Below are 144179 nucleotides of genomic sequence, written 5' to 3' on the forward strand. Positions count from 1 at the left end.
TCTTTAGGGCATCAAACCTGTAAAAAGGGCAGATTCTTTTATATATGCAAACTCCTCTACCTGTTACATCAGTTTATTTCACATTCCACCAGTGTTCTTTTGGATACAGGTTATTGATTGCTCTCTAGTGAATAACTTTTTAGTCATTCTTTGGCCTCAGAAAATTACCTTTGAATGTTTTATGCAAGAGTATTCATTATGAACAATTAATGTACTGAAAATGTCAGCACCTCAAGAAGGCATTTTGTAAAAGATGAGTAAATTTATGGTAATGCATCATTCAAACTTCCTGCACTTTTCATTCTTTTAAAATTTATGTCTTACATTGTAGTTCAATAGCTTGTAACAATTTGATGACCTGAACGGAATAATGTCAAAAATGTCTGTGTATTTTAGAAAAAATTTAGAAATTAAGATTTTTCTTTTTGCTACCACTATTTTTATGTATGTCACAGCTTTATAGTAACTCAAAGTATTGACTTTGCAACAGCTCTTCACATGAAGTCTTTTGTATCAGCTGGAGGGTGGAAGGACTACTTGTACCCATTTATATTGATATTTGTTAAATTTTACCATGTAGAACACCCTGAATTTAAACCTCTTAAACTTTTCCCTTTGACATGTGGAAGGATCTCAGATTGTTCCACTTAATTTAGTAAGCTTTAAGCCTTGAAAATGATGCATGTTTCACACCACTGTCCAAATGCTCTAAAAAAGTATTTTAAAGGTACTGCCAGCTAATTACCCAAATCCAGGAGCAGCAGATTTTAATCTAATTTCCAGTACCACTGGAGTAACAGTCTCAGTGCAGCTGGTTTGCAGTGCTGGGAGGGAGAGGTCACTCCAAGTGATGAGCTGCAGTCACGGGCAGCACATACCCCTCTCTTGAGTCACAGCACCACGCCTAGGAGAGCGTGAGCAGAGCAGCTCAGGGGTTGGTTCCTCCTCGGCAAGAACAAAGCTCCCCCCAAAACCAAAAGAACCTTCAGCTCTAAGCTTTGCAAGTATCAGCTTCCTGCTCTGATTTACACAGTCGCTCTTCTAGGTCACGGTGCCAGTGCCATCTTTGTACCTTTGTGAGGGGACAGGTACAAGAAGCCTTGGGTTTATGAAAGAAAGTTTTGGTTTTTGAGCTTTATTCATCTTTTAGCTGACAGAGGTAATTGCTAAGTTTAATACTGAGCCAGTACTGAAGTACCTTGGATTTTAGACAAAAGTAATCAGTTGCAGAAAGATTAGGAATAAATACAATGCCAGTTGACTCTCACTCATAAACTACAGTAAGAGAAATACTGTTGGAATAGGGTCTGTATTTCAATTCAATTATACTTGGCAGCTCAATTAGAATTGCTCACTATAATACAGATATTTCCTCTGTCAGGGTACTGTAGTAATGGATATTCTTCCCTTTTTATCTCACATATGAGTGATGAACAGGATGTTTCTAATTAAAACCAACGCCAAACATTCCATTCCCCAATCTTCACCTTTTTATGTTCCTTCACTGACTGCTCTTCCACACCTCCAAAAATTGACTCATAGATTGGACTGCCACCTCCTTTTTCCACGCCTCACAGGCTGAGTACGGAAACCCTGCACACACACGGCCCAACAGAGTGTGGTGCAACAGAATCAGTCACCTCTCAAGATCCTCACGCAGGCTGTGGAAATTCTGGGATTGTGAGAGCTGGACCTCCCCTTTCCACCCAAATGTGTTTAGAGCTACTCAAAATTCCAGAATTCCAGCACTGAGCAGCCACAGCCCAGTACTGCCCAACACTGACTACTACACCCAATGTCATGTTGGAACAAAGCATAGAGAGAAAATTAGATTTGATGGTTTTCCTTATTCTCAGTTGGTTTCTGCCTCACTAAAAAAAAAAAAAAAAAAAAAATGCCTGACTGCATTTTTTTTGTTGTGAACAACTATTAATTACTCTATACCCAAAGTGGTTCACAGAAAAAATGCCATCTACACAGATGTAAATCCAAAAAAACCCAACTTGCATCAAAATATGCCTGGTTTTGCCAAGCAGCTTACAAGACAAAATCATCCATTTAATCACACACAGTAATAAGACTACCAGTTTGATAAAAAACAAAGATAAGGATCAGCTATTAAGAAATGAAGATTACAAAACAAACAATAAAGGTTAAACATTTATAAACTTCTAGAGTTACAGCTTCTCTACTGATGTTGAACATGAACTTAGAATGACAGCCAATAATCTGTTTCCATAAAACAGCATAGAGATATCACTTCCCTTTATCCAATTTCTAAGAGGAAAATTCTCTAGAATATTACACTAGCCTTACTCAAGTTTTCTTTCTCATCTTAGCTGAAGATATATGATAATCTTGATTTCTCATTTTTCTTTTCTGATTTGCTGTGTAAAAACCATAAAAAACTTAAGCAACAAGATTTAAGACGCAGGAACTCAGTGACTCAGTAAATCTGAGTTTGTATTACTGGACACGGCCAAGTGGAGGAAAACCAGATTTTATTTAACATATTTAAATCAGTTGTCCTGTAAGCTGCCCTTACAGTGAATGTGCATTTACATATACTATATAAATTTTGTTAAGGCCTACATCACACTCAAGCTCATCACCAAGAGTTGGTGGAGAGGATTTTACAGTGCCATTGATCTAATTTATAAACACATTCTTCTGAATGGATGATCTATCCTCTGCGTCTGCTTATCAGCGTAAAATAAGATAATGGTAAGAACTTGACACATTAGGGATTCACCACATAAACAGAGTCATTGGGGAATCAAAATAATCACAACCAAGCCTTTGGTGAGATATCGATGGGATAGGAAAACCTTCTAGATCTGGAAAACCTAAGATGACAACTGACTAGACTCAAAAGGGGATACCTGCAGCATGCTACCCTTGAAATCTATTATATTTTGTCAGTTATTCCTAGGAAAACACCTCCTGCTGTTGATTAGCTGACCCTGCTGAGGTGTAGGAACGTGTACATTGAAAATGGAGGATAAACAGAAGCAAACATATCATCACCATGTGGAAAACTGCACAAATCATGCAGCACTGGAGAAAATCACCTATAGGTACTGGCCTGTAAGACATTTCTCGCCAATTTATCTGTCATGTGCCCTCAGCAGCAGAAGTCCAAAGCTCCTTGAAGGCAACAACAAACATCACCACCGCGTGGCAACAGAGAGGAATTAACTGCTTAAAGTCATTACACAGGTTAGAGTCTCTATTCTCTGTGTGCTCCCGAGTTGGTGATCCCTGGAGTACGTGCTGCCACCTGCCTGGATGCACTGCTCAACCACAGAGCAGAACGTGGGGCTCCAGCAGCCCAGACAGCTCCTACAGCAGCACAGCCACGGCTGAGAGCATTCCAATAAAACAGATCCAATGAGGAATGACTTTCCCAGGCCCAGGGAAATACTGAAGGCATGCTTCCAATCTGTCTGCAAGCTTCCTTCATGGAAGGGCCATCCTTTCCCACCACTTTTCTGCACTACCATTGCACATGTCTGTAAAACAGCTGTGCCTTAGCTGGATTAGTTTGCAGTCATGGTACCTCCTTGACCTGCCTAACTGTGCCGCCGCAGAAATGCTGGTTGACAGAACAGGGTAGGGGCAGCAAAAATGTGACTGTGAAAAGCAGGACTGCTTCTGCAGGGCAACAGCAATTTGGACTCCAACTGCAAAACACTCTTCAGGAGTGTTTTGCATTTTCATCAGCAAAAATCCATTCTGATGAAATATCTCTTGGTCATAAGAATAATTAGACCTTACCCCCACTTGTCAGACAGGGCACAAGCAAGAGGTCCACCTGAGGCAGCAAGATGGAGAAAAAGGACCTAATTTCTTCTCTTCTACCTGCTCCAACTAGAGGAGCAAGCTGGCAAGACATATGTACACAATATGCTACACTTTTTTTTTTTCCTGGCCAGGTCCAATCTTTCTATACTGAGAGAACTCTTATGGTAGAAAAGGATACAGCTTTGGAGCAGGACATTTAAAAGGGCATCTGTCTACCAGGCAGCATAGTGAAAAACTGTAATCTCTCTCTTTTTACCATGAAGAACTTGTTCCCACCAGTTAACAACAACAGTTGCTGTTGGGGTTAAAACTGTCAGTACCAATAAAACCCACACCCAGCTGCTCTCCAGATTTGAAGTGAAGGCAGCTGTATTCACGTGCTGATGGTGAGACCACTTTTGTCTTCCTGCCTTCAGGACTGAAAGCAGCATCCATTCCCACTGCTGACCCCTTTCTGCATGGAGATACCAAATCCCATTTAAGCACCCCACCTCTGGATGCTCTACAATGCTGCCAACTGGTTGACACATTGAAAATGAAGACTGGGATTCCTCATACTCATTTTGCATTTAGTTGTTCCTAACAAAGGTGAAATAAAGTGTCGCCAACTGCTCCTGCCCCTCTAGGCCAGTGATAGACCAGCTTCAGGGAACTTAAGGACTTTGTAAAAATGAGGAGCTCAGAATCCCACTGAGATATTTCTAGGGAAGAACCACCCCCTAAACCAGCAAAAAATTTCATAAAGAAGCCATTATTTGCCTTTCCTATGTCTAAATCTGGAGCCAGGTCCTCATATTACTCCAGCCTCCTGGTATTAAATGATTGATTTTTCCAGTTGGGAGTATTGGATGTACTTCTTGTAAACATTTCTCATTTGGGACCTGACTCAATTCATTATGTTGAAAGATCTCTTCAGGCTGCATCCTCTCCAAGGCAATATAAACACCCACACCAGCCTTATTTGGGGGGTAGAAAACCCCAGCTCTAAAGACAGAACTCATCATATGGACACACTGCTGATGCAATGTGCAAAACAAAAGTAGGCTCCAAGGAATAAAAACTGAGTGAAGCCCATACTTGATCTCTGCACATGCATGTCTGAAAATGAACAGTGAGAAGCAAACCTTGAGTGAATGAGACCCACCAAGTCAAAATAATACTCATCACCCATAAAATTATGTGATTTATCCCCAATCTATTTTAATTAATTTTAAAAATCAAGCCTTGTAACAGGCTTGCCTTGTATTCAGACTATCTGAAGCACCTAAACTCAGTACAATCCAGAGGACCAAGTTTGGGGGTTTCATTGGGTACTGTCAGGAAAAATGGGCTGAAAATATAGCATGGATACTTGAAACAGCTCCATACTCCCACTCCCTCTCCCTCCCTGAACATACAAAAATCCAGAAGGCAGCTGTGTAGATATTTATCTAGCTATGAAATTTCTACCAAGATAGCTAATAATGCTTTAAAACTCAGACACAATCCCTCCAGGACTTTTTTTAGAAGTTACTTTTATTAAAAAAAAAATGAGAACTGAAGTACCACTCATGTTTCCAAAGAGCTTTTGTTAGGGCAGAATTAGAATTAACATTAGATAAACATGTTGCAACAGTCATGTGAGCTTATAGGAAACAACACACATTCCCCACCCTGAGGTCTTTATTTTTAGTGCAGAAACCAGGTTGATATAGCAACAGAAAACATCCCAGCCACAGACATTCACCCAGAAGGCACCCCAGGAAGGTCAGCTAACATCAAGCTGGATTTCAGGAGACATGGATTCCAGGTAAAAGGAGGAGAGATTTAAGAATCTTTTTCTGCAAGAGTGGGAAGATTCTAGATGCAAGAGATGGGTTGTAAAACACAATTAAGGGGAACTGAGGGTCAGAGACATTGCAACAAAATGACATTGGAACTTCGGAGCTGCACGGCAAGCACGTTCAACCAGTTCTAGGTATCATTAGCTATTTCTGAAAGGCCCACATCTCCCCATCTCAGCAGAAACATCCCTCTAAGTTTAAAGAGCTACAAGTCAGAAATTCACACTGGGACAGTCCCAAATCTTCAATGCAGTATTTTTAGTCTGGGGACATATTAGCACCATATAAGATAGTTCAAAATAATACACAAAATTCTTATCCTTCTGAAAGCAGTAACATGACACCATGGAGAAAGCCTTAGGTAAGGACTCCTGTACCCTGGGCTCTGTTCATAGCCCTCTTAATGCTCTTGGACAAGTCATTTCAGCCCTTTCTGCTTCACTTTCATCCATACAGAGAGAGGGAGAGACAAGCGGCTCCTTTGCAAAACCACTCGAATCGATTAAAAAGTACAATTAAAAAAAAAAAGACTCCTTGTATTTCTTGTTCAAATCCACAAGCTGTAGGTAAAGGCTCTGTGGTGGGATTTGTATAATTAACTATAACCATCTTCTCAAAATATTTGTTCTCTCACATATATTAGGAAACAAAAGCTAAGGAGAATACTGTCCATTTGTACTTAATTAAAAGTCACCAATTAAGTTGAGGGGGGTTGTTTTTTGGCTTTTTTTCCATTTTCAAAATTTTGTTTCTGAATAATTTTGAAGTAGAGCTTTAGGCCATCATACACAAGTTGAAGGCTGTCCTTACCTACATTCTGTGAACCCCTTAGAAGTAATTCACAGATCACAGATTCATTGACATCTGTTATCCTAGATTTGTTTTGATCGACTGTTAAAGCAATACCCACATCTTCAGGGTAAGGATGGGTCACGACAACTTAAATGAATCTGTCCCATAAAAAGCATTTCTAATAAGATCTGAAGCAAGGCTTTTCAGGTTACTAGTAGACACATACACTAAATAGAATAAAATAGTGGTGATTCCTGCAGCTCACCCTGGCCTCAATCAGCCTTGTTGACTTACCACTTTGCACTGTCCCATAGTAATTTCCCAATCCTATTTATTCTGTGACCCCACCAGCTCTAATCTCACAGCAATACTCTGAGATTATAGAAAAGAAACACTGATTCACTACCTTGATATTAAAGTTGTTTTAATTTTCTTCACTTTAGAGAAAGTCAGCCGACTCAAAGTGGCTATTCTGTCTCTGCACATCACCCTCACAAATGGGAATCCCCTTCATGACAACTTGCACTAGATCCCTCTGAAGCTGCCTCATCTCTAACTATTCTATGCTAACACATAATTAACAAGTTACTGTTATCACTAAGCACTCTGTGGCATCTCTTCCTTCATGAAGGAAGGAAGGTGATCTCTTCAAAGCAGCAGCCAACTCTTCAAGAAACAGAGAACCAGTTATCATTAACATTTAAATACACACTCATTTGAAGTTCAGTGCAGCTCAGAAGATGGTCTGAATATGATGAGCTAGCACTTGACAACTCTGTCCAAACTGCTTATGCTATAAATGCTCCAAGCAAGCTCCTCACCCAGGTCTTACACCTTTCTGTTCATAATGTGAGGCTGTTCAAGGGTCACCAAAAGGTGATTTGTGGCCAACATAACCAGCCCAGCAAGCATTTCTATTGTTGACAATTATGCAAAAAGATCACTGTACAGTTTAGCTCCACTTCCCATTCCCTCTCTTCCCAATTTAAATAAAGAAAAAGCTGTCTTGACAAAGGCAAAATTATCTTGCCAGAATAAATCACACCCACATTCAGGAATGGCTTATTAGCACATCATACAGGATGGCTTCAAGCACCTCCACAGTGGTCAACACAATGAAGCCCAAATTATTAATTTGGGCTTTCAGTACCATTTCCATCACAGAATGGTGTTTTCCTTCTCAGAGGCTTTACAGCAGCAAGGGAGACACAGGATGGCTAAGCAGAGCATTTTAAAGACAGACAAACAAACCTGAAGTTATGGCCAAGTCCCAGACAGGATACATTTAACAGCTATGAGAAGAGATACAGAGATTTAGTCAATAATGTTTTGATGAGTTTTCAGGCTCTCTACTGTTTGGCCTTCTAAAGTACAGCCAAGAATGTCAGACAAGAGCACTGCAAGTATTTCTTTACTCCATGCCTTGTAAGCAAACACTGAATACTTACAGGAATCACTTTTTCTGCACCAGTAATTTATTGAGTCACTGAATCAAGTCTGTATAATTCAGCATGAGGTTTTTATTGCATCAACTCAGAGCATTTATCCCAAACTTCTGCATAACTTCCATAGATTGCCCTCGATGTATTCTGGTCGTCACTGAGAGTACACCTTGGACCTTAAGGAGCTAATTACAGAAAATGTTTTTGTAGGCCAAGAGACCATTGAGTTTCAAACTAGTGCAAGACTTCTTAAGGAATTTTAGAGTTTGCTTCAATTAAATAAAGTTTTATTCTAGTATCAGAACCTTTAGATTCTTGAAGGCTCTCTGTGAAAATCAGCTTGTCATCCATCCTTGAACAAGCTTCAAAGATTCAGAGAACTAAAAAATTGGAGTATACCTACATTGAGCAATTTCAGGTAATCTTGTGACACCAAGAATTCATTTGCTTGGTGAAGAGACCACAACCAGAACAGCTGAACAGAAATGGATTCAATCATTGAAACACTCCAGTTTAAAGATTAGAAGTTTCCAGTGAGGAGAAAAAACCCTTAACCATGACATAGTAAGTTCAGCACAATACCTGGGTATGATTGTTCTTCCCGTTCAAGAGTTAAAGCAGAGTTTCACAACGCTACTACCAAAAATAAAAATACTTTAATGATATTTACATGTAATTATGTAGCTCTACAGAATGTTCAGTACAGTAGCCTAGGAATCACTATGACAGAAACTGGCCCCAAACAGACTGATGTTTATATTCTTTTCCCCTACAAAGTTCTTCTCACAGGAGCTTAACTTCATTATCTCTTCCCCTAGTATCAGGGAAGTTGGCAAGAATTATTTCTCTTGGACATGGAAAAACATTCTCTACTGTTTCTCCAGTCATTCTTCAGGGCAACAAAAAGTTAAGTCTAAAAAGTGCTCCTTAACAACTACTGAGATTTCTCACACATTTATATTTGGTCTAATGTGAACTGAGAATTAGAATTTCACTGTCATTTCCTTTGGAATCACAAGTGTAAGTGTTTTTAAAGCTTTTTTCTTTTTAAAAGCTGTCATTTCCATTAGCTATATTATACCTTCATTTGTCAGCTTGAAACAAGCTCCTACCTAATGTGTTTTTAATTACCATCATTTATTTACATTTTATACCAGATAACACTCTCTTGCTTTTCAGGCATAGACAAGGGCCCTGGTTCCAGAAGCTCCCAGAGCTCAGTTCAAGTAGGACTCCACACAAACCCACCTTCACAATATCAGAAGCAGATTCCTGAGCAACCCCACAAAGAGATGATCTCTTCCTTACTGCCTGGGTTATGCCATCCATTTTATTAAGTGACTCCTGAAAAGGAAAAAGACCACAGCTAGCTTCGTTTTTTTCCCTGCTCTGAGGCCATCAGCTGAGCACCAACACAACAAATATAATAAAGGAGGAAAAGCCTCATACACTTGTCTGAAGCCCAAACTAAAGAGCGTTATCGGTGTATTAGCAAAAGGCAGCACAAACAAGAGTGGCCACGCCGGCCAAGAAATATACACAAATCCAGAGGGGAAAAAATGGTTAACAAGCAGCCAGGAAGCCGAGACGAGCCGGCACCCACAGCACGGCTAATCCCAGCCCAGGCAGGGTTACCAAGGCGCACGGCACCACAACAAGGCACCGTTGCCAGACGCCCGCCCTCTCTCCTTCATCACACACGGCCTGAGCGGAGCCTGCCGGACCCCTCCGCTGCCCGTGTTCTGCCGGCGGCTTCCGGGCTGCCCCGGGCCCGGCTTCCGCGCCGGCTCCTCACGGGCGCTGCCGCCACCACAGCCCGGCCCGAGCGCCGCCATTGCCGCCCCACACGCGCGGCCCCGGCCTTTTATAGGCACCGCGCCGCCCCACCCCGCGCCGAGCCGCCCGCCCGCCCCTCCCCAACCCGCGCACCGATAGTACGGCAGCGCCCATTGGCCGCGCCGGCGCCGGCCGTTTGTGTGGGGCGCGCCGATTGGCGGAACACGGCCGCCCAACGGCCGCCCGCTCGCGAGCGCGTCCCTGGTGGTGTCAATGGCTCCTCCTGCCACGGAGCAGCGACGGGCCTGAGCCGGGCAGGACCGCGGGATCGCCGGGGGCCGGGACGGGGGGGGCGCGGCGCCATCGTCCCCCACAGCAGCGCTGAGAGAGCCGGCGGCTCCTTTGCCTTCGAGCGAGCCGGCAGCGGCGGCGGGACCAGCGCCCGGAGATTTCCCCCCCGCCCTTCCCTGCTGCCCGCGCCTGCGAGGCGGCCGCCCCGGGGCTCCCTCCGAGCGCCCCCGTCCCCGCCGAGGCACCGGTTGCCGGAGGATTCTCCCCCCTCCCCTCCCGCCGCCCACACGAGCCGGCAAATGAACTCGGTCCGAGCCGCCAACAGGAGACCCAGGCGAGTGTCCAGGCCGCGCCCGGTGCAGCAGCAGCAGCAGGAGAGGAACAACGCCGCCGCCGCCGCCGGGGATCGGGGTAAGCCGGGCTCGGGGCCCGCCCTGCGCGGGGACCGGCAGGAAAAGCCCAGGCTGCTTCACCCTTGGCTCCCGCTCAGGCCGCGCTTTGTTTGGCTCGGGCTCTGCCCCGGCTCGGGGGGAGGCGGGGGCTCTGCCCCTTCCCGGGCCGGGGAGGGGGGAGCGGATCGCCCGCGGCCCCTCGGGACAGGACACCCCCCCGAGCCCCCGCCCCGTCCCCGGGGACCGCGAGCGGGCGAGCCGCCCTCTCCCCGCGGGAACACCGGAGCCTCCCCGCGGGGGGCGGCGGGCCTGGCCCCGAGGGCCGCGGGGGGAGAGCGCCCGGGGGGCTGCGGGGCGGGGGGAGGCAATGGTGTCGGGCCGCTCTCGGCGGCACCTTCCCCGAAATGGTGTCCGGGGGCGGCGGCCCTGGGTCTGGCCGAGGCTCCGCGGGGCCGGGCCCGCTGCGCCGCGCCTGCTGCGCAGTTCGGGCTTCGGCTCCAGCGCTGGCGGGGGGGCCGCGGCCCATCGGCCATTGATCCCCCCCGGCCACGCCGCCCCCGAGCGGAGCGGGGGCTCGGGCCGCCCGCAGCCTGGCCCTGCCCGGCCGGGGCCTAGCGAGAAAATGTTGACAATTGGGAGGTAGTGGGGGAAAGCACCATTGTGTGAGGGCATGAGGAAGCGGCGAGGTGGGATTCGCCCCTCATGGAGCCCGGAGCGGGGTGCGGGGGGGCTCGGGGATGGCGGCCCCTCGGGCCTGGCGCTGCTGTCGCCCCAGTGGTGGCTCTGGGGGTGCCGCTGTGCCTGTGCTCCGAATGTGCAGGGCTGCTGGTGGCTGGGCTTGTTTTTTTTTTTTTTTTTTTTTGAAGGCGAGATGGGGGTGGGATTGGAGGAGACATTTTGCATGTCTTATCTGGTGGATTGGATTTTAATTTTTTATGCTTTACCTGTCACAACTCCGGCATGATAAAGAAGACTGATCCGTGGTGCGGTCTTAGGTGTACAAATGCCTTTTTAAAATTAAAAAAAAAAAAAAAGCTTCATTGTCAGCTGAATGTCTTTTGTTTGAATATCTAGGATATCGCATTGAGAACAAGGTGTTTTAACTACGGAGATGCGTCGCGATAAATATTTTAGTGCATTTTATGCAATCAGAACATTTTAAGTAAATGAAGTAAAGAAAATTTAATCTGAGGAAGTATTTTTAATTCTTCATTCCTCTCCCTCCCCTCCCTCCCCTTCCTTCCCCCGCCCCCCCTCGCACACATTGGTCAGAGCAAAGAATGTTACCCAGACCAGATTGCTGTGTATATAACCAGAGGATGTGATGTCTTATGCCCAATTATGGGTCTTGTGTAAACCTTCCAAAATCTTAAGTAATTATATGATTAAAATGACTTCTCTGGTATACTGACATTTAAAAGAAAAACAACAACACAGAAAATAAAGCAAAACAACAACAAAAAAAAGAACTTCCTCTCAAAGACATGCACTGAAGGTTTTCATCATCGATGTTCCATATGCAGAATATAGGCATTTTTTCAACTCCATGGCTTACTTTGCCTTTTAAACAGATGAAAATACAACTTATAAAAGGCATCCAGAATGATGTGCTTATGGATTAAATGCAGTGATTATTCAGTTTTACGTTGGACTGCCACTGTTCATATGTTAGTAATTTGCTAAAGATACAGGCAGAAACTTTCTCTATTAAAATGTGAGGCTGCAGTGTGTTTGTATTTCTCTGACATTTCTGGAACTCCGGACTCACCTAATTTTTTTTTTCTTTCACATTGTTCTTCTGATTCACATGGTTGACCACTCAGTGGTGATGAAATTATAACAAAATCAAATTCCATGGTTTGTGGAAATTAGCGTTCCATGTGGATCACTGCTAGCTTTTTCCTTGCATTTTTGAAGGTCAGTTCTGCTAGGTCTCACTTGGCTAAAAATGTATCAACAGCATTAAGGTTTTTTTGTCATTAGTGTTCCGTCTGCATTTGGGGGTGTCTCTAGTGCAGTTTCTGTTCTGTCTCAGGATTTGCAAGGTCTGATCCACTGTATCTGGAAGGTAATTTCAGTTTTTCCTGTGACTTTGATGGCTTTGTGCAGGGCTATTGCAGTAAAGGCTGATGAATAATGCTACTAAATTAAAAGCCAATATGCTGGGGTTAGACTATACCATGCAAATCAGTGTTGACTTTTTTCACCTTTATTCCCAAGCAATGTAGGTCATCCTAAAAAAGGCTGTACAAAAGAATCAGTATAAATTATTAGGAAAGGGTTTCTATTGAACTCAGATTTAAATTTGTTAAAAAAAACTCTTACTGGATACTGTGAGTGCAGCTGTGACTGAACAAAAATTATTTTTTGTTACTGTTAATTTCTTTCCTCCTTCGTATTACAGCTCCGTGCTTATAGGCACAGATATCATGGGACAGAGTTGATAATACAGCTCACAGTTAATCTTTGGAACTTCTTGTTTCATATCATTAAATTGCTTAGTAAAACATGTACTAGGTCTTGAGCTTTATTTATTATTTAATGCTGCGTAAGTAGACAGTGTTTTACAGCTCAGTAACAGCTGTTACATGCTCACTGCTGGGTAAAAATCAAGTTATGATGCTTATTGTTAATAAATAGACCACTGAGAAAAAATACTTTTCTAAAAATCCTTCCTCAAAGGCTCCTTATAAGAATTTAAAAATCATACAAAGCTGTTCTTTATACTGAAGTGATTTTCATTTTATGTTGTAGTAGGAACAAATCTAATGAATATATAACCATGCTGTCTATAATATGCATTGGTGAACAATACCTGTATTCTGATTAGTGGGAAAGGGAGATCATAAATGATTGCAGATAAAAATGTTTTCTTCCCCAGACTCACTGTGTTATTCAGCCAAGATAAGATGTCATCAGGATACACTTCCCAAGATGTTTTGCCTTATGCTCTGCTGTTCACACCTCCCTCCATCTAAGTTAGCCACTCTGGCTACACCATGCCACTTCTGTTCTGCCTTCTCCCGCCTGATCTCTCCCCAGTCACCAGTGGGGTTACCAGTGGTTTATTCAGTGGTTTTGCAATTCTGCATGAATGATATAAAATAGATGTGTCCTTTTATTTTCGTTAGGACAAAGGTCTACTCAAAAGGAAATCTGGACTCGGTAATGTTTATGATTAAATATTCCCATGTTTGCTTATAGTGCTGTTTTTTTCTTCCTTGACTGTGTAGGTTTGGCTAGTTTTGCTAGGAAGAAGACAAGGTTATACACTTATTTTAAAAGACCAAAAGATCTTGTCCAGAATGCAGCTGAAATTGTCAACCTCAGTGCTATCATATGAATATTTTTTTTCTTGTTTCTGTTCTTCTCAAAATAATAACTCCATTAGTGCATATGTGCCTGTGTAAAACCAGCACATCATTGGCTGTAGTACTAATGAGGTTCTGAGCTGCATGTCCAGATTTAAGTGCTCTTAGGCTCGGCTCCTGTGTGCTGATAAGTCCCCAGCTGCATCTGCCACGGTGCTGCTGTTCCCTGCTGCCGGTGTCCATGTGACAAGGCAGGAGCTGGCTCTGAGCTGCCTGCACCAAATGCTAACTGCCTTTTTTTTTTTCCCAGGTTGATTTTTGGCACGAGTGCTGCTACAAGGGAAGGGATAACACTGAACGCCTGTGGGTGTGGTGGGGCTGTGGCAGCTCCATTTTAGATTGGGTTAAGCTGGGTCAATACTTTTGGAGCTGAGGCAAATTTAATACGTGTGTGCTGTAAACCTACCTTGCAAGTTTGCTTCCCCTCCTAGCCCCAATCTATTTTCCAGTGAAAACAAGATAGATACACCCATATAGTCTGTGTGTCACTCTGCAACTTCTGAACTTGTTAGCTTGTTTAAACCAAAGTTGACAAAGGAGTGTGAAGTTAAGTTTTGTGGCTGGGCAGAGGACGAAGACAATGAGAGAAAGACATTTATAACTCACTCTCTTCTACCCATGCCAAGAAGCAGCAACCAGCTGGCCTGTCAGCACACAAGGTAATTGAATTAGTCATTTGTCTGTATAGGGGACATGAGGGCTTGACGGACTGGGAAAAAGAGTGGGTCAGACTGTGTAAAACATGTAGAAACTAAACTCCAATAGAGTTCTTGCTCACAACGTTTGAATTTTGTAATGTTGAGATAAATATCTTAGGAAAGGTAAGGAATCTTTATTTGGCTCTATTTCAAGTGTGTGTGTGAAAGCACGTGCATTATGATATATGATTTTTTTTATTTTAGTATGTGCTAAAGGCTTATTTGGTGAGTGCAGGGCAGTAACAGTAACTGAATTAAATTATTCTTATTTTGAAGCAAGCGCACAGACTTGCATCAAAGCACCTAAATGGGTTTCAGTTTTTGTAGGGTCATCCCTTAAGGCAAGAAGTCAAGTCAGGCATCAGTTGCTCCACATGGAAAGAAATCTAGTTAAGGCTTTTCTCTTATTTCTTGAAAGTGAGTCATGGGCTGGGAAAAGATATGGAAATAAAGATCTTGTTTTTGCAATGAAAAGTTTCCAAAGTCTACCTTACAGATAAAAGTTTGGAGTCTATAAATTGGTTCTTCAAGTACGATTTGTGTTTCCCAAAGCCTCATTCTGCATTAGAAGTACAAAGGAGTATCCATGTACCTTTGTTGTCCTTCATATAGGACAAGTGCCTAAACCTATGCTAAAGCTTTCTATTTCAATTGGAGAGATCAAAATCAAGTATATTTGTTCTTGGCATACACAGTAGTGTTCATTGTCTATCGTCTTGGTATATTTTAGTCAATCATAAGACTATTAACATCAGTTATAGTTTCCCAGAAATACCAAATCTCTTTTTACTTTCTGTGTGACAAAAACTTGGAGCCCAATGGTTTAAGAGATAATGAAGCTTCCTCCATGGGTCTGTTTTATATCTTGGTGCTTTGGGAGAAGGTTATGCTCTGTGCCCCCCTCCTTGCTGTGGTGCTTCCTGGGAGAATCACAGCTACAGAGTAGACCAAAGCTGTGCAGTGTATGTCAGGCTTTTACTGCAGGTGTGCAGACATGAAGCATCTCATTTGTTGAGCATAAATAAACATTCAGTGCACTGGATGTGAGGCTTTGATGTATATGCATGGAAGTGGAGCCCTAGGAAGGCTCTGTCACGCCAGCAGCTGCCTGGGAAGGTCAGGCTGGCAGCCTGCTTTCATGGCAGCTCCCTCAGCAGCGTGGTGAGCCCAGTGTGCCTCACCAGTGCTGAATGTGCAGAGCCACCGCTGGGCCGGGTGTTTGCTCAGCACACCGAGTGCACACACACACAGAGGCAGCATCCCAGGGGCTGCCACTGCAGCCAGGGCAGCTCTTTGGCCCACACTCTCCTCTGGGTCCCTGGGTAATTGGAAGGAGGATGCACCAGGTGTGTTGTTAACGTGCATCACCTGTAGCAACACTTAAACTTCCTCTTGCAGGCCTTGCCTGTAAACTTTTTCGTCTGCTAGGAAGAGGAGGTAGTGTGCTTCTGTAAGGTTTCTAAGTTGCATTGATTAGTGATTAAAGGTATTTAGTTTTATATACTACAACAGATACGATAGGAAAATTAACCCAGAGCTGCACAACATATGCATAAAAAAAAAAGCAGAGGTGAAGTGGCTGAACTAACAGGAATTGAGAAAATGGAAGGTTTGTCAGTTGAATTTGTCATTGCTTAATCTTTTCACAGTTTCAGATTATTAGGTATTTCTTTCTGTTTCTTACTTGTGTGATGTTTCTGCATTCAGCACTTGGATTGGAAGGGGAGTAAAACTTGGTGATTCTTGCTCATGATACTAAGCTGTAGTATCTGAATATAATCTAGGCTTTTAGTCTGAGTCCTTCAGTTCTTGTGAAATGGGGGCCAAGGAGGTGGGAGGGAAAGAAAGCAAATTAAAGCATACAGTGAAAATACAGAGTATCAAAATTCTGCTTTTGTAGTATATTATTGCTTTTAAATTTTTGTAGAAGAAAAGAGTGAGTTCTACATGTGGGTTCCTAAGTAAAGAAGATGCTCTAGAGGCATCTTCTATAATGTGCCTTGTACTTCCTGTTAGAAAGTTTAATTAACTTTCCTTGAGGTGATTAAAATCTATGAAGCTGGAATCCTTCATAAACGATAGCTTGAATAGTAGTTATTGTGGTTCCTGTCAATAACAGTTTTCCTGATTATAAAAATCAGGAAATTCCCTGTTCTTAAAATTATTATTCATTTGTGGGTAGAAGCTAGGCTAAACAGGCAATGAACACTTATAAAGCCTGGAGTTCTTTCAGTAGGCTTTTGGGGACTATTTTTTGTTCTCTCCTCTGAGAGACTTCCTTTTCTTGCATTTTTCCAAGAGAGCTAAGTAATTGTGGAGCCTGTTTGTTAGAGAAGGAGGTTGTCCTGGTTCTCCTGCTTCTAACTTCATGCTCAGCCTTTGCCTTGCTTTGACACCCTTAGCTCCCTGAACCATATCACCACAGAAACCAAGCCTCCAAAACACTGTGAGTAGTTCCCTGCTGCTTTAGCTGTTGGAGCTCTCTAACTGCAGGGTTGGGTGAGTAAGAGAATTGGCCATTGGTGGGACTGGCCCTTGCCCTCACAGGTGACCCCTAGATCAGCTTGGCTGTGGTGTGGGGTTGGAGCCTGCCCCAGTGGCTGGTGCCAGTGCTGTGTGTTTGAGAGGAGCTGTTGCAATGCTGCTGGGGCTCTGTGCTGTGGCACATACAATGAAACCTTCTGTTCGTTGTAACAGAAACCTGCAGTTTCCATTCCGTTGCCAGGTTTGTCAGGTCCCTCTGATGTCTTATTATGTGAGAGTTCAGGCACTGCTTTGTTCTGGGAGCTCAAACTGCTGCATAGTTGAACTCTGCCTGGAAACCTTGTCACTCAGGCTCCTAGGTTTGTTTCTGTTGAGTGCTGTACCTTGACTCTACGTAGGTTGTCCCACAGAAGCCTGTGTAGATATGCTTCCCATACATACCGGATATCTCTGGTATTCCACAGTATCAAAATAATAGTAGTGTTTATCTTCTTGCACAACCAGTTCTGTGTTCCAAAAAACTGATTCAGCTGTACCATGTGAGTGCCAGTCTAGTGCTGGTAGAGCCTATAGAGCTTTTCCTCACTTTTTCTGTGCTGACTGACTGCATTGAGCTTGGTAGGTACACACAGCAGAGAAAGATGAGCACTCCTGAGAATGAGATTGGCTTGGGTTTTGTCCTCCTTTGAATTGCCACTACATGGCAACAAGGCCAAATCAACAACTGTACTTGTAATTCCTATACTTATTTTAAATAACCACTGTCCACACCAGCAGAAAAGCTGAATTTGCAGTCTCATGGTCATCATACTGTGTATATGGTTTTATACTGAAGGGCTGGTTAGCATTAATAGGTTATGTTACAGTAACTATTTCCTTTTGGTGATCCCAGTTTGTAGTGTTTGGAAACAGCCTGTTTACCTTAAGAGCTCTCATCTGTGGGTTCTCTTCTGTTGCTTGTTTTCAGTTTATGCATCCAGAAGCAAAGGTTCCAGGGTTTAGTGTTTTGCTTTCTGAATAGGGGTGAGTTGTAGCTCTACAGCAGGTCTACATTTCAAGCTATCTTTGTATTTGGACAGGTTATTGTAGGATGACAGGTTACCATATGTCAGCTGATCTGGGGTGTCTGATTCACAGTAATTGTTCATGTGTATGCTCTTAGCCTGTGGCAAATGGAAGGTAATTTGAGTTAGCTTGACCCTCTTTCATTATGCTCTTGCAAGGCACTCCCTTCTCCATGTGGATTGTTAGACCTGCTGAAGAGCCTTGGCTAAAACAATAATGCAGTTTCTGTCTCTCAGCTAGTTTGGCTGTAGAACAGCAGGATGAGGACTTCACCATTTTCCTGTATTGTTGTGGTTTTGAGACCATACCTTGCTGAAGAAATAAATCCTACAAAGATGCTATCCTGAAAACCAGTCCGATGTTACAATTGCCAGGTGTGTTTTTCTTTAGCAGAACATGCAAAGCTTTATTAGTGCATGTATAAACATATAAAACAAGTTGTTTATTTCACAATATCTTGGTATACTTCTTTCTTGTTTTTGAAGAAGTACATTTTACCTTGATTTCTCTCAGATGATGCGTGGTAATTGAAGTAATTCTAACACTGCAGTAACAATTTTCGATGTTCTCATTCAAAGGCTGTTGAAATCCTGGCTAACTGAAAAATTCCCATTTGCTTCAAATGGCACTTAAATTTGATCTGAAATGACATGAAAGGTAAAACAATTGATTTTCTTTTTAGTGCCTACTTCTTATTTGAAATTTGATTTTGCAACAGCAAATCCAGTCCAGTCTGGTTCATCAATAATTGTTAAAAATCTAAAATACTACTTAAATGCTTATGGGAAAATATTTTTCAGTAGAGTGATACTGCCATCCTCTCTTGCTGCCTTAGTGAATTCTTAAGGCTCCCAGAGAAACTCAGAACTGTCTCTTCAATCTTTTCCATTTCCTCTTCTTATACAGATTAATCTCTTTACTTAATTACTGCATTAGTGATCCTGTGTGTATATAAAGTATCCTCCTATTTTTTTGTTCTTATTTGGTCAATAAATGTTTTTTCTAGGAGATAATTGGGTAAAATTTACAGTTCCCAAGCTTCTTGTACTTGGAATAATCAGAGGAAATGTGTAAATTTCTTCTTTAATTGGAATTTGAGACGTAAGCCTTGGTGCAGACTTGTTGTAGTCCTGTGAGAAATAAATAGTTGGAAAGTTTATCAACATACCTTTAAAAAATTAGGTTTGTCTATATGCCTTTAGAAAGAACATTATGCTGCAGAAGTATGGGAAAACTTCAGATTTTAGTCATTGTTTCTAAGAGCTGAGGACAAAATTAAATGCTTTGTCTAAATAAGCCTTTCATGACAATTGGTAATGCAGGAGGCCAGAAAGGTGACCCAAATGCTGTTGGGTCATCAATGTAAATTGTGTGTAGTGGCTGCTCAAATTAATGTTTACCATTTCCTTCAGTTGTTGCTGTTTTGACAAAGGACTACAGCTCTTGGATGGTTGTTACATTAATGCTTGTCAAGATGTGATGCCTCACATTTCTCTGAAGGTGGTAGGATCTGTGACCATGTCCTTGGACATTCATCCACAGTCTTTGAAGAGCAGTTATTCAAAATAAACCAGTTTACTCTGAAGTTTTGTTTGCTCTGTTTGGACCTGCAGCTGTCCAAGATGAGACCATGGGTAGGGACAAGAGGTAGCTGAGCTCCATCTGTTAAGACCTTGGAAGAGCAAAAGTCTGGGGCAATTGCCGTGTATGACATTGTGTAGTGGTTTTTCCATCACAGAAGAAGCGCTTTTCATGGAACCACATGCTGGTTTGGGTTGGAAGAGACCTTAAAAAGCACCTAATTTCAATTTCTAATTTCCCTCTTGTATTAAGATCCATTTGGAGCTTCCTCTGGTTCCATTTTTAAGTCTCCACAAAGCTCTACAATAATTGAACCTCTAAGGTATGTGCCTTGGATTGCTGTTGAGAGAACCTCCTTCAACACAAGAGGAGTTTGGCCAGCTAGGCATCAGTGGGAGGAGAGAGGATTAGTGCTTTGGGCTACTGTTGCTGTCAGTTTGACTAGGAGAAGAATGGGTGTGATTGTGATACTGGGTGATACCTGAGCAACTTCAAGTGGCCTTTGATAACAAGTTTAGAACCTTTCATATCTTGCCAAATACCTTCTCATTCATCAGCAGCTTGTGATCAATAATCTGCTGATACACTTGACAGTATCAGCATGGTTGCTAGTCATTGTCAAATTTTACCTTAGTTTGAAAGGTTTAAGTAACTGAAAAAGGCGTATCCCAGTAGGTTCAGTGGGTGTCTGTCTAACGAAGCTCAGTTCTGAAGATCAGTTCATCACAGTACTTGTCAGTGTGATGTTGGATCTCCCATTTTGTCTAAATAACGCTTGAACATCTGGGCTTGTTAACTTTAAACAGGAAATAATGTTTACTAACAGCCCCATCCCCTCTGAAACTGTTTTTTAAATGTCAGAAGAGGAGATGAAATTATTTTGATTTTTCGGTTACAGACAGCCTAACTTGTAATATGTAAGTTTAACGGAAAATGTACTGATCATACTAACGTTGAAATCTGTAAATTTGTAAAAATGTGGGGAAAAGAGAGACAACAGAAAATTAGTTTCAAACAAATTTGTACTTTAAAATTTCAGTCTCAGTAGTATGAGGTGTTCCAGTTCAAGATCAGTTTTCATTAATTCATTTCAAAAATTCATTAATTTTTCAGCCTGTATTTTTCTGGATAACTTTTTTTAGAAACCGAAGCTTTGAGTTTTCTCTCTGCTGTGGGTTGCTCGTATGCTGATTAATACAGTGGAAGTTAAAAGTAGGTAGTGTGTGGAAAAAGCATGATTTTTAACTCTTCTTTTTCAAAGGCCTGCCAAACAATACCTGTTATCCACTGGTGCTGAGAGTGGATTCATTGCCATGTTCTTGGGTAAATCCCAGCAGATTGAGTGCATAGTTTTTCATTAATTTCAGTTGAAACAATGACCAATATCACAAAGAATGCAAAAAGCTGCCAGTATATTTTTGTGTGTATGTGTAAGATCTAGAAATAGTGCACAGTTGTGTGGCATCAAGAACGTTACCTGAATCATAGTGAGCTGTGCACAGTGATTTTTCAGACTAAATACGCTTCAGTTGTTATCCCAATGTTTCTTCCCTATCCACAGCATTGGCCCTGAGCATTCCTCTGGCCTACTGCTATTAGCAAACAAGTAGTCTGGTGAAGTGGTGCTGTAATGGCTGTGAAAGGCAGAAATTTTCAGCTCTTTATGTCACTTGCATGGTAGAAATAATTACCATTTTCATAACGAGCAAATTTTAAATAGTAAAACAGACAATTTCTTTTTCTTATTAACATTATGATGCTTTCCTGCAGATGTAGTCAGTAAAATTATGTATATATACTGAGTATTAAACATTAACTAAGATTTATTTCTTGTAACATGTGTAGGGTCCTGTTGGCAGAAAGATTATGTTTTGCAGTAATATAAATGCTGTGCACATTTTGGTGGCTGGGGTAACTGCTTGAGCCTAGTTAAGATTTCCTTATGATTTCTGGGACATATTTTGTCTTTTCCTCAAATTTAAAAGTACTACAGAAATGGCCAAATACATTACAGAAAATGAATTTTAATTCGTCTTGCTTTTGAAATCTGTGTATGGTTTGAGAAAAGGCAAAGGCATCAGAAGAGCAGGGTTTAAGAATGTGGTATCCTGCTTGTGTTGAGTTTTTTTTCCTCAATTAAAAACAAAAATCAACCTGCTCTTTTTTTACTAAAACAGATAAGTGATATATTTCCTCCCAAGCCTTGCCTCTTCCTCCTCCGTCAGGTATTTTTCACTATATATATGGAGACAATTAAATATCCCATTCTGTAAACCCAACTGCCGAAATCTCCCCAACTAGATAAAGTTTCTTGGAGACAATCACTGTAGTAGACTTAATGACCTTAAGAGTTTAAGTGAAATAAGGATTTCTGTTAAGAGTGGATTTTTATGCATGTGTACATATTTAATTTTTAAAGTGAGAGGACCAATTCAGTGGTTCTTTGTTTCCTCTTTTAGTATTTCTAGTAACAGCCCTGCAGTGGGTGGAGTAAGACTAATGAGCAGTTTCTAGTCCAGCAGGTTCCTGACTTACTGATCTTTTCACAGAAATCCTTACTCTTGTATATGCTCAGAGTTTACTTGGGAAAGAGCTGTTCAAGCATTCAGTGATGTAAAAAGAATACTAATCAGTGCACTCAACTTTAATTCTTCCCTTCTGCCTGAAGGTCTTGTGTTGTAGTTGCAATAAACATGGGGAAATATCTGTTATTCTGCCACTAGTGATTGCCTAGAGTAATTTCAGCTACTGGTAAAGGATCCCCTTTGTTTTACTAATTTGGATATTTGTGTTGCAGAGCTCGTGTGTCTTGCAGGCCTTCAGTGGTGTCTGTGGCTGTCATTGCACACCTGGGATGTTCTGATGTGCCATTGTTCTGACATCAGCAATGGGAAACGAAAGCATGGGGAAATGGCATAGCTTGCCCAAAGTCACCAGGGAAGTCTGTAGGCACAGTTTCACTGATATTTTAAGCAGTGTGATTGCAAATGGCTACCAGAAGGGATTTTCGCAGTGATTTGCTTCTTCCTTCCTTCGTTTTAATGACTGTACCTGTACAATCACTCCCACTGTCTGTGGGAGCTGGTGGGAAAAGGTCTGCACCCTCCTTTCTGGCAGTATTATACACTTGAATTGTTTTATCTTTATCGTGGAACCGCATCTGTGGCAAAGCACACAACTGAACCTGATGTCCTTGGGTTCCTGTGGTTGGTACTCCAGTTGTGAACTACATGGTGTGTCTTAGTACAGTACCTGTTTTCTTTCTGGACTTAAGTTAGTGCTCATCTTGTCCCAGGCTAAAATCTGGATGGGTGTACTGGGAGTTGTTGCTCTCAGTTGCCCTTTGTTCTGTGCTGCCAGCTGATCCTTGTTCAAGACAGGGATCACTGAATGGCTCAGGATATGGCTGTGGTGGTGCTTTAATCTTTCAGGACACCATATGAAGGTAAAGGAGAGTTGGAGTTGGTTGGCTTAATTATGCTGGGCTGAGAACTGGAGCTGCTCTTGCAGTGCCATGTGAGCTGCATGGCCATCTGTCATTGGGGCACCAACTTACATTCTAAGGGGCAGCTGGCAGGGTTGAGGCTTGCTTTGCCTGGCAGACTTTTTTTTTTTCTTTATTTGCCAGTGTGTGTCAGTCAAAGCCCTTATTTGTGGGTAAGGCAGAGAGTAAGGCTTTTGTTTTTACTGTTTGTGCAATTAACTTTAAAAAAATCCCAAGAGGAACAGTGGGCATTTCTGTGAGAATAAATAATGTTCTTATAACTTGCATTCTGTGTCCTTATAGACTCTTTTTTGTGCTTTTGAGATACAGCATTGTGACAGTTGTGAAGCCATAGGTGTGCCTCTGGGTGCACTGAACCATACGTAAGGCACAAGAAAATGACACATTTGTACTAAAATGCAGTGTGACATTGTGAAAGCACAAATACCAAAGGAAGTGCATTGAGGGATGGCCTACAGCTCATGTGGAAGATTTAAACTCTTGAGATTTTGCTTTGGTTCTTCAGGAACTTCAGCATAGGCTTCTGAGTAGGGATGCGGGAACTCCTAATGTTATTGATCATATTGGTGCATTGTTGTGACAGAAAGAGAAGAAAACACTGGTAACATTTTATCTGAGGAAGACTATGTGAGTTTATAAAAGGTAATGGTTGGGAAAGTAAGTAGTTGGAGAAAACACTGCAGTTGGCAGTCAAACTGGTATATGGCTTTTAATTTGAAAAGCTTTGAATATTTTTATCAGAAAGGGAAGTACTGCTCCCTCTCTTTGTTTGGTGGTTGGTTCTTTTGTTTTTTCGAGACTAGGCATGAGTTAATAGTTTAGTGGTTCTGGAAACTCTTAGCAAGTCCAGCATTTACATTGGCTTTACCTGCTGTAACTTGGTCATGCCTACAGCCCTCTGATATGCTGGGGGAAGAGGCTAGGAAGCAACATAATTTAAGTAATGGATTCCTAGTACTCAGAGGTAATCTGGACTGCTACAGATGATGTTCTGCTCCAACTTGAACCTGCTGCTGGCCGCCCTGAAAGGACCTTTGTAAAGATGGTACCTGGCATATTGGTGCTTTATCCACTTCTGTCCACTTCTCCATCCATTGGACCAGAGATTTTTAAAGGGAATATATGCAACATGCATTGCTCTGGTATGAATCCATAATTTGGTCTCAGAATCTGTCACAGTGTTGATTGTGCCTTTCACAATCGTGTCTAGGAGTAAATGGTAGGGCTTCCAGGCTGTTAAGGTTGAGGTCTTATCAATGTGCAATAGAACGTGTCTGAGACATCCCCTCATTGCTACATGTAGCTCAGAGAACAGTCTGGAATTTAAATTTTCCTTATATCTGTCCTAGTAAATTATGTTGTTTGCTAGAGGAAAGCAATTTTTTTTCTTGTACATGTGGTGGAAACATTTGACTTTAATAATTGCTTCAGATTTGCAGGAAATTATATTTAGTTCTCTGTACTTTTCAAAGTTGATTTAAAAAATAAAGCTGTAATGACTTGGAATAAAATGTTACAACTGTCCAGAAAGGGCACTGACAAAGTATTGTACTCATTTGTACTGGCAAAATGAAGTTCAGTGGCACTTTCACAATTACTTCCAGTGTAATTATTTCTGATAAGGAATTTGACTGATACTGTCTGTATTTTGAGATGTTCAAGTCCGTGACTTAGTTGCCTTGCTTTTGATATTTACTTGGGCACCATGCTCCCGAGTAGGAACACATCAGAGACAAATTTATGTAGGGACCTCCTGTCTGAGCCTGTCCCATTATTTCAGGGGAAAGTCCTGCTATTAGTAGTTTTTTAGTGTTTTTAACTTCTGTTCTAATACATATATGCCTCCAGTGTCATTTGTGAGCAAGTGGGGAGGAATGTGGTGATGGGACTTTGTCCCACCTTTATATGTCAAGTCTGTTCTATGCTGGGAGCCCAGAAGTCTTCTGTGTTTACAGTGAGCCAGTTGACAGTAAGGTTTGGCTTTGTAAAAAATGAAAATTAATTTTGAACTGCTCTGTAGTGAAGATGATTGCACCTCTGTATTTGTCCACTAAGGGCACAAAACAGATCTTTTTGCCACTTGTGTCATTGACAGTTTTATTCCTGTGTTTGTTCTGTAAGTTTTCACTTTGTAAGATTTTCTTCCCAACACTGTCTTAGCTGAAGGTTTTCTGGACTTCAGCCACAATTGATTACTTTTCATTAAGGAAAAACTTGTCTTTTCCATTTGTTTCCTAAACAACATAAGATATTTTAATAAGGGTCTTAAAATCTAAGCTTAAATAGCCAAACTGGATTTTGATTTTGAGATGCACATGACTTCTTTTCTTTTTCTTCTTAGGTTTGAAGGCTCTGGTTCTCAAGTGTGAAATGTTATTAACAAATTTTTCAGAACCTGTTATTTCATAGCCCTTCGCTTTGTTCCCAGGAACATTTTCTGACTAATAGATGGCACTATGTATAGCAGAGATGGTTCTTCCCCTTGGAATGCAGAAGACTCAGCTGCTGTGAAAGATGGTTTTAGTCTTTGCACCTAAGTGCTGCTCTTAAAGTCTTGTTAGCATAATACTGATTTTGTGTACTTAATTACATGCATGCAGCAGTTTACTGCCTGGTAACAAATCTAGCCTGAGCTCTAAATATGACTTTTACTCTCTCAGTCTAGGTTGTTATAAATGTTTAATATTTTTTCATTCTGATAACTGCATTTGACTAGTGCACTTGATCAGAAAGTATCTAATTTGTTATTTTTGTACACTGTATTTCTACCAGGGCTCAATCTGGTCCTGCACGACTTACTCCTCTGTATGTTTAATGAAAAGGAGCAGGTGTATGTTGCTTATAGGAGCCACCAGCCTCTTGCCTGGAGGCATTGCCTGGAGTTGCTTGTAGACTGTTCTTCTGGAGAGTGCCTGTGTTTTTTGAGGAGTATGGATTGCTAGATTGCCCATGTCAGTTAAGGTAAAAGTTCTCAGAAGCAGCATTTGTTCCTACCAAAATACTGGTTTGTGAAGTTGTGAACAAAACCTCAGTAATCAACTAAACCTCAGAAAGTGAACCCAACCCACCATATTTACAGCATCTGGATGTAGGATGGATGTTGGTATATGTGGAGGAAAATAAGTAAAGGTTGCTGTAGGTTACTTCTTGATTAAATTCAGAATGGTGAGACACAATGCAGTATTTTAAAGAATTATTCTTAAAATATGTACTTTGTGTAAAACAATCATAAAAGTACACGTGAACAAATTATTTAAATAAATGCAGTACCAGTTTTTGTATGTTTATTCATTCAACCTATAGAATATGACCAGTTTGTTTTTTAAATTAGCCATAGTTTGAGAATTAACATGTCAAAAATTCAATCTGACAGTTGCTTAGAATACATCTTAAGACAATTTTTTTAGCTATGTTGAGCATGAATATAACAAAGATGACTAATGCTCCTTGGGCTCAACCAAAATACAAGGGGAACATGGCAAAGCTCAATGCACTTATAAACTGTCTTTGATATGTATTAGAACGTGGAGAATATGCCAGTTTTGCCTCTAGAACAGAGATGTAAGAATGCTGTACTTGATGCAGTATAATTAATATTTCACAAGTATTGTATGTTTTAGTTCAGTGAGGGAAAATACCCATTTATTTACTAGGCTGGATTTAACTGTGTTCATGACCCTTGTGGCATACTTGAAGTTGAGTGCACAAAATATATTTCACTTGCTAGAAATGTTTTGAATGCTTGTGATTTAAGAACAACTCACAAAGGATTCTTTTCTGTTGAGTCTCTACTGATGCTGAATCTGCTTGTGTCTGTGCTGGCACTTCAAATCTGACAGACTACAAAAATGTAGTTGTGTAGTGGGGGGCTTTTTGTGCTTGCAAATGGACAGGGTCTTGCACGTTCTACATGTGTAGGATTTGAAACTGATTTGTTGTTCTGAGTTTGCATCTATGGTCTTGCTGTCCCATGGTAGGCATTGGTCTGTGGAGAAGGTGGATGTGAAGTGGCTGTAGAGACAGGATCATCAGTCTGTAGATGCTTTGCATGCAAGGTTTTCCTCTAGGAACACTTAGACACTTCAGAGGCTCCCTTCAAGGTAAAGATGCTAGGTAGTCAATAAAAAACCTCTTGTGTTTAGAAGTGATGTTTAGTACTAGATTGGTGCTGAATTGTTGGCATTGACCTGTGTTCCCTGAAGCACTGCAGTTCTCCAGGATTAAATTATAAAGGAAATATGAAAAGACAGGAGCAGAATGAGGTGGTTCTGACTCTTATTCTTCTAAGTATTTAAGGTTGGTTCTTATTTTGTTTTTACTTAGCTAGTATATGTATGCACACATGTGTAGCTCTTGCTATGTGACAAGAGTCTTGAACTTTCCTGCACCAAAGACAGGACCTCCTGAGGGTCCTTTGAGGGTCTGAGATACAAAGTTGAATATGTTTTTCTGGAAATATTTTCCTACATGTGGCAAATGAGAGGCATCTGTTAAGGGAAGTTAATCTCTACACTGATGCCTCAGCTTTGTTGATTTGTTGGTTTCTGGTTATAACTGGACATTCCAACTGCTGTAATATTTTCTCAGAATATCACTGTAGATAATGTGGTGCATCCATCTGCTATGAGTGTGTATTGTCTATCATATGGAGGTAAAAATTCATTCCATCAGTCACTGGCCTGTCACTGGCCTGTTTCTCATCTTGTGCCAGTATCAGAAATGCACACAGCACTGGCATGAAATAATTCACTGACTGTTAAGTACTACACTTCAAAGATAGCAGCGTGATTTGATGTCAGGCCTCATAGTTTTTCAACCATGGTTTGACTGATGCACCAAAATTTTTTTGTGTTCCTTACTTGTTAGTCATCAGTGGTGGCATATGCTCTGACATCTAAAGAAAAAAAAATTGTCAAGCAGCTCCTGTACATTGACAGGGTTCTTCAAGGTGTATCTCTCTGTTACCTGCCTTCTAGCTGTGCTGGCTGCAAGCTTTTGGATTCACAGGGTTTGGATAATGCCCACTCTCCAGCCCTTACCTGGGAGTATAGAATCCATGGGCTGTGTGCTTTCTTCCCCTGTTTAACTGCTGCCCAAAGCCCTTTTGGGAGTGGTGTTTCAGAAGCACAGGAGTGGCATTGAGATGGTTTTGATAGCTTTGGGTTGGAGGGAGGAGGTGGCTGCTCTATGAAAATTTCAGTTGCACAGTAATGAGTGGGATAAGTGTAGTTAATGAAATTAAGGACTTTTGGTACTGAATTGATCTCCTCCTAAGTGTTAACACAAGGTAAAGTAATTCAGATCAAACATTGGAAACTGGTTCACTAGATTCTCCTTTATTTTCACCAGTAATTTTCAGTAGTATTTAAATTCAAATGAGTTCATGGAAAATACTTTTTCTACCCTTGCTTTACAGCAGTGATGTCTGAAAGAAGCACAGGTGAAAGAATATAAGCAGCAATGTCTTTTAAATCCTCCCCACCTACTTTTAAAGATGTTAATCCTTTAACTCATGAATCAGGTGGAGCGTGCCAAGATGGCAGCAGCCAGTTCTGGTTTGGCTCCAGCAGTTTCAAGCAAGTTTGTGAGTGTAGAGTTCTTAAACAATGTGCCTCATCTCATCCCAGATTATCAATTAGGAGAAGGAATGGCTGCAAGCAAACCAGCAGGGAAAGAGATGTGAGTGTAGTTCACGTAACCCCAAAGCACTGCACAGTCAACACACCATTCTAAGCCTGTGTGAAAAACTCACTGTGCCTCTGTGCTGTCTTACTCTCTCCTGTTCTAGCCTTGCTTGCAGCTGTGTCCATGAGCTCTTCAGGGTAAGTTTGGATTTTTTCCCTTCTGCTCTAAGTGTTTGAAGTGATTGACTTGGCTGAGTCTCCAGGTGCTCCTGTGCATTAATAACAGTGGAACAATTGAGTAGTTTGCAGGTGTGTCAGATTGGTAAATTCAGAACAGGTGAAACTGTGACAGGATGATTTGATGAAGGAAGCTGAAACTGAGGTGATGATTACAAAGACTGACAGAAAATAGGGCCTGGAAAATAAATTCAATTTGCTGATGTTATATAACCATCTTAGTGCAGCCTGTAGATTCATTAGTTTGGGAACATACTTTGTAAGGGAGAGTGATTGTGTGTGGCTTTGCTTTTAGCAAATTGACAGTAATTTAGAGTGAAGGTGTAGGAGGTAGAATATATTAATACTCTGACTTTCTAGCTGGTGTGATCTTGTCTAGCAGGTGAGTTTTACAGCGTGTTCAGCCAGCATGTGTTCCAGCATACTTCAATTTACAGCTGCAAAGGTCCTTGAAACCTTGAATTGGCACAGTAGCACTTCTTGATTTTTCTTTTAAATTTTATTTTTGTAACTGCTGAGAGCTTAATAATATGGAGAAAGAAGGGCTGATCTCTTTCTGTACCAGTGACATTCACAGGATTGTCAAAGATGGTGTACAGTAATAGAGTAAGTATTGCTTCATTCCAGGTGAAAGACCTGGGGGTGGGGGGTAGACACTATTTTGAAGATCACCCTTAAGTGGGTGGTACTTGTATGTCATTCCTCCTGATGTGAGCAGAAATGACTGGAAGAGCCTGAGATGGGGAGAGGAGGAGCAGAAAGGGAGCACTGCTTGCTGCAGATACTCCAGAGTCCTTTCTGAGCCTCGGGAGAGCCCAGCAGGCACAGCCCAGGGGTTCCTGCCCGGCAGGACCATGGCTTCTGCTCAGCTCACTGTGCCTGGGAGGCTTCACTTCTGAGCAGAGCTGGGGGTTACCCCTGCTCTGCTACCGCCCTAGCAGTGCCGATTTTGAAATCTTCATTCTCTTATAGGTCTGGTGGATGTCTTGGAGTTTGTCTTCCCTTCTTTCTCAGCTCTAGCAGTAAGGGATTAATCTTCTCCTGTGGTTCTGTAATCAAAGCTTTTATTTTGGTTATAGCCACGTTTGAGCAGTGTAAACAAGATCACACAGTCAGGCAGGGGTTTATTTACTTCATGCTGGTCTTCCAGGTAAACACTAATACCTCATTACCTTTTGGTCTTTAATGTGGAAAGGTGAGGAGAGAAGCAGCTTGAGTCCTCATCTTTAAAATTTCTGCACATTGGCTTTGAGACTGACCTCTTAGAATTTTTTTCTGTACGTATAATTAAAGAAATTGAAAAGGAAGGATGTTTCTATCAGTTAATCATCATCATTCAACTTCATAGAAACGTTGCTCCTTCTCTAAAATAGCTTCTTGTTACTAATACCTTATCAGTTGCTGTCCCTTTCCAAAAACACTGTTTATTTAAAAACAGATGGATGAAGACTTGGTGATGTTCCACTTGCCTGGTCAAGTGTATAGAAGGGCCCTGGGATGTTTTACAGCCTAACTCTGGGTCAAAATACGCAGCACTGGTGTTTTTCTGCTCTCAAATCTTTGGACCAGGATGATGATGAAATGAAACTGTGTCTGACAGTTGGGAAGGAATGATGTAATGTATGTATTATGGAAATCTAAGAGAAGGACACAGTTTCTATTACTTTAACAAGTTATATTTTAGCAGTTCTGATCAAATCTTTAAATTGCTGTGCTGGAGATGCTTTGATTTAACTTGAAATAGTATTTCTTCATAATAGATTTTTGCTGACAAAATACATTCTGATACAGATTATTTGACAAATAACAAAGTAACACTGGTGTGGAAAATATCCACATTCATGTAGCAGTGTAGTTCTACATGTGTATGGTTGAAAATACTAAGGTCTGTCTTCCTATCCTAATGTCACCATGTCTGGGATTTTTAGAAGTGTGGAGTACTCAGCAGAATTAAAATGGGCTGAAGTTTTTGAGATGCTGAAATACTACAAACATATGTTTTACAGCAAAACAGTTGGATTGGAGCTTCAGTGAAGGCCAGTGGTAGGGCCTTGTAATAGACATCTGGAGGGTAAATACTTCAGGTGTTGGTATACTAAGTAGGAATGGGGAGAGCATTTACCATGAGAATGCTGGAGTCAAGCAGTGATTGAATTGTTCTCCTGTGGTGCCTTCTGCCTTTGCCACATTAGCAAAGCCATGGCCATCTTAGAAAGGGCTCACATAGTTTGGAGACTCCACAAACTCCAGGCAACCTGTGCTGTTGCTTAGTCACCCTCACAGTCAAAAAAAAACCAATGTCTCCTTATGGAAATCTTTTTCTGATGTACTTCCAGTGCTTTAATGCTTTTTCACCTTATTTGTGTACAGCTGTAAACTCTGTGAACTTCTTCAGTGCTTTGGGCAAAGCAAGTCTTTTCGTTTTAATATTTGAGCAGTTTGTCCTGCAGAAGAGATAATTATCTATAAGATTATTTGTCATACAGAACTTATCTGAAGGTTTGTTGGCCATCTGTCTGGTTTGTAATACGATGTTCCTTCTTAATGTTAATACTCTTTATACCTGCAGCTTTTTAAGGATATAGTCAGATGACCTAAAAACCACAATAAATTAGTACTGTGAAATGGCAACCCTCTTCAACCAAGGTATTGTGACTCATGTAGTCTGTTGATGCACTCAGTAAAATTAGTTTGGCTAAACAAAGGGTGTTTTCTGTTCTGGTGGATCAGTGTGTTCAGAACTATATCAGTGTGTTTGGAACTGCACACCTATGACTCTTCTCTCACAGTGCGTTTTTGTGTATATATCAAATTTGTCTCCAGAAGAATGCTTTGACAGCTCTGTGTACACACGAAGCTAAATTTTTTGTTCATGTTTAACTTCTCATCAACACTAAAAATTATTGGAAGGGACAAGATCAAACTGTGTAGGCTCATTGGGGATGTGGGGGTGACGGGACTGTCAGCACTAGTCAAGGCATGAAGGGGAACCTCACCATGGGGTAGCTGTCATGCCACATCTTGACATCTTTGAATACTTTCTAATCAGTCTTTCAATTTTTAAAAATCTTTCTTTGGATAAAGAATAATTGGGAAATGTAGGTAAAATAACCAGAAAAGAAGTTTATTGATGCAGTTTTTTTCTGCCTGTGTTTTGTCCACTGACTCTCTAGAGTGCTCTGGTCTGTAAATACACTGCTTGGTGTAGATATCTGAGAGGAAACGTTTGAGGTCATTGGGTAATGACAGAAGTGTGCAGATGTGAAAAATTGACCATCTTAATGTGCAGCTTCTAGATTATCTTTGATTTTTTGGCATAGTGAGAAAGAACATTCCTCTTAAAACCTCTTTAGGTCCTTGCGGCCTTTTAGTGTAGGGTTTATTTTTTGGTGGCTGTTTCAGTGTCTTTCAATGGCTCACAACACAGGATTACTGTGTGTAGTGAAGGGCTGTGAGTGTCTGGATGTTACTGGGCTCTTCTTCAACCATAATGTTTCCCTATTGCTTTTTGCTGCACGTGTTCAAACACATTTTACAGTTAATGGACATGATTTAAAGACACTTTTTTGGATAGAAATTTACCATACTGAGGCATAACAAATTTGTAGGAAGTGTGGTGGCTCAGACCTTCAAAATGGAGACAGAATAAATGGCAAAACCCCTCTTCTGTCTGGTCTTAAAATGACTGAAAATCCAGAATTTGGGAAACTAAAAATGGGAGTTCGGGTGTGTGAGAAGGAGGACCTGTTTAAGAAATTAAAAGTTCAGGATTCCCCTGTAGGTATACAAAAAGACCAGACATAAAAAGACTCCGGAAGAAGAAAAACACCCCTATTGAGAACTGTCAGTATTTCTGGACAATTTTGACAAAACCAAAAAAATTAGTAGTTTCTTTCCATTTTGTGACCTATGCTTGCTCTCAGGTGACCAAACTTACTCTGCCTGCTTGAACTTTATTTCCTCTTAATGTTGTTAAGAATAAATTCGAATTGGAAATAATAAGCATCTACTTTTGGCAAGGAGGAATCTATAAGGCCTTTTTTTTTAGATGGGCATTTCCATATTGTTTAATGTAACAGATCATTAGTCAAATTGGGACCATAAGAAAAACAGTTGAGAGATACTAAGAAAAGAAGCTAGATTTATTTTTAGATGAAATTGTCAGTAATTGAAAATAGTTCATCACTTACAGGGCATCATCTGTGGTTTTAAACTTGAGAGTGTTCACTGCAAAAAGTCTCATTCTGGAAACTCTTAAATTCTGCAGCCATTACATTTAACTTCAGAATTTACCAGGAAAAATGTATCTGCAAATACTGTAATTAATTACCAAAAGATATAATTAACAGCCAAATACAGATTTTTGCCCTCCACCACCACCCACACACCTTGACAGTTGTGGGTGTTTTAGTCACTGAAATTTTACCAAAAGCAGAAATCAAAATCAGTATCAGAATCAGTTGTTATTCATTAAATACATGTTTCTGAAGTTTGAATGTATATATATATATACAGCTGTTAAAGATATATGTCTATATATATATCTAACAGCTCCTCATGATGTGAAATGACAGTGTTAATAGAAAATACTAATGGAAATTTAATAGCTACTTAAAAAAAGCTTTGAGAAGTTCACTGATGCAGCATTTCATGCATGATACTGCTTTTAATGGCAAAGATACATCTTTAGTCAGCCTGTGACAGCCTGTTTTTCCTTGCAGTTGAAAACAGGAAAGTTAAAACCAGCTGAGTGTCGAGGGGTGGTTGCTTATGCAGTGTTGTGGAATAACTGGGCTGGATAACTTAATGTGTGCAGAATTCACACAGTGAAAAAAGAAGTGTATGTCTGTAAAAATAAACCTGGTTTTTAAAAAGTTCTATTTAAAGGTAGAGAAAACAAAAAAAAAAAGGTAAAAACTTCATTAATGTATCAAAATGATGCCATTTGGTTTTCTAATAAAATCAGGATGTAATTTTATTATTTATTCCTCTCCAGATATCCAAGAGCAGTAACTTCTGGATTGGGGTGTTTAAGACATCCTTAGTCTACAGTGCAAGGAAGAACAGAGTGTTCTCCCTGTGCTGCAATTTCCTTGAACGTATAATACAAAACCTTCTTTCCAGCTTTCCTAATGTTTGTTTTGCAACACATGTTGGCAGTGGAAAACAGATGATCCTGTTCTCCCAACTTGTATTTAAATCGTGTATTAATACAGTAAAACTTGGTAGAAAAGCTATTTAGTGTTTATCTCCCAGAATAGGTTTGAAAAATTATACTTGTTCTCTGTGTAGTATTTACTTTTTCTCAAAGCAGCTTGGGTTTAGGTAGGCCCTTAGTCCTACAGTCTTTGGTGTTGTCAGCAGCTTCTTATTTTTACTGTAGCTCTTAACAAATTTAGTTTTGAATCAGATGTTGACTACTGCAGCGGTGTTTTATAGTTTGATGACAGATTTCTTCACCCATCTTAATAACATATATGCTGGCAAATGAGTATTTCCCTCCTGCACCCCGATGATACTTGGCACTTGCTGTGGTTCCACACTTTTTTCTCAGTTATTTCCCTGAAGCTAAACAGAACCATGTCTTCCTGCTCTTGACAGGCACCTCAGAGTTGGTAATTGAAGGAACAGAATAATAGGAGCAGTCATGGAGAAGTTTTCAGAGTAAGCATCAGATGAGTGACTGCATGTAAAACCTTGCCACAGTTAGGCTTGTAAAATTCAGCATTACTATGACATATGTTAGACTAATTCATAAACATATTTTTGACTAATTCAAGGATAAGAAATGCTTGCTTTCTTTTTTTATCTGTGCCAGTTTTTGGCATAATACACACATATATATATATGTATATATCATTTTCATTAAATAAGTCTTTCTTGAAAGGTCAAAAATAACTGTGTCTTATGACAAGGGGTCTGTTTGGTGAATTAAAGAGCAATAATTTGGCAGGAACTAATGATTTTTTCGATTTTTTTTCCTCTCCAGTGTAATGTTTTTATGTTTTCAGGATACTGTTGTTAGTTATGGTGTTCTTATAGTGCTATTTCACAGTTTCTTTGGGGGGTGTATGTGCTGGAGTTTCTTTTGGGTTTTGTTTGTTTTTTTCATTTCAGCTGTAGCATTTGAAATTCTATGTGTTGATTGTAGTACTAGGGCAGCAGGAGAATGCAGTGTGCTTGTTGAATATCAGTGTATTAGTAAGGGGAAATAGCCAAAAAAGATAGCAGATTTAATTTTAGTTTTTTCCTTTTGCAGTTTGCACAGTTGTCTTTTTCTGGGGACATGCTCTTGAAGATGCAGAATTGTGAGGAGTGTTAGCACAAGGTGTGTTTTCCTCCCAGCTATCTGTCAAGGTTACAGGGTCCATATTTTTTCCTCTGGACTGTTTGCTGTTTCACTGCTTCTTCACAGACTAGTGGTCAGCTTGGAAACTTTGCTTGGTACAGAAGGGAAGAAAGACAGCCAAACCCAGTAAGCTGTGAAGTATTATTAATACAGTTTTCCTCCTTTTGTTTCTTTCTTAGAGGAAATGATACTGACTATACCCCTTGGAACCCAGCACACAAAAAGGGCTCTCTGGCCTTTCATCTTGGTTGGTTTTTTCCTTAGGCTTTTTGCCACTGCAAGACAGATCCATAACTGCCTTTCCTTGTCATGCTAGGCGTTTCAGAATCTCTTTTAATTCTGAAGCCCTAAACCAGGAATTTCCTATGGTTCATCAAAACTGCTCTTTGACGTAGTGAGGTTTCAGCTGGGCCAATGTATTGATAGATGTCAGTTACTTCTCATGGAGAGTCCACAGGAGGCAGATGGCTCTGCATGGCAAGTATCTCCAAATCTGCTACTACACTTAGTAGCAGGAGATACATATTTTTTTTCTGCCTGTGTTACAACAGTGTTCTGCAGATGTGGCTCATGACAGCGAAATCTGTGGGAGGCTTTCAGTTCCTGAAAATTGGGTGAAATGATTGTGCCCTGAGATGGTGTTTTACAGGGGTTATGCTTGCATAGCTGCAATAGTGTTAATTCATAATGACACTTGTGAATTGTTTTATTGCTCTTTCAAGAGGAGCCATGTTTCTCTTGGTTTCCCATGGATCACAGAAAATTCCTGTAAATGGATCAATTATGGAGTGTAGAAAACTTGAAGTGTAAATTGAGGATGCTTTAAGTGAAATCTCTGCATTCTCATTGAATCTACTCATTCCTAGACTGTGGGTTTGCCCCAAATTTTTTCAAAGTTATCAGAAACTCAGCTAGAGAAAAAATGAATACTGTCCTGCTCCTTCTTTAGTTCAGCAGTGTTAAAGGAGGTGAGGCTGAAAATAATTGCTGCCAGAAGTTAATACAAAGAGGAAATCACAAACTTCTAATTATTTTTCTGTAGTTATTGGTATCAAGAATATCCAGACTTAGTCTAATTAAAGAAGGTAAGGCTTTTACTTCATAGTTAGGTTCTCTGCTTATTAGAAATAATCTGTCCTCACAAATAACTATCTCTTATTAATTTTACATGTGCTTATTAGAACATTTTCCTCCTGAGTTTGGGAGGCTGGTTTTCATCCTGTTAATGTCCAGTGATTTGCCTGACATCATTGTTCATGGAAGTGAGTTCTCTGGGTTTGGTAATTTTTTTTTTTTTTTTTGATGGTTTGTTCATTTGGTTTGTGTGATTTGGTGGGGGTTATTTGGCTTTTTTTTTTTTTTCTTTAAGTACCAATGACTGATTCCACAATTCCTCTGTTTACACGTTCTGGTGACTGGTTTTGCTGTTGGAGAATCTGTAATTTCTTCCTGTCTGAGAGACACTTTACTTCCTGGTAAAATGGGAATTTGGAATTTTTTCTAGGCCCCAAGGGTGTGGTCACAGGGTTCCATTCTCACTTCTTTGTTCAGGCACCTTGAAGTACTGCCTGAAGTTGAAGCCTGAGGATTGATCAGAAACATCTTTTTGGTCAGAATAAAGTGGCAATACTTGAACCTATTTCAGTGTTTTTTATTGTTCTCACTAGCTGTGCTTTTCTAATGAGATGAAAGTTGCTGTATTTCAGCCAGAGAGGGAGATGATGATTGAGACTGGTAATCTGACTGCCCTAACAAATGAAGTGATATGGCCAGGTAGAAATTTTAATTTGTCCTACTTGGAATCTTGAGTATAATTGTTACAATAGACAAAAAAAATCTGCTTGTAGTAATAGTCTATTTTATTTAGTGTAATTCAAAAATGTAACAGTGAAAGGCTCTTAGCACTGTATTTCTGAACCTTAAAATCTCCTTGGTCAGCTTTTTCACTGCAGCACCAAGGAACCATGCAGCAAGGCCACAGTGTTGAAAGTGTTGCTTTCTTAATGAGCAATGCACCCAAAAAGGGTTCCTTGTCCCTTCTCAATGAAAGCTTGTCAGAGCAGAAGTCAAGCTGCCTATTAAGCAGGGAGGGAAGTTCCCTTAATACTTGCACAGCAGCCACCTGGAGAGTTGTTTATTACTTTGCTAAATGTTATAGATGATGCTGTAATACAGTTATCATCAGTCTGGGAAAATAATGTAATTTAAAAAAAATACCAGAAAATAAAATCTGTCTTCTAATTCTAGTTTATCAGTTCTGCATTCTAGTGCTCGTCATTAGAGCTGCTTGTTTGAAGAAAAAGGTCTTTTTCTTCCTTCTCTAAAATGAGTTAATTAACAAGTAGCTCAAGTATGCAGGTACTTGCACAATTATTCTGTGTGTCTTAATAAAAATGTGCATATTAGTGATTTGGGTTTTTTTTTTGTTGTTTGTTTTAGAAAGTCAGTCTTTAACTTGATGTTAAATATCTCTTTTGGGGGCATGGTTGTGGAAAGAAACCAGAATTTTTCATGAAATCCTCGTTATCACTTTTTGATTCTGGCTTTTGAAAAGGAATATATTCTTCATAGTAGCTGGAGGGTCTTTTAACTGGTGTTAACACATGTTTTTTGTGCTAGGTGGTTTTGGACTGTGAGCTCCCTAGGGAATGAAGTGTAAAGATGTGACTAGCTATTTGTGACTGTTGATAATTTTTAAGAAATATAGATGAGGACAAGTTTTGGGCTTGCAGCCAGTGTATCTTTCCCATTTGTCTCCTTTTCTATTAGTCTGTTTTGTGTCAGCTCTAAGAACTTAAGTTTTTGCCTTGCTGTGTAAACCATGCTTTCTTACACAACATTTTGGGGGTGCCAGCTGCACTAGCAGACCTTTGAGGGGGTGGTGTCTCTGTCTGGTTTGAGTGACCTGTGTGAGGATTCTTGCAGTGGGCTTCACAATGTGATGAGGAAGAGATCAGATTATTGAGAATTTCTCATGGAAATTAACTTTTATCTAAGAATAACGCTGAGAAATAATGTCAGCTCTAAGAAACTCTATGTAGCTAGAAGTAGTTGCTTTTTTTCTTTTAGAAAATACTTCTAAATATGCTGTAAAATTAACATGAGCTTCTGGATAAATACAGATAGAGTTTGAGTGTCTGATCTATTCTTACTCTTTTTAGGCCATCATGACTGTGCGACCTATTTCCAGAGAGAGCAATAAGATGTCTTATTTAGGTATTGATGTTTAAAAGCTTAAAATGTAATTGCAAAAAAAGTACTGTTTAATTCTTTGGGTAGAAGGTGGTGTTTCTTAAATTTTGCTCTGTACAAGTACTGTGACTTATGGTTTAAGCATAATTTCTTCCCCCTCTTTAAATTTAAGAAATAAATCTCATACAGGAAAATTTCAAAGTATTCCACACAATTTTTGTTTATTTGAGAAACTGTTAAAAGCTACAGTGTGCTTTGCATATTGTTGTATATCTTTGGTTTATTGCCAGTAAGAAATTGTATGTATATTTAAAATATTCTAGTAGTCAGTAATGGTTATTGTGTCTGGTTGTTGCTTCCCAGAAGGCAGAATCTCTTTATTCCATATGGCGTTCAGGAAGTCTGATCTTTCTGTAGTCTTTAAGAAAGCATACATTTTTAATGTTAGGTCTGTCCCCTTTCCAATCTGAGAGCCTGCTACTCTGAGTAGCAGTTCTGACTCAGAATCTTTTTCTTGCATGGTCTCTTCAGTTCCAAACAGCTTTGTCTGCAGTCAGAGGTTAATCCTTCTCCTTGAGCAGTGCCATCAGAACCTGACACAAAATACTACCTTTTACATTTTACCTTTCTGTGAGCTGAGCTGCTCTAGATAATGCTTGAAAAATGCTGCAGGGTTTCTTTCTATAATAATTAAAAATATATCACAGTATTTATTAAAGTCTCTGATAATAATAGCAAATGAGTTTGCAGCTTTTTTAATACCATGTTTTTGACATTCAGCATAAAATGGAGTAGCTGTATACATGCCTCCTGTTATGCCTTCTGTTCCTTATGGACCTTTTTATTCCAAGTCCACTGTGAAATTTGACTGTAAAGGACTACCACAATGCTGCTGCCTTTTAGGATTTGTTGGATCTGAGCTCTGTGAACTTTGCATGTCATCTTTCTCAGTTTTGCAGGATTTTTGTTAGCTTTGGGCAGGGGTTTCTGGGAGTGCACTTGCTTTTTTGGTTGTGGTACTCCTAGCTAGTATTTTTTTTTCTCTTCAGAGAGGTCCTCAGATAGCTCTAAAAGAAAACAGTCTCCATTTCAAAAGCAACCTTAAGCCATCCATAATTTAAACTAATCCTTAAATGCTGCCTGGAATCAACGTGTAAGCTTCCATTGGTGTGAGAAACCTTTGCTCTGAGATACAGACTAGTATGTGCAAATTCTATATTCAGTATCTTTCATGTTTTGGTGCTGTATCTGCTTTCAGGTGTCAGCCACTTGTTAGGAATGTTTTCAAGGACACAGGATGAGTGTCAGTCACACTACTGATACATGCATTTATTTAACAGCGCACTCCCAGAGACTTGCTGCTTAAAAGAAAATGGTGAGTGGGTGTGCTTGCTTGGTTTTTTTGGGCAGCAGTTTGTTGCGGAGATGTTGCTGTAAGTGCAAATACAGAACTGCCTTGAATCTCTGCTCTGTAAGTTATTTGCCTTCATTGTTAGCTCTGTTGGGGGTTCCTTCCTCTCTACACCTTTAAATTTGTGTCATCCTCTCTTCTCTGTTGGAATTTTGAGCTAATCTAGAAGTGGATCAAATCGAGTAGTTGGGCTGTCATCTCACAGGCTGGCAGGATGCTTGATATGGGTTTTGCCAGATTTATGGCAAGATGAGCTCAATCCAGAGCAAATGAGTTGTATCAGTTAACATTTTAGTTGCTTAGTTTGTGTTTTCTTCTAGTTATGAAGATGGACAGTTTTGGAATTTTTTTGTTTTAATAATTTATTATTTCGTTCTTAAGTTGTACTGGTTCTGCTTAAAACACTGTTTAATGAGCTCTTCCTGTTAAAATTTGTTTGATAGGCAAGATGAATCATGTCTTCATTTAAATAGGTTGAGTATGGATTAACTTCATTTTTCGGAGCTGCTCTTTTAGATCTACTCTCAGTTTGATACGGATTTTCCTGTCGAAAACGGGTTGGTTAGATTTCTCACCAGGATTTCCCCCAGCCTGCAGGAGTAATTTCAGTGCTGTGTCTGTTTGAAAATACCTGCCAGCCCCAGGACTCTCCTTCTCTTGACTACAAATCTTTTTGGTTGGTTGGTTTTGCTCCTCCTGCCCCATTTGGGGAAGGTAGAGAAAACCAGCACAAAAATGTGATGTTGAAGAGTAAAAATGGAGGTGATCAAAACCCTACAGATTAGTGTATGAGCTGCCTTTTTTGGGATCCTCTCCTCACTTTTTATTCTTTTTTATTATGAGTCTGTTGGGGGAATTTAAAGCTTTTTTCTTTATATTTTAAAGAATGTATCATTCTTACAGTTGTCAATTGTATTAACAATGTTTTTTGGAAATATTATCTGAATGCATATAAAGTAGAAATGAAACCACGTGTGTGTGGTTTGGAACATGATTAATTTTTTCTAGAAGTGACCTAGGTATGTATATTTTTTAATAAATAGTTCTTGACAACACTTTGTTACTTCTCTGTAACAGTCTTCATGAAACAAGAGAAATCAGTTGTATAATTTTATTTTTCTCTATTTTAATGTACTCACTTCCACAGCATCTGTGGAAATACAAAGCACTCTTCACAGTAGTTGCTAGAATGGCAGATTTTTCTTCTTTGCCTCCTGGAAGTATTTGTTCTTTTTGGTCTTTTGTGGGTCTTAAAGCTTATAGTGTTACAGTTCAGGTTCATGAGTCATTTTGAACTATCAGATGAGGTAATTCTTAATTTAAATTTAGGTTTTGATGTGTCAGAGTCACGAAGTTCAGTAAACATGATTTTATTTGAAATTATTTTATCTTACTATACAATATAATTGGTGTAAAATATTCGGGTAAATATTTTTATTTGAGAGCAGACTCAGCTTAATTTAATCTCTGAAAAACTGCAAACATAGTGACTTGGTTGAAACTGTGACAGCATCTGGCAGTCATTTGAGCAGGTGTTTGCATGATGATATTAATATTACACACACACTCTTCCAAATTTGTTTATTGACTTTTATAATTCTATCATCAACAAATGTGATTATAATGCTTTTTATGTGTGTTACTGCCTGATACTGTTACATTTTAAAATAGGGTTTTTCAAAATATTTTGGAGGCACTGTATTTTAAAACAGATATTTCTGCTCTAAAGCAGATGTATGTTGAAGTGTGTTTTAGGGAAGGATTTTCAAAATAGAGTTCTGGCAGTCTGGTTTAAGAGTTTTTTGCTCAGGGAAGGGCAGTGTGCAGTGTTGAAGAAGTATTACTTTGTGAGCAGCATCTCTCTGAAGGCTCCCAGTGTAGCTGCTTTAGTCTGCTCAGGGCTTTCAGGGAGCATCTGGACAGCTAAAACCAAGGCTACTGCTCAAAGAGGTCGCTCAAGTCCTTCAGGTTCCCTGGTACTGTTTCACTTGGCAGTAACTGCACAGGCTGCATCTGGAAAACTAGGATCAGTTGTTATTCCTGAAGTGTCAGAAATCCATGCAGAAGGCCCTCAGAAGTGTGGCAAAAACTGCTGGTGAGAGATATCACTGTACCCTTTCCTCATCTTCCTTGGTGTCCAGATGGGAAAAGGAGGATTTAAATTCTTCTGGTGCTGCTGTGAGTGTGTGCATTATTCCTTATTGTCATCTGTGCTGGAAGAGCAATCTTTTAGTAGGACCCCTGCCATTTTCCTCAACACAGTGCAAGAAAATGAATATATTTCTGTTCTGCTTAGCCAGTCCTTCAGTGTTTCAGCCAAACTGACCTTTCCTTCCGTTTTACCCCACAGGCTTCTGCTGTCTCTTTCCAGCAGTAATATGTTCTGTCCTTTGTGACCTCCATGGGTGGTGTTCTGAAGACCTGATTGGATTTTATCTGTGCCCTTTCCATCACCTACTGGGACATCAAAATTCTCTGCCTTGCTTTCTATTTTTTTTCCCCTGTTATTTTTGCTTATTATGCTGTTGCTGTGTTTTCTGTGGCAATTTTGAACCATTGTACAGACCATCCAGAGCTGGGGGAAAATCCCAGCTGTTCTGACAGTCATCTTGTGTCTTCAATGCAAAATAGGGGAGCAGGGGGGGCTTGAGACACCATGCTCGAAGTCCTCAGGTAGTTTCTGGGGGATATTAGTGGCAGTAATCATACTTACTGTATCAAATCTAAAATAGAAACAAGGGCTGCAGAATCGATCCCTGCTGCAGTGTCTGAGTACATTTGGGTGTTTTGCTGTGGGGCTGGTGGTGGTGCCTGAATTCCTGCTGGCAGGGCCTGCTTCACACCCACGGCTGCTTTTCTGCTCTGGTGTGCCAGGGAAGGCTGGGAGCTCTCCTGTAGCAGCTTCTGTCTTCTGCCTGCCTTGTTAAATTGAGAGGGTGTTTTCCATCAGAGATGCAAAGAAATGGGTAAAACCATTTGTGACTGAGCCCTGAGTGTGCCTTGAGTCTGCTCTGAGGTCACTGCCCTCCCACAGGCAGTGATCCCCACGCTGGGCCAGACACGCCTTCACAGGAAAATTCAGTTCATCTATCAATGTCCTTTAGGCTTTTTGCATAATTCATAAATACTTATCCTTCCTAGGTAGTGAAGTGGTCCGATATGAGGTGTGCCTGGGAAGCAGCAGACAGGGAGTGTGAGCCAGCTTCCAGCTGAAGTTTTGGAGGTGCCTCTCTTTTAAAAAGTGATGGGTCTTGATAGAAATTTCACAGTTCAATTCTGTCCTTAAAGACCCGTGCTGTTGGTGGTTCTTCCCAAATATGTGGTCTTGTAGCTGTGCTGAGCTGGACCAGCTGCTGGGCTGGCTGAAAGCTGATTGTGGAGGTGCTTGCAGGTTAATTTTCAGGTGGATTAATGAGCTGATGGAGCTCTTCTCTATTGCTCTGAGAGCCTGTGTGGAGGTGTACACATCACCAGTGAACTTTATCTTTGCACAGCTTCTGTCCTCTATTTGGATGTTGTGACAGTGTTGTGATCTCTACTGGTTCATGGCAAGGTTGCCATTTATAAATACCTGCTAAGGAAGGGGAAAAATAGTTTGGGGTTTTGGTGGCTTTTTTTCACTGATGTAGCAGCTCAGGCTGCATGGTATGTATAATCCAATATAAGCACAATGTTTTGTAATTTATGATCAAAAACCCCAAACCAGAAACCCTTGGGAAAATCATGAGATTAAGATTTTAAAATGCGAATGAGTCACTTCAGAATTGCATTGCTTTATTTTTTAAACAGACTGCTGTAGTATTGGGAGTTTTATTGGTGGCATATTGGGTTCTTTTTTTGTGTTGTGTTGTTTTGTTTTTTTTTTTTCTACATTAGTCTCTTCAACCTAATGTATTCAGGAAAACTGCTGGCTCTATGGCATTGCTTTTATGGCTATTATTTTCACATCTCATTTTGCCCAGTTTAAGAAGAAAAAGGCAATTAAAATGGAAAGGAAATGAAGAATTGTTTTCTCACAGTTAAGCATCTGCAGAAAGTATATATTTTTCTTAACTGGAGTTAGTTTAATTTATTTTCTAGATGCTTTTTGTTCTGGCCTTTTTAAAATTCTTGCAGCTTTATAATGTAATGTTAGTTATAGGGCATGCAGTGATGAGTAATTATTTCTTGCTTGTTTCAAGTATGTTCCATAAATATATGAACAGGGAAAGTTGAAACTAATGAATCAAAGCCTTTAGAATTACACTCATGACACTTTCTTCACTTCTTTTTTAAAGGACAGGAAGAAAATATGCTCTTACATTTTCAAGTGTAATTTAGGTAAAGAGAATGTATGTGTTTAAAGCTAACTCCATTTTACGGAAGGTTTTGTGTGCTGGCCTAAGCTATTCCCAAAATGTTTGAGGAAAACTCAGTCTTGAGTTTTGTACTAAGTGCTATGTTTACTAAAGGATTTCTTGATAACATTTAGTTAATAATTGACACTTCAGTGTTCCTCATTCTGCTGATTGTGTTAGGTAAAAAATTTGAAGTAATGAGGTGATTGAGTTAGCATAGTGAATTAAATTCTTGCAGGGAAACCAAAAGCCTCAGTTTTTGCTTTTTCTTAAGCTGCTTTTGGTGTAGCTGTTGTGTGTATATGGAGAAAGTACACATGAAGGAACTTAGATTTGTATGCTGTGATATTCTGACCTTTTTTTTTTTTACTAGAAGTACTCTGCTCTCTAGCACTTCCTCCCCACCCTTCTGATTATGTACTTACCTGAAAATTTCTGTAGCACTTTCCTGGTATAAAGCAAAACTACAATTCCAGTTATCAAATTTCTTTTTTCGTTTGCAGATGATGATGTACCTGCAGATATGGTTGCAGAAGAATCAGGTCCTGGTGCACAAAACAGCCCGTACCAACTTCGCAGAAAAACTCTTCTACCTAAAAGAACAGCTTGTCCTACAAAGAGCAGTATGGAGGTAACTTCTTTGGGTTTAATTGTAAAGGAAATGTTACTGTTTCAAGAATATGAAACTAGCTAGTATTTTTCTTAAGTTATCTTAATGACTGAACTAATTCTTAATTATTTTATTAAAGGGTGCCTCTACTTCAGCTACTGAAAACTTTGGTCACCGAGCAAAACGTGCTAGAGTATCTGGGAAATCCCAGGATTTATCAGGTAATAACATTTGTGCAAAAAAAGGGCAAGGGAGAAGGAGTTAGAGATATTTTAATGTCACACAATCTCCCGCACAGGTTGTCCCTAAACTATCTTTCTGTGTGTTCTCCAACTAAGAAACAGTAGTGGGGAAAAAATACCAAAACAAAATTGCAGGCTTGTTCTGATCTTCAAATTTGGTAGCATGATTTTAATCAGAATTTTTTGAATCTGATCTTTTGTTCCTGTCTGCTTCACTGCAGGCATGTTTTGGTTTGGTTTTTTATTCTCATAGTGCTGTGTAGTTGTATCTAAGCTGCTGTTAGGAGCAATAATACTGCAGTGTTTAATTACCATTTCTCATATTGATGGCATTGTTCCATTGCATTTTTGGGGATAGTTTGGGTATGTCACCATAGCACTTCATTGTGGAGAGAGGGAGAGACTTGGTGTATTTGTAAATAAAAACCAGATATATCTGCATACATAATGTATGTAGATTTTTGCACACATCTACAGTAAATGCACGTTGTATAATAAACACACATCCTGTACATGTGTATGTAACTGTACTGTGTGTATTTTATTTGTGTGCACACACTTTGTAGGTGTACACAGGCACACACCCCCTGCTTGTTCTGTTTTCTGTGTAGTTTTTCAATCTCTCTGCTTCTATTATTTTTTGTCTCCTGACACACTCTTCAGTTCCAGGAGACCTGCTGTCACTTTTGCCTGGAAAATCAACACCAGCGCCTGCCAACTCCCATCGATGTGGTTTCTCCTGCTTTTCTTGCTTCTATTTTTTTTAGTCCATGTCTCCCTTAATATTGTGAATTAAAGCTGAGCAGCTGGCACAAGACTTTGGGTCTGTTTTCATGTCTTGTGTTGAGGTCTGCTCTTTCTGGCTTCTCATTTTCTCCATAGCATAGTTTGTTGTCTTTTTTTGTCCCTTTCCCCCTTCGTTTTATTCTCCCTCTCTTTGATCAACTCTCTAATTTCAGCAGCTGTTTAAGAACCATTTAACTTCAGATTTATATTTTTGAAATAGCCAGAACCAATTGGACATAATCCTGTGTCATTTTTCATTGATTCTTTTCCTGATTTGCTCTCTGGAGCCTTGTGCAGAATTGTCTTGTCACAGACTCTGTTTCTCTTGACAATTCTTAGTTTTTCTTCCATTTCTTTCACTCTTTGCTGTGCTAGTCATTGTGCTTTTACTCTCCTCCTTTCTTTAGTGAAAGTGTGTAACTTTCTAGCATGAGTGACACTGATTTCCTGAGGAATTCTCCATGTTTTCACTGCACATTTGATTTGTTAGATTCTTGAGCTCATGTGGGGGGGATTGTGGAGGCTTCTCCAGCATGAAATTGACAGAGGGATCGCTGTAAACAGTGATTTTTCAATTTTACTTTTAAGACTGTGTTCAGACCAGTTGCAATGTAAGAAAGGAGTGTCCTCCTCAAACCATTTTCTGTTAATCTCTTTCCTAGTATGGGTGACAGTTATTTTTTACTCTCCCTGTTGAGTTTCCAGGAGATTCCTCTAAATTTGTACAAGTGTTGATTCTGGTGAGATTTATTTTAATACACAGTCCCCTTCACCTCATGTTTTTTGTTGGCATAGGTAATGATAGCTGTTGTAACTGAGTTGTAGGTGTGAGGCTTCTTGGATTGTCATGAGTGGTGACTGTGTATTGTCATCTGGGCTGTACAGGTGTTTATTTTAGAACTGTGGATGAAATGATGGCAAAGGACTAGAAATACAGGAAAATTTCTTGGTGGAAAACCATTCCTTGTTGTGCAGACTCTGAGTGGAGGAAAATTCAGTGAAATTGAAAGGAGAAATGCCAGTCAACTAGAGTTTCCAACTGGTGTGGAGCCAGGAGTCGGAAAAACATCTATTTTAATACAGATTTCAGAGTTAGTTCTGCTGGGAGTGCTGCTATTTTAAATTTCTCTTTTCACTGAACTATGGATTTGCAGTACATTCTGAGACTTGAGGTTACTGGCTCACTCACTGATTGTTCTGTACACTAGGAACATGCATAAGTTTACAGAACTTACTGACTTTTTAAATTGATTTTTTTCTTTTCCTATTGATTTCCTTTCCCAAGAACAATACATGCTATGTTTCTGACATATTTCTGCTTCTTAACAAGAAAAGATTTTTACTAAATACATCCCTGTGGAGCAAAAGCTATTTGTCTCCATCTTCTCTACTAAAATGGACAAAAAAGGCAACCATATAAGACATAATTGACAATTTTGGATTCTTGGGATGGCATTCTTTGTCTTTGTACAAAGAAGGAAATTCACTTTCAGGCAGCTTCCCCTGCTCTTTGTCTTGGTATTACTTTGCTAGTCCCTATCAGCTAAATGATCAAAACTGAAACTGAATTAGCTTTGTGAATATCCTGTGGAAAGTGAATGACATAACTAGCTGTGTTTCTAACTTTCAGGTGTGCAGTATAGTAATACTACTAAATTATAAATAGTTCAACTGTCAACTTACAGTAGGGCAAAGATAAAGATTGGTGATGACCTCTCACACTTCATTTTAATTTTTATTCTTGCCTGGTTTTGACACTTATTTGGAAAACTGGTTGGGGTTCTTTTAATATGAGTATGCATTTTGTCCATTACCTTGACTTCTTCAATAGGCATGAAACTGTCAGGAGTAGGAACATATAAATGCTTCTGATCTGGTGGCCAGACAAGCCTTTTAAAACTGTTTTGGCTCATTTTTGTAAACTGAGAGGAAACATTGATTACATCCTTTCTTTGACACATTACTAAAAGATATCCAAGATGTGAAGTGTGGATTTATAGAACAAAAGCATGTTGGTCTCTTGGATACAAAGTCTTCACATTAAGAAGCAAATTAGCTTTTTCAAATTATACTGGAGAATTTCACCTCGTAATCACTGTATCAGTGATTTGAGTGGAGAAATCTTAAATCAACCCCTCCTTAATTGAGCAGAAGGGCAATTTAAATTAAATTGCTCACTTCTACAGGATTTTGAATAAAGCTGAGTGAGGATAGCGAACACCTGTAAAATTATCATCTTCATTTTGAAAGCAGTGCCTAGGTTTCCAAGTAAATGCAACTTGAAAAAATTGCAGGGGCAAGAAGGTTAATTGAGGCTTTAAAACTTTTATTATTATTTTTATTTCAAGTGTTTTGACACTTTCTCAAAGTTGCTTCTTGTCCCTTGCAATAAGGAAACACGTCTGGATTTCAATTTTGATTTTGAAATTGAGCATAGGAGGGAAAACAGGACTATGAAGTTTGGAGCAGTGGGAATGCACTGTGTTAATGAGCTTCTCCATTCAATAAAAAATTATTCAAGGTCCTAACATAAAGGAAGAAAAAAACCTGCAGTTTGTTTATGGAAGTAACTGTATGCCTCAGGGATTTGTGTTAAAAGGAGAAGACAGGTTGTGGAAAACTTGGGAAGATTTACTGTTTTGCATCTGCAGTATAAGATTTCAGCTTTCAGTAAGGCAGTAGAAGACTACATCTAACTGGAAAGCTACCAGAAAAATATTAATTCAGAAGCAATGTCCAATTATCCTGTGATGCATTTCAAGAGTAATTAGGACTCTAGAACAAACTGCTCCTGCCTGTTTGACCCTTTATACTTCCAGTGGAAAAAAACCTTTTTAAAAACCATTGATAATTTTTTTTTTTAACCAGCATTGATAATGCATGTAATATTTTTTGGTGATGTACAACCATGTTCCCTTACTGGCTGCTGTAAAGCTCTTCAGGCTTCAGGCCTCCCCAAGTGTCTCTTGAGCAGAAGGCCTTTCCAGACTACTTGCATTTCATGAGTTTTACCAACTTAGTGGATTCAGCCTGGCTCATAAGGCTTTGTTTTATTTTGTTTTTTTCTTGAATAAAAATAATTTTGTAGTCTGCCATTAATACTGTTCCAGAGAACTGTCTTTGCCAACTTCTGGGCATTCATTCCTGTTTCTTTCCTTGTGTCCCATGCTAGCAATTCTGTAGCTTGCAATGGACTACAGCAAGGAGCTGATCATAAAAAAACTGGAGGAGGAATAGGATACTGTGGGAGCAAATAACTGGGCATGTGGAGTGGTGGCACTTACCACTTTGGCACAGCATAGGTTTTTGTTGGGTTGAAGTGGCATGTACCTATAGTTCATGGCTGTAAACTGTGATACTGCTGTGAGCAGCTGTCAGTTGCATAAATACATCAATGCATAAAGTGCATCTCTGGCATCTGAGATGAAATTGGTGCTCTGGAATCACTAAGGGGACACTGGGTACGATGGCACAATAAGGAATACTTTCAGGGAAGGTGCTGCAGTCTCAGGAATATTTCAGAATTTCTTCTACCTGGTCTGATCAGAGGTGTAAGCATGACACCCTGGAAATATCACTTCTGTCACAGTACACAGGTTCTGGTGATATGGTCTGCAGACCCCAGTTTAAGGTGGGGTAAAAAAGTCACAGTTTGGTGCCTGCAGTTTTTGTCTTCTCCATCTTAGAGCTGAAAATAACACATTTCTTTGTGCTGTCTTGCCCAGGGGAATCCTGGGGCAGTTTGTTTTGTTTATATGTGAAATCTCACATGGATACTATTTTTCAGAATGTTATTCCCTCATATTTAGTAGGTCATCTTCCTTAAGGTCACTTCAGTAGGCTTCTTGTAGTAGCCAGAATGACAGTCCTGTTGCTCCTTAGGCTCAGGTGTGCTAAAAAAATCTGATGGGGGGGGCATTACATGGATGTAATTGTGCTGTGAATTTAGCAGGCACAAACTTTGAGTGCCTTGCATACAAATGCTCTAAACTTTAGAAGCTGCTCTGTGTGGTTGTGCCTTTGGGATCACAGAGAGGGTCCTGAAGGATTAGCCAAAGAAGTGACCTTTGCAAGTAGAACTCACCTGCTCTGAGGGTTCCTGCCCCAGGAGGGTCTGGTGAGAACACAAACTGCAGGCAGGGCTTTCCCAAAGGAGTGTCCATAGCAGGGTTTAACAAAGTGCACACAATGGCACGGGAATACAGCTTTCTCCAGCCTCTCTGAAGAAATGCATCTGGCAACACTAATACTTCTGCTTTAGATTTTTCATTTTAAAAGGAAGAGCATAAATGGGAGTAAGTTGAAGGAGGAGACTTGGGAGTTATTGATGGCTGTTGATTTCCTACATCCCAGATGTCCTCTTTCCCTAATGTGTTCATTGTGGGAGAACAAGGAAGTCTCCCTAGTAATTTTTCCAGAGAGTGACTATTTCTGATTAAATTATTTTGTGTTTGAAAACATTTGCAGACATTTTGGGTTTGGGGTTGCATTATTATTATTGTATAGATAATGTGGGTTAATTGAACCACAATGAAGCTAATAGCAGTGAGAAACCAGAATTTCTGGAACATGCACAGTAGCCTGCTTAACATCTGCACTTCTTTGCAGAATGATTCCTCCAATAGAGAAGGCGAAATCAGAGTTTGGAAAGAGGACTTGAAGTCTGACTTCAAGTTACAGATCTTTTGCCTTTGGTTTTAGAAGAAACAAGCTTTAAAAAAAGGCTGCCTTGAGATAATTGACATTTTAAGTGGGAACCTTTCAAGTGACAAGTTGGTAATCTTTTACAGTCAGAATTTGAACTCACTAGATATGTCAGTAACCTTGTATTGATTACTGTTTAATAGCAGCACCTGCAGAGCAGTATCTTCAGGAGAAGTTGCCAGATGAAGTGGTTCTAAAGATCTTCTCCTACCTGCTGGAGCAGGATCTCTGTAGAGCAGCTTGTGTGTGTAAACGCTTCAGTGAGCTGGCTAATGATCCAATTTTGTGGTAAGTGAAAAGCTATTCCTCATTATCTTGAGAAATACTAGATGTGCTGCTCAAGATGCCAGTACAATAGAAAAATTGAAATGCTGGTTACAATTAGTTGAAGGAAAACCAGTTGTATTTTATTATGTCTGATTTAGTTAAGCATTATTTTTGTATTATATATATTAAACAGTAAAACTTGATTTTCTAGTAGTGTAGATACTAGTTAAACAATGCCTGTTTTAAAAAAATCAGTTCCTTCAGTTGCCATTCCTTCTTCCCCCTTTAAACTTTTTTAGGCTACTGTGGGGATTGTGTTACTTCACACAGAAGGAACAAAACATTTCTTCAACTTAGATGCGAGCTTTGTCTAGTATTACTTAAATGGGGTTTTTGTTTGGTTTGAGTTTTGTTTGTTTTGTTTAATGGTTGGATACTTGGGTTGTTTTCTCACATGAGTCTGGTCTACTCCTCAGTTATTGAGAGTTTTAATAAATGGGAACTAAATTTATAGTTTTTATAAGGAAAAAAAAACAACTTATTTCTTGAGCTGCTTTGTTTTAAATGTAAAGATTAAGACTAAAAGAATAATAATAAAATAACATCACAGAACTACCCTGTTTTCCTGTCCTAAAGACAGCTTTGGGGATGCCTTGTCAGATGAATTACAACTTCTGTGATTCAGTGTCATCCTGTAAGTCTGGGCTTAATATCAGCAGGCTCAGACACTGCAATTATTTGCATTCTGGCACTAATGAAAAGAATCCAACTGCTGTGTGCCGTTTTCTTCTTTTTAAACCACTGTAATTTGTTCACTGATGAACTCTTTTTGGAATACAGTGCATCACTTGTTCTCACTGAATGCATTTCTCAGTCTTTTTTTGGCAAGGTGAAGAAGAGGTGGTGGCATGCTTGGTCTTAAGTTTTGTTATACTTGTGCTACTAGCTTTTGTAAGTGTTAATGCTGCAGTTAATGTACGGTTTGATTCACAAATAGTGTACATAGCTGCTCAAGTTTCTTCCTGAAAATTGCATGTTGAGAACTTTTTCTCTTGACTTATGAAACACATACAAATTTTAGTCAGAAAAACACAAAAGTCAGTACAGCAAAAAAATTGGTTTTAAGTGGTAGGTGCTGATCTTGGTCGTATTCACAGTCACTGGCAAATTCTTCTCAGAAAAACCCCAGGTTTGAGCCTTTAGTTTTATATTAAAATGGAAGGTTAAAATGGAAAATTAAAATTAATTTTCTCTTCTGCTCAGGAAAAGATTGTATATGGAAGTATTTGAGTACACTCGTCCAATGATGCATCCTGAACCTGGTAAATTTTATCAGATTAATCCAGAAGAATATGAACATCCAAATCCCTGGAAAGAAAGCTTCCAGCAGCTGGTAACAGTTTTATTCATTTATATTCAAATTCATGGGTATTTATAAAAGTAAAAACACACACTTCTGAAATGTGGCTGACAAACAGTAATTATCTTGGGTTTAGACTTTAAAATCCTTGTGGTGTTGTGCACTTGGGGGAATTCAGAAGTTATTTCCTGTTTTGAGGCACACTTTAGGGAGACACCACATGGTAAAGTGCAGTCCTTGAGTATCCAGCTCTGGTGTGTTGGGTTTTGCATCACTGAAATTTTGTGTACAAGATTGTCATGGTCTGAGACTCACAGTGTGAAAGATGCTGTTGTATATCTTACTAAACCAATGTGTGTGCTGGTTATCAGATTTGTGTGCATCTTCCTCTGGTGAACCAAACATATTGGTAATGCCACTTGGGCTAAATAGTGATTTACAGCTGGCCTGACTAGAGGTAAACAAATCTCCTTTAAGGAATGTGATTGTATACCTCTAATCCAAAATGTCAAAGGTATTGAACAAATGGCTGGGCATGATAGTAGGAAAACATAAGTGAGGGAAATAAACATCAATGTGAGTGTACTACACAATGCCATGTGTTGTTGGTTAATGAATTTCTGAAGTGCATTGAGGACAAATGCTTGACTTGGCTTCTTTGATTAGTGTTCAGTCACTAGTGAAGGTATGGGATTCTCTTTTCCTCACCATATAAATGCAGGTTTTTTGGCAAGCTGCTAGAGAATCAAGAGATGGAAGTAAGGACAGCTCTTGTGGAATGCTTCAGGTGTATGAGCCTTTTCAGTTTTGAGGCTTATGGCTGTGTAAGTAGTTGGACTTTTGGCTTAGTTGATCATTCCCTTAGGCTCAGACATTTTTTGGTGTTGCCATTTCAAATTGTGTGCCTAGAGTGGGAGGTCAGTATATGATCCTTACTTCCTGGGACAAACTGATATCAGCAAATGGCTTGTTAATTAGGGAATTAGTAGGTCTCCTGTCAGTGCATTCGGGCCCATCTGTCTGCAAGCTTCTCACAAACTCTCTTCCTTCTTTTAGTACAAAGGAGCACATGTAAAGCCAGGTTTTGCTGAACACTTCTACAGTAATCCTGCAAGATACAAAGGAAGAGAAAATATGCTGGTATGTTCATAAAGTCATTCTTAAAACTATTTATATATCTGTATAAATGGAAATGGACATTACTCTAAATCTGTTCCTTTTCTTCTAGTATTATGACACCATTGAGGATGCTCTTGGTGGAGTTCAAGAAGCTCATTTTGATGGACTTATCTTTGTTCACTCTGGTATATATACTGATGAATGGATATATATAGAATCTCCAATCACCATGATTGGTGCAGGTATGTAAACTGGGAGCATCACTGTCTCAAACCTGTATTAATTACCACGTTAATTAACATGATACTCAGGTATATTAAATATCCAGTATAAATGCCCATCTTCCTTCATCTGCCTAGAAAATAAGTAGTTTTTGTACAAGCATCACTAACTCAAAAGTAGCTGAGGCTTCAGGCTGAAGTGCTGTTGTCTGCTTGCTAGTTCTCAGAATAACTTATCTTTTTATTTCATGAGAAAAAAATGGAATTTGTCAGAAAGCTTATTCAGTAATGGGACTGCAGTTGAAACATTTACATTCATACATACACACACATATATATAAAACCCAGCTCCAGAGTAGAAACCAGCAGTGACAACAAGCCCAAATTAGTATCTGTCCCATTTTCTTCAGTATCATAATTCCATCTTGAGGAAGGAAATGAGAGCATCCAGCAGAAAGATTCTGAGACTGGAGGTTCTTCCTCTGTTCTCTGCCAACTGTTCCTCTGAACAGGAACCTTTATGGAGAAGGAAGTAAGACTTGGAGAATAGGAAGGGTTTAGGAAGTTAATATAATATACCAGGCTGCAAATTGTGATGCTTGTGGAGCTGCTTGCTTTTCATGTCACTACTAGGAGCATGCTAATTCCCAGTAGCATGTCACTGGTAGGAATTCAGGCTGTGTTACTGTCTGGTAGAGATTTTGGTTAAGGGGTCTCAGACCTCTTGCTCCTGTGGTGATCTCGAAGGGAATTACCGGCTGTTTTGTGTTTTTGAGAAACCATCTCTCTGGTTAGTTTGGTTTAATGGGTTGTGGGTTTTATTAAGGGTGGTGGGTTTGGGGTTTTTGTTTGTTTGTGAGGGTGGGGGTTTTTGTTTGCTTTGGTGGGTGTATTTCCTACGGATGTGTTCTTTGTTTTGCAAAGTCTCTCTTTTTGGGTATTTAACTGTTCTCCATACCAACTGTTTTGTTCTTGAGTGAGACTGTTCTGGCACTTCTTGCCTGGGTTTTGCAGCCTTGGCAAAGGGAACGGTTTTGAGCAATGCAGGCAGATTGTTCCAGTGTTATTCTGAAAAATTGTCCCCACAGATCTGCAAGATGTGGCTGTGTTAGTATGTGAGTTTGTCAGTTTGTGACTGCATTTCTGGAGCTAACATTCTGAACATGCCCACTTAGAGTGCTTTGGTCTGTGTTGTGGAGAGCTTTTGGAGGACAAACTGGATTCCTTTTGGATGAGACTAATTTACAAGACATGTTGCTGGAATACTCCTACTGCCCTTCTGTAGCCAGTGTGTGTTCAGTCAGAGGGACCTGGGGAGGACTAGTGCAGAGTCAGTCCCTTCTCCCCTCCCTGTCCTGCAGCATGTGCTGGGGATGCCTGATCCTCAGCTCTGGTTCCCTCTGTGGTACCACTCCTATGTTAGGCTGCAGTGCTTCCTCATGGAGATGTGGCCACAGACAAATAACCCCTGGCTTCTGTTTCACAGAAGAGAGGATTACAGTAAAAATAGGGCAGGTCATATTCATGAAGTGTTTAAAATCCAGAGAAATTGGATCAGGACTATCCTAAGATATAAAATTTCCCAGTCACTTCATGACGCTTGAAATGATATCTTGAATATCTGGGTAAATTTCTGCATGTTCTCTGTCTCCTTTTAAGTTTTGAAAAGCCATCTGCTTTCCCTTCCTCTGGAATTAACCTAAGTTATACAGAAAAACTGTTATCTTAAGTACAGTCCTTTAAAAGCCAGGGATCTTTATTGTGTATTTTTGTAACAGAATAGCTGTCTTGGGGAACAAAACCTCCAAGAGGAATCCAGCAATGCTAGATGTATTTATATTTCAGTTTTTGGCATTGCTGACTTCACTTCCTCAGACTTTCTCTTCTGAATGGTGAGTGACATTGTAGAGAGAGTCAATTTTCATTTGACTGGAAAAGAAAACAAATTAAAGTGAACCACTAAGCCTTGGAGAACTACCTCTTCTCTGTTCAGTCTGGCATGCTTTTCAGAATGGTGGGATTAAGGCAGCACCAAATCTCTCTGCATTTCTACTCAAATTTCTTTAATAGTTTATTCTTCTGGCTTCAGAAGAAGCACAACATTATTGGAAAGGCAGCTTAACATACCTTGAGCTTGGAAGAAGCTTCTGCTTGGTCACATAAGCAAAATGTGCTTACAGAATAATGCCCGTTGTTTTTTGGTGGGTGGGTTTTTTTTGGGTGTTTTTTGTTTGTTTTGTTTAATTTTGGGGTTATTTCTTCCCCTAAATCTGAGGGAAGGAATTGGTTGAAAAGGAAGACTTTGGAAATATTACTAGTACTCTGGCACATCTGAATTGCCAAGAAAGAACCAAGAGGAGAGGTTCTGTAAGAAAATTGTTGCGTCTGGTTCAGCAGACAGAAATACCTTTGGATTTTTAAAAAGGATTCTGTTTTTCAGGGTTGGAGAGGGGGGTGTTTGCTGCAGAAATAGAAGCCTTCCATGGAGTCCATGGAGCGTTCAGCAATTTCAGCAGTTGTACAGACGTGTCCTGATCTGAGAATCTTCACTTAATGTGTATTTTCAGCTTTCAGCTTTCATTTTTCCCTTCATTTTCCATGTGACTTACTTTATGCAAGTAAATGAAAATGGATTATCAAAAGATCCTTCAGTCAAGAAAAAAAAAATTACTAAAACCAATAGGAATGGTTATTGTCATTTTAAGGGTGGAAAAATCTAAAATTGTAAGACAATTATTATAATTGGATATTGTTTTATTTTAGAGTGCAAGAATACTTTCACATGCCTGAGTTCTTCTTCAAATACCCATTCTGCATTTTGAATTGGAAGCTTTCTTTTGAACTGGTTTAGACATTTGTGGTTTACATTTTGTAGACTGTAAGATTTAAAAGTGTATCTGGTTTTTGCTTGGTACAGTTGGACAGGGTCACAGTTAGTTCCTGTAGAAGGTAGTGATTTTTTTTGTCTTCTAATGCAAGGAAAAGGGAAATTGTTTTATTCCTTATGAGGAATTAAGTAATTCTGAGGCAATATCCAGTTAATGTATATTTCTTTAGACAGTCCCTTACTGTAGGCTTTCCGTTCCATTATTTCTAAGTGGTCTATCCATGGTCCTTAAGCTGAGCATGAATTCTGATCCTGGGGAACATGACTCCCTTAGGTTCCAGCAAACTGAATTCTTGGGAGCTGTGTTTTGCTTGATTACAAAATTAATGGTCCTTTTCTTCCGTTTCCAATTCTAACACTGGTTTCTTTATTCTAAAGTGGTCTAAGCCAAAAGCTGAAATGGAGATATTTCTCTGAATGATGATTTCACAAAGATTAAGCAGAATGTTGCAGAGAATTTCATTGGTGCATTTGGAATGAAAATAATGCTCAAGGAGGTCTTCACTATTTTCCTAGGGAGACCCGAGTGCAGTGATCTTACTAACTGGCCTGTTCCGTGATGGGCATTCTGGGACCTTCCCAACTCAGAAGTTACTGCTTGTGTAGGAACTCATGAGATGAGAGGAAGGTGTCTGTAGAGAACATGATCCAAGTGCTTTGCAAACAATTCCACAAATCTGTTTGATAGTGTTTCAGAGCATCCAATGTGAAGTGCAATTGTGCAGTTTTTCTGTGCCACTCTGAAAGTTCTGATACTGATTTATGGCTCTCATATCCTCCTTGCGACTCTGTTTATTTCCTGGGTTGGTTCAGCTGCAGTACTGTGGTGCTGTTCCTTTCCATGTGCTGAAACACACAGATTTGTTTATGCCATTGCATTTGCACCATGGTGAATATATAGAAATGTCACCAAACCACAGAAATATGTTTTGTATGATGACACAACTCCTCATCAAAGCCTCTTTTAGTTGTTATCTGATACTAAGTGAATAGTGGTGTAGAGGAGAGCCAGACTACCTTAAAATATGTGCAGCTCTGCAGTAATGAAAGCGGAGATTGAGCTTTCAGATAGTGAGAACAAGCTGGATAATAATGTAAATGTTGCCTCATTCTGACTGACATCTTTCTGCCAGAGTGATAAAGAACAGGACATACTGCTTGTCTGTACTAATGTCAACAAACAGAAAAGGATCTGCTCATGAGGAATCCTGTGCGTAGGCTTTTCAATAAAATACAGAATTTAGGATAAATACCTGATCACATTTGTGTTGTGTTGGGAATGGTTTAAAATGCTATCAGATAAGTTATCTGCTATAGTATGTGAATCTTCCACCTTTATATTTGGTGTGTTGAGGGAGGGCTGCTTCTGGCTTGCATGTTTAATGGGCAGGTTTGAATCAGACAAACGATCTTGCTTGTGAATGAGCGTCATTGAATTTATTCCACTGAGTGGCTGAGGTTAACTGGTGCTCCCTCTGCTGGCTTGTGCCATCCCCACGTAAACATCACCTGCCTGTGGATTAAGAGTAAAGAATTGAGCAGAGCCTCACTGGTAACACAGGAAACCAAATGACACATTATAGCATTTTGCAAGTGAACCACTTCATAACCTTTTGTACATGCTGCCAGTAGTACAGTTCAATCTAATTCAATAAGTTGGTTTTTCTTTTTCATAAAGAATAATGAGGATGTCAATTCAAAACTGCATCCTACATTTGAGAAGTGTGGGGAGGTCACTTGTAGGTCATGAGTAGATTAGTAAATGGTGCTTCATGTCAGTGATGGAATGTATGTTTTTAGCATTAATAAAAGGATTTGGAATACCAGAAGAAATCATACTTGGAACAGAGTTAAACTGTCTCTAGCCTGGTACCCGTGTCTAAGCTGTTCATTGTAAGTAGTAGTCAAAAACTAACTCTGTAACAGAGGAGGTTTTTCTCACAGTACTAGATATTACTAAATTGGTGCCTCATTGTCTTAGTTAAAGACTAGTTTCTTCATTGTCTTTGAAACTTCCTTTTTCAAGATCCTTTTGGCAGGAGGACTATTTATGTGCCAACAATAGTGTTAATTTTCCTTTGTTGCTTCAAACAGAGTTCTGTATGTATTTTGAGGAATTTTTTTCAGCAGCATGAACTAAGACTTTTTAATTGTTCTCTTTGCAGCACCTGGAAAAGTAGCAGATAAAGTTATAATAGAAAACACTAGAGATTCCACCTTCGTTTTTATGGAGGGTTCTGAAGATGCCTATGTTGGATATATGACAATCAGGGTAAGAATCTCACCTGAAAGCAGATCTTTCAAAAAAATTATTTTAATGTCTGAGCAGGTAAATACAACATTTCTGTTTTCTTCCTTTTCAGTTCAACCCTGATGACAAATCTGCTCAGCACCACAATGCACACCACTGCTTAGAGATTACCGTGAACTGCAGTCCAATTATAGATCACTGTATTATCCGAAGTACTTGTACAGGTTAGTGGGCTTTTTATTGTTTGAAGAAACACAACAAATTGAGTATGATTACAATTGGCATATCTTTATTTTTTGATGCAGGTATTCAATACAGGTCTGCAAGCCTTAATTGCCTTGGAGCATCACTGTTAGAGTGACTTCTTTGTGTCCAAAACCTCTGTGATAATGTGTACTTGGTTTTCTGTTTGAATCTGTTTGGACTCGTTGGACAGTTGGTTTGAAATTGAGAAGTGACAGTTAAATAAACATACCTGGGTTTGGTGTATAGTTGTAGCTGGCAGGATGGGGCATTTGAAAGGGTTACACATGGGAGTTGTTCATGGGTTTGTTCTGATGTTCAGTATTGGGATCAATGGCATTAAACAGTCACAAGATGTAACTGCTGAGCTCAGCTCACTCTCAGTGGAATGATTTGACATGTTCAGAGGATGAGTAGTAGCTCTACAGGCAGAAGTGTTGGAAGACTCATTTTACCATCAGAGTGAGGAACTTATACCACCTGATTTGGGAAAAATCAGTAGTCTAGGTTGAGGAAAGGAGGAGTCAGTGTCTGGAAGTGAGGAGCTGGATGGCAGCTTAGTCACCGGCAGGAAGACATGGCAGTTTGTAATCACTGGACACAAGATGTGGCAAGCTGAACATCTTTGAACACAGCCAGATGGAGTGGAGTTGGAGTGTCAGAAAGAAGAGGTTCAGGAGAATTAAGCTATTGAGTCTTCGTGTGGAAATGGCCATGTGAACTTCCCCAAGGTCAGCTAGGGAGAGGGAATGGATCTGTGCAGCAGGCTGTGCGTGGAGGTTGCTCAGCTCAACATAAAGGCAAGGAAAAAAAGAAGAGTTCTTCCAACTAGATATAAAAACTACATTTTTCTGGTACTGCCTGTGAAGAATACTGCAGGGAACCATGTTGAGAACAGTGGAAGGATTCCTGGTGTGTGCCTTGTAGAGGAAGATGAGCTTTCTTGAAGGTTTTGGGCTATAAACCACTGCACTTGGTCAAGGCAGTTCTCTGCTTTGCATCACCATCTCTTTTATTGGAGACACATCAGTGAATACTTGGAGGTGTTAAAATGACAGAAGAGGAGCAAAGGACAGTGAGCTGCTCCCAGTATCCCAGTTATCCCAGTGTTAATGTTAGCACTAGGAAATTGAAATATACAGAGAAAAGGTGTTCTGGAGCTTACCATATACAAATACTGGGAACCCTGACAACCAGTGAGTGGAATTTGATAAGACCACATTCAGCCTGAATATTTAAGTAGTTTGAAGAGCTGCATGATTTCAGATGGAAACATGCTTATAGATAAGCTACTAGATCCTGATATTTTTGTGAAAGTTGTTTATGGAAATTAAGTTTAGATTATTTTTTCACACCACTTTCCATTTCTGAGAATTTTGAAGTTTTTCTCCCTCCAAAACTGTATTTCTGAATGTTTACTGTATTGAGTTGTTGATTTTCTTCTCCAAAATTAAATTCTTCTCTCTGAAATTCTGTTCAGTTTTGGAGGCAGTGTGTAGGCTGTATTGTCACTTATCAATTATCAAGTTTTACTGGCTTTTTAATCCTACCAAGCCTTGCTGTTACCTACTCAGGAAGTACTGAGTTTGTGTAAAAAGGGAGGAGGAATGGCAGTCTGCCAGAAAAGGCATTTACTGTTTCCAGGTAATTGACATCTCTGAAGTATTGATCCATAGGCATTCAAAACCTCTTTCCTAGCACATGCTTGATATCCTTTCTGTAGATCTCCAAGTTGCATTAAAGCATATTTCCACATTATGTCATATGTAATGTTCTTAATGTATGTCATATGTAAAGATGGGAGCTGTGTAAGTGCAAATGCATTAAGCTGAAGGTTCCTGCTGCCAGTCCCAAGCATCTTTTGAAATATTTTTAAATAAAGTTCAAATGGCAAGATCCTGAGTCTAGAGGTTCTGTTGCATCCATTATGGAAGAAATCTGTGTTAGCCCTCACCTCGATGGATAAAAGTAGTAGTGGATGGCAATGTTCCTTTTTTCAAAAATTTTAGTATTACTGAAGTGTGTGCAATCATTTAGTCTGAGTAAACAAAATAAAACTTAAACCAGTACTACATGTGCTTTGTATTTCAAAAGGACCCATTTCACATAATCAGTACTCAAGTCCAGTGAAGAGAGTCAGAATAAAGATTGCTTTCATTTAAATAAGCAAAATGTGATAGAGGTATGCTTTTAGAACATCACACCAGATTCCAAAAATCCATAGCTCCTCAGTCTCAGAAAGAGATAGAGGAAGGGGAGTGAAAACAGTTATGAAATGCAAGAAAGAATAAATTATTACCAGTTAATACAAATAGAAAATTAGCAATTGAGGGAAACTGTGGGGACCTCCCTCTAAAAGAAAAACACACCACTTTACTGCCGCAAAGAACTTGATAAACACCACAAGATGCATCATCTGTCTAGAAGAGACAGTGCTTGTGTCTTAATTTGGGGAACAAAGAGAGTTTTAGCAGTGATGCTGATCCATCATAGAATGGAAAAATTTGAATGGCAAAGTGTTGTGTAATTTTTGTTCCATATTTAATGAGAATAGGCAGGAATGATAAATGCCCTCATCCCCTAGAGGGATAATGAAACATGTTCCACTCTTGATAGTAACTGTGGATGAGGTTAAACAGCTGAGAAAATAGACATTCTAAAATCATGCTGGAGTTTAGAAAGAACTGGCCAAGAAATTCTCTGGCTTCCTATTGTGTATCAATGGTAACTTGAAACCTCGATGAGATGGTCTTTGTCCCTGGGGGAGGTGGGAGGGGAGAGACTACCCAGGGTGAAGTATGGCAGGAGTACTGCCTGTTGATCCTGGGTAAAATGATGAGGTATAAATGCAGGAGTTTGGTCAATCAAGAATACAAAATTTCTGATGAATCAATTTAGTGTATATACAGAAAGTTATAATGGTTGCATTACACTGTTGGAATTTTTGATTACTTTCTTTGACGAAAAGAAGGCAGCAGTCCCAGTATAATTACACAAATCCTTGAAAGATGTTTGACATCAACACATAGTGCCTGAAAATATTAAGAGTTCTACAGAATGCCCAGAGTCTACACCAAATAGATGAAAAATAACCTTCAGGGTAACTGTAATGGCTTTTTTTGGTGGTTATTTCAAAGATGACTTCTCGACTTGAAGAGAATAAATAAGACCCATATTAATGAGACCTGTAGACTTTACTATAGAGTATTATAGATACAATATGAATGTAATATAACTACAGTCTTAAAAATAACCAGGAATATGGGTTGCTATGACATTCCTGGTAGGTGGACTGTCAAACACCACTCACATTAGTCTGACAAAGTGCAGAGTTACACACACACAACTTGATTTTGTTCTGTTTCTAAGTGCTCAGCCCCTCTCCTGGGAAGGTGGGGAAAGCTTAAAGAGTCACTGTGGATAAACTGCTGAATGTGAGCCCTCATGTAGTCAAGTGGGCAAAAGAACTGATGTGATCCTTAGTTACACCTGTGGGAACACCAAGTAGAAGTGGAGAGACTCTGTTAATGCCTCTACTTAGTCGTGCTTCAGAATAAAGTGCTCTTTTCTGGTGTCCATAGCAACATGTTGGAAAATTTAGAAACTGTTCAATGAAAGGTCATGTAAGGTAAAGCAGAAAACTTTGGTTGTAGTGACTGTAATTTGTTACTTTATCAAGGAGAAGGCTGAAGGAGCAAATTGCTTGCACTGAATGTGTGTGTGTGCATTGGATACAGCATACACTGGTATAAAGAGAACTGGATGCCAAAGCTGGAGCAATTCAGATGAGCAATTAAAGTGTAAATTAAAAGGACAACAGCCCTCTAGCCAGCTAACAAGCTTTATGCTAGTTTCTCAGTTGCTGGAAGTCAAAGTTATCAAAATTTAAATATGTTTCTACAAGATATGTGCTGAAGTTCCTGCTACTAGAATTGAAACAGGACTTAATTCAGGGAATTAGTATAGCCTGTATTATTCATAAGGTCAGACTAGACAATCAAAATAATTTCTTTAGGAATTAAAAAAGAATAAGCTCTCTGTAAATGAGTCTGTGAATTATTTAAGCATAGTCTTTGTGGTGCTTTGCTAGAAGGATATATGAAAACTGACTAATAGAGCAGGTACTGGCTTGCTTATGTAGTGGTGTTTAATTATGGGGAACTTGTGTTACATAGGCTAGGTTCCCTGAGATGAGCTCTTACCTTTCAGAAATCACTGTTGATTTTAGTGCCTGCAGAATTTTATGTTGTCACACTTCATGGAGTTCAGGGAATTCAGCTGGTATGCTGAAGTCTTGAGCAGTTGGACTCCTAGTTTCCTGGAAAATATATATTTTCTGGGTTATGGTATGGTAGCTGAAATCATTCAAGGAGTTTTGTAATTCAGCTGGGGGGAGACCTGTTGGTTTCTGATGTTTGTTCTGTACTCGAGATTGTGTGTCTGTGTCCTGCTGAGTATTGGGTAGACAGTGTGTCTTTGTATGCTACAAAATTATTGTTTGGCCTCTTTGAAGTACTGAGTTGTGAAAATTTCAAGGGAAGCACAACAAGGCAGTAATTAGCAGAGAATTTTGGTAGATTTCTGTTGTGCTCTGCTCTGAACAGTCAGTATACAGTGGGCCTAACACAGGCAAATAAATGAGTGAGGACTTTCATAAGCATGAATTATTATATAAACCATTGTCCTGGCAGCTGTTTAACCTTGGCAGGATGATTTTAAAGTGACTCCTACCGTGGTTTTTGCATCTGCAAAATGATGACATTGGTGTTTTTTCTGCCAGTGGCTTGTAACGCTTTGGCTCTGTGAACACCAAATCTTTTTTTAAAATATCAGTTCACACTAACTTTTCTTGCTTTGCCAGACTATTTATAAATACACTATGCTTTGAAGCTATGGTAACTGTACTGTTTTCTTCCAGTTGGCTCTGCAGTATGTGTTAGTGGCCAGGGAGCTTGTCCTACTATTAAACACTGTAACATCAGCGACTGTGAAAATGTTGGACTTTATATTACAGACCACGCACAGGTAATTTTCCACATTCATTTCTTTACTTTGATAAAGTTATTCACTGTTCTGGATTCCTTTCTTAATTTACATTTTCCTTTCCCAGGGAATATATGAGGACAATGAGATCTCCAATAATGCATTAGCAGGCATTTGGGTTAAAAACCACGGAAATCCCATTATCAGACGGAATCACATTCACCACGGACGCGACGTTGGCGTTTTCACTTTTGACCATGGAATGGTAACCTATATGTTTTCTTTTGGAGGAAAAAATACACATGTTGTAGAACTGAAATCTTCCAATTTTGCCTGTTATTGGAGAAAAGTTTTTTTTTTAAATCTGTCATGAACAGATAGTTTAAAATATGCCTGCTGTTGTTCTCTTGCCCTTAAGTGGGAGACTTCACGTTAAAGACAATTTTAGCTGAAAGAGGTTTAAGCAAGCTTTTGCAGTTGATTGGCAGCCTGTTACATTGTATTATGTTGCAGTGACAAAATACCTCTTGAAACAGGATGTAAACTGTAGGCTTACATTTATACTTCATTCTTTTCCCTTTGAAAAGAACAAAAATAAGGTGCTGGATGATTTCGAAATGAAAAAAAAAATGCTTCGTGAAGACTTAGCCTTATTTTTATGTTAAAACTCTGGCATAGAGTATGTACACCTTCTCTGGGAAGAGGGCTTTTGTAGCAGGGAACTAGTTGTGGAATTTTAGCACAGAATTTCATATCAGGGTTCAGGCCTTCTTTCATAAATGTTTATTTGTGTGGGGTGAAGCTCATCACTTCCAAGTACATGCACAGTAGTGAGAAACAGCATTCGTAGCCCTTGAAATAGAAGAGATTTTTGTCTCTGAAATAAAAGATGATTGCTGACTTGTTTTAGGAAAATATTCTGCATGTCTTCCAAAGAGTGCCAAATCATTGTTTTTCCTGCTTGAATGACAAAATCCCAATTCCCCATGCCCAGCTGGCAAAACAAGCAGTTTTCTTTTAGTCACTCTTAAAATGGCAGATGTCTAAGGGTGCTTTCCATAGAGTGCAAAAGCTCTTGATCCCCAGGTGTAAGGAATCGGGAAAGGAAGGAAAGAGACCTGCTGGGTTGGGACTAAAGGGCAGGATGGAAATGCACAGGCAGTGGAAGCAGGGCCAGGTGACCTGGGAAGGGTCCTGAGACACTGTCCAGTTGTGTAGGGATGGGGTCAGGAAGGCCAGGGCATGGATGGAGCTGGACTTGGCAAGGCACGCAAGGAATGACAGGGAAGGTTTCCACAGGTATCTTTCAGAAAAGGAATGGCAGGAAAAAAGCACATCACCCCCCCCATGAGTAACAGCAGTGACAAGAGATGAGGAGAAGGCTGAGGTACTCAACATTTTGCCTCAGTTTTTACTGGCAGTTTTCCCACACCTCTTTATTGGATGGACCTCAAGGCAGGGACAGTGGGAGCAAAGTCACTCCCACTGTAAGAGAAGATCACATTTGTGACTGCCTGAGGAACCTGAATGTACAGAAGTCTATGGAACCCAGTGAGATGCATCCCAGAGTTCTGAGGGAATTGGCTGATGTAGGGTCCAAGCCACTCTCCATGACACTGGAAAAGTCATGGCAGTCAGGTGAAGTCCCTGGTGACTGGGAAAAGGGAAACATTGCACCCATTTTCAATAAAGGGCAGAAAGGAGGACCCAGGCAGGAACTGACCTGTCAGCCTCACCTCTGTGCCTGGGAAGATCATGGAACAGCTCCTCCTGGAAGCTGTGCTAAGGATCACAGAGGACAGGGAGGTGACTGGGGACAGCCAGGACAGCTTCACCAAGGACAAGTTCTGCCTGACCAGCCTCAGTGGGGAAAGGAAGGGCTATGGATGTCATTTATGTGGACTCCTGTAAGGCCTTGACACATTCACAGAATTCACAGAATGACCAGGTTGGAAGATCATCGAGTCCAGCCCATGCCCTAACATCTCAACTAAACCCTGGCACCCAGTTCCACATCCAGTCTTTCTTTAATCACATCCAGGGATGGTGACTCCACCACCTCCCCAGGCATTCCCTTACAACATCCTTCTCCCTAAGTGGCAAAGATGTGGATTTGATGGATAGACTGTTTAGTGGATGAGGAATTGTTTGGATAGTTGCATCCAGAGGGTAGATGCCAGTGGCTAAATCATGTCCCTCAGTGGTCTGTACTGGGACCAGTACCAGTCATCAGTGATACAGACAATGGGATCAAGTGCAAGTTCTAATCCAGACCTACTGAGGTTTTTGATGGGAGTTGGCAGACTGTAAATAGCATGAACAGGAAATGCACTGTGGGTACAGTCCAGTGAGGCCTGTCTCCTCTTTGCCCAGGTTGCTGAGGGGCAGAGATAAAGGATTGAGGCAGTGCTAGTTGTAGCTGTTGGATTTGTGGTTTTCTGGTTTCAGTAGAAGGCAAACAGGTCACAGGGCTGCTGCTTTTATTGCCAGCATAAAATCTTGCCAGTGGAGGTGGAACACCCCACATGGTGGGATTCTGCTGGTAGGTGCCTCTTCTCCACTCTGATGGTTACATCCTAAGGACTGTACTTGTTCTGTTTTGGGCAAGATTGCAGCAGCTGAGAATACCCTGCTGGCAGCCCTCTTCTGATGGATGGCTTTACATCATTTTCTGTCCTCTAGAGATGATGTTGCTTGGCTGGTTTGCAAAGAGTGGTGGCAGATGTCTTTAGTTTATATTATCTCATTGTTTGGACTGCTTTAAGCTGTGTTTAACATACTGTACAAGCACTTCTGATCCACTTCAGTGGGTACATCCATCCCTTCAAGACTTAAACAGGCTTGGAAACATTGAATGAAGTGATTTCAGCTATGGGAAAATTGGTAAAGTGCTTCAGCAACTCCTGCAGGGGAGGTGTCTGTGTGTTGGCTTGAGAGTTAATTGGAAAGTCTGGGTAGGAGCTGCTTCTTATTTAAGTTCTGAAGTATAAATATTAAATATATGAGTACTGAAATGTTAAAAAAATTAAAAGCCAGGCTGAATGCACTTGATTTAGATAAAAGTACATTTGATCTTTATTCTTACCAATGAAATGTCTGTTTCAGAGCTGTGATCAGTGTGGTATCACAAGCAAAATGGAATAGAAATAAATGTTTCCCTTTTGTTTAAGGGAAACAGTAGCACATTAAAGAGAATGTGTGAATAGTATTTATCTCAACTGCAAATATTATTGAAATATTTCATAGTCATAAACTCCTTTGAAAGATTCAGTCCCCCCCCCGTCTCAATGTCTGCTTTGGCAGCATCTTCTGCTTTTGCATCACGTCTAGTGATAGTCCGTGAAATTACATCATTGGCAATGTTTATATGCTCCTTAAGTGACAAAGTGACATGGAATCCTTCAGATACAAATCCTGTATTCCTAAACAAATTAATGGATTTTGTATTTTTTCTTCTCCCACTTCGGTTACTTTCTGTAAGTTTTGTTTTTTGCTTGTGCCTGTGAAGTGGGATAAGTGCATTCCAATGCTGAATTCCTACCCTACACACTCTTTTCCTGTGGGTTTCTGTGCTGGAGTGCTCTCTCCAAAAGGTTCAAGAATGCTTTGTTTTTCAGTTTCATGTTTTCAAACTGTTCTTTGTGTTTTGATACTTGTAGAAACTTAACCTCTTATTTCTAAACTGGCAGTATCCTGATGTTTGCCTTAGTGCTGTGACAAATATGTAACAAGCTGGCATTAAAAATGCAGCGTGGCATTGACAGCCCTGGGTGCCTTACCCTGGCCTCTCAGGTGCCTGAGATGAGTTACCAGGCATCTGTCATAAATTGTATTTTGTAGTTGTATGCACACAATGGAGAAGTTCCAAGTTAATGTAAGAATAAGCCTAATTTTACAGTTTAAAGCTGAGCTCTAGGCAAAACAGTTTTCATTTTCATTGTTCCTAAATGAGAAGCTTGGGGTTTTGTTTTTTTTTTTTCTGATGAAATAAAAGTGTAGCAGCATGTGTCTAAGTTGGGTGATCATGCCTAGTTTACTTCTCTGTCTTCTAAATACTACAAATCAGATCACTTTAAAGAAATGTGTATATAAAGTCAAAAAAAAAAAAATTAGGCATATGCCAGATTCTATACAGACTACATTAAAAACTTAACTGCCTTTGCTGTGCATAAAAATCAACGGTTTGTTTTGCATCTTGGATGTGATTTTCTTTATGTTGCATTTGAATTTTCATAAAATGCACTAACTCTCAGATAAGGACCCTTCCAGGGTTTGGAAGGCAAATTTTATAAGCGCAGGCAGTTGCTCTTTTTCATTATTGGTTTCCTGTTGTCTTTTTTTTTTTTTTCTTCTTTTCCCCACACTATTGGGAATACTTGAGTCAATAAATATTTAGGAAACGTTAAATCTTACACAATTATATCTCTTTTCTTGGAATACATGTGTTGTTCAAACAGTAATACTAAATGCCTCTGTGTTTCTGTATTGTAATCTTCAAGTCAGAGAAAGAAAAAAAGTCCTTTTAGAAATAAAGGAGGGAGAAATCCCCTGAGAAGAAAAGCAGCAACAAAATCTCATCAGTTAAAAGTTTTAATTCTAAAGCATTTCAGAGCCATGTTTGTTAGACTGGACAACATGCAGAAAGAAAAAAAACATCCTAGTGCAATCACTGAGTTAGTCTTGATGTAAAAAGTCTTCTGAGTTTTTCCAGCTGTGCAGGATCCCATCTTTGTGATCACATCTTTTCTGTGCAGTGTGTGCCAGGTGGGAATATCAGCATTATCACTGCTGTGGTGTTTGTTTCTGATTTCTTCACCTGCTCAGAGCTTACCAGGCTGCAGCAGTGTTCTTGCCCACACTTGCTATCAGTGTAGCTGTCATTTTGTGTCCACAGCTAATGCTCTGCTGGGATTGTAAATAAATTTGATGTACAGAGATGCTTTTTAATATTTAGGATTTTCAAGCAGAAAGCTACTTGGTAGTTTTTTGTTAAGATTGTAATACTTTTTCCACATGCATCCTCTGTTCCTTCTTATTAATCACTGGGAGCTCTTTTCCTTAGCAATCCTGGTGCTGTCCCCTCCAGGTTCTTCTTCCATTAGCTGTTGAATTATTACCAGAAACCCCCACAAAGCCCAAGTCAAACACCCAGCACACTTGAAAACCATTCTTTGAAGGAGGTGGAGGCAATATAAGGCTTGTAGTCCCTCTGTGCAGACTTCCTGACCTCAGTAGCTGCCTGGCAGAATCTCCCAAAGGATCTGGGCTTGAGCTGCCCAACAGCTGGACAGAGCATAAGGGTTGTTCAGCTGGAGTGTGCTGAGAGGAGCAGCTGTGTCTGATGGTGGTACCTGGTTGTAGCTGGAGCTGGCAATAAGCTTTGTGTTACAAGTGTTGCTGGACCCTGTGGATAATAGATCATGGAACTCCATAGTTAGAAACACAATTTCTGTTTTGAAAAAATCCTCCCTAATGTTCCAGAGAAAAACTGTTGCCTGAAGCCATATGTGATTTTTTGGGATCCACAAGTTCATCACCAGACCTCTTTGACAGGCTGGAATTCGAAGGCACAGTAATGCCTTTTGAATGGGTGTGGCTGAAAAAGTACCAGGGATTGCTGGGGGCATCTTAAAGACTAAAGTCAGTATTAGCCCTTTCTAGGAAGTGAATTTGGGCCATAAAATTTGTTGATATCAACAGAGATTGTCCTAGGAAATGGAGGCATAAGAAATAGGAAGTCTGGGATGAGGTGGTTGCTCAGAAGGTGTTTCTGACAAACAGCAGCTCTGTTGGTCTAGCTGACTGGAGTTTAACAGTGATGCACACAGGTGATGGTCAGACTTGGTCTCAACAGATGCAGAAACCCACTGGGTTTAACTGCATCAGCTCAAAGCCAGCCCTTCAGCTTAAGCTGACTCACATTAAGGTGGGCTGGGCACTAAAAAGTGCAGTTTCTCTTCATGGACATTGAATGTTACAGGATCTTGCTCAGCAGAAAGCCTTGACTTTCCAACCCACTAGTCAGGCTTATAGAGGAATCTGAGATACAGATTTATTTTGTTTTATTCCCCCCCTTTAAAGAAGCATTTCCTTCACAGAGTCTTACAGCAAATTCCCACTTTCTTCTGAATCAGAAGTCAAGTTTTCCGAGTTAAATACTGGTGCTTGCTGAAGCTTGTGAAGATCTTGCAGGCCACATGAGAAAGGCTCTGTTTTTTTGCAGCTTCTACCTGGAATCCAAAATGACTGTGATGAAGCACACCTGAAATACACCTCTTCTTTCATCATGGTGCTGTAGTCAAAAACATTTAGCATTCAGAGGGAGAATAATGTGTGAAGTAATTAAAAATATGTCAGACCATGTTTAGTAATATTTAATTGAAATTGTGTATTCCATCAGGAGAATCAGCCTTGCCTTTATATATCAAATTGTCATTTTAGATAAGTTTCTCTGAGAGAAACTTAATTTTAAGTGAAAATTAGGAGGGGAAAGAATTCCTTTCAGGATAAGAAGTCAAAAGTCTGCCTTGTTGGCATGAAGACATATTTCTGAGGAGATCTTTGGATTCCCCGTCTGTTAGTGTGTCGTTTCCTTGAGAACTGTGAAATCATCTTGACTCACTTAGCATTGGATTTCTTCAAAGTTCTTGAAAAAAACATAACTCTGCTCTGAATACGCACAGAATGTGTAAGCATCTTCCATTTGACTTCGTTACCCAGACGAGTCTTAGGACCCAGGCTGTACACATGCCTAGCACTTTTTTAGAGAATCTTTAATCCATGCACTGCCTTTCCTGACTGCAATCCTCAGAGCAGGGAGAAGAGCATGCTGCCTTGACTTCCTTGTTAAGCTGGATGTATTTCTGATTTTTTTGTAGTCAGTGTTTGGTGGAGTCCCACAGTAATTCACAGCACAGTGAAACAGCATGCTGACTGCCTAGGCTGGCAGTAGATGGAGTAATTTCCACGTGATAGGTAGTAGCAACTCCAGACCTGAGGCATTCCTGGTAGTAGATCATGTGAGCATGGAATCCAGTTACTCTGAGCAGTAGCAGGAATTTGGGGGGGGTGTTGTTTGTTTTGGTTTGGGGGTTTTTTTTATTGGTTTGGTTTTGGGGTGTGTTTGTTGTTTGGGGTTTTTTTTTTAGTGCACAAGTATAACAAGTCTCATGCTGAGCAGGTCTAAATAACTAACTTAGGTGGCTACAGGAAAAATGGTGCTGCTGGAGACAGGCTTGGGTTAGTGCTTTCAGGAACTTGCATCTAAGCCATCCACAAGTTACAGCACATCACTTGGTGGTTGTCTACCCTCTCCAATAAGAAATGCTTCCTGTCTTTCAGTTTAGTTTCTATTCTTCTGCTTGGGCAAAATGGGCATGAAATACCATTGAAGTTCACCTTAAGAATAGGTTGAATTGGAATATTAAAATGTTCTAGGACCATGTCAGGAAAATGCTGTGAAAGGGCTGCCACAGTTACTTAGCAAGGCCTTGGAATTAGAATTGGAGAAATCATCAGGCAGGAAACAATGATTTTGCCAGATGAATTCTCAGGTGGGCCAGTTCATGGTGCTGCTCTGTGGTTGGCATGGAAGGAGCGTGCCTGGCATGGCTTTGTGCAATGACCTTTTTTATCCCTGCCCACAGCAGTACTGTTTATAATGCTCTTGTTTAAATACAGTTATGTTGTAGGTCTGCTGCTACTGTCAGTGTCTCAGTGTACACCATTTTAAAAAAGGGAAAAAGGAAAAAATTGTACCACTTGGCCACTCAGAGCAGTCCAACCCTGGAAAAATTACTGAATTCCCACATTCTTATTATTTATTTTGATCAGTTGTTTCAAAGAAATTTAGCACATTTCTTCCTAAAGGAACCATATTTTTGTCAAATGTCTATAGTTCCTGGCCTGAAAACAAGCAGGTAGTTTTCTCCATAGCACTGTCCTTTCTGGGCCTCTGGGCTTTATGGCCTTTGAAAGGAGTCTGATCCTTGTAGCTGCTGAGGAAACCTGATACTGAGTCCTGTTCAATGTGCTATATCTAGAGTTGCCATTTTTTCTTGGTATTCCATGAGTAGTCATAAATAGCAGTGCAAACACAGTGTCTTTGAAACAGTATTTTATTTTTGGAAAAATGAAATTATATAGTGTCAGTAGTTGTTTTAATTAGCTATATAAGTACTAACATGTTGTCAATTTTGGTACTGTTTCCTTTTAAAGGAGGATTGAATTTAAAGGGGAGGGAGTAACCTTCATTGAAAAAAGGACTTTTACAGGAAACTGCATGTTTTGTGTCTTAAGGGTTATTTTGAAAGCTGCAACATCCATAGAAACAGGATAGCAGGCTTTGAAGTGAAAGCATATGCCAACCCAACAGTGGTGCGGTGTGAAATCCATCACGGCCAGACTGGAGGAATCTATGTGCATGAAAAAGGAAGAGGACAATTCATAGAGAACAAAATCTATGCAAACAATTTTGCAGGTGTTTGGATTACCTCAAACAGTGACCCAACAATAAGGTATTGTTTTCCTCATTATTATTTCACTACGTAGAAGAAGAAGAGATTTGATGGGGATGGGATAATGCACTTTAATTTATTTAATTATGGTGAGCTTTAAATATTCCTGTATCTGTAGAAATGAAATTTCTGTCTGTGTTCAGTTGAACTGCATTTTTAATTTGTGTGTGCATGTAGAGGTAGGTCTTTCTAAAAGCAACAGAACATAAGTTCTTTATTTTAAATCTGAATGGGGTACAGTCCTGGCCACTCCATACAGGTGTAGTATTCCACAATGTATAAAAATAACTTCATAATGTTGATTTTTTTCTTAGGGGGAATGCAATTTTTAATGGGAATCAAGGTGGTGTTTATATCTTTGGTGATGGAAGAGGCCTTATTGAAGGAAATGACATTTATGGTAAGCTGATTTGCTTGCTACATATTGATTTCTGAGAAAAATGAATGTGTAAGTTGTATTAAATACCACTTTTGTTGGCAGGTAATGCATTAGCAGGAATACAGATTCGAACAAACAGCTGTCCCATCGTTCGACACAACAAGATTCATGATGGTCAACATGGAGGAATTTATGTAGTAAGTGCAGCCTAGGACAGGCACAGACTTGTGTTCTGTTTTAGAAATGTAAAGGGGAAAATTACCCTGTGTGAATGTTTGTGCTTACAATGCTTGAGCTTCTTATGTTAAAAACCAGTTTCATGGTAAGTGACTGAAGCTGGTGCTGCTATTTAAAAGACTGAGGTTTTTATAAAAGCCACTAAATTTTTCTTATTACAGAGTAAAATAATTAAAATGGGATAGATTACAGAATTTTATTGTTGCATGGTTGAAAGCTTTTTGAAAAGATTTAATTTTTATAGTAGTATGTCATAATTTAAAAAAAAAAAGTCTGTTCAGCTCTTTTGGAGTTTACCACTAACATCAGAGAAGATTTTTTTTTCTTACTGCCTTCAGGATGATAGAAATTGGAATTGTTGTATTGAAAAAGTGGGAAATAAAGCCCAATTCCCAATGTGTGCAAGGGCTCTGCTAACTGAACTGAAAGAGCTGTCAGGTTCCCTTAAGCAATACCAGATTTTCAGAAATATGTGTCTGTCTTTCTGCCAAAGGTCCAGCTAACGCTGCAAGTGTGCAGCTTCATCTCTTCATTGAGTAAATTTAAGCAGAACAACTTCTTGCCCTGACTGAGAAAACTGTTGTTTGACCTCTGAGCCCAGACATGTGGTGACCTTGAGAGCTATGCCAGCTTGTTGTCCATCTTGGGGACAGAGCTGGGTGTAGGTTTCAGAACCTCATGTGAGTGCACAGCACTGGGGAGGCACCTCTCCTATCAACAGCCAGCAGACATTTGCAAATACCACTGCAGAGCCTTGAACCAGAATGATTTACATGCAGGGTGTTCTTTGTTTCATGGCAAATATTCAAAATCATATTATGCTGTTATTTTTTTTTTAATGCTGAAAAAGCTTACTCAAATGGAAAGGAATTGTTTTGCTGCGGTAAAGAAGCCAGGGGGTGGGAGGGATGGGTAGAGCAGGAAAAAGAGTATTGGTGTTTAGCAGGTTTTCTTAACTCTTAAACCATCTTGTATTTAGCATGAAAAAGGACAAGGTGTGATTGAGGAAAATGAAGTTTACAGCAATACATTGGCTGGAGTCTGGGTGACAACAGGGAGCACTCCAGTCTTGAGGAGAAACAGAATACACAGTGGGAAACAAGTGAGTTTTGCTCTGTGGTTACAAGGGGGCCACAGAAAAGGAAGTCCTGTGGTTTTATGCCTCATTAATTTGGAACTAATAATGTAATTCTTGATGTGTTAGGTTGGAGTTTATTTTTATGACAATGGACATGGCGTGTTAGAAGACAATGACATCTATAATCACATGTACTCAGGGGTTCAGATAAGGTAACATTTATTCTGATTTTCTGCCAAAACAGACATAGCTTGTTATGTGCTCTATTGTGTCTTTTTAGCTGTTCTTGTCATTTTGTTTATAAAAATAACTTTTTTGAAATCCAGTATGTCTGAATACCCTCTGCTTTAACCTAAAAGAAAGTTACCAAAAATACAGCCTGAGTATTGACTGGAATGTGTGGCCCTTGAAGTCTGTAAAGATAAATGATGTTTGGAAAGAACTATATTTTACTAAGATTGTTAAGCAGTGAGATCCATGGGGCACTTCTTTAGAAGTATTTCAGATGTTTGGCCTTGGGATATAGTAAATGACTATAAATGACTTATTTTTAATGACTTTTAAATTACTTCTTTGCTTACATTTCACTCTAGAACTGGAAGCAACCCCAAAATCAGACGCAACAAGATCTGGGGTGGTCAGAATGGTGGTATTCTTGTCTATAATTCTGGTAGGTTTGTTTTCCATGTTTATCCAGAACTATGTTCTGTGGTGTTATATTATCTTCCCATTTTTTAGATGTTTTATTTTTTTTTCTATCCTTCCTTCAATTTTAGGGCTTGGATTTATAGAAGACAATGAAATTTTTGATAATGCAATGGCTGGTGTATGGATTAAAACCGACAGTAATCCTACACTAAGGAGAAATAAAATCCATGATGGAAGAGATGGAGGCATCTGTATATTTAATGGGGGAAGAGGTAACTTTTTCCCTTACTGTTTTTCACTGAATGTTCTGGATAAGAGTTAAATTTCAGTTTAAGCAGTATTCTTTTTAAAGTGCTCTTTAGAAACACAGCTCTTGTCTTCTGGAGTGATAAAATAGTTATAGCGAACATACCCTAATGCTTTTTAGCCTTAATTACATTAGTAATACTGAAATCTGTGGGAGGCAGAGAGGTAATTAATCTCATCCAAGATAACTGTTAGATTGCTGCTTAAGGACAGTCCTTTTATCCCAATTGCTTTTCTAAGCTTTGCCATTTGACTGAAACACAGTGTTGGATTCAAGTCACGTAGTCAAAATCATGCACCTGAGCAGTTTAGGTTCTGCCTGTGTCCAAGATTCAGGGGAAAAAACCCACAGATCTTTAAGGAATCTTTTGTACACTTGTAAATTCAGAAGTGGTCCCTGTCTGAAATCCACTGAGTGCTGTGTGTCCTGATACCAGCTTCTGATATTCTGTAGATAATCACTTGCTCTAAGTGAGTTTTAATTTTAACTCAGTGTTTTAAAGTAATCCTGTCCTATAACAAAAATATGCTTGGCTTTTGGCAGCCTGTTCATTTTAAAAGACAAGAAGAGAGAGGTGTTAGAAAAATTAAAGAAAAATTTGGAAAGTAGAAAGACTTAGTTTTCTGCAGTGGTGCCTGTGATCGCAAATTCCATGCTGTGTACTGAAAAAATACACTTCCAAAATTATACACTGAGAACTGTTTTAAACGGGTATCACTGATGTCAGTGCTACTGGTGCATATTCTCCAAATGAAAGGGGTTATTAAGAGGATTGTGACACATAAGATCCTTTAAAGATATTTCACAGAAAGGTTACAGGTCAGGAAATGCTCCCAAGCTCAAATGTAACATCTGTTGGTCTGTCATAGGTCTTCTGGAAGAGAATGATATCTTCAGGAATGCTCAAGCTGGTGTTCTTATCAGCACCAATAGCCACCCTGTGCTAAGGAAAAACCGAATATTCGATGGTTTTGCTGCAGGTTTGTGCTGTTTAAATCAAATTTGGAAGCTTGGAATGAGCTCTTCACAAAGCTTACACAGAGTTTCTTTATCCCATGGTATTTAGATGTTTTGAAAGAGACTGGGATGTCCTTCAGTGTATTCTAAAAGTCATTTGAAAATTCATTTGAGAATTGTAGTCAAGGTATATTTACAGCATGTTGGGAAATGGCACATATTCTCTCTTGTAATTTTTTGTGAAATACTTTTCATTATTTTATTTTAGAAGCAATTGGTAAAGTTGTCTAGGATGTATTTATAGTTGATGTGCTGGATGCCGGTATGAATATCTTATCACTGCTTTAAAACCTAGGAAACTGTGCAAATACACATTTTAAAGAGATTTGATTTGCATCTCAAGTTCAACTTTCTCACTCCTCAAAGTAGAAAAATTGTAAAAATGAGCATTTCTTTCTCCAAAAGAGATGAAGAATGTTTAACAGTGATTTTTTGCAATTTTACTGTTTAATCATCACAGTTTCATCCGTCTTGCATTCCATTCCATTTCAACTAAAATTGCATTCTTGAGTTTTCTCCCATCTTTCTTTCAGAAGAAGCAAGTTTTCTGAGAAGAGCCTCTAAAGGTGTTGTTTCAGTGTGGTGGGGGGGAAGGATAGGTTGCTGTCAAGAGCAGTCCTGGACAAATGACTTGGAAGACACGGGTTACTGATAAAAGAATTAAAGAAATGAATTTTAGGTGCCCATCTTGAGAACTTTTTTAAAAACATATTTTAAAAAGGGTAAGGTATGTGCACAAGAACTTTCAAATGTACATGAAGATGACAGCTCTAAGCGCCCAAAAATCACATCCCCTTTGGAAATAAACATGATCATAGTACCATTTTATTGTCAGATAAACTAGTAGTGTGTTGTTCCTCCCAGAGACCATGCATGCCAGCTATAGCTTTTGAAAGGATTCAACAACAGCATTTGAACAGTTTTATAACAAGTTACAGTGCAGTTTTGTAGCTATATCATTTTCCTTTCTTCCCCTTGAGTTTATGATGGCTTAAAAAAAAAACAACCAACCAAGCTGTAGATGACGAGAGAAGTACAAATGCACAACCACCAGGGATTTAACTTTGCCACTCTCTTTTCTCTCCTTTGTTCCCCTGACCTACTCAAGGTATTGAAATAACAAATCATGCGACTGCAACATTAGAAGGCAATCAGATTTTCAACAACCGCTTTGGAGGTTTATTTCTAGCATCTGGTGTCAATGTCACGATGAAAGGTGAGCCCGAGTCCTCCTGGCTTGTGTTTGGTCACTTGTTTGGTGCTGCTGGCTCTTGGGTTTATGGTACCCTTTGTGGCTCACAGGAGTTGTGACTAAGTTTCAGCTGAAGGTTATGAGCCACATTAAGCTGTGTTAAGATTTTTAGACAAACAGATGGATTCAAAGGTAACTGAAAGTTTTGCTGTTATATTAAAACTGTCATCAGCTCTTCTATCTCAAAGTCACTTCTTGAACCAGTTCCTGATCTTTGGCCCATCTCAGACTCCAGTTCTGATTTAGTACAATGGAAGGTCTTTCTCACATATCCAAAAACAAGTGTTCAGTAAAGAAACACGCCTCCTTGCCTTTTAGGATCTAAAAGCATGAACATTCCCAATCCCAAACATGTTTTTTCAGGAAATATGAACAGTTCACATACATAACATTCCCTTGTATGATGGGGAAGTCCTGTGCATGAGACAGGATCCTCTTGGACGAGATGGGAATGATGGTTTTAATGCCAGACAGCTTGAGGAGGTTATTCAAGAAGAAAAAGGTTTATTTTGCAGGAGTTTTATGTACTTGCTATACATAAAGCTGTTAAACCCTTTCCTGTGGAAGATTTGTGCCTCTTAAAACACAGGCTCTAGCTCCCTGCTTCCCAATGATATCACTCAGTGCTCTTGATGCTGCTGGGAGTGGGCAAAACTTTTTGAGGTGCACTTTGGGAGTAGACAGAAGATTAGGTAGTTCAGTAACAGAGGGGATTATCAAATTTGCTGTGCCTTGGACACATCTTTGAAGTACTGGAGCTGGTCAGACCTGATTTCCACTTCCATTTTGTTGGAAAGTACTTTATTCCTAAACTTTCCTGGGGAAAGAGCCATCCTTTTCCTCTTTCTAAGTGATTTATAAAAGGCCTTATGGTAAAGGAGAGGCTTTCAAACACTGGGTTTCAGTCTCCTCAGCAGCAAACTCACATGCTAGGAAGGCTTGTGTGTCTCTAAGCATTTATTAACAGCCAAGTTCAAAAGGAGTATTTAAATGGAGGCTATCAGATATTTCATGCCACGTGTGCAAAGAGGAACAGTGTTCTTTGCTTCAGGAGTGCATGGCACTCTGTGCATGTGGGCATTGAGGATTTTATATTCTTAAATGCCAGAGCTGAAATGCAGGTATAGAACTAATTGTTCCTAATGGGCCCTTGGCTTCAGTGCATCAAGGAGAAAAAAAAAAAGTCATTGATCCAGATGTGATTAGTCCTGGTTTTTCCCCCCAACAGATAACAAAATAATGAACAATCAAGATGCCATAGAGAAAGCTGTCAGTAGAGGCCAGTGTTTATATAAGATCTCAAGCTACACCAGCTACCCGATGCATGACTTCTACAGGTAACAGGTTCCTTCCCCTCACCTACAGAAAGGCTTTCCAGTGAACCCCCTTTCTCTTCCTGCAAGGCCCCCAGAACAGTTGCTGGGTGTGGGTGAACACACAAATGTGTGTTCTTTTCCTCAGCTGCAACAGAAGAGGATTTAACAAGTTCCCATTTTCTGGAATTGACTTTGGGCTTGAGGAAAACAGATTATTTCTGTGAACCTGAGCCCAGGGTGTTGCACAGCATGACTCTAGTTTGTGAACCAAGTAACAAAAAGTGTGCTGTGAAATCCAAGTTTGTGTAAAATTCTCAAACTTCACAGTCCTGTGCACCCTCTTTCCTTCAGTGCATTTCTGGCCCTCCAGCCTCCTGGAGCCCTTCCCTTGAGAGCTGGTCAGGTTTTGGTTCCTGCTTAACGTGCTGCTTTTCCCTCCAGATGTCACACCTGCAACACCACAGACCGTAACGCCATCTGTGTGAACTGCATCAAGAAGTGCCATCAAGGACACGACGTAGAATTCATTAGACATGATAGGTACGTTCCCAGGCAGGGTGTGGGGCTGCTCCCAGGGCAGGAGGGCATGGCCACTAAGAGCTGTCTCTCTGTGTTGTAGGTTTTTCTGTGACTGTGGTGCTGGAACACTGTCCAATCCCTGTACGCTCGCCGGAGAGCCTACACACGATACAGATACACTATATGACTCTGCTCCACCTATAGAATCTAATACATTGCAGCACAACTGAATTCCTTTTCAGAAAGAAAGTCCTGCCATTCTAATATCATAACTATTAAAACTTTTTTTTGGAGGAAGTTACACTTGCCCATTTCTGCAGAAAGAGACTGTATTAAAGCGGATGTGTGAGGTGTTGACACTATGGAGCTCAACCTACCAAAAAAGAAAGTGGCAATATGTTGACTCAGGATAACAGAACTGGGCGTTTTAGCATTACTGTGTAAACAAAGACTTTGAAGGGACAGAAGTGAAGAAAAATAAGCTGCAATTTTGTACAGATACCAACTTCTGAGAGCTGGTGTTTTTACAAGTAGCATTGAAACGCAGTCCAATTTGCAGTAGTACTATTCTGTAGACAAGCAGCATTCTTTGTTGCTGCCTTTATGGACATGGGTACCAATCGCTTTTGTAACATGGTAAAAATGTGAGCTAGCACTTCTGCATTTCTTTTGATTTTTTAACATTTATTCAGATTGAGAAATATGATTTTAATGCTTTAATCTCATGTAGTTTGTTTCTAATTTCAAGCAAAAAATCTTATTGTACTTGAATGTGTCCTGTTTTGTTAGCACACCTAGACTTGCTGTAACTGTACTCATGTCCCAGTATGTACGTTCTTTCTATGAAAGAGAAAACACTAATCTTAAATTATATCCAGCAATTTTTCTGGTGTCCTCTGAAGTTAGAATAATCTCCTCCCCTGCCCCAGCAATAGTCTGTACTCAAACCACCCTAACAAAAGAAAGAAAAGCGAGTGTTTTAATGAGACTTCCTAGACTATAATGCACTATAAAACAAAGTACCCATGTAACTAAGTTTTGTGAAAGAAATTTTACTATGTTTTAAAGTACACAGTAGAAAGTCTCCTCAAAACAGTCTTGTACTTTTACTCTGTTCATAGTTTTTTTTGAACAGTCTGGACATTACTTACATAACCTGCTGGAAATCACAGCAATTTCCTGCTCTAATGAAGCTGAGACAAGTATATATACAGCCCTATACAGTTTCATAGCTTTTTTCCATTTATGTGTATTGGTGACAGTGGGTAATCAACAGCCTGAAAGTGTATGCATGTACCATAACATCTAGACTTAATATATTGTGGAGTACTCAATAACCATTATGTAGAGGGTAGGTATGAATTAAAGGGTTTAATTTCCTAGGAAAGACAATGGAAAAATGGTCATTTTTAAAAAATAAAGTTTATTAGATCATAATGTTGTCTGCTCCCACCTTCTTGAGAAAGCCGTGCGAGTTCCTAAAGCCGGTCAATCATTGCCGTGAGTTTCCGAACCGCGTTTGCCTCACAGGTTGCTCCATCCACCACCTGGCACAGGTACCTGGGAGAAACAACCACCTTTACTGACAGGAACACTGAGGGGCAGAGCTTGAGATTGCCACTCCTGCAACAGCTTTAGGAGACATGGATGCTGGGCCTGGTGTAAAGACTGCCAGCACACCCCCCACTCCGTCTGTGTGCAAATTCAGACTGGCATAGTGACCCAAGGCTTAAAATACTGCTCATCATCTCTGCCCTCCCATAGTACCTTCCCCCCTCCCTCCCTGTGAACATCTGATGTTCACAAAAGTAGTTGTAACTGCCCCTCGTGCTGTGACTGAGCAAAAGCGACTGCCCACATATTAGAATGGGTTCCTATAAGCCATTTGCAACTTCAATACAGAAACCCAGGGCCTTACCTAAATATTCTCAGTGAGATGGTTGTTTTTTCAAACTCTTTGGCTTTTCTGTGCCCCTTCTGAATGACTTCCTCTGGAATATCTGCAAGTCTTGCTGCATTGAATCCGTAGCTCTTTGGGCAGGCTCCTTCAATGAACTTGTACAGGAATGTAATTGTTTCCTGGCTTGGATCCTCACTCTCATTTTCAACCATGCATGCCTGGGAAGAGCAAGTCACAAGTTAGAGTTTGCAATATTGACCTACAGCCTAACAAACACATGGGACATCATGTCCTGTTCCCAAACCAGCCATTTCTCAGGGCAGAAGAGCACAGAAAAGCAGGAGAAGTCCCAGCAGGGAGAAGCCCATCCTCCCAGCCATACCATGTGTCCCAGGCGCACGGCCTGGCTGTGGGAATGGTCCTCCACCAGGGAGTGGTAGTGAGTGGAGAACAGCGTCCGGCACCGGATCCTCTGCGCCAGCTCCTCCACCACCGCGCTCGCTATGGCTGTGCCGTCAAACGTGGCCGTGCCTCTGCCTGGGGACACAACGGGACACCTGTGGCACACTCGGCAGCACGAGGGGCACAGAAAAGTCAATCCACAGCTCACGTGCTGCTGGACAGACAGACAACCCACAGACAAATGCAGCAAGGCATTTGTAGTGTTTGTCTGTTCCCCTCCCCGCTGGGTGCAAGGCCAACAAAGAGCATTGAGGGGTGAGAGCCACCGGCACCAGGGGAAGGGGACCTGGGTGTTGGCCCCATAACAATCACCCTCTTCTGCACTGCAGAAAAAAGATGTTTCTGCTCTCCTGAGGTTTGCTACAAGTAATTATGCAAAGCAAAAGCAGGAAACCACAGCTGGAAATAGGGTAATAATGACTGGGGGTGGGAAGTGGTGAAGAGTTCCCAGAGCACCCAAGATGTGTTCATGTTAGAGAGGCTGACACACCAGTTAAACACCAACATCATTATGGTGAAACTGGCCCTGTGTATTTGGCTGCCATTCAGACAGCCCAAAAACCTTGCAGCCAGTCTTTCATCCCACAGATTTAGCTTCCATCTATTACAAAATGGTCTAATTACCCAGTTCATCCACGAGAACAAGGGAGTGCTCTGTTGCATGCTGGAGAATGCTGGAAGTCTCACTCAATTCGACAAAGAAGGTACTTTCACCTTTAAAGGAAATGACAAAAAAAAAAGCCACAAAGTAAGTCAAAGATCTGAGAACCACAACTAAAACTTCATTTAATCTGCACTAGAATCTTGGTTAAGCTAAAGTGAAACTCAGTAGCTAACTGAAGATGAACAAAAACATGACACTTTTTTTCCAGTGAGAAAACAGCAGGTTCCCATTTGCCAGAAAAAACAAGTTTTGATTCCTTTAGAGTACAGGAATAAGCACAAGCACAATTAATTAAGTTTTCAGGCCAACACACCTGCTTATTTTTAATAGCACCAGTCAAAAGTAACAGCTGGACAAAAAGAGGGGCACAAAAGCTACAATGGGGAGAATTTTTGTCCCTTTTTTGGCCTGAATGCACAGGACAGGCGGAAGGTGTGTGTGGCTTTCCAGCAAAAAAAAAACAAGCAGAAAATCAAAGACTGAGAGACTGGAATAACTGGTTTGGTTGTGATGTCAGGAGGGAACTATTTGGATAATAAAGGCTTTATTTGTATATTCTCTCCTCGAATGAAGTATGACAAAAGCAATATTCTGCTGCTAAGGCTCAAGCATCTCATGGGAGTTTCAGCAACCCAGATAATACAAAGCCTGAAATTTACACCAGAAATTGGTTTTAGCAGATTATGAGCAGAAGTACACACCCTTCCACGTGATAAACCCACACTTACAAAGTCGGGATTTACTTGTTCTTTGTGGAGATCATTACAAATAATCACAAGTAGCAGCAATTAATGCAGTTTATTCCATTAAAGGCAAGCATTTATTTCCTGTACTCATGCTGCATGAGCACTGCTTTGCTCTAACATAAGTTTTCTAACATGAATTACTAAGCAGCGTCCACCAATCCTGATTTTCTGCATTTATTTAAAGAAATAGCCAGGATTTAATTGTTTCAACAATATTTAAGAATAACCATTTATTCTCTTCAAAAAATAAAGTCCTAAAATTTTATTACTGAAAAATTAACTTAATAAAAGTCCTGCTGACATCCATTACAAAGTGACTGCTGTGGAACAACTTTTTCTGTGCTTTTCTGTCTACAGAGTGTGCAAACAAATGTATCAAGAACAGATTTCAGAGCTCGTTCTTAGCAGTGCTTACCCTCACAACTGAAATGTCAAATCAGAAGTATAGTCCTCAGTTAACTGAAAAAAAATTGAAAATGCTACATTTTGCTAGACCATCTCTCATGAAGGAAGGGCCCTTCTCATCTCTACCATAAGCATTTAAGTATTTTTCACACTTTTGATTCCTTCTTGTACTGAAATTAAACAAAATGGAGATGAGCTGGGCAAAGAAAGCCTTAATAACATTCTCTAGCTGAGAAAAAAAGCCTTGATTTGGGGAAGTGTCAATATTTTTTTTAATTAAGAACTTGGAATGATTCATTTCCAAATTCCTTCTGTGCAATAAGTTCAGTGGGCTTAACTCCTTTCATATTCACTGACCCACATTTTTCAGCAGAGAGATCACAGAAAACCTGTGCACTCCTTAGTGAGCAATGATACTACTCTTACCACAACAATCATTTTATTTTTCTAGCCCAGTGGCACTTTGCCTATCACCACTGGCAGACTTTACCATTCCACTTGTCATGTCATCCTCCACTTGTCTCTTCCTCTCCATTCAAGGAACAAAATACTCCAAGAACTGTCAACTACTACTTCCAAGAAGGACATCTGCCTCTCTGGCTCATCAGAAGAAATCAGATTTCAAACATAATGACTGAAACAAGGAACTTCTATAGTCCTTGCAGGAAGGCACAAAAACAACTCCTGTGCAACAGCTGCCCCAACATCACTGTCCTATTTCACAACACTTACAAAAAGGTATCAGTGAGAGCAGAATATAATCAATACTAAAAAAAGATATTCCTCAGACTTGCATCCAGGTGAGAGTTAGGCTTTTAATATTAAAATTCATTAGGAAGTGATCCCGTGCATCTGTCAAAAATCAAATGGACGCACACATGAAAAAATAAAGCCTAAGTACAATCCTGTCTCCACTCCGAACAACAAAAGAAAAGAATGCACAGCTCTCCCTGCAAAATACTGTCCCCTTTCCAGCTTGCCACTGGAAGCAGGAGCAGAAAGTTGGTGCCAGCAGCCCCCTGTGCAGCTAGCTGTGTGTCAGGCACTCACCGGCCATGATCCTGTCGGAGGCGCCGAGCCGCGTGAACACGCGGTCGATGGGCGTGAGCCTGCAGGATTCCGCGGGCACGTAGCACCCCAGCTGGGCCATGACCACCAGGAGACCAGCCTGCACAGCAAACGGGGACAGTCACATCTGCACCGGTGCTTGCAGCTTCAGTTCCACACACACAGCAAGGGCACGAAGCTGTGTTTCCCCTAAAACAGGGACTGGAGTACATAAAGCTTCCCGCTGCTTTAACAGCTCCAGGCTGCAGCAGCATCAGCTCTGGCAGGACTGAACTACTCTGAAAGCCTTCAAAACACAAATTATCACAGCAAGCAGTGTTTATAAAGCAACATCCCTGCTGATCTCTAGTTTCAGCTTGTTCAACCTGCAGAAGCATCTTTTGCCAGCTGATGCCAAGTCCCGGGTAAGTCACTTGAAAAAGATAAACAGTACTCTATCACTTCTTCCCAACCAACTCTCCTAGGACAACTAAAACTTATCCCTCCCTATAGCAGAAAATCTCTCTGAACATGAGCACTTTCTGGGACCTCCTGTGACACCCATGACAGCCAGGCCCTGTAATTCCCTCACCCAAACCCCAGAGGTACCCTGGTACCAGTGAGAGTACGACAATCACCTGTCTCATGAGCGTAGATTTGCCACCCATGTTGGGGCCAGTTACCAGCACACAGGAGGCCTCACTGCTGCTGCCTTCGTCCTTGATGCCTATCACAATGTCATTGGGAATAAAATCATCCCCAAAGAAAGTTTTTGTGATGCATGGATGGCGGGAATTTCTGAGTTCCAGGAAGGGAGGAGTATTATCCGTAGGCAGCAGGATTACAGGTCGGCACAGAGGTCCATCACCACCTTGACTGTAGTGAGCAAGGGACATCAAGACATCTAGAAAATGAAGAGAAATTCCAATCAGTCACACTTTCAAATTTCTTCATACACTGGAATTCATTTACTCATTGAACAGCAATTTTGTAGAAACACTTTTCTATTTTATTCCATTTTCCTCATAAGGGAAACACCCACGAAGGACTCCAGAACAAGGTGGGAATATTTACAGTGTCTTTCCTCATTCCTTTCAGATTTCTACAGATGTCATGATAAAAAATACTCCCCTATAGTTATTTTAGTTCAAAAGTCTTTAAAATCCACATAATTTCATTTCAAAAGTTCACGTATAAAACAATAATTGGTTTTTCATTCAGCATTGGTTTTTCATTCAGCTTCTGTGACAGTGAATTACTTTGTGAAGAATCCTAATTCTGCCTGAAAGTTGCCAGAGGAAAAATGTATAAATATTAAAACTCTGTGTGTCCAGCAGGAAGCAGCAGCACAAGACCCCTCAGTTAGCTGAGCCCCAAGGTTCTAAAAGCTATCACCCACACAATGAGACTGTTCATGATTTTAGAGGCTTTATGTACACACACTACAGCTGAGCCTGGACACTGAATTCCTCTCTGCTGGGAACCAATTCAGCACTTGCCCTGAGCTGTGGTGTGGCTGATGTGACTGCTTCCCAGCTCTCCCAGCAACTCCATTCCCAGCCAACACTGCCTGCCTGCCCTCCCTTTTCTGCTCTAGTGGCATTCAGAGACTGCTTTCATTTTTCCCTGGAACAAAGACATCCCAGAGTGCCTCACCCTAGCAGAAAATCCACAGGACAGAAGTATGCCAGTCCTGAGAAGGGAATACAGGAAATTGTTCTATCCCAGAAATTTAAGGAGGATTTGGGGAAGCCCTCTTAGTAGACTACCTTCTTCAAGGCTCATCACTGAGTACTTGTATTTTTAAAGGATGGCCAGAAAGCATCCTGCTCAGATAGAAAAAAAACTTACCAGCAGCTTAGATTTTTATAGCTCCATTTAATAAGAAGCTACTAATCCACACACAAGGCTCTGGAAGCAGTGAGGCCCACCAGGCTACACTGAACTGGGAGAACCATCTGGCTGCACATCTACAACCATGCAACAGGAATGAAACAGGGAATCACTACTAATTATCAAAGCCCTTACCACAATCAAGAGCTTTCAAACACAAGTCAAGAGCTGGCAACAAGCTTGCCCAGATCATGTTTCATATTTACAGTGTCAGAAGGAGGCAAAGCTCTTACCCAGCACAGCAATGCACTCCACAGCTGTCTGCCAGTCCTTGCTGTTCTTGTCGAAGTTGTAGAAGAGGCGCCTCATGCAGTCCTTGAGGGCAGCGTGTCGCGGCGCTCCTCGGCGTTCACCATGGCAGCCAGCATCTTCTCGATCTCCTTGGTCCAGTAGCGCTTGTAGCCCTTCCTGCTGGACCTCAGCTCGTACTCCTCGGGCAGGTTACGGGAGATGACACTTTCTGGGATCTCCATCTGGTACCGGTTCTTGCCTGTCCCCCAGTACTGCACGGATTTGGACCCGAGCAGCTTGCGCTGCTTATCCAGGTACTTCCGAAGGTCCTCCTCGAGAGATCTGATATCCTCCAGTGCTCCATCATAATCAGGGTCAAAGCCCAGCTTGGGGGTAATCACTCCTGTCTTCCGAGCCTGGTTGTGATCAAAGGCAGTGTCCCACCTGGTGAGCTCTGCACTCAGGTCTGGGAAGCGGCCATCGGGATTTGTGGTTCTGCGGGTGACCAGCTGCCTCAGGACTCTGGATTTGAAGTCACTGGCAAACTCCTCCATGAATTCGACAATTTCATTCATTACTTTGAATCCCTCCAGGGTAGACAGAAAGTCAGCAATTTTTTTCTTGCTGTATTTGAGTTCTTCATAGAAGATGGCCCTGCTGTCAGGATGGTTCTCACTTTTGAGTGGGGACCCAATGCTGTGAATTTTGCTGAGCAGTCTTTCAAGGTCAGGCAGTTTCTTGAGGTACTCAGTGACTTCAGACATTTTATCTGGCACTTCCAGGAGGTCCTCGACAGCATCCAAACGATCATTGATGGATTTAGGATTACAAAGAGGAGCGCAGAGCCATTGTTTCAGGAGTCGCTTCCCGAATGGCGTACAGCAAGAATCAATCCTTTCCAACAAAGTACCTTCTGTGCTTCCATTAGTTCCATTCTGCAGGACTTCCAAGTTCATCAGGGTGACTCCATCCAGCACCATCCGCTGGCCAGTTCTGCCAAACAAACTACTTGAACTCATGGTTTTTGCAGTAGCAATATCCACAGGGACATATTCCTCAAAGTTTGCCTGTGATAACAGCTCCTGATCAATCAAACATTTTTTGAGATAGAAGACGCATCCCCCAAGAGCTGACAAAGCTAATTCACTGTTTTCACCAGGAGTTAATCCCAGGGAGTCACTCTCTGAAGTCAGAGATTTGATTACAGAGGGCAGAGAACATCCATTTTCACAATTCTGCTTCTCCTTGAAATATCCTTCCTCAAGAAGGACTTTTAGTGTTTTAGATGCATTCCAGAACTGGGAACCCGAGGTCAGCCCTTCCTGCATGCAAGAAACCAGCGAGCCCTTCAGTATCTTCTGTGTGTCCACAGACAGGTTCCCCTTCTCAAACAGCACCTGCACGGGGGTGTAGTGAGCGACCAAAGTCCTAAACCTGGAGCAGTGGCGATCATCCGGGAACTGGCCGACGTGGAACTTCCCCATGGAGGTGTCGACGAAGCAGACGCCGTAGAGGCGCGTCCCGGCCGTGTCCTCCTTCTCCTTCACGCTCAGCAGGAACCTGCTGTGGTTCTCGGAGGGGTCGCAGTCCATGACGCTGTAGGTCTGCGTTCCCTTGGTGATGATCCTGCAGACCTCCCGCCGCACCACCTTGTCAAACCTGCTGGAGTGGCCCGCGGACCTGCAGCGCGCTTCCATCATTTCGGGCGTTTCCGTCTGCTCCACGCGTGCCACCTTGTAGCCCTTCTGCACGAGGACGTCGGAGAAGCGGCCGAACGCGGTCTCCGGAAAGCCTGAGTGGGCCCAGGTGCCCTTCATGAAGATCAGGCCCAGCTCATTGACGCCGGTGACCGCGTCCATGTGATACAGCTCGTAGAACTTTCCCACCTTGTAGCAAATCACAGCGTCGAGGTTCTGGCTTTTGAGCTGCCACCACCTCCTTACGCCCGGCGTGCACTTGTTGAGGTAATCCTCGGGCACGTACAGAGTGCAGGGGTCGTAGTCAGGGTCACCCTGACGCCTCCTGTGCGCATCCCTCCTCTTCCCTTCCTGCAGCCAGTCCAGCTTTTCGTGCTCCCACACCGAGAAGCCACCAGTGCCTCCACTGCAAGCATTTGCTTGAGATTCAAAACTTTCAGGTGCTGCAAAGGATGTCAGCTTAGACTTGGCTTCTGAAGACACTGCTGCTGCTCTTTTGGGCGTTTCAGAACAGTCATTTCCCAGGCTACTCCTTTTAGCAGGCTTTTTCACCTCTCTCCTCTTTCGTTTAGAAGGGACTTTTACGGGGCTCTCTGCAACACTCTCTGCCTCTGTCTCTGTGTCAGAAGACTCATTTTCATCCACCCCACTACTGGCTTCCTCACTGCTGGCTGCTTCTTTCCCATCAGGCTTGAACTCCACATCAGAGCCATCGTGGTCACTGTCAGAATCCAACACTCTCCTTCTCTTGGCTTTCACAGCTCTTTCCCTGCTCATCACTCGCTTATTGCTTTTCACATCCTCCTCACTATTGCAGTCTTCACTGTTGCCTGATGCATTTTCACTCATCTCCTGGAAAAATAAATTATTTTGTCTGTAGATAATTCTGGCTACAAAGACAGTGTTGCATAAAGAAGTGCAAAAATGTGCAATAACGCAGTACCTATGATGCTTCAAGCAAGAGACAGCAGAGCCACAGCCAATTCCAAGTACCTTTACAGAACCCAGGTTTTTTCTGGACAAGTAACTGCTACTGGCCAGTGACATAATCAGTCTTATTTCTGTTCCTTAGAGACTCATTCATTACTGTGCATATGTGATGCTGATGAACAAAGCATTTAAACTACACAAAAAAGAATATGGCACGTGTAGGAGAAAGAAAAGATAAATAAAAGAAAAGATAAAATAACTCTGTTATTTGCCTTTTCAGCCTCAAACTTTAATGGAAAATCAGCAGTGGAGGGACTGCAGTGAGTACAAAGTGCCACTGCACATAACACAACGCCTGGAGTGGCACCTGTCCCTCAGGGCTGTCACACTGGAGACTGAGTATACGAGCTAAGGGAAGCCACCATCCCACTGACAGTGTCCTCATACCATTCCTCTCCAAAGAAATCTATTCCAAGGCATACGGTGCCACTGAAATAATAACTGAATCAATACAACATGAATACAACACAGTAAAACATCACATTTTAGTTACTCCACCAAGACTGCTGTTAACAGTGCAAGAACTGGTATTTTAGTGCTACTCCACAAGATGAGGGTGGGCTCCAAAAATTCAATTTAATGCCTTAGATGAACAGTCAAAAAGCTATAAATTTATATATTAAGACACACTAAAACTCCAGATCAAACTTAGGGCAACTTGGACTATGAATAGCAGATAGAGAAGATAAAATGATGCATCAGAAAAAAGCATTTCTGGGTGAAAAAGTAGGTCACCAGGGAGTGATGAGTGAAGAGACTCAGAGAAATTAAGGAGATTCTGAGGTCAGTCCTTACCATACAGAACACCAAAGAGACTTGTCTTTCCAACTAGAAAAGATGAGAGACCAGCATATGACCTGACAACACAGAAGCAGTACAAAAAAAGACAAATGGATACATGTGTGCAAGATTAACTAGGAGATAAGCTGTGATTACTGTACCAGAGAACTGCAGGATATTCCATGCTTAGGTCCAAGTCACAGCTTCTAAGTTCTAGCAATATTTCTGCAAGTGACAGCAATTAAGAAACATTTTACCTCCACTTCTTCCTCTTCCTCCTCTGTGTCTGAAGGCTCATTGCATACTGCCAGTTCAAGCCTCTTGGTTTTATCTTTGCTCATGGCATCATCTGCCAGCACCATGGCTCTTTTAATTTCAGGCTTTGTGCTGTAAAACATACCTCCCTTCATCGTCTCCTTGTCTGATGAACCTGTAAAAAACACAGATTTGTTAAGAACAAATGCTAAATGCTAGACTTAACATTTGTTAAGTCTAGTGATCATAGTTCACTTTGAAATGTATTCAGACAACTAGCATTCATATTCAGATAACTAAACTCTTGTGCTGCCACCACTCATTCCCACCACATCTTAAACACAGCAATCTATCATCCTGCTGAACTACCCCTGGGGAAAGTACACACATTCACAAATGAAATGCCTACCTCCATGAACACTTGAAGAATTGCTTCTATTTCTGTAACTCATTACCACATGTGAGCACTCCTAGGCTGAGCTCAGACTCACTCTCACTGTAGTTAGTACTGAATTTAACACTGGCAGAGCAGCAGACAGACCTGACTGAGACCACAGGGCTGTTTTAGCAGTGACAGCTAAGTTCAGCCAGAGTTATCTTCACTTTCTAGGCACAAGCCACCTATGGCACAGACCTGAAAGCTCTGCTGGCCTCCAAAGTGCTGCTCTGAGTGCAGCCAGGCACCCAGCCCAGCCCATTAGCCAGATTAGCTGATGGCCAATCACGCTGGGCGCCCAGGCTGCCACTGCAGGGCAGTGAACAAAGCCTGCTATTAATAACTGCTGCATTCCCTCCTCCTCCTGCACAGCCCCTCCTGCCACCACCTGCACACACACAAAACCAAAGCCAACCACTCTACAGACTGATTTCAGGTCCTTTTCCCCACTCTTGTGAACCCCATCATCCACCACTACTGACTGCAGCTTCAGCTCTAAACCAGTGGCACACAAAAGCAGAGGACTCAGAGGAGGCCAAACACCTCAGAAACAACTCAAACAAAATTCCGACTCACAATCAACTCCCAGTTTGCAGTAGCAAAGAGGGAGTTACAAGTAGCTGCTTCGACAGCACAAAGGCAACACATTAACAATCCAGATCTCCCTTTTGGTCTCCCAAATGCAATGAGGCAGTCTAAAAATATTCTGCATTAATATTAAATGCGACTGAACAATGTCAGAAGAAAAATCTTCTCATGTAATTGAGCTGCACACTCAAGGGTGGAACACCTGTATATTCACTTAACCAACTGCTGAGCACCTCCACTTCTTCCTGCCCACCTGTTACAGGTCTGGCCCTGTGCTCTCTGCACTTACTCAGGTACAAAAAATAACACAACCCAAGAAACTTATCCATTTTCTTACCCAAAGACTCTAACACTTTTCCTTTGTATATAAAAATGCTGTTTGTTTGACTTTAAAGCAAATAGGTATTTTAAATATTTTAATCTGCTCTGCATGCAACACTCCTCCTGTGATAGATCTATGTATCTGTACTTAAACTCCATTTTGGCAATTTTCTTTTGGCAAACAGATTAATTCCCCTTACCTGTAGCTGCTTCTTTGTGCAACTACAAGCTCTCAGAATATTCTGATTGCCTTCAGATACTTTGGGGAAAGACACACATAACCACGGACCAATTTACTTGCAACACATTATGCTAAGACTCACAGCAATAACATTACCATTTCAATTTAAAACCATGGCTGAAGTGCAGCACACTGAAGTACAGAGGAGACAAAAATGTATCTACATGATCATGAGATGGAACTCTGACTTGTAGAAAGGGAGAAACTATTTAAATTCAGGTTTTTTCAGTGACACAACGGGGCATCAGAAATACTGCATTACATATAAAGCATTTGACTAATAAGACAATTTACAGCCAATGACTTAGTTTTCAGCAACAGTAAAATTATGAAAAAAGGGGAAAACAGATTATGTTTATTAAAATGGTGAGATTTATTATGCAAAATGTTAACTCATTATTTCATTTGATTTTTACTAGTTAGCCATGTCATTTCTTCAGTATCACAAACACCAACTCTGATCTGTAATACAAGCACTGCCCTCACCAACACTCAATTCTCAAGTTATATATTTTATTTACAAAACTGCTGCACTGCTGAGAAGAAACACTGCAGCAGAATTAATTTTATTTACCCAATATCCTGGGCCTAGCCTTTTAATTCTGGACATACTACAGTTCCTAAATAGCTGCTTAAAAACTGGGTTTGACACTCCTAATACTTCAGGGATTTCAGGGCTAAAAGTGGAAATACTGGGTTTAACTTTACATCATTTTTGTACTGAAGTAAAGGAAATATCTCCAAACATCAGCAAGCTTTAAGTTTGTTTAATTAGTTGTTCTAATCCAATAAACAAAAGGGCTTAGTGTTTTATGTTTCAAGAACTGTATAAACACAAACGTACCTGTAACCCTCAAAAACTTGTCACTTACAAGGCACAAAACATGCTCAATTCTACTCTTAGTTTTGCTGCTCCTTCTCTGTGGAGAATAATATACCCTATATTCCAAGCCTGTAATTCCACAACAAGTGTCAGGCTTCCATTTCAAACAGTTTTGTTTCTATCTCTTACCTTTATATGGCTTCAGGTACTTAACACTGATCCAACCCCTCGTAGGGCTGTCATCAAAGAACTGCACGTGGACACGAGTGGATTTTCCTTTTCCTCTGACTATCGTCCTTTCTGTGGGGTGGTTGTAAATGAGACACGGCCACCAGGGATAGCCTTCCATCTTGGCCCACACCAGGTCCCCAGGAGAATACTCACAGGAGACACTGCAGAGACAACAAATGTGTCATTTAAGGAACACAAACATCTGGAACAGCTCTCTCCACAGATGTCACTGCACACTGCTGCTGCTGAGCATTTTGCCCTCCAACCTGGATTACATAGCCCTTCCATACCACCACCAACACTTCTAAACCTTTTTTATTTGCTCCTCCAAGTTCTGCTGGATTCCCACAGAGAGAGAGCTTTATCACAGAATGGTTTGGGTTCAAAGGGACCCTAAAGACCACCTGGTCCCAGCCCCCTGCCATGCACAGGGACACCTCCCCCTATCCCAGGTTGTTCAGAGCCCCATCCAGCCTGGCCTTGAAAACTTCCAGGGGTGGAGCATCCACATCCAACCTGTGCCAGTGCCTCACCAACCTCACAGTGAGGAATTTCTTCCTTTAATCTAATTAGACCTACTCTCTTTCAGTTTGAAGCCATTCTCTCTTGCCCTGTCACTACATGCCCTTTTCCTGTAGAAACTAATTTTCAACCAGGCACCTAAAGAAAAGAGTAAGACTTAAAAACCCCTCAGGCTACAAGAAATGAATAAATAAAAGACTCTACCTGCACTGCAAAGCACCTGGTGCAGATTTTATTTGCTCTCTCCTCCTTCCCACAGATTTCACCCCAGCCACTGACACATTTCCATAGATTATGGCTGGGACTCTCCTGCAGGCTGTGGCCCAACCACCAGTGACACTCAGTGTGCTGACAGGTGGGACACTTGCCATCGTGGTGTTCAGCACAAGAGAGACATGGGCTCCCAGAGCGGGTCCAGCAGAGGGCAACAACGATGATTATGGGAAAGGAGCATCTCTCTTAAGAGGAAAGGCTGAGGGAGCTGGGCCTGTTCGGCCCTGAGGAGAGATGACTGAGAGGGACTTCATCAATATGTATAAATACCTAAATGAGGGGTTGCCAAGAAGATGGAGCCAGGCTTTCCTCGGTGGTACCAAGCATTAGGACCCGAGACAAAGGGCACAAAGTTCCACCAGACCACAAGGAAGAACTTCTTGACTGCGTGTGTGACTGCGCACTGGAACTGATTGGCCAGAGAGGTGGAGCCGCCCTCCCTGGAGGTACTCAAAACTGAACACAACCCTGTGCCACGTGCTCTGGGACAACCCTGCTCGAGCAGGGAGGTTGGGCCAGATGCCCCACCGTGCTCCCCTCCAGCCTGACCCATTGTCACTCTATGACACAGCACGGAAAGCAAATTTAAAACACGAGTGCAGCGCTACTTCCAAACAGCACGGCCCGCCCCGCAGGTGTCCCATTGTCCCGCCGGGAGCCCAGGCCGCTGCGGGCCGGCCCGCGGGCCCGGCCGGGCACCGCATCCAGGGAATGGCGGGGACTGCGCCAGCCACGGGGCGACAGCGACACACGGACACCCTGAGGATCCCGCTCCCACCGCCGGCCGCTGCAGCTCCCTCCCGCCTCCCCTTCCCTCCCCTGTCCTCCCGCGTCCCCGCCGGTACCTGGCGGCCTTGGGGGCCTTGGCGGCCGCGCCGCCCCCCGCGCCCTTCTCGCCGTTCTCGCCGCGCCGCGCCGCCGCTCGGCCCGCCCCGCCCGGGGGCTGCCGGCGGCCTGGAGGCCGTTCCGCTCCCCGAGGCGCGGCGGGGCTCGCTGCGGGGCTCGGCGCCGGCCGGCGGGGCCGGCTGGGCCTTGGAGAAGAAGCGGAGCAGTGTGCTCTGCCGAGACATGGCCGCGGCGGGAAGCGCGGGCCGCTCCGCACGCCAAACCCGCGCGCCCGGCCCCGCCCCGGCCCCGCCCCGCCCGCGGCTTTGGCGGGAAGCGGTGAGGGAGCGGCCGGGCCCCTGCGTCCCTGTTGGCCCCAATTGGTGCAAAACGTGGAATATCTGGAAATTTCCGTGAGAAAGGACGCGGGGGGATGTCTGATCTTGGCGTGCTTCCAACCCTAATCAACAGGAAAGGGGATTTAACCCCTGAAATAGCGGCTGACGAGCAACCCCTGAGTGACGTCCGGATGTTAAAAAGACAAATTACTTGTGGGTAGGGTTACCTTGTGAAGGTTTAGGGCTTGAGGTGGTCTCCGACCTTGGGGGAGGTTAACAAAGCCTGGGGAGAAGGATGTGCAGCTGACAGTGGACACAAAGAATGCAGAATTTATGGGCCACAAGGACATTTGGCAGGACCCCAAAGATAAGGAAGAAACTAATAAAGACAGCTCAGCAGCTGTGCTGAACCAGCTCCAATTGGGTAAAATGTAATTCTGGCAGGGGGAGATGATGACCACCAGCTCCCCAACTCATGGACCCAAGAAACCCACTGACCCAAAAGAAGGGAAAGACTGAGTATGGGACTAATTAGCAGGAGAAGCAAGAGAATCATTAATAAGCAGAAGACAGAATACTAATTAATAAGAGAACTATGTAACTTTTAGCTAGTGAATATTAATGCCTTTGTTTAGTAAAATGTATAAATATTTGAAGGTTTTGGTAGCTGTCGTGCTGCCATTGCGGCTTTGCCACCCAGCTCCCTTTTCTGTGCAGAACTATGAATAAATCAAACATCTCAGCTCTGTGTGTGGGTTGGCCTCTGGCATAGCAAGTCAAAGAACCTATTTTGGGAGAACAGCTACTGCCCTCTGTGAAAAACGCCAATCGCTTGTTTTTAAAATTTTAACAGTTTAATAGTAATAAAATGGTTATAAAAATAGCAATATAATTAGAGTAATAAAAATTTTGGGCAATTTGAATTAGGACAAATACAGACAATAGAAACAAAGAGTTACATACAGTCCAGGTACCTCTTTCTGGGCAAAATAAGCCTGAAAAAGGACCCACGTTAACAGAGGTTTTACCCTTAAAAGCAACAGCCTGTTGCATATTCATACACTTCATCCATGATGCATAAATTCCATTCAAACACAGGATTCTGTCTGGTCAGTGTCAGCTTCTTCCTCCTAATCCTAATGGCATCGAGGCGGGAAGAAGTTCATTTCTCCTGATAATGGGGCAATAAATTCTCTCTCTCTGAAAGATTTAGGTGTCCTGTGGCTGCTATCTCAGTGCGAGTCCTTTCTTGAAAAAAAATTATCCTACATAGCATAGTTTCCATTGTAACATTTTTCTATAACCTAAAACTATATTTAACACACTACTTAAGAGAATTAATACAGCATTACTTTCTAACACAACACATATAATATTCGTTTTAATATTTGCAAAAAACCAATCATAAAATACGCATTTTTCACGCCCTCCAAGCCCCATTCCCTGCCTGCCATGGGGCCACAGTGCTTGTTATGGTCAATGGTGGGATGGCATGAGCTTTTTGTGGAGCCTTCCCACAAAAACACCCTCAGGGGAGGAGCAGTCGTGGCACTGGCGTTGGGCAGCCTCTCCTCCCTGCCCTGCAGCGCTGTGGTGGCAAGAGGAGAAGCTGGTACATGGCTGGAGGAGAAGCTTGGACAGCTGCCAGCCCCACTTCTCAGCTGGTTTCACTGGCAGAGCTAAGAAGTGGCAGCTAAAATAACAGGATCTCTTCCCATGGTTTTGGGTGGGTTTTTTTTCATATAAATTGGTGAGGGTATGTCCTTTAAAAGCAATTTTCTCATGCATTATAGCACGTGGTGCACTCGGTGGGACTCTTGGGGCTCTCGTGTGCAGGGCCAGGAGCTGGAATTCGATGATCCATGTGGGTCCCTTCCAGCTTGGAGTATTCTGTGGTTCTGTGACTCTGTAAGACAATTCCATTTCATGGTTCTTGACTGGTATGCTTGAGATGCAGCAAAAGAACAACTTACTTTTATAAGCTTAAATCCACACAAAAATTATTTGTTTATTATTATTTTGCAAACATTACTATAAAAATTGTGTTACCCCCCAAATAATATTTGCAAATATTATTATAAAATTATTATTTGCTTATTATTATGTTGCAAATTATTATTTGTCACCAGATGCCAGCTAGCACAGCTTTTCCTTTCACTAACATTGCTGCTTGACATTTCAGGCCAAAGCCTCTCCTTCCCCTCTGCACAGCTGTAGGAGGAAAAGCCTCAGGGGCGCTCCCACCACCAGCAAAAAACGTGGAACTGCAAGTCCGGGCTTTAACCACAAGAGGTCCTGCAATTCCGGCCGATGTGGAAGGATTTTGAAAGTCTGTTCCTTCTAAAAGAGCGACTTCGTTTTAACATCAAAGCATAACTTCCATTTGACTTCTCGTCTGTTGCATTCAGAAACAATCTGATGTGGTCTCTGCCTCAAACTGAATCACAATAGCAAAGGCATTTATTTTCCTGAGAAAAGTGCAGCGGATTCCGCTGCACGTGGAGCGCTTGGAAGTGGAACATGCTGCAGGATAAGCCCCTCAGCAGGTGTTGCTGGTCCTATCAAAAACACTCACCAGGACCAGTACCTGCACAAGTGTTTGGGTGGCTCATTTTTGTCAATTTTTTGCTGTAAATAGGCAACACAATTTATATTTTTCTGGAAAATGACAGTGATCATCCATCTGGCAGGTAGAGCAGGGAGATGGTATGAGGCAGGAAGGGGGAAAACTTGGGTGAGTGCTGAAAGCAGGCCCAGTTTTGAAAATAAAGGCTGTTTTGAGCAGACTCCTGTAGATTCTCCCTGAAGATGACTCTTGTCTGATCATATGAGCAATGGAGATAACGGGAGAACCTGAAGGGCCATCTGAATTTGGTGGCCTCTGGAGCCAAGATGATATGAGTGGCACAGAAGTAATTTTATTGTTGGGGTCGAGTTTGGTGGCCCTGGGGTTTCTTCAGGCTGGGAGGAGTGTGAGTCAGCCCTGGTGACTCTGCTAGGAGAGGGACAGGTTACTGATTTGGCAGCCCTGTGAATGTCTCAAGAAGAGACTGTGATCCTCATACTTCACAGACCACTAGGTCCAAAAGCCTGGGTGAGGAGCCTGGCAACTTTGTAATTTGTTCCATTCCACAATACCAGTTCTCCCGGTCTGGGGTGTCCCTGTGTCTGTGTCTGGGCATGCCTCCGTTCATGGTGACAGCCACTGGAAAAATGTCACGCTGGAAACTTACCTGAGTCTGTCATTTAGAAAGTCTGGATCCAACATCAGACCCTCTTGCTAAGGTGATATCCACAAAAACATAAACATTTAAATTTGCAGTAGTGGGTTGTTGTATATCCCCTTTTCTCTGGGACCAGGCTGGGGGAAGCACAGAACACAACAGCATTTATTAAATACCTTTTGTCATGCTGTTATTAATAGCAAGGGACTCATTACACACTGCATTCATTTATTCCCTCGTGCAGTTCACAAACACCTGCACTGATGGGTGGAGCAGGAGCTGGGAGACCAACCCCAGCTGGTTACTGAAAAGCAGAGGTGCGTGTTGATGTGTCAGGATGTTCAGGAAGTCCCTCCAAATAATTTTGTTTCATCATTTATATGTGTGTGTGTGTGTGTGTGTGTGTGTTTTTATATATTCATATCCACAGATAGACAGATAGACAATCTTGTAGTTTTGCATATAGCAGCCTTCATGGATGTTGCCTGCGTTGTGCAACACCCATGGCTGATGCCAGTGGGTTTGGACAGATTTGGCAGAGTGTCTGTGCTCAGTTATCAGATTTTGCAGATTCAGCAGGACTGTGAAGTCTCTGGAGCTTATAAGTTCTTGGCAGACACTCGGATGCTACTGCTTGGCACACACGTCCCCTCTCTTCAGCCTGCTTGTTCCTGGTGCCAGTTTCTCCATCCACACTCGTACCTGGTGGAGCCATTCACACTAACTCAAGCTTAGGGGGTTTTTAGGACAGTCTTCATCTTCTCCCTAGTAAAATTCATAATTCTACTTGTTTTTCTGCCAATCTCAACAGGGTAGGTTCTAGAATAGTTAAAACATGAAAGTCTGAACTTGTTTGATAGGAGATTGCAAAGGGTGTTATTACTGAAAACTCTACAAACTACTCTGTCCTCCTCCCTTTTTAAAATTTCCTATTTTTGAAGAGAAAGCCATTGGGAATTATAAAGTCACTGTAGTGCAGACTTCACACAAAACTCATCTGAACACCAAAAAATGCTGTATTTATCATAATTCTTTTCCTCTCTCTCCCCTCGACAATGCACACACATATACTCCCACACAGCCCTCAACCAAGCTTTTTAGCTCCTGAAGTGGTTCTGAACATTTTCCATTCCAGAAACAGTGGAAATAGCAAAGATTTGTCTTTTTCAAGATAATAGCTCAAAAATTTTGAAATGAAACAACTTTGGCTATACCTAGCTTTTCTAGGTTATGCAATGACCCTCTGCTACACATAGACCTTCGTCCAGAATTTAGAATAATTAATTTCTATATTGTTAGTTGCTGGAATAAGGAAAAGGCTACAAGGTAACTTTGAGATCTTTCTGGAAAAAAATGAAGTCATGTATATCAAGAAGGATACTTAAAACCATAACTACAACAGAAAAGCAAAGTGCCCCTGAAGCCAGGTGCCTGGCTATCTTCTGTACTGTTTGCTACCTCTCAGTATTCTTTGGAAGATACATTTAACAGGAAGGAAAGGTCATTCCTTGGGTAAGGGGTCTTGCTCTTGAAGTTGCCAGGCGCAGTCAAGAGCAAATTGGCGAGGCTGAGGGAGCAGCAGGAGCAAGGCTGCTCCCATCAGAGGCAGAGCCTTTGCTCACCCAGCTGATGCAGACCCCCAGCATCTGGATCTCAGAATGGCCTGGGCTGGAAGGGACAATATTCAATTTTTCATCCACCAGAATCCCCAGGTCCTTATGGCAGGGCTGCTCTCAACCCCTTCATCCCCCAGCCTGTGTTGAGCGCATCCAGAGGAGGCAACAAGGCTGGTGAGGGACTTGGAGCACAAACCCTGTGAGGAACATTTGAAGGAGCTGGGGTTGTTTAGCCTAGAGAAGAGGAGGCTTAGAGGTGACCTTATTGCTCTCTACACCTTCCTGAAGGGGGGCTATAGGCAGGTGGGGTTTGGTCTCTTCCACCGGGCAGCACTGACAGAACCAGAGGACACAGCCTCAAGCTATGACATGGAAGGTACAGGTTGGATATTAGGAAAAAGTTTTTCACCAAAAGAATAATAAAGCACTGGAATGCTCTTCCCAGGGAGGGGGTAGAATCACCATCTCTGGATGTGTTTAAAAAAGACTGGACATGGCACTTGGTGCTATAGTCTAGTTGAGGTGTTAGGGCATGGGTTGGACTCGATGACCTTAGAGGTCTCTTCCCACCTCATTATTCCATGATTCTGTGTGATTCTGTGATTCTGTGATTCTGTGAATCTGTGTTGAATTTGCCCTGGCCTCTGTGCAGGACCTTGCATTTGGTCTTGTTGAACTTCACGTGACCCCCATGAGCCTCAAGCCAGTCCAGGCCCCCCTGGATGTCACCCTGTCCCTCAGGCACATTGGCTGCACCACCTGGCTTAGTGTCACCTGCAAATTTGCTGCTGCTGCACTTGATCTCCCTGTCCATGTCACTGTGAAGGCATTAAATACTGCTGGTGGCAGTCTGGGGGACACCACTCACTCCTGGCTCCCACAGGGACACTGGGCTGCACGGGCAGCACAGGATGCTGGTCACCACCACGGCATCCCCAGACAAGGGGAGTGTTGCCCTGTGCTTCTAAAGTTCTTCTAATCCTTCTGATGTTTACATTTTTGTAATGGAGTTTCTCACCCACTTTTCGTGTAGATAATGATTGTTTTGCATTCCTTTCAGGAAGAAGAGAAAATTGATAGACTGTTGGTTTGACCCGTGTGGTTGGAGAGGTAGCAATTTCATCCTCTAATCCATGGTCACTTTTTAGAATTCTATAAATATCAAAGTCAGGAAATAAACGCCCCCTTTTTGCCTTAGACATCTCAGAGTGTGAGTATCGTTCATTTTGTGTTGTATTAGGACAGGGAGGGCAGTGGATCAGATCCAGGGTCAGTCCAGGGGTTCAGATCCAGGGTCAATCCAGGGGGAAGGGCTGCAGGCAGGCACTACTGCAGGGAGCATCGCTCAGGCAGGGGCTGGGTCCTCAAGGCAAACAAAAAACAGCGATATCCAACTTTTGAAAGCTCTTCAGATGAAATTTGCTAAGAGAGTATTATCTGTGAGGGTTAATGTCAGGAGCAGTCTACGAAATTTGACTTTGGTGGGTGTTTGAAGCATCAGCTATGTGCACTACCCCTCTTTATGTGTCTGCTGAGCTGAGTGACAAATTTGCTTCCAGCACTAACAGAAAGCTCCTAAAGTGAGGAAATAATCCCAAAGGCCTAGCTATTATAGGTAGAATTTTCTCATTTTGAACTAAACTCTTAAGATTTTATTATGCACTTGTCCCATTGTGACAAATGTAATGATTTTCACTTTTCTCCTTTATTTTAAACCCATTTTCTCAAAAATTTTTTGTATCTTTTGGCTGCCAGGCCAACCTCAGACTGTGAGGTGGAACAATTCACAGGGACAGTTTCATCATGCTGATACAGACAGGTCTGAAGGCAACGCTGACCTTCCTCAGAAGTTGCCCCAAAGGAGAATTTAAGCATGAGGCAAATGCTGCAAATAAGGCAACCAGGGGAAATGTTAAGTTTTAGAAAAATATGACCATGACAAAATGTTTATGAGTACTGAGGTCATTCTGACCTAAATATAATCAGTCTGGTAGGCTGCTAAAAATCACATATTTTAATGCAATCATTTTGTATAGGCCTGGAAACATGTAGGGTGTTTTTAAAGGGCATTTTTTCCCCAGCACTAATTTTACCACTTGTCAGCATCCAGCATACATAAATCAGAAACTGTTCATGCAGTAACTCATTGTCCTGTAGCTGGACTGAGAAACCAGCTTTATTTTAGTAGCAGAGATGATTAATTTCCTCTTTGCTTGCTTTTTTACATATCTGCAGACAGGCAGATTCCTTGTACTAGTTTAAGAAGAGCTTGTACAGCAGTGAGAAATGAAGCAAGAACTGCATGTTTATTTAGGGTCCCTTTAATGTCACTGTATGACTAAAACCTTTCAAATGTATTTTTTTAATATGACAAAGCACCAAAAAGAAGAGATGGAACTGTAAGATTTCAGAATAAATGACATTTCAGGATGCTTTGCTTATATTGTGCCTTCTCATAGATGCAGATCTGAAGTGAGATGAGAGCTGTTGGAACAGCATGCAGCAGAACTACCAGAAACAGGAGTTCAAAATTCAAGAAGAGTCTAAACATAACCTGTGAAATTAATTCTCAACCAGAACTGCAGACAGACTGCATCTCCAATTCGAATGTTTTTCATGTGGTATGGTATAGATCTGTGCATAATAATAGAATGTCCTAAAAAAAATTAGAAAGGGGAAAAAAAAAGGCAGGAATCAAAATAAAAATGGGCCAGGGCTGAAGATGATCAAGCTCTTCTCCATGATTCCATGCTGCTCCCACAGAACAGGAACATTCATCTGCTGATTTTGTTGGGTTCAAGATGCTCCTGCTATTTCAAAGTGTAGTAGCCACCCACAGCTATCCTGTTTCCTGCCTTCTGTTTTATTGTGCTTCTATTAACAGTATGAACACTTGTGGATTTTTCACTGATACAGTTTGATAATTTCAATTTGCAAAGAAAAAATAGCTTGCAAATCCAGAGGAAAAAGCAGCTGTAATCAAACAGTCTGACCTGGATAGCACCTGGCATTGCATTCCCCTGAGTCAATATCTGTTTAAATCAGTCAAAATCTGTTTCTACTCCTGTAGAAATCAAAGAGTTTTGATTTAAAGGTTTGCAAAGACTGGTAATGGCAATGGTCTGTTAATAAAGTACCATGAGATATTTGCAGCTATCAGGGTAAGGGACATAAATTTGAGCCGGGTGGATGGGGTTAAACTAGTTCCAAGCTTTTTCCCAGCACTGAATCAGTAAATTGGTGTTGCAAGAAGAAATTATTTGTATTTTGCATTCCTGATGTCCTCTCGCTTCAGAGTTGTCACCTGTCAGCATCAGTGGTGCATGAGAGAGGCAACTGGGGAGCAGCCTGGTGATGAGGAACCAGAATGCTCACGTTAAATGCTTCACTCCTGCATCCCTGCCAGATCCTACTTGGAGAGCCAAAGGGAGGCTGGTTCCCACTAATTAAAACATGGCAAAAAAAACAAGAAGAAACTTCTTTATTTCCTTTTTAAATCTATAACTTTGTTCCTTATGTGGAGCTGATCTATTGCCAAGTGACTTTGGCACTAGATCTGGAGAAATCTCTCCCAAAAGTTGTTTTTCTGATGCGGGTGCAGGCTGGGACAAGGGTGAGGTGACATGGGGAGAGGTGACATGGGAGGGGTGACATGGGGAGAGGTGGCCTGTTCTGCTGTCACTTGATGCTCTGAGTTTCACACTGGAGGAGTGCTGTGAGCCCTGTCCACCCGAGATCCATCCTCTGACTCAGGCCTCAGGTGATAACTGGTTTTCCTAGCAAAAGAGAGTTTAACTGTGAGCCTTTTCTGAATGAGTACACTTTTAGAAGGAAATGGTAACCAGTCATCCTACTGGAAATGAATAGCTCATTAGAACTACTACTCTGAGCCCTTTATTGCAGACTTCTTTGTGCAGATGCTCTGAGAGGTCTTTTTCCTGAAGTTTCTGGTTTTTTAGCAGCTTTGTATTTATGTAACTTCATTTTTAAGCATGCATACACTCAGCTTGTGACAGTCAAGGGCTCACTGATTGAAATTATCTAGAAGTGAATTTTCCCCACAATGGCCAGGTTAGTGCTTGTAAAGCAGCACAGAGGGCAGAAGGGCAGAGGTGCTCAAAGCATGATTTCAAATGCTTAGTAGGAGTTTGTTTTCATGAAATTCACTGTGCTTGCAGGTACACTGGGGAACTGGTTCAATACTCATTTCTCTAACCTGCAGTTCACTCTGTTTTATAACCCTGCTATTTTAATGCAGCTTGGTTCTCACCATCACCTTATCTTTCAGCAGATGGGCTCAGGAGCCACATAACACAAATCTTCCAGGGAGACAGGGTTTGAGATCTCTGAGGTGGCACTCATGGCCTGGCCTTGAAACAAGTCGTGCTTGGCCCAAGGCAGAACAGGGATCCTTCCCTGGAGTGTGTGGTAGAATATAAACCAGGGGAAAGGTGGAGGCTGAGAGCTCACCATGGGATCACCAGGGCTTTCATCCTGCTCATGCCCATGATGGTAAATCTGCTCTCCCTCCTGCACATGGCAGTGCTCTGTGTGTCCCTTCACTTGCCCCTGTCCATACCATTTTTGCCACCCCTCACAAGTGCAGGATTCTCTCTATAGTTGCCCCTTTTGTTGCTGCATACACCTTATCTCTCTTCACATGCTACAGACACAAGGTTTCCCATTATTTAATTTTTCCTGTAACTCTTACTTTTCTCTACAACCTTCTCCAGTCCCTGCCAAAAGCTCCATTTGGAGCTGCTTTTCTTTTCTTTCTCATTGAGAAGGAAGCCATGCAGAGGGATAATATTATATTCTCCACCAAGCTGCTGTTCACAGACGTGAGGACGATGTTATGCTGTAAGGTGTTGATCTATAGGTGGTTATCAATCTGTCCTCATTCTCCTCCTACTTTTCACAAAGTTTTGACCACCATAACTGAACAGAAACAGCAGCAAACCCTGCAGACAAATACCACCACATGTGACATTAAAGTCCAGCTCATTATTTTTTAATACTGTTTTAATATTTGGAAAAATATCAAAGCATCAAATACTAAAGCTGACACTTCTAGTGGGCCCTTAATAATTATTATTAAAACAGTTGCTGGTATAATCGTTTTGGTACATAGTAAGTTCTATTACAACCTGCAATCAGTTTTGTAATCTCCTATTGTAGTGGTAAAAAGAAAATAAAATTACATGAGGTGTACCTGCATGGCAGCTGTTTCATGATATGGCAATTAAGCAGGCTGGGGATGCAGCGAGGCAAGGAGTGACATGGGGACAATTTGCCTACAGTACAGAATTGCTGGATCTATTTGTGCAGCTGGCATCCACACCTTGGAGAGGCAGAGAATTTAAAACTGAATTCATTTCACTTAAGGACAAATTAGGGACAGTGCCGACTACACTAATCCTTTCTATAGGTCAGCTCTAAAAATTATTTTCTTTCCCAAGCAAGTTTCTATTTTAATTAAAACCTCTAAGATTGATTGATATTTAAAATAAGCTAATATGAAAAGGTGTCCTCCTCCACCCCTTCCTTTAACTGCTTGCTAAAGCCAACAATCCAGTCATGATCCAGTGGCATCTGCATTACCATGGAACTCTGCACTGACAGGTGCAGCCCTGGTGGTCTGCACTGAGCAAAAAGGTTATTTGAAGCTTCATTTTTAGGATCACTGCAGTATTTTCTTGTCTGATTTCCTGTGGAGGATTTGGAAGAGACACGTGTCAGGCTTTTTGCCAGGACGGAGCAGGTATCCTGATGTGTGAAATTTTGGGAAGGATGCGCAGCCAGTCCTCACGTGCTCCCCTTGAGGCTGGCACTCAGGCAGCCCCTGGGGGTGATCCAGACCCCTCACAGGCTGCTCAGCCCCTCAAACACTGCATGGATGATCCTGCTGGCAATCTTCCTCATCCAAGGAGCAGCCCCCATAGCTCCTATGGGCTTCCTGCACTGCTCTGCAGAACCCACTCCAGACAGCTCTGATGGCACAGCATTGCTGGGTGTTAAAAAATGATGGGCACTGCCTCTGTTCATTGCATGTATAACACAGGCACAAAAATATACAAACTATATAGTTCTGAAAAAAACATTGCAGGGTTTTAGGTATTTTTGCTGGATTGTAGTGGGATAATTATCTCTCTGTGAGCAGAGTTGCTGCAGCCATGAATGACAAGTTATCTGGTCTATGGGACTCCATAACCTGTGAACAGTGATTTTCATCAGAAATGGGAGTTCATGTGTCTGCCAGACAGCAAATATCTATATTTCTCCTTTTCACAAATTAGAGGTTACACTACTTGCATGGCAAGTCTGCTGCTGTCAGTGCTGCCTGAACTTCAGCAGTTAAAGCTTATAGCTGTGACATTAATTCATGCATAATTTAAGGTACAATCTCTATCACTAAATTTGACTTTTCCACAGGGTTACCAGGAAACAAGGCCTCATTTTTACACACTTCCTTTTCATTACTAATTTTTTTCAGATTCACATTTAATGCTCCTCTGTTTGACACATTCTCTTTTATTCCTGGTCTCAGGAAGGCAGCTTCAGCCGGAAGACTCCCACGTCACTGCTTGACTTGTCTGTTACCACGTGGCTTGAACATCCTGTGTTCATAGTAATAATTCAGAGCAGGTTTTGTATTAATAGAAGTACACCTAAATCATTTTCACTTGTCTCTGAGCATCTGCTGTCTCCTCCTACATTCTTCCTTAAATCTTAACACAGGGTCCCTTAGAGAAAATCCTGCTTCACACTTAAACGAGCTCATTGAATTGGTACTTTTTAATGCATATATTTTTACATGTCTATTTCCTGTGCATGGAAAATGCATTTCATTAGTTTGAAGCATTTTGTGTTGGAAAAATGGCTAAATAGATGCAGTAAAATCTGATCATTTTCTGGGTGAAGTTTTTGTTCACTGTCTATTTCTCTGCCCTCAGGTGGTGGCTTACTTACCTCACAGCCAATTACAGCTGGGCAGCACTTGCAACAGGGATTTGTAATTTTAGAAGAAAGTCTTTGGTAACAGATGGCCCCATTTTTTTTTTGTAAGGACTGCTGAAGTCCTTTAGTATCTAATTTAGGTAAAATCTGTGAGCTGACAACAGACTTATGCTACATTGCCAACTCTGGGCATTAAAAAATAACAAGTCTTTAAAATATAATGAACTTTTAAATTTGCCAGGGGATTTTTCAATCCAAGGTGCTGAGTGGTCTAATTTTCAAATATTTCCCTGGAAGAATGAAAGTCAAGAACTTGCTTTCCTTTCAAATAAATTCTCACGTAATCCTGGGGATTTTAAAACCAAGGTTTCGCAGAAGGTGTCATCTGTTGTGAATTGTGAAATGGAAAAAAAAACACCACAAACTGAGACTTGCAACTGTGCAGCTGGCAGTGCAGACACGTGGTGTTAAATTCAGAACGTTCTCTTTCCCAAAAAGGGGTCCACTTTCCAGGAGTGGACAAAGGAGAGCCCATTTCCATTAACTCTCCACTGATCCATGGAAAGTACCTGTGGGTAGGGAGAGCCTTGGGGGACAGCTGTGCATCTTCTGATGGGCCTGCCTGGAGGGGCTGGGAAAGGCACAAGAGCCCAGTGCTCACAGTCATCCACCAGCTGGATGGTTGTTACCTTCTGCACCTGCTTCACATGGAGGTGAGCAGCTCCACTGCCAGTTATTTCCACCCCACAGGCAGATGCCAGCTCAAATCACAGATGTTCAGCGATAGTGCCAAGGTCAGAGCGGCAGCACTTGCACAGCATCACTGCTGCAGCAGAGAGACCAAGCACTGACCTCCTGTGCAAGCACTGCAGCCACTCCAGGGGCCTGCAAAGCAGATCTGAATTTACTGCTTCATTTCAAGCAGGTCTGCCTAAAGTGAGTGCCCATTGCCATTCATCCATTCTCTACATCACTTCTAGATGCAGCCCCCAATCCTCAGTCTCCTGCTTCCACCTGACTGACTGAGAGCAGCCCAGCTTTGTGTAGGACAGGGATGTGACACCAGGTCACACTGATGTCCCACCACACTGAGATGGGGCTCATGTGGAAGCACAGATCTGCCCCAGCATCCTTCCTCCCATGCTTTTGTGGATGAAAGAATGTGGTTAAAGCTTAATTTTCATGGTGTTGGTGTGCTGTAACAATGCAGCATCAGGATGCTGAACCAGTTTCTTTTTGGGCTGCCAGTGCGTTTTCCTCCACTTTAAGGATTTTGTGGCAATGGTCTATGCTATTGTCAGAAAAAGACAACAACTCCTTCCCAAGCATTTTGCCATATAAAGAAGTGGTGAGATAAAAAGATCAAAAAGAATAAACCCAAAATAATAAAGCGAGGGGGGAAAAAACCCCAACTCACACAAAATGAGACAAGAAGAATCAGGACATATGAGAGAAAAAGAATAGTAGTTGAACAAAGAGAAGAGTAATCAGTGGAAGCAGGAGGCGAAGGAATTTTAAGACATGATTCTGGAGGAATACTCCATCTCTCCTTAAGGTACCTCCCTGCCTCAAAAGGAGCTGCAAGGCTCCAGCTGCACCTGAATCTCTTTTAAGCAGTGTCTGTGTGTTCCTGCCTGAAATGAGTCTTTGTGACTTGCTCCAGAGAGCCATAAAGCTATTTCTGAGTGAGAAAAAAATCTGTTGGTGTAGTCTTTGGTTGGTTTGTTTTTATTTAGAAGGATTGCTTCTGTTCTCTCACAGCCAAGCCAGGGACCAGCAACACCATCCAGGATACTGCAGCAGAGGGAGCCACACCATCACCATCCCTAACTGATCCTGTAAGTCTTTCAGTAATATTTTATTATTATTATTATTGCCCAAGAGCTGGACTTCTAAAGACATTTAAGAATCAAAAAATAGAAAAAAAAAGTTGAAAAAATATAGAAAACTTTTTTTGTCCTTTATGCACGACGTTATAAACTGTTTTCTCATATCCCTGTATAACACATTGAGACTACTGGTTAACCTGATTGCTCAATATTCCCCCTCTCCCAGAGTTTTGTTGAAAAAAGAAAAAATTTATGAGTCAAGCCAAAACTGTAATATTGCAGATTTTTGTAATCATTTTTAGGAAAATTCCAAGTTTACATAGTCCTGTAAAGAGGTTCACAGGGGGAACCACCTCTTGTGGTGTTTTAAAATCCTGCCAGTAAGCACAGTGAGTAGTGGGTTCTTCTAAATGTCTTTCAGTTTTTCTATGCTGAAATGGTCTTTTTCCCCCTGCTTACACATTTTGACACCCTTAACTTTCTGTCCCCACTTTCCCCAGTCTTTTTGCTCTTGTTAGAAGGTAAGCCAGTTAATATCTGTACTGTTCAATATATTCCCAAATTGCTGTGTGATAAACAAGAGCTCCCCTACCAACACTAAAAGTGATTTTAAATGAAATTTTATTAAGTAAAAATGTTAGATGATTGTTCTTTTTGGATTGTAGTGCGAGGTAATAGGAAAAAATTAAGCTAAGAAAAATTCTGCCTGACTGAGAAATTATATCCCCTAGGTTTGCTAAGTAGCACATTAATGATGCATATGGATTATTAAATTCTGGAGAGTACATCACTGGCATGTAAATTTCCCTTAGGCATGTGGTTAGATCACTAAGTACCTGCATTTGTCTTCTGAAAGAGTGAGTCATACATAGTTGATTGGGATTTCATACCACACTTACAGCCTGTGCAAATCCCTCTTTCTGACTGACTTTTTGATTCGAGTATCGACGGTAACCTCTTGGAACTTGGATTTGCAAGATGTTAGAAGTAAAAATTTTCAAAATTTAGATGTAGTATGAGGTGACACTCCAGGGATTTTCAGATTTAAGGACAGGAAAACAGTTATGGCCCAAAACAGGTCTGGCTTTTGAGAGGATTGACATCTAAAAATTAATTACTGCAAATCTATAGAATGATTGAGTGGTTTGGGTTGGAAGGAACCTTAAAGACCACCCAGTTCCCACCTCCCTGCCATGGACAGGGGCACCTTCCACCAGGCTGCTCAGAGCCCCATCCAACCTGGCCCTGAACCCTTCCAGAGAAGGGGCATCCACAGCTTCTCTGGGCAACCTGTGCCTCACCACCCTGAAAGTAAAGAATTTCTCTTCATATCTAACCCAAACCTACTCTCTTTCCCTTCGAAGCCATTCCCCTTGTCCTGTCACCCACGTCCTTATGAAAAGTCCCTCTCCAGCTCTCTTGTAGCCCCCTTTAGGTACTGGGAGGTGCTCTGAGGTCCCCCCAAGAGCTTCTTTCCTTCAGGCTGAACAAGCCCAGCTCTCTCAGCCTGGTTCCAGCCCCCTGAGCATCAAAGCACCCCCCAAACCATCCCCTTGGCTCAGTTCTGTGCCACGGATCAGCATCAGCAAGGGGTCAGCGAGGGGGTGAGAGGAGCACTTTGAAAGTCTGACTTCATCCAGTTTGGAGAGGAAGAAGAGTGAATTGCTTTCAAACTGGGCTTCTCTGTGCTTGAATTGCAACACTGTGGTTTGATATTCACTCAGAACACATGGTACTGTGGTACACAGGATTTTGTTTGTGATTACAAATGGGGAGATCTGTATATAAAGCTTGCTGAAATTTTTCATACAAAAAATTCATTTGCTGATAATGCACTTTTGGATAAACTGGAATTATTTGTAAATCCAGACCAGAATTTGGCCAGTAAGCTTCATCAACAAATACAGAAAACAGCCTAAAATTTTTAAAAGTTCATTTTAATACAATATATTTTAATGAGGTGTGTGATTTTTCATTTTAAAATAATGCTTAGCCTTGAAGTTAATTATTTAAGATGGCATGAAAGTATATTAAAATCTAACAAAATAATAGTATTTGATTTCAAAACAATTTTGTTTGACCTCAAACCATCGTTACTTTCTCTTTTGATCGGGATGAAATCCCAAACTTTTCTTTTGACTAGACTTTAAATAATCACTCTTTAAATCCCATTTATTTATTTATTTATTTATTTTTTATTTATTTATTTATATATTTTATATATATATATTTGTTCCAATTCTTTATTTAAATAAAGAATATATTTTCCTCTTTAGGTCTCATTTTAGAAAATCTCTGAGCTGCCAATATACAAATGAGGCTCTGTCACTCACCTTCTCCTTGCAGGTGCATCACATTGGGAGGAGAACCTGGACTATTCCTTGCACAGTGGAACTGAGAAATAAAAGTATACAAGTTAATTGTAATTAACTTGTATTGTAATTCTGTAATTCTGAAACCAAGTGGACTTAGTTCTCCTGTGGTAACCCTGTGTGCTGATGACTTACAAGGACAAGGAGGATTTTGTGAATTACAGGAAAGATTGTTAGTAGACATTATATGCTTGGGTTTTCAAAAGGCCTTTGACAAGCCTCCTTGTGAAAAGGTATTAAAAAAAATAGGTTTCCATGGGATTGGAGGAGAGGTGCTTTTATGGTTTGAAGTCTGATAATGGGGTAGGAAGCAAAAAGGAAAGGCAGAACTGTCATTTTCAGGACAGAGAAGGGTCAACTCCAGTTCTCTCAGAACTGGATGTGAGGCAGGTTTTATCAAACATCTCACCCTGAGGAAGCTGGTGGGATGAATATCCCCAAATTTATGGGGACTAGCAGTCAAAAAGGGGCCGGAAGGTCAAAAAGGTGCCAGAAGATGAAGGTCAAAAAGGTGGCAGATATGCTCCAGCGCAGATGAAAGTATATTTTGTATATCGAAGTCACTGTCACATATAATTGAGCTCCAAAGAGGCATTTGGAGCCCTTGGGGAAGGCTCCTGCAGCCACCACTGGCAGGTCACTGAAATCCTTGGCTCAGAACACAGCTACAGCCAGAAAAGCAACAAAACACCATCAGAAAGGGTCCTGGAAACAGAACTGATGGGACCTGGCTGCTTTCACAAAGGAGCAGAGCAAACGCTCAGCTTGTGCTCTGCCTGCTGGTGGATCTGGTCCCAGCACCTCAACGTGGGCAGGGAGACACCAGACACAACAATGAGATTTTCAAAGGATGGAGCCACTGCCTTGCATGGAAAGGGCAAAATGGCCCCATTTTGGGGGCCCATGGCCCCATATTTATCTCCTTTCCACACTCGTTCGTTTGGTGTGGAAAGGAGAAGGAGGAGTGGGATGTAGCTGAGGTTTACAGAGTCAGTCTAATCTGGATGGGGAGCTGTTACTCAGCAAGTTGTGCCATGGGGGCTCAGGGACACTAATTGGAAATAACAGGAGATGGGTTTAAAGGAGATGAAAGATGTACTGCTCTCCATAGCAAGGTCTGAACTCGAAAGTAAAACTTTTAGGTTGAGATAAGAACAGTTTAATAATTGAAAACAAAGTAAAATATAATAAAAATAGTAAATAATAATGATTTAAAGATTGAAGAAATAAAGAAACAAGCGATGCACAATAAAATTGCTCACCACTCACTGACTGATGCCACATCCCATTCCTGAACTCAGATCATTCCCTTTTCTGGATAACTCCCCTAGTTTATATTCTAGGCATGGTGTTTAGTGTGGAATATCCCTTTGGCCGGTCTGGATCTCCTATCCCAGCTATGGCCCCTCCCAGGATTTTTCTTTTCCATCCCTCCTCCCTGGCAGAGCATGGGGAAAAAAAAAAAACATTGTCCTTGACTTAGGATAAACATGACTTAGCAAAAACCAAAACATCAGTGGGTTATCATCATTATTCTCCTTCTGAATCCAAAACACTGCCCTGTACCTGTCATTGAGAAGAAGTTAATTCCATACTCACTGAAACCAGGACAGCCCCCAATCCATCTGAGGGAATGTGCTGCAAAAAGTGCCCCAGCTCAGGTGCTTTCCTCTCAGGGTCTCTCCTGTTGCCACTGCTGGAGACACAGCACTTGGTCTGGATGCTCCCAGCAGCTGGACCCAGCCAGGCTGTTCTTCTCTTCTTGTATTCCACATTTTCAGTGAAGCCTGGGCTGGTCAATCCCTACAGTACTAAAAGTAGCTCAGTAGAGCTGTCACCCCAGTGCAGGTGGGCTCAGTACCAGACTAAGGGGTTTTTAAAGTGGGGAGAATTGTGGTTGCTCATCTTCACAGGTTTCCTGGGCACAGTCTAAAGTTTCCTCGTGTTACCTTTATTTTATAGAGGTGAGAACACGCTTTTTACTTGTGTGTGAAAGTCATGAAATGACAGTGAGTAGTCACTTCTCAGAAGTCTCTTCTCACAGACAGTGACAGCCCCTTCTGTGGAGCTTTTTAAAATACAGAATAAACTGTGAATTAGCAAAGACACACTTCTGTCTGAGTCACCAGCCCAGTCCAAATGACATCTCAAAGCTGTGTTGTGCTGGAAAGGCTCATAACTGTGGAAGCCAATTTGAAAAGTACTTATTCTTAATAAATGACAAGGAGTAACTCCGGCAGAAAGGAGCTGGGCTGGCACAAGACTCCTTCCCTCTTGGTGTAAAAGTCAACCCACAATGTCAAACGCTTTGGCTGCCTATGGGGTGCCAATACTGTCTGTAGGAGATAAAAAGCAAGTATGCATTGAGGGCACAATAGTATGGAGGGCTAAGCTACAGTCTTTATGTAAGACATTCAAAACTAATCCACAAGCCTGCAAAAAAGGACAAAAGCCCCTAGGGTTTATGATGAGAAATACGTGTTAAAGGCTTAGGGATCTAATGTGCCTCGCTTTTCCACCATAAAGATTTTTTGTGAGATTTCTGGAACATGAAGTCAGATGCTGCTGCCAAATCTGCAGCCACAGGGGGCTCTCAAGTCATGAAAAACAGCTCTTTATTCCCTTAACTTATTTGGATTTATAGGATTACTGTGCTGAGGGCTGGCTCGATGCTGAGCACCCTCCCACATTTCAACTGGCTCTTGAGAGAACTCTCAGCAGTTGTTTTTCCCACTGAAGCAGGGATCCTGAGAGCATCACAACTGGAGGGCTTCATGCTCAAGTGATCTCTCAGTGTCTCACCCCAGCACCTCCATGCACATTCCTCTGTGCTGGGTGAGCTGAGGGATTTCATGGTTTATTGACAAAATTGTGAGATCCACACTCAGGCAGAAAAAAAAGCCAGGATTGCCTTGCAGAATTGTGCTGCATCTCAGAGGGGAAATATTTATCTGGCAACAGTAGTGTTTCTTATAGCTTTAAAGGCCCAAAAAAGCCTCCAAACCTGAGTTGCATGTGGACACTCACTGGCAACGTGCACAGAGCACTGCCAAAGACTCCTCTGGAACCCTGAAACCTTTTGAACCCCTGGAGAAGGTCTTGGTTATAAACAAACCACTGCATTTTTTAGTCTCTTCATCTTCCATGTGGCCTTGAAGCTTGTACTGCTGTAGGTCTCCCCTCTTTGGTGACCAGTGACAGAACCTGAGGCTGAAGTTGTGCCAGGGGAGGTTGAGGTTGGATAGCAGGAAAAGTTTTTCACCCAGAGGGTGTTTGGGCACTGGAACTGCTCCCCAGGGCAGTGCTCACAGCACCAAGCCTGGCAGAATTCCAGAAGGGTTTGACAAAGCTGTGCAGGGCCAGGAGCTGGACTCAATGGTCCTGATGGGTCCCTTCCAACCCAGCATATTCTGTGATTCTGTGCTTCTGTGATCTTTGTTGCTACACTGATACACACTACAGATGGTTTGTACATCTGAGCCAGATTCTGTCTCATTTAATTTTTTTTTTCTCTTAACTTTTTCTCCTTCATTTCCTATTCCTCCAAACTGATGCACTTTCGCTCCCGTTCTGTTTGCAGCTTTCATGTGTCACATTCTGCTCTTATTGCAGTGGTAAAAACCTGGTGGGCTTGGCATGACACCAGTGTAAGCTGGTCAGAAGTGCTGTCCTGGCAGCTGAGCTGGGTTTCTGGGGTCATCAGCACCCCAAGGTGGATCCTTGGGTGGGTGCTCCTGCCCCTGCGGCAGTGCTGCCTTTGGAGCTGCTGGCAGGGTTGCACAGTCAGTGACTCCCTAAAGTCAGAGAACAAAACTCAAATCTGCATGTTCAGAGACGCCTGCAGCTCTTGGAGAGGCAGTAACACTGAGGGGGAGGTGCTGAGCAGAGTTCCAGCAGTAACCTCTTACCTAACTGAAGTCACAGCAGCAAACCTGGCTGTAGCCTACGCTGCTGTCTCCATTCTCTCTGCTTCTATTGTTTCTCAATTTATTTCCCTTATTTCCTAAGGAAAATAAAGCCTGAGCATCTCTTCATTTCAGCTTCTTCTACCCAGAAACGTAGCCAGAGAAATGGGGCTACTGAGAGAGAAGGAAGGAGAAGTAGAAATGCATTCACATCTAGTTACATTATATAGTTATATTTCTGTTTCTATTTCTTTCCAGATGCTTTACTATGACTGCCTCCTTCAGTTCTATTTCCTTTTAACTCCCTATTAAGGTTTTCCTTATTCTGCAAGCCAGTAGTATACCAAAGGTTATACTGAGTTCATGGTGGGATAGAGACCTCAGTTAAATGTCATGGTTTCTTCTAGTAAATCAGAAATAAGCATATTTTCAGTCCCTTGAGATTACACTGTCAGATCACAAATATCCAAACCATTTACTGTTAGCTGATTAGAACATGAGCAATTACAACAGCTTTGCCCAAAAATGGCCCCCCTCCACCCCAGCCTTAAAACCCACTTTAAAGCCTTTATTAATTACAAAAATACTTCAATGATTTAACAGATGAAAATAGTAACAAGTACCAAAAGACCAGATGATGCTTTTGGTTATATCACATAATTGAGTTTAAAAAATGGAGAGGAGCCAATTCTATAAAGTAGGAGTAAAGCAGGCTGATAACATTATGGCTCAAAGGGAAGAATGGCTTTCATCAATTCTACTGCAGAGTCCTGGCTTTTTTCTGCTGCTAGCCTTAAGTGCCTAATTGTTCAACACAGTTTCCTGACAGATTCAGCTTTCCCTTATCCCCATGTGGACTTCCAGGGCTCTTTACACAGAAAAAATAACAGTTTACCAAGCTATGCAACATTCATGAACTTTCAACATTACTTTTCATTAGGCCCTTTTAGTAAATGACATTCCCAATGTGTGGTGGCTGGAATAAAATAATTCAGAGCCCATAAGTATTGCCAACGAGCCTTCCATGACTCTTTACTCAGGAGCCTTCTGCTCCTGGTTGTACTTAATCAGTGCAAGCAGCAGTCGAAAATAAAAACCTCTTCTTTTTTTTTGCAAGAGAAGAAGGAACAGCAGCAGAGTAACCTGTAATTCCTACATTAATTAGCAGGTCACAGTGATTTAGTGAGTAGGCAGGGCTTGCCACAATTATCTGTTCCTTCCTTTTCACTGCTCTTTGCAGGGCTGGATGTCTCTAGCTTTGCTGGGACCATGATGGATTCAGGAATAAATATGAAATGAAGTTGCATACAGGAGTTCACACTCCTTGGAGCACATTTCAGGCTCTCAAGCATATCACATTGCATCAGTTTCTCTGGAGCTCTTGTTTCAGGCCCTCAGGCAGATAACATTGCATCAATTTCATATTTTAAAGCTTAAAGCTTTCTGTAAGGGCAAGAAACTTGGCATTTCTTTTTCATGAAAATGCAGAACCTGATGTAATTGTATGGCACTGTGAGCTGGAGCCCAAAATAACTGCATTGTACTGCCTTGACCATAAAATTACTGAAGGATTTGCACTACTCCCTGAAAGTTCCTGCAGAAGAACAGCTCTACCAGTACAAGAGCTAGCAGGACTGTAAGTCATTTAAACAGTGCAGGGGCTGCAAAAAACTGGGCAGTGTCTCCTGTGTGCACCCCACTGTGCCAGCTCAGATGCCCCTGAAGCATTCAAGGAGCCCCAGCGTGGCAGCCATGGGAATGTCCCATCTTCACAGGGGACATTTCTTAGGGGTCCTGGGTGGCTTTGTCCTGTCATGCTCTGTGACAGCACTGAGGATAAAAGGAGAGCCACACCATTCTAGAGAGCCCAAGCCTTCCTCTGCAATATTCCTATGGAAACTTGGAATGCCTGGATGCTGTTCTGGGCACACCCAGAGGTCCAAGCTGCCTGGCATGTTCAGTGAGGCAAGAGATGAAAGGCTTCCAGGAACATGATTTTCCCTCTCCTTTGACTTTGTGTGATGCTGACAAATGCTGTCCCCCATCAAGGAAGCACTCAGCAAAGTGTGGCGTTTATTTTTTTCTATTTAGAAAATCTCTATTGCTTTCAGATTCCAGCCTGCTCTTAATGAGTGCTGACAGCTTGACTTTGCCAAAACTGATATTCAGATTCTTAAACTATTATCTTTATTTGACTCTGCATTGCACAGAGTAATTTCAGTTTAATTATTTCCAGGATGTGGATTAAAGAAATTGTAAGGGGTGATATGTCAAACACAAGGTAGATTCTTCATCACCTAAAAAAAAAATATCAATTTTATAGATGAGAAAAGTAATTTGATTTAATATTTTGCCAAACAGGTCTAATTCTCTTAATACTTCTATAGAATAAGCTTTGAAACAATAATATTCCTCTATGGTAAATATCTGATGCTTACTTCTATTTTGTTATTTGCTAAGAAGGAATTACTTGTTAGATCTTCCAACATTTTAGTTCATAATATAGTTCAAACTCTGTTTTCTGTAAGGGTGCTGCACAACTTGTGTCAAAATAATTTGGTGATAGAGCTGGTAACCAATCTATGTGTCAGACAAAGCAAATAAATGTGGCTAACACATGAAAATTACTTACACAATGAGTCCAAATGTGTTTTTTAAGGGTTGCATTTTATACTCACAGGAAATTTTTGGAGCAAGTATTTTTAGTTTTCAGGTAGCTTCCACTGGACAGAGAGAATCCCTTGCTCTTTGGATTTGCTAGGCCTGGCTTGTGTTCCATGAGGAGAATTTAATCAATAACAACACGATAAAACAGAATTTCCTGGTTAAATACGAGATGTATCCTGGGAATAAATCTCACACAAAAAAAAAAACTGAGCACCAACAAATAGCAAATTTGAAAACGCTCTCTGAGAGATGCTAATATGAATCTCTAGATTGAGAGAATATGATTGCATGCATCTGATACCACTTAGTCCTTAACTGCATTCAATTAAATCAGCTGTTCAGGAGCTCACTATCCCTTCTCAGATTCTCAGACAGCTGCTGCAGAAGTTCTGATAGGTCTGAGTTCATAAGTAATTTATTAGAGTTAGTCTCATGCTTGTCAAAAGCATCAAAACTTATAAAAGTATTCTGGTAGATAATTTCTAGCAGTAGAAAGCTTTTCCCTCTCAGAAACCTCTGTGATGGTCATGAATACCTGCTGTAATTTTGTGACTATTGGTGCTAAATTTGCTTGTCTTGCCCAACTGGGTCTTCTTCCAGTCTGTAAGAAGACTGAGATTCTGGAAAGCTTTTTGGGTTTGGGGTGTTTTTTTGTTTTGTTGGGGTTTTTTTGTCCCCCTTTTTTTTCCCCAGAAGAATCAGGAGATTTTTTTTGTTCGGAAAAAAATTCCAGAGGCACTGGGAAAAAAGCTCCCATTTTCTCAAGTAGCAAGGTCTATGTTATAAAAACTGAGCAGGGAGCTAGAGCCATGAGTCTGCTCCCTCAGCCTTTGTTTATAACATTTCCAGTGTTAAAGCTGCAACTTCTGCAAGCAGAGCAGGAGAAGGTGGATCTTGAAATACAGGATGAGATGGTGCAAAGCCCTGTGGACAGTGCGCATAAAATAAAAATATTTTATTCTTCCATGAGACAGCAAAACTACTTAGATCTGCAAATCCTGCACCTTTACCCAGCTTTCTGCTCTTGGTGGGATGGAGGATACCCAAGTTGTGCCCTAGGGTGGAGGTGGGACATGGCTGGACCAAAGAGTTCTGCCTCTCTTTGGGATCTCACAGTCACAGGCTGTGCACTTGTTACCCTTCTTCTAAACAATTTTTGTCTTCTTGCAATAAATCTGAGATTTTCAGGGAAATCTGGTTTAACTTTTCCTAAAGACTTTTCCCATAAACTGTCACAGAGTTAAGCTATATTTCCCCCCCTGATTTTCAGCATTCTTGTATTTTTCACTCTGATTATTTCAGGTTTTTTCATCACCTGGTGTTTTGAGGCACCAGTAGTGGTACTGTTGGTGTAAGAGGGTGATAAGGAGAAAAAATAGATTTTATCAGATAGAAATGGAAAAACAGGTCACTTTTCAGGCAATTAAAAACTGGCCAAGAATTTTAATGAAATAGTACTTTAGATTTCCTTCTCATGCGCTCTTGTATCCGTTGTGCCTCAGCCCTGACCTTATAGACTGCAGTTTGCAGCTAATGGACCTCATGATAGCTTTTGATTTTCCCAGGGTGTCTGGAGGTGGCTATCTCACAGCCCATGCCAGGAAACATCAATGTCTCAGTCTTTACAAAGCCTAATGGCTCACAAGCACCTGACTTCCAGCTGTAGGAATATGATATTTTAAACTGCTGCCTTTCTTGTCCTTTCGGATTCTTACCCCAATCAGTTGAATGTCAGTCAAATTAATCCACAAAACACAGAGGATGAAAAATTATTAACTTTGCTCCTGCTTGTTTTGCAGAATCAAGTCCATTTGTCTTATGCTTGCAGGCTCTGGACAGTTTAATGAAGTGTTGACGTGTACTAATGCCAGGCAGGGAACTGCAGCACTCCTGTTTGCAGGGTTACTTCTCCTCATTTCAGACTGGGCACATCAGCATCCTGTAGCAAGCACTGGAAACTATCACAGGCAAAATACAGAACATTTTGAAGTACACTCTCCAGGGTTTTTGAACAAGGAGAAGAAATTTAATTAATATACTACTGGGATTTTACACATTTTTACCATATGTGATGAAAAGCAGCAAGGAGTTTATGGGACAGAACATGGCTAGAGTACCTTACAGAAGACGAAAAAAAACATCAGTTGAAATCCTGAGGCTTTCTCAGTGTGATTCCAGTATTTCAGCCAGTTTGTTGAGTTTTTACATCTGTGGTGTCACAATGTCTACAATGAAAACATTGTATAAAATATGAGGTGTACTTGCAAAAAGAAATAGCTGAATGGGCTAAATTGTGCTGCTTCTCCAGATGCCATACACCAATCCCAACCTTGTATCAACTTCTTGATGCACAAAGGTACAGATTAGTTTTGAATCAATGCCAGAAAATCCAGACTTTGACCAGTCATAATTGTTTTGACCAAGAATTGGTCAAATAGAAGAACTTGGTTTTCAGATGCAATTTAATGTAATAATTTCCGTTTGCTACCGTTTGCTCTTAAATTTTTCTGAAGTGAACCATTGCCTGGCAGGAACTATTTGGATAGCAGGTAACAAGGGTTTTATATTGTGAAGCAGAACTTAGTGGGGGATCACTTTTACTAACCTTTTCAGAAGCTCTCCAAGGAGATTTTCTCAGCACATAGGAAGCAGCTTGCTTTTAGCAGAACTGTGCTTTGCCAGCAAAGTGTTGCGCTGCAATCACAGCTCTTGGATTAAAACAGAGCACAGATTTAAAGCTCTGAGTCACATGAAGAGGGCTGCATCCCTGCACATTTTTTTTCTGGCCACTTGTATTTGTGAATAGCACAAAATGCACAGCCTTACCCCAAAAAATTGTGTGGGACTCATTCAGGATTGCCAGGCACTTTGCTATTTTTCATAAATTGAAGAATGTTTTTAACTCCAACAGAGACCATCAGCAGCAGTCACTTGTGGACACTCACATATCAGAAAGGCTGTTGCGCTTTGCAAGGCAGGGGACAGCACTGCTTTCCTCCCATTGTGCTGCCAGAAGCAGTTTTCCCTTTCTTTCCTGCTCTGGTTACCAGACCAAGGCAGAGGTCTGAAAGGTGGAGGACTTAAAATAACCAGGAGAAATAAGTTACTCCTAATCTGGGTCTGCTTTACCAGGCCTGCCCCCTGAAGAGTCAGAAGTCAGCTAGTTAGGCTCTGAGAGTGCTGCTTTAGAAAGGAGGAGAAATTCTTCTGTGAGCATTATTGCCACTGGGATGGAGTGATTTATCTTCCCCAAAGCTGTGTAAGAACTCTGTCCTCACAGAAGCATCCAGGATGCAAAAATCTGACAAGAAGGTGCAATGATTTATTAAAAGTCTTTGCAAGGAGGCCTGATCTGTCTCACAGCCACTCTCCAATTGCCCCTGGATGGTATTCCCTAGAAGGGAATGTCAAAAGGAGGTCCAGTGTTTTACCACGCTGCATTGGTGACATGCATCAAGCAGTAAGAGTACAAACACAATCTGTACCTTTGTGTCAAAAAGTTTATGCAGGGTTGGGATTGGTGTATGGCATCTGGAGAAGCAGCACAATTTAGCCCATTCAGTTTTTTATTTTTGTAAGTATGCCTCATATTTTATAAAGAATAAAAATACTTGGGGCTGCAGAAGCCCTGCAAGAGTTGCCCACTTTTCCTCTTCTAGGAGACAATATCACCCCTGACAGTAAATAAAAATCACCTCCCCCTCATCTCCTCCTCCATATCTGCTCTCCTACCCTGAGTTCTCTTCCTTTCTAGCTTTCCTATTGACGAGGATTTTTTTAAACTTTCCTTATAAAACCAAAGACTGACCTGCTTCAGTGCCCTCACAAGAAGGTTATGATGACAAAATTATACCTTTTAGGGAGTTTGGAGAGATAACTTTGACAGTTAAAATGCAATTGCAGCTTGTTACTTAATTACCTGGTACCTTCCCCAACACTCCTTGACCAGGATGGAGCTGGCAGGTGAGATACAAAAATCTTGGGCTGCTGTTGATATTTGCTGCCCCGAGGTGTGCGGAATGTCTCTGCTTTGGCCCGCGCAACTGAAGAACGAGGCTGGACTCTTCACTTTTCAGTCTTGAGCTTGTTTATTAACTCTTATCTATAAAATTTTCTTTCTGCCCAGCTGAGATCTGCTCAGCAGGGCAGCCAAAGGCGCTCTGACCACCCTCGGGGCGGTGTTGTCTTTTTATACTACAAACTATGTACATCATATTTACTTTTAATTCCCAAAACCTATCACCTATGTTAGACAGTGCACTTCTACTCTAAACCAATCCTCAAGTGCCAGCATCACAGCAGAAAATGGACAACAAGAGGAAGAAGGAAGGCTAGATGCCCAAGTTCCTCAATCTTGTCCCCATAACCCCCATACCAAAAATCCTAAAATCTACATTTTCACCCTGTGATCATTTTGTTATTACACTATTCAAACCTGTGTGATTTCACATTCTCATACAAAGCTGGTAATTTGCTCCACAGGTCAAAATCAAATCCCCAGGTGTTCTGGGCAGCGTGCCAGGGTCTCTGAGCCCCTGGAGGGGTCCTCAGCAACTCTGGACACCCGGAGGGATGTACTGAGTTCTGACACAAAAGGAGCACAGAATTGTGCAGATTGGGAAGGTTCTGTAAGATCATCGAGGCCAACACTAACTGAGCAGTGCCAAGCCCATCACTAAACCATGTCCTAAGTGCTGCACAGACTTCCAGGGATGGTGACTCAACCACTTCTGTGCATAGGCTGTTCCAATATTTTACAACCCTTTTGGTGAGTAAATCTGTCCCAATATCCAACCTAAACCCTCCCTAGCACAACTTGAGGCTGTTTCCTCTCCTCCTGTGACTTGTTACTTGAAAGAAGAGAACACCCATTTGGCTTAAACCTTTCAGGGAGTTGTAGAGAGTGATAAGATCACCCCAAGCCTTCTTTTCTCCAGGCCAAACACCCCCAGCTCCCTCAGCTGCTCCTCATCAGACTTGTGCCCCAGACCCTTCCCCAGCTCCACTGCCCTTCTCTGGACAGGCTCCAGCACCTCAATGCCTTTCTTAATAGTGAGAGGGCCAGAACTGGACACAAGATTTGAGGTGTGGCCTCCCTGGTACAGTTTTCCTACAGGGTCCCAGTGAGGATGATGTTCAGGGAACAGCTGCTGTGGGGCCTCCTGCTCTTTTTGGGGTGTGTGGCCAAAGAGCTCCGAGTGACGCTGGTTTCTGCCTTGCTTCTCTCCTGCCAGCTGCCAAGTGTATTTTTGGCAGTGTGTTTCCCTGAGCCTGCCAGCTTCATTCTTCCTGAGATCCTAATAAATTCTGGCTACTGCTCTGGGGCCATGGCTTGTGCTTCCAGGCTGATTTCTGCTTGTCTGCTGGAGCCTGACTGCAGGGAAATGCATACCCCTGCCTCAATGGCAGGCTGACAGTTTTTCAAGCACTTCTTGAACCTCATCCAGACAGAGCTCACCAGGGGGACAGCTCACACTGCTCCTGCCAGCAAGGAGAATCCAAAGTGTTTCTTGCACCCTGGGTCAGATCTCTCCTGGGCAGTGAAGTCCTGCTGCTTCCCCCAGGGCAGAGGAAGAAAGATCTGCACCCTGCACCCATGTGAGGGGTATCAAGGGACTGCAAGAATGCCAGAACTTCTGTAATTCCTGCTGCCACTGCTGGCATGCACCAGGCTGAGCTGGCAGGGATGGCATTGGAAAGGTAGGAAGGCTACCTGTTCAAAAAGGTAGGAAGGAAAAGGTAGAAAAGACTGAGGGGAAGAAGATAAGAAAGTGAGAGATGTGGAAGTGCCCCATCTTCTTCCCCACACTCTGGCCACCTGGAAGTTACAGGATCAGAAAACATCAGGGGAACCGAAGAGCTGCTCATTACTATTTTTGCTCTGCTAGGCTTCCAATGCATTTGTGCTGCTGCAGCAAAGGTGACCTGAAGAAAAAAACACTGAATCCTCTCTAACAACCTGTGATCTTTCTGTCTGTGGCTTGTGTTTTCCTTGTCAAAATTCCCATAGCTTTAGTGCTAGGACACTGGCTCCTGGCCTGTGTACAGATATGTGTTAACTACATTTTCTGTGGCATCCATCACGCACTGCTGCCAGCTCCGTTGTTTTTGCCTGCACTATGGATGTTCCCTGAGAGCTTATCAGGAAAGTGCTTGCTGCTTTTCCACTGCTCTCTGCTTGCTTGCATCAACCCCCTCCTGTATTACATTCTTCCTTCAGTCTGGTATCACTGTTGCTGGGAAGATTGTGCTGACAGTCTGCAAGATTTGGATTTGCTTCTATTTTACAGTGTCATGTTTTGCTGTATGACAAGTCCTGCAAATCCATGGGCAGGTTACTTGAGGCTGGACCAGAGGAAGGTTTTCCAGATGTCCCTTGCCTCATGATGAAGCTGCCATACTCAAAATGCAGTGATGTGCAGCACTTGTGCTCTGCCTAGAACCCCTCCAGAATTCTTGTCCCTGGCTTACAGAAGCACATCCCTTAGCTGAAAATGTCTCAGTCTAGGATCAAATATTCCAACTCTCTGTTCAGATATTGCCTCTCCTCCTTCATTGAGCTCAGCCCTATTGAGAGGCAGCGTGACCCTTCCCAGCACTAACCTGCTGCAGTGCTGCAGAGTGCAGAGAAATTGTTGAGAAATTGTGCTCTCTGCTTCCACGTGCCATAACCACTGGAGCTGATCATGGGCTCAGGAGGAGTGAAAATGTTATTTATATATATTTATATGTTACATTTCACTCACTGCTTCCAGCCTCTCCTTTGTGAATGGTAGCTACCAGCAGAACAGGTGGTGGCTGAAGGTGCCTTCAGATAATTCTTCTTTCTCTATGCCAAAAGCTTTTGTGGAGTTTGCTTCCTTTCCCAGCTCTCACTTTGACTGCTGTAATCTCACCTGTTTCACAGGCTGTTGTCACATATGGAGGAGCAGGCAAATCAAAGGGAATCAGCAGAGCTCCAGAAAAGCTCAGGTGGTAACGGTGAAAGTTCAAGTCACCTAAATCGTGAAGCAAAATAGGCCATGAAATCATGGAATCCTAGAATACCTCAAGCTGGAATGGACACACAGGATCATCAAATCAAATAGGCCATGAAATCATGGAATCCTAGAATACCTCAAGCTGGAATGGACACACAGGATCATCGAATCAAACTCCTGAAAAGAGGAGGGGAAAGAGGAGAAATGAATATTGCTTGGCATCTGCAACAGATTTCCATATAGAAAAATCAGGGTCCAGACTCCCATCCGTAAGCAGGCTGCTGAGTGAGATATTTGCCCTTGAGCACTATTTGAACACCTCGTGGCTGAAGATTAAATGTAGAACTGTTTATGGGTGGATGCAGATTTTTCTGAGGCACTTGCTGAAGCCAGAGGAATCTTCCAGAGCAACAAAGCCTCTGTGTCTTCATCCTGGAGGATGCCAAGGTGCCTCCTGCTTGAGGTGAGGGGAAAGGTCCTCCTGTAATGACCCCTGGTTTGAAGAGTCCTATCCTGGTGACACCATACTCTGTCCCTTCTCAGCTCAGGTGCCAGACTGTCATTTTTTCTCTGTCCCCTCCCCAAGTGAGTCCTAGCCTTGTTTTTTGGCAGAAAACCCTGCAGCAATCACGTTTGTTTTGGCAACACCACGTGGAGTTTGCACGGAAGCCTCCTCCCTGCCTGCCTGCTTGGTGCAGTTTTCAAATCAGGTCATGATCCTCTTTCAAGGACAGGCTGCTAGGGCAGGAGGTTATTAGCAATTATTCCACAGCCGAGTGCAGCTCATCCACAGAACAACCACAGCTTTTGTAACCAGGCCTCTTTGCCACGATTTTAAACTGAACGGTTGCACTGGCGATGTTATGAAGATAATGACCTTCAGGGGTTGATCCGAATTTTTTTTTTTTTTGCTTGGAGCAGGGAAGGGATTTGTTTTATTTCACTATTCCTGTGTAATCTTGTAATGCATGGCAATTTATAAATACTTCAGTAAGGAAGTTTGTAGGAATAAAGGTCATTTTCTAGAACCATTTCCCGGAACAGTAAAGGGTGTATTTTCAGCAGCGACTAACAAAAGCATCAAGTACAGAAAACTGAGTTACTTAAGAAGTTTCTCTCCATGTCAAATAAAAAGTGAGTTATTATCATTCTAAAAGGTCTCTGACTGCCAGCAGTGCTTATTTCACCTGACAGTAATAGCAGTTTTGTAAATGTAACTTAATTCTATTCAAGCACTTGGACACAGGGCCAGGTCACAAGGAAGGCTGAAAACTTTCTGTGCTCCTGACAGTCAATAGAATTAAGAGGCATTTATCTCCTTCCAAAATCTGGACCTTGAACTCTCCCACACGCACATTTGCTCCCATTTTTCTTTTTGTGGTAAGGTTGGGTCATCTAGCCAGTAACTCCATTGGCTTGAGGAGTGCCAGCAACACAGCAGGACAATTTAGAGAAATATAGACATCTGTAATTAAGATTAATTGTTGGGGCCAAAGGGGAAGTTTCCAATAGTTTGTGCTTGAATTTAAAGAGTCTGCTTGCTTCAGCAGCACTGATTCCATCAGTTCCTGTTTTGTAGATTTTGGAATCTGAATATTCTTCTAAACAGGTAATTTAAATTCACATTCCTGGAATTCATGTCCTTGTAATAAGAGGTGAGATATTATTGATAATACTTCTTGCCACAATTCTGAGTTTGATGATTACTCCCCAGCACAGATGTCTGTCCCCTGAAAAAACAGATAAAATTATAGTGAAGATGGGTGACTGCATAGAGGAGTAAGGGAAAAAAAAAAAGATCCAGGATGGAGGACTTGGCATTTTTTAATTTAGTTTGTCATAGAATTGCTCCAAACAGAAAATTTTCCATTATGCAGTTTTCTCTACACATTACCTAGGGACTCCTCAATAAAAGAGTGATCTTTGACTGCACCCTGGGATAGTGGTGAGCTGGGAAGGAGGCAGCTGGGAGAATGAACTATTTATTCCTTCCTCTGAAGAAGTTCCTATTTTTTCACTCTGGCTGGGGATCTCCTCAGTTCATTTGGACCAAATTGAGAATTAGGTATATCCCTTCAGGGAAAATGTCACTGACCAATGGAACAAGGAGTTCTGAAAAACACATTTCGATCATTTTTAGTTTGGTTTCTGCTTTTTTTTTTGCTTGTCTGTGTTTCTCAGTAAATGGGAGAGACTTGCATCTAACCTGGTAGGAGTAGCTCTTACAATTGTATTTTTCCTTACTGTAGCAGTCCCATCATTCTCTTGTACAGCTGAAAGGTGGAAACACACAAGGAAGATACCCAGGACAAGTGCAAATAAATAATTTTTATCCAGTACACACATTGTAGTTACTGTGTTTTCAACACACCAAAAAAGCTGGTATGGACAAAATCAGAAGGATACATGAAGTCCCAGCTCAGGTGGTAACAGAAATAGAGCCCTTGGTTTATTTTTATAGGTCTGCTTATGAATTTGGCATTTTCTGAACTCCTCAGAACAGTTTTGTGACGCAGGTTCCTGATCTGGTTTTGTAACAGAATTTCTGTGTGATGTGGCAAAAAAGACAGACTCTGTCCCACTTAAAAGGAAAAGGTTACTGATCCCCCCCTACAGGTGTTGCCCAGACTGTTCATCTCTGGGCTGCTTAGGTGTTATTTTGAGGTGGTTTCTATTACACACAAAGCATTGTGACTTCACTGAGAGGAACATGCACTCAGAAAGAGATGCTGCTCAAGTTTTGCTGAGAGATGGAGAACACAACAGTTTTAGTAGGACTACATTTACCCCACAAACCAATATTCAGCTAAACAAAACCAAAGCTGGGAAGACTTCACTGATTTCTCTGAATTGTGTACTGAACTGACAAAGAATTTCTAAGCACTCTTACTTGTTTTGATATCTTGTCTTAATTATAACTTTCACCACTTAAAAAGCAAAGGCAATTCATTGACCATCAAAACCAAAGCAAGAAGCATGCCTGTGCTGTAGCTAAATACAAATACTGAGATGTTCACTCCCACAGACTGCTTAAAGACAAAGGAGGTAGATGATACAGAAAATAGATTATTTATATGCCATTTGTTTCTTCTGTCTGCTCAAGCTGTTTGTTCCAATCCAATACCTCCTAATGAGGAGTCCTATAAACATCAAACATCCTGTGGGATGGAAATTGGACTTTTGCTTTTGGTTTTGGTTTTTTTTTAATTCTTCCTTGGTTTGTGGGCATGAGAGAAGGAGAAATTTTAAACAGAAAAATTGTGTCAGAGGAGTAAGACGAGATCAGAGTTCAATGCACTAATTTCAGTGCAGTTCCTTTCCAGTATCCTTGTTGCCACAGTCTCCTTCTCTCACAAATTCAATCCCTCTATATCCCTTCCCACACCCAGACCCTGATTTTACCCAGTGCTCAGTTTAATGTCAATATTTTTTTCATACTCTGTGTCTAATTTTCAGATGCAGATTTGACCAGAACCAATATTGCACATAATAGAAAATAAACCAGCAAAATGGATTTACAGTCTTGAATTCCCCAGCTTCCTAAAAACCCCTTCTGCAGAGATGCATGGTGTCAGCGTGCGTGGAATACCAGCTGTCTGAGGCTGCCAAGAAATTCTGGGAAATAACTCACAAGGGCATGCTGAAGAAACTGGCAGAAAATCTGGGGCTGAGGGGCATCCTCTGCAAAGATTGAATTCTGGATTATTTCATGTGCCCTGCTGGATCTTTCAAGTTTCAAAAGTTTCAAGGCCGTGCTGCTGGATTTCATCTTAAACACTTGAGCAAAACTTCTGCTACAGTCTATTCTTTCTGAAAAGCCTGTCATAAAAGTTCCTGTCACAGCATAAGGAATGATACCAAAGTCCCTCTGCAGCAATAAATATTGCAGCCACAGCAGACAGGAGGCAGCAATTGACCTTTGGTCTTCTCTACGATGACACAAATCTGGTGTCAGCTTGCCTTGATCAATTACTCAAGATGCAAGGTAGTCCCAGTGAAAGCAGGACCTAATGTTTTAAATATTAGTATTACATGTTAGGAAGTAGCCTTGTAAAAAGTAAAGATTTTGTGATAGGACTATTTGAATTGAAAAGCCAGAGTCAGGCTTTTAGGCTCTGGAGTTGACGTGAATATGTCCTGCAGTGAGGGAATAAAATCATCTTGCTCTTACCTACTGCTTTAAATAAAAGATCAGAAACCCTAACTCCTTTCTTAAAAACCTTAAGCTACAAGACTTCTGCTCTCCAAATCAGTGTGCTCACTTAACATGCAGTGAGCTAGACTTGAAAGGTCACAAGGTAGCACTGAATCATTATCTATTTGAAAGAATTAAGAGATAAGGGGGGGGAAAAAGTCAAGTCTATTTTTAGCTTTGAAATTTACAGCCATGGTAGCATCTGGCCAAATGAAAGTGATCTGATCAAAATGCTGAAAGGCAAAGATATCTATCCCTCATGCATCTTTTAAAAGCACTGCTAGCCAAGATGTTGGAACTGTAGGGAAGAAGTTAATCTTACCTTCAACTGAAAGATTTACTAAAGCCTGTGGCAAAGAATTTAAATGCTAACAGATCAATTTCTCTTGCAGAAATACAATTCTACTGATTCCTTTACATTTGTTATTAATCTAAATGCAAGGCTCCACAGAAAAGGCAATTCATCTTTGTATAATAAGACCACATGAAATTATGCAGGTATTAAGAGCTTCTTTTTCACTTCAGAGTTGTAGGATTAGGCTGCTTTAAGTAGCTGAAGGTAGGCAAGTCACTGAGACTCTCCAATCCCACATCTCAAATCCAATCCAACCCAATCCAATCCCCCAACCTGTAGGGAAGAAACTGCTTGAGCACTGCAAAAAAAGTTATACCAGTGTATCAGGCTATACATGAGGATGCATTTTTAAGGAAATGCTTATTCAAATGAGGTTGGAAAATGGTGAGAACTGGGATCACTTTGATATATTTTCAAAATAAATGGCATAATCCAAATTTGTTTCCCAGGGCAGTTCTGGCCCCTGCACTTTTGCTCCCTCCCTTGCATAGACAATTCATTATTTTAGCAGAAGTCGATTTTCCCAGGGAGCCATGGCCACAAAAGTATGTTGCCTTCTAGAAAGTTGCAAGACTAGGTCCAACACATGAATGCAAACACTGATCTCAACCCTACTCCAAGGGAATTTCTGTGGCTTTGGGTGGTGTTGCCTTGGACACCAACATTTAAAGCAATAGCTGCTGCACTGTCAACTAGACAGAGGTTTTAAAAAGTACCTTGCAAAAGATATTTATTCCCTTCATAGGTACAGACTGTGAAAGTCTGTTTATTTTAAAATCTGGTTTAAAATTTTAAAATAAAACCTCCCATGGAAACATCTTGTTTCTCTAGCAGATGTTTCCATGTTGTCCTGTATCACGAAAATGCCATGTTCCAGCAGTATGGAAGAGTTACCAATAATTTCCTGCATTCTTCACAGAAACAGGGGAAGAAAGGATTTAATGAGCATGGTAAGAAATAGGATCTCTTGGTGAGAAAAATTAAATTTGCAGTGTTGGTGATCTTCAAGTTGCGGGAGAAGAAGATCCATTGCTGTCCATTTTGGACCAAAATTACACAGGATTTTTGTTTCTTCTTCTTTTATGTTTTGTCTTTGACATCCTTGCTATAAGACCATGTTTAGTCTTCTCCATGATGAGCAGTCCAGCAAGCCCAGGCACTGATGATAGTTTTGCTCATGTCATATCAACTGATCTTATACCCAGCTTGTCCATTAGGTTTCCCTTGTGTTGGAAGAATTTTTGCTGGTTACATCCCCAGCAAACTGAGTCCTTGTGGACAAGATTTCCATATCTGCAGTTCTTCCCATTATATACCAGGCATAAATCATCCCTTTGTCTGGCAGGCTCCTCAGTTTGCATTTTTGACATAATTCTCACGCATAAGTGCAGGGTGGCGAGAGCAGGCACAAATGTTGCCTCTGCTGTACCCTCAGGCTCATTACATTTTACATTTAACTTTCTGCATGGTTCTCATTGCTCAAATGTAGAAATAATTTCTGAATGCTCTGTTAAAGGAAGTTGCAGGCAGGTTTACAAAAAAAATTGTTGAAGGAGTCACCATTCTGCGCAGGCATCCAGAAGACCTAAGGGTTTCTAGAGAACCTGAGGCTGTGGATTCAACAGTGCAGAAAAAACAGGTGCAGCACACATCCAAAATAAGAAAAGTAGTCTTCCCCTTTCAGTGTGATGGGTCAACAATAAGGAAAGTTCAGCAGTGTGATGGTAACAGAATTTTGTAAAAGCCTCTTTCAAAGATAAAATTTTTAAGGGACATGTCTCATCTTAGCGAACTCTTTAACTTCTTTGCTCACATCTTCACCCTGTACTCATGCAACTGAATTATTTTTTTATTTTTTTTACAATTAGAGAGCTTAAAACTACCACTTCTACAACCGCTTTTGGGAGCAAGAAAGACACCACTGTGTTTAGAATACTGATTGAATGTTGGGAACCTGAAGGTTAGTGCTAGGTAGAAGCAATCTAATCCTCTAAAAAATGAAAGCTTGCCCTGCTGGTCATCCTTTCAACTCTTTTTACTGGGTGTTGAAATGCAGCTAGTTCAGAGCTGCTGGAACCACTTCAAAGATACAGTCTGTGTGCAGAGCTGAGTTTTCCTTTCCATACACCAGACCCCTGAAATGGTGTTAAAGCTTTACTAACCCCACAAGTTCAAGCCACTTCAGCTCATGGCTCTCAAACCGCCTTTTTTCTTTACTGCAAATTCAAAATTGTTTTCCCATCTTCCATTGGCAATTCCTTTTGGAGAAAACCTAGGCAAAATGCCACTCCAATGCTCCCTCCTTACCTGCAAGTTTCACTTGAGATGGGAGAAGCTGCCCAAGCCACATCCCTCTCCATCCTCTCCCTGTGCACACACTTCTGCTCCCCATCTGCCTCTCCATCACACTGGCTTCATTTGCACTATCCTCCTGTTGTATACTACATCCCTGCCATTCCATATGTCCTCAGACATCTTTCCAGACTGGATTTTGCTGTCTTCTTCTTTGGTTTTTGTTTTATTTTTTGGTTTGTGGTGGTTTTTGGGTTTGGGGTGGGTTTTTTTGGGTTTTTTTGTTTGGTTTTGGGGTTTTTTGTTTGTTTGTTTGTTTGTTTGGGGTTTTGTTTGTTTGTTTGGGTTGGGTTTTTTTTGGTTTTTTGGTTTTTTTGGTTTTTGGGGGGGTTTTTGGGGTTGGTTTTTTTTGGCTCCTGGCAGCTGTTGTTTCCCACACACTGATATGTCTCTTGCATCCCTGTCATACTTGACCCTGAGCATTAAATGCCCTTAGAGCCAGAGGGGCATTTGCAGCCTGGGGAGGCTGTTCCAGGTACCCACAGCCCTTCAGCCCCATCAGCACAGGGCACAAGGATGCCTGCAAACCAAGTGGATCCTTCAAGGCTTCTCAGAGGCTTACAGCTTGTGGAGAGCCCATGAGGCTCTCTAGTTAAAGAAGCAAGGCAGTATTTCTAATGGAGAAACAGGTGGTCATTCTGTTATAAGGCATTTTCAATTAATAAACAAGTTTTGGATAAATATGTCTGGTGTTAATCTGTCATTCAAGTCAACTGTCCAATAACTTATTGTACTACTAATGATGGTAGAGGGTGTCTGTCTTGGTGTCCTACACAGACTTCCACATCCATGTGTAAATCTGGCATATAAACGTTACCTGTTGGATTGTTTTTTCTATTACTATGATTCTTATCTAGTTTGTATTTCAAAATATGTAAATATTTACCCTGGCAAACTAGCTTAAGGTAGAGCAACGTCTTGCATGCATTCTTCAGATCTTAATTTTGAGCTCCAGCAGAACTGGCCACGAGCCCCTTTGTGGGGCTGCACTTGGAGACTTTGCTTTCCATTAAGATCCCTCTCCCAGGAGAATTTTGATTGTTTATGTTCCAGGCTTTTGTTTCTACTACTCTGCAAAGCAGAGTGCTAAGTCTCCGCAGGAAGTGTGAAGATACACCACCTCCAGAAGCATGTAGTACCAAATGTGTGTTCCTTAAACACATCAACAAGAGCAGGAAACAGCTGCAGGAGTGGATCCCAGCACACAGCCAGGCTAAATGAACAGCCACTCTCCTGAGAGAAGTTCTTCATTAGCTGGCAAAGCCAACTTAAGCCTACTCTATCCAGTTTTAACTGCAGATCAGACATGAGAAGTCTAATTCAGGCAAGCTATAAATTACACTACATGCTCATTCTTTGTCATGAGCTTCAATCTGTTCCTCCAGTGAAGTCTTGGAAATATTTCTTTCCGTGCTATATTAAGCCAAGAGGATGGTATGGATTTTTGTACAATGTGTAATGATCCATTTTACAAGCTCATGAATCTGTATCAGTGCTGTATTAGCAGCCTGGAAGGTCTGTCTTCTAAACTGACATTTTCCACAGCATGAGGTGTTCCAGAAGAAAACAATGTGTCTGCTTAGGCCACATACAGCTCTTGAGAAAAATAGGATTTCCTACTGCAATGCCATCTTTGACATTTTCCTGAGCTTTTAGGATTAAATATAACCAGCCTTGCTATGAATTTGTCTCGGTCTCAGCTTTTCCAAATATAAATGTTCCAGAAAGTTAGTTTCAAGATGTAGTAAACCTATTCAGTGGCACCCACTGGATTTTCCAGCATGCATTAAAGTTAAGAAAAGCCTATTAAACTGTCTTATCCTGCTAATATCAAGCTCAGCTCTAGGTGCATGCTCCCCTAGACTATATACTACATGTCTGACCTTATCCTCCCCAGCCAATACAGGTCCATGCACAGAAGGACCATGAAACTTGCTGATGCACTGACTGTGAGAGGAAAGAGCAGGGAGGGTTATTTGGGCAGAGCTGAAGTAAAAATTGCTCTTGCACTATTCCCCAGAGACTTTTGGCCTGCAAGGATTTTGATTCTCCAGCAGCTTGTTTTGTACTCACCCACAAACCCACAGTCTGCATCTTCCTCCCTGCCAGTTTACACCTGAGTGAAATTTCTCCATCAGCTGCAAGGACGAGTAGCTAGTCTGAATTCCTGGTGAAAAAGGACTTCTCTTATAGCATTTATATAACATTTAATATCACATTTATGTGCAAGATTTACATATGGATGTGGAAGTTTGTGTAGGACACCAAGACAGACACCCCCCACTACCATTAGTAGTACAATAAGGTATTGGACATTTGACTTGAATGACAGATTAACACCAGACATACTTATGCAAAAACTGTTTGTTAATTGAAAATACCCTAAACCAGAATGACCACCTGTTTCTCCATCAGCAGCAATCAGCAGTTTCTGATCATTTCCTGAGCTACAGCCCAGGTACTAACAGGGTTGGGGGTGAGCTCTTGCACAGCTTCCAGCATCAGGTTTGTACAGCCCCTCGTAAATCAGAGCTAAGGTTTGAAAACTGAGTGTCCCTAAAGTGCTATTTCTTATTCTTGGGGGGGAAAAAAAACCCACCAAACCAAAAAGCACATGAAGAAGGAGAGGATATATGGCATTTGACAGTAACAAGGGACAAGAGAGTTTATTCGTAGTCAGTGCAAAAGACAGCTACAAATACATTTGCTTTCCTCTGGAAGACACTGTATTTATTAAACAAAAAATAACTCTTCTAATGTATCAAGAAGTTATCACATACAACTGCTTTTTTTTTTTAAATATAGATCTTGCATTTGTAAATACCTTGCAGAAGGATTCTCTGATCATTGTTATTCAGAAGAAGTACTGGCCAAGCTTTTATATATATGCTTTGCACATGTGCTGTGTTTTATCACTCAGGTAAACAAAAAGTGAAGTCCAAATGCTCCCTGAAAATGACAGTATTTAGAGAAATGTTCAGTTGGACTTCCTAATCTTTTTTTATGTACTGTGAGGAAAAAAAGACCCCAAAACAGTAAAATGAAATGACCCATGCTATTCTGAGTCCACTGATAGTGAAGTCTGTCCCTGCCCCCCAGGGAAAGAATTGCCTTTCCAGGGACAGGCTAGGCAATACAGAAATTATATCCTTCAGAAAACTAATTTCAAGAAGTAGTGTTTGAAGGGAGAGGATGTTAAGACAGGTCTTGAATTTTTGAGCATCAGGGGACAGACAACTGCAACGTTTATTGTTGGTATCAACAACATTTAGGAGATTCACAGTCTTCCAAGTTCTGAATAACTGTGATTTTAAAATCAGTAATTGATGCTGTCTTTCTCTGCCTGAAGTGTTCACAAACTGCTGAAGCCTTGGCAGAAATGGAGACTGGAATGTTAGCTGTATCCCAGGATAAGGCCTGCACTCATTTTTTAGGCATTTTATTGCAGGTCAGGATAATTTAGAAAAATGCTCAGGATCACATTTAAGGAGCTGCTTGTCAGGAAATGTCAGAAAGCTCTGAACATCTTCATGAATGTAACAGAGATGTTTCAATCACTTTATGAACTGTATATAAACCCTAAAAAGACTGCCAAGGAAATAGTGAGTTAGAGAATTGTGGTGATGTCACTAACTTCTCCTATTATGTGTTCCCACCAATCTTCAAAGAACTAGAAGTGCTTCTTTTAAAATTAACCTTCTGAAAGAAGTTTTGCAGCGTATCCAATTTCTTTACAAGTTTACTACTTGTAAAATTAGACCTTTAAAATTGTGCCCTTGGAAGGAGAACAGAAAGGATAGGCAGAGCCCTTCTCCTGAAGTTTGTTCTGATTGCACTCTATAGATTTATATCTGTTTTGGTGACTTAGTACTCATCCTTCCCCAGCAAATCCTAAAAAGATCTTGACAGAGTCAGTTGCCAACTGGCTGGGCAGGAAGATGGAAAACTACCTTGAAACTACCTCCAGTTGTCACAGGCGTGACAAATGGCACTGGCTTTGTCCCCCACCCCTCCGTGCTGCCCCATCCACATCTGCCTGACCTCCCATCCTCCCTCCTGCACTGCCCTGTCCCTGTCCACAGCCTTCCTTCCCCCAAAAACCAGGACCATGGCCTGCAGCTCGCTCAGAAAACGGACCACAGTCCCAGGGCACAGACTTGGTTTGTAGGAACTCAGGCTCCTGAGGCAGCTCATCTCACAGGTTTCTCAGGGAGAGTTGGTGAAAACAGAAACTCTGCCTCTGCAGAATCCTCCTGCCTCTGCAGAACATTTCCCTTGGGTTTATTTTCAGTGGGAAGGATATTCCTCAGGGAGTTTCTAACTGGGGGACTGTCACAGACATCTTTTATGAAAAATCCTTTCCTTAGGATTTTTTCTCCTGAGAAGCCGAGAGGCCTCAGGAACAAAATGTAAACATTGATTATCTGCTGCTGTGGAATGCAACAGGTGGATCTGGGATTGGTCTCATGTGGTTGTTTCTAATTAATGGCAAACCACAGTCAGCTGGCTCGGATTCTCTGTCCAAGACACAAGCCTTTGTTATTCATTCTTTCTTTTTCTATTCTTAGCTAGACTTCTGATGAAATCCTTTCTTCTTTTAGTATAGTTTTAATATAATATATATCATAAAATAATAAATCAAGCCTTCTGAAACATGGAGTCAAATCCTCATCTCTTCCCTCATCCTCGGACCGCTGTGAACAAGGTCACAGGGGACATCTGATTTATCATTCAAGGATGGCCCAGACCTTCATTCTGGGAAGCTGGATTTGTTTCATTCCCTGCAGTTTGCTTAGGCTACAGAAGGTACAGACACATCCCTTCTGTGTATTCATGCTGCTGTTCTTCAGCTTTTCAAGGGAATAACATTATGGCCTTTCCTCCAGCATGTGATTTTGACTCTAGGCAGCACATTTTCTTATTAAAGTAACTGTATACCAATTATCATCTTAAATCCTGCAGTAAAACAAGGCTTTTCCTCGTGCTGCATAAAGAAATCTGTGATTCTCCTCCAGTATTAGTGGCTGTGAGAGACAAAGCTTATCTATTTTTTGCAAGCAGCCTTTCAACCTCCTGGTCCTTGCACTGCTACAAACCCTCTAGGTGCCTCTTTACTAAGGGGAGTAGTTAAACATTTACTCTATTTATATGAGTGATTTGCATCACTGAAATTAGGCACTCGCTGGCATATCTTCTGGAGTGCAGTTACCCACTGGTACAGAGCATGTTTATAAAATCAATTTGGGTCAGTAAATTTGCATCTCCTGTAGTTATTGCAAGCAAAGGCAAAGCAGGACACCCCTGAGTTTGAACAACAGTGATTAAGCCTGCCACAGCAGAAAAGGCAATGGGAAATCTAGCTCAGTGAGCTAAAATTTGAAAAAAAAATTGAAGGAGTTAGGAAATTATAATTTACACAGCATGACTAGGCTTCAGTCAAGGCAAGACATATAATTTACTTTTCTCCAACACTGGTTGTCTTTACAGTTTGACCAAATTACTTTCATTTTCTTGCTTTATTGATGTGTCTTTTCCTTCTGTTAACTTGAAGCCAGCATGGGCAAGGACAGGAGACAGACTTGCCAAAGAAGCTGCCAAAATAACACTACCCAAAGTGAAGTGTGTACCTTTTCCCTGGGTCTGGATTCATTTCAGTCTAATGGAATGAAGCCCAGTATTCAAACAGCTTGTTGTGAAGGTCACCCCATATTGCAACATTTAATTAGCAGAATATATGTATATATATATAAACACACATATTTTAATATATGCATGTCTGTATACATATAGAAATTACATATATATATACACATATATATATATATATATCAGAGGATGGGAGATAGCAACTGGAACAAATTCTTAGCAGGAGTGAATAAATCAACTTGTAAAAAAAATGAAAGAACCTCCTCATTCTTGAGTACTTGAAGCCTCAGTGGAGTCTAGAATTGGATCATCATCAGGAATCAGGGCAAGGAGCATTGCTGAGAGAGACTACAAGGAATTAATTGCAAGCAAGAATGTTCTGATGCAAAATTGACTGCAAATACAAAGTCATTAATTTTTAAATATAAGAAAAAGCATGACAGGACATTAAGTCTCTCAGCACAGTGGAACTCAAAGGATTTTTGTTTAAATTCCAACAGCAAATGTTTGCAGAGAAAAAATTGTTTTAGTGCTTTGCTGAGCAGTTTGTATTTCATGAATTGCACTCTGGAAATGGTGTGTGAAGGGTACAGAATAAACCAGAGACAATAATTTCACTTCAGGAAATGTAATTCCAAAAAGGAGAGTGAAAAATTTTATGTGCATGCCGTAGATATGTGTATGTATTTGTGAATATACACTTACTAATGATAAACTGTAAACAAATTATAAGTTATTCCAAATCATCCATCACCCAAGATTCATATTTTGGACAAGCCTCAGTGGAGGTTACATCCAAGAGGGCAGGGAATGAAGAGATTTGTAGGCAGTTTTCCCCTTGTGGCTGTGGCTGTGCCCTTCTCCTCTGTCTGTGTCCCTCTGAGCTGCCCAGGGGACACCACCCCTGCTCTGGAAGCACCAACCTCTGCCACCCTCATGGCATCAGCCACCAACCACCCTTCCCTGCAGGGCCATGGGGGCACTGGAGGTGCTGGGTGTCTCTGCCAGAGGATCCAGGTGAAAATCCATGGATTTGCCATCCCCAGCTCCTTCTCCAGCAGCGTGGTTGGGACTTTCTGCTAACAGTATCCTAAATTACAGATTAACTGATGTAACCCCCAGAAAAGTGCTGCCCCTGGATTATCAATAGTCTTTTAAAAGCTTTTAATACCTGTAATTGAAGTAATTTTGATTGCACAGTGCCTGGCATTATTTAATACTTTTATCAACAACCTGTATGATAGAAAAAAGCATTAGCTGGTGGAGTTTCCAGGTGGGAAGGTGGGAGGAACTGCAACTGAGTAAATACAGAATGTAAAAGCATCTTGTCAGAACTGTGAGGAGAAGACAAGATGTAATGAGAATGAATGTATTCAAATCACTTTAATCTTGCATTTTAGTTACTTAATATTGTAATCCTGTTTGCAGCAGCTTACAAGAGTAAGGATATTTAATAGATATTGTAATTAATTGTAGCAAATCACTGCATACTAGAAAATAATAAAGAAGGCAACTTCTGTAATTTATAGTCATCTGTGATACACTGTAGTGTACTTAAAACTCCATACACTGATAATGCCCATAAATAACAGGACCATACCATCTATCAACATCTATTAAGTTGTCATTATCAATGTTTGAGGAATACTTTATGAAGAAAGGTAGAGCAAAAGCAAAACAAAAAAAAAAATCTGATTTGAGTTCAAATTCTAATTAGCAAAACTCACCCTCAGAGACCCTTGTGAAGAGACATTCAGGAGCCAATTCCTCCACACTAATGCATTGGTTTTAATCAAAGCTTTTTTTATCCAAGCTTTCTGAAAGGTTTCTCAGGAAGTTTGCACAGTAACATTCCTGCCTTCCCTCTATTAGCAGGGGAGCATGGATTCCTGGGATCAGAGCTGTTGCACCTGACCAAAAGTGTTCAAATGAGGAATTAAAATAAAAGGATGTGTTGGCTGGGAAAATGACCACACTAAAAACACGTGGCCCACGAGCTGTGAGCGATCTGCTCCCTCTAATTGAGACATCTGAGAGGCTGGGCAAACCTTAATTGCAAATAGAACCACTTGAAGTTTAGAGCTGCTGGCAAACAAAACATGAGCTAATTCTGCTTTATTTATCCCCAGAAAAGAGAACTCTTTGGGAACTGTTGTGTCTTTTCAAGAGTCAGGAAGGCTCCTCAGCGGAGGGAGATACATGACTTCATATAGGTAGGACACTTTTCTTCATTATGCTGCACTAAACACATCCACTTGTCCTAAATAAAAATTAAAGCAAATATTTCTGACTAAAAATAAATAAATAAATAAAAATTAAGCAGCAAAATTACCTTCATAATAAGTGGCATTTAAATAAGGAGCAATTTTGAAAAATAGGCATTAAGTTTATGTAGTTTATGTGAGAAAGCTGCTCTAAAAATGCTCCTTTTCCAAAACAGAGCTGGTTTTGTCTGATGGTGCTTTAGCCATTTATTATAAAGGCAGAACAGAGACTGAATTAATGTTGTGTCCCCATGCAGTGAGAAGTGCTAATCTGAATAATGTGCTCCAGGGGAATTCTCCTTACCATTTGTAGGAATATGGGAAAAATAAGGATATGGTAATCATCACTGAGGTTTTTTTCAAAGATCTCTCACAGAGAAAGGCTCAGCACTGATGTAAATTTTTCCTGCAGCTCCTTTTCCCTCGCAGCTCTCTCGGGATGTGTTGGACCTGCAGGACTGTGTTTGGCGTGGGGTCTGTGCCTTTCATTGCCCTCTTCAGATTTCTGGGGCTTCTGGATTTTGTGGGGCTTCCAACCACACTCAGCAGTGCCAGAATTCTGCCCATTTGGTATGAATGGTGTTGGGCTAATGTGGAGCATAACTAAACCCCACCTTTCCCATCCAGCACCCAAACAATGCAGCCCATACAACAGATGCTCTCTTGTGGAAACCCAGGGCACTGGGAATATTTCTCTGTCTGCTCTGGGGTGCCCTGACCCCCAGGGGAGCACTGACTTTGACCCTCACTCATGGAGAAAGTTTCCTAAACTTCAAGACAGACTAGAATCCACAAAAGTATGAAATAGATTATAGAGAGCAGTATAGATGTATCACTTGGTGAGAAATTTAGGTTTGGGGATTTTTAGCATGCTGTAGATGGAAGGAAGATGGAGGGCACAGGGTGTCATTCTGAATTTCTTCTTCATGCTTCTTCTTCCTTCTTCTTCACGGGTTTGGGTGGCATTTTGTAATGGGCAGAAAAGTCTGCATTGCGGGCTTCCAGGGCTCAGTTATTGGGTTAAAAGGGAAAATAATCCAGGTGTCAGCTCTTAATTGGATAGTTCAGTCTTAAAAGACCTTGTAACAAGAGATTGTTGGCCATTTTGTGCCTTGCTGCTGAACTCATGGTTGTGAGGCTGTTTTACTGATAAGAAATAATAAACAGCTGAGTCTTAACGTGAAACTACCGTCTCCAGTGCCTTCAATCCAGATCCAGAGAAAGCCACAACTGGTACCCCCACACTCTCTACCAAGCTTTTACACAGCCTTTACTCTCCCTTGGCTGCTTTCTCCCTCCACCAGAAGTTAGTAATTCCTGCTGGGAGGTGTGAGACAGCCCTGGGCTGGGGGCAAGCTGCAGCAAAGCAGGGTCCTGGCAGCGCTCTGGGCTGTGCCCTTGTCACCATCAGGCTCCATCTGACCCCTGTGCTGGCTCATTTATAATTAAGCAGCTAGGTAATTTATAATTAATTACCTGCAGCCCACTGAATCAGAGCATATCCAGAGGTCAAAAGACTGCAGGAAAGAGATGGGACTGGATGCTGTGAAACAAAAACCTGAGTGATTCCAGGCACAGAGTGATGCAACCAGCTTGGGCTGGGCTGAGTCACCCCCTGAGTTAACCCCTTCTTCAGCAAAAAGACAGAAATTTATCAAGAGAAACCCTGCACAGAGTGTGTAGGACTCCTGCACACTCCTTTTTCTATTTCTTCCCACTGGCAGGATTAAAACATCTCAGTAAATTGTCCTTTTGAGGTCATGTTTGGAGCCACTAGAGCATCTGGTAATAAAATAATGTGAAAGTATTTTTTTAAGTGAATACAGGGAAAATCAGCAACAGAAATAATTAGGCACTGGGGGGCTGCCATGGCTGTTACTTCAAGAGTGTGCTGTAAATTGTCAATATTTCCAGACAATTAGCACATAAAGGACTTTTTCTGGGACCTGAGCAGGGGAAATATGTAAACATCCAGTTTTTATTCAGAACTTCTGGAATTTGTATGAGTGTGACAGGTGTGGTTTTTTAAAATGCTCCATATCTTCCACAGCCAGGCAAGAAACCATGGGCATAAACTTGTTGTTTGGCAATGACTTTTAGCACTTTAATAATACTATCTAATTTAACAAGTTAAACTTAGCTTTGCTAGACCATGAACTGAACTGGAGTACAGGCATTTGGGAGATCTTGCTAACAAACAAAATGTTGAACCTGCCTTTAATGTTTGGATCAAATAGAAAAAGACACACACAGGATCTGACTTCATAGGCAATCCTTTGCAATCTGATTTTTGCAATGAGCACTGGCCCTAGGTTTGCAAAGTGTGTCCAGGTGAGCCAGGATGGACACAGCCTGATCCCACCCATCCAAGTTTAATGTGCAAGTTCAGAAAAGTGTTCTGTTCTTGATTAATTGTCTGGAGGAAAAAACACCCTCTCCCACCCTGATTCCAGCATGGACCAAAGGTCTGCAGAGCATTACAAGCCCTGCTCCCTGGAGAATATAAATTGGTGCACACAAAGTAATTTTCTTCTTCTCTAATATATCTTGCCATAGAGAACAGTGGAAAAACACATTGTGTTTGTGACCTTCAGTAAATCTTGGAATTTAAGCTGACTGATCTTGATATTGCCATAGAAGGAGCAGAGAAGTAGAAAATTCAGCCTGTGTTTGGTACTGACCAAGCCAGGCAAATCCTCATTTGGTCCTTGCTAGAAATTTGTGCATCCTCTAAAGCTTTGTTTTGTTTCCTTGCATTTAAAAAGCTCTAAAATACTAGAATAAATTGGATTTTATAACTGGAAAGTGGGATAAACATGTCAAGGGAGTTTCCTGTGAGGAAACTAGCCAACATCTAACCTGTTAAAAGTTATGTGAAAAAAATGGGACAATTTGATCTGTATTCAATATGGAAAATGAAATTCTATAAGGAACTGCAGCAGAATAACAGGAATGGGTAACATTGCAATAGTCTGAGCACAAGCAGGTGATTTGATGGAGGTGTTAATTCATCTTGCACATTCACACCAAAGACTCTGCAGCTGCAGCTTCAGCTCTCACCCTGGGCTGACCCCACCACAGAGCAGGGAGAGCCCAGCAGGGTGAGCTTGGTGATGTTACACCCCTGCACTCCTGTCAGCACTGCAGTGCCACTGCCTGTCCCTCAGTGCCTTTGGAAGAGACTGGGTGTCACTGTCATATTTTTTGAAAAATCCCTTCGCCAGGATTCCTTCTCCTGGGAAGCTGAGAAGCCCCAGAGAAAAATGAAAACAAAAATTATCTGATTCACTTCTCTTGTTTTGCTGCTTTGGAATGTGGTTGGAGATTGTTTATCCAACAGGTGATTGTTTCATTGGTTTCATGTGAATTGTTTTTACTTAATGACCAATCACCATCCAGCTGTGGCAGGACCGTGGAAGCAGTCACGAGATTTTCATTATTATCTTGTTAAGCCTTCTCCTTCTAAGAACATGGGGTCAGATTCATCAATTCCTCCTTCGTCCTGAAGACCCTGAAAATACCACAACTGGGCTCAGCAGCCCTGATTCTGCCCAGGGCATCAGAAAACAGAATGGTGGGGAGGAAGAAGGACTCAAAAGCAGGAAGATGAATCTGTAGTAACAGATCCCCACTGAACTTCAAGAATGTTGAATATTGTATCAGGAGGCTGCACTTTTTGCCCATTATCCCACCCAGCAAGAGCACTGCCATTCCCAGAAGAGCGCTAGGAGCTGTTGTGGAGCAGCAAGCAGGGCTGGAAGCACTGCATCTGAGGCATGAACAGATCAACAGCAGCAAAAGGGAGCAGCTGCAGCTTTAAATCATTGCCACAGCAACCCCAGCACCCTGCTGCCTGCACGAAGTCAGTGTCAGCTCCTGCCATGCCATGTGGGGACAAAGAGAGACAAAAAGATGCTGAGCTATCAGGCAAGAAGCACACAGACCATCACTGCTTGATTTGTGGGTGTCTAAAAAATTGCTGTTGGTTTTCTCATGTCATGACTGCTGTGATCTTGAGCCTGTAGGAGGTGAGCACTCACAGGGTGAGCTCAGCAAGGGCTGAAGGAACTTTGCTCTCTCCTGAGTGTCCTGAGGGGCCACTCAAATGGAGGTGCCTCTGGAGGTCTCATCTCCAGGGCTGCCCTCCAGGGTCAGGACAGGTTGCTCAGCCCCATCCAGCAGAGAGTGGAGAATAGTCAGGAAGGAGATGTGGGCAGCCAGTGCTTCACCTCTCTGTGAGGAGGTTTGTTATTTCTGGTGGGGTTGATCTCACTGCAGCTTGGGTGCCCTGCCTCTTGTCCTTTCATGGTGCTTGGCACCACAGGGTGGTGCCCAGCAGGTCATCTGGCAGTACAAAACCTGACATTTCATCTTTGGGCTGCTTCATTTGTTCTCTAGTGACTCTGGGGTGCTGGTGACAAGCAGGCTGGAGAGCAGCCTCAGTCCACGTCTCGCTGAAGGTGACTCACCAAGTAAAATAAAACCAGACCAAACCAAACCAAGAAACCCAAGAGCTCCAAGCACCTCCTTTGCTGGGAGAGGAGGCTGAAGCTCTGGATGTGGATCATTTAAAGGTGCCATGGAGTGGGGGGATGAGTGGGCAGCTGAGGGACCCCAGCACCCCCTGCTTGGGCCAGAGTGAGTGACCCTCTCCCCACCCAGCTTGTTGGAGGAGCACAGATTACATTGCTGTCCAAGAATAATTTTTTTCACTTCCATTTCCCCAGCCTCCCTTGGGCTGGGCAATAAAACTGCAGCCTAGCAGCTCATTTCCATTAGTCCTGACACCCTCCCTCATTTTTCTCGTGCCCTCCTGTGATTTTTGGCGGGTAAATCTCTGTGTGTAGCAATTGTTCTGGTAATAGGTACAGCTAACTCCCTGTTTGCTGAGTTATCAAGCAGCTCAGGCAGCCCTGAGTTAGCAATTTCAAAGTAATATGTGTACATTTTGAAGGCTAAGATGTCTTGATTCTTACAGTCAAAGTTATGTTTTCATTTTCAATAGTGCCTCATAAAATCCCCACATGTCTACC

The 144179-nt window shown here is 41.4% G+C and overlaps 2 protein-coding genes across 3 annotated transcripts; one reads left to right on the plus strand and one right to left on the minus strand.

Moving 5' to 3' along the window:
* Window positions 1-9896: 9896 nt before the first annotated feature.
* FBXO11 (F-box protein 11) lies at window positions 9897-80553 on the plus strand. 2 transcript variants are annotated; one of them, XM_030946069.1, is made up of 23 exons: window positions 9897-10339; window positions 44678-44805; window positions 44924-45005; window positions 50660-50804; window positions 52047-52176; window positions 53200-53283; window positions 53372-53504; window positions 58536-58642; window positions 58734-58845; window positions 63783-63889; window positions 63975-64112; window positions 72146-72363; window positions 72678-72763; window positions 72845-72939; window positions 73959-74081; window positions 74184-74269; window positions 74651-74727; window positions 74834-74977; window positions 75882-75992; window positions 77138-77245; window positions 78510-78618; window positions 79039-79137; window positions 79217-80553. In XM_030946069.1, exons 1-23 carry the CDS (start codon window positions 10228-10230, stop codon window positions 79344-79346), a joined length of 2664 nt encoding a protein of 887 aa, XP_030801929.1. In that variant the 5' UTR covers window positions 9897-10227; the 3' UTR covers window positions 79347-80553. The 2 variants fall into 2 exon arrangements, with proteins under 2 accessions (XP_030801929.1, XP_030801930.1); XM_030946070.1 differs by having other exon boundaries at window positions 50663-50804.
* Window positions 80520-94728, minus strand: MSH6 (mutS homolog 6). The gene is given in 13 exon segments (XM_030946068.1): window positions 80520-80676; window positions 81035-81234; window positions 81399-81553; window positions 82103-82192; window positions 84344-84461; window positions 84979-85244; window positions 86467-86560; window positions 86563-89013; window positions 90189-90361; window positions 92785-92987; window positions 94467-94566; window positions 94569-94595; window positions 94598-94728. Coding segments are annotated over 13 exon segments (4053 nt in total). The 5' UTR covers window positions 94692-94728; the 3' UTR covers window positions 80520-80594.
* Between the last annotated feature and the right edge of the window lie 49451 nt (window positions 94729-144179).

The sequence above is a fragment of the Camarhynchus parvulus genome, chromosome 3 (genome assembly GCF_901933205.1).
Source record: "Camarhynchus parvulus chromosome 3, STF_HiC, whole genome shotgun sequence".
Classification (NCBI taxonomy): domain Eukaryota; kingdom Metazoa; phylum Chordata; class Aves; order Passeriformes; family Thraupidae; genus Camarhynchus; species Camarhynchus parvulus.

Bases quoted from the DNA above. Each gene is read 5' to 3' on its own strand.
- FBXO11 (XM_030946069.1), top strand. From the start codon at position 10,228: ATGAACTCGGTCCGAGCCGCCAACAGGAGACCCAGGCGAGTGTCCAGG. The intron at 50,805-52,046 runs GTAAGTGAAAAG...TCTTCTGCTCAG, and splicing joins GCTAATGATCCAATTTTGTG to GAAAAGATTGTATATGGAAG. The intron at 53,284-53,371 runs GTATGTTCATAA...CTTTTCTTCTAG, and splicing joins AAGGAAGAGAAAATATGCTG to TATTATGACACCATTGAGGA.